The 120494-nt window shown below is 40.8% G+C and overlaps 1 protein-coding gene across 2 annotated transcripts; it reads right to left on the bottom strand.

The window, feature by feature from the left end:
* Window positions 1-6184: 6184 nt before the first annotated feature.
* CRB1 (crumbs cell polarity complex component 1) lies at window positions 6185-118531 on the bottom strand. Of its 2 annotated transcripts, none has more exons than XM_056356479.1 (12): window positions 118218-118531; window positions 83037-83621; window positions 76942-77137; window positions 73329-73468; window positions 71914-72096; window positions 47195-48148; window positions 43074-43624; window positions 42540-42705; window positions 38841-39747; window positions 37108-37236; window positions 33998-34124; window positions 6185-9940 (listed from the first exon to the last, which is right to left on the bottom strand). In XM_056356479.1, exons 1-12 carry the CDS (start codon window positions 118291-118293, stop codon window positions 9725-9727), a joined length of 4230 nt encoding a protein of 1409 aa, XP_056212454.1. In that variant the 5' UTR covers window positions 118294-118531; the 3' UTR covers window positions 6185-9724. The 2 variants fall into 2 exon arrangements, with proteins under 2 accessions (XP_056212454.1, XP_056212455.1); XM_056356480.1 differs by having other exon boundaries at window positions 6185-9858.
* Window positions 118532-120494: the final 1963 nt, after the last annotated feature.

The raw sequence follows: 120494 nt of genomic DNA, 5'->3' as shown, positions 1-120494 counted from the left end.
TCTGAGGCTCCGGGTCCCAGCGCCTTGAAATGTGCTTTAGAAGTCGTAGATACAGCAGAAAGTCGTGGCTACCTGCTCCCCCCATCCTCCCTGCAGACCTTTGTTCCATTCCGTACTAGCCCTGCCTCGGCATCCAGTAATATGTCATTTCGTAGTATCAGCAGTTTTCTATTCACTGTTCCTTTTAAGAAAATAATGTGTTAATATAATACCACCTGTTTAGCAATGAAAAGGATTATGTACTTAAAATGTGCAGCTGAATAATACATACAAACATCTGACATTTGGCCTGCTCTGAGAATAAGCGACATGCTTTTTTAACGGTTTTGAAAATGTTAAAATGGTGAGGTAGAAATTAAAATGTCACTTTAAAATATTTGTATTTAACTTATCTGATTCAGTCCTTTTCTACATTTCCCCTTGGCATATTCGAACTGGGGGTCACGGTAGCAGTCTGACACTGCGGTTACTTTGAACGATATACTGAACATTGTTGGCATTTCAGCCTAATTAGTTGCATCCTGTTTTGTGATTTGTCTTTGGTCCTTTGGGTTGCTGGCCCAGGATTTTTTTAACCTTTTTTTATGCTCATCATTGTCTCATTTTAAATGTCAACAGACCACTACTTGTGTAATTGGTTTTTCCCCCTTCTTTTCTCCCCAATGTCAGAAAACTTGACAAACGATTTCTACATCTTGGGCAGGCTACACGAGAAAAATAGATCCCAAGACTGAGTGACAAACATGGGCTGATCTAGTCCGTGCAGGTCTTCAGCACAGCTGCATATTTTCTGGCCAGTGGTTGCTGTTACCCCCAGTTTTGAACTGGAACGGCCTTTTCTTGGGCTGGTTTAATGCTTGTGCCAGCGCTGGGCCACCCCCGAGAGGTTGATCTGCACCTCCTCTATCAGGCTCCCCTCACGTGAAAACCGGCCGAGGCCTCCTGCTCCTGGGCAGTGGGATCATGGTGCCTGCGCTGCTGCCACGGACCCTCCGACCGGGATCACGCGGGTGCTGGGCGCGTTCTGCCGGGTGCTGGCGTTCTGTCCGTTTAAGAAGTGTCACCTGGCTGGTTTACTCTCAACAAGCCTCACTCGATGTCACGGTGTGCCCAAGGGTGTACCTGCATCTCTGGAGGTGCTGGGGTCCCTGAGGCGAGGGGGAGAGAGCGGCCCCGCTCCGCTGGGACGCTGCTGTGCTCTGCCGCTGGGCCGGAGCCAGTGAGCCCTTCGGCGGATCCCTTGGTCGCTGCTTCCAAGGCCTGGAACAGTGTTCGCGGGCAGCCGGAAAGGGCAGCCTTGTGCTTCTTACTCCAGAATAGGGCCTGGGCTCCTGGCTGGCCTCGGGGCAGCTGTGGCACAGCCAGGGTGCCCTGTCACCACCAGATGCGCATAGCATGTTGCTTGGGCATCCCCTGCCTGCTTGCTCAGGGGACTCTTAGGAGCAGCTAGAGCTGCGTTTAATTGTTCAGGCTGTTTCACACTTGGAGCAAAAACAGGTGGAAACACCCCACACATCTTCCCTGCAGGCTTATGCTTTTCTCATCTGCCTAAAGATTGTGAAATTACTCAGGGCCAGCACCTGACATTCTGTTAATACCTTGCACTAGCTGCGTGGGAGACAGAGTTATTTATTCGGTGGGGCAGAGAGCACCAATTGAAGCCAAGGCTGCCCTACACGGACACTACTTGCACGCCGTGAGCGTGCTGCGGTACCGGTGACAGGGCTGGCAGCCCACATGGTCACAGCTGATTCAGACGGGCACGCCGAGCCGGCCCTCTCAGTTCCCTCTCGCTGCGCCGGTGCCCACGCTGCTGTCGCTGTTTAGGAATTTCTACTGCCAAGTAAAGTTCAGTGCAGGTGCCAAATGAAACGAAGTGGGTTTAAATTGGAAACACACATTTTTGTCGTCGCTGGTTATTACAATACATGCCAATGAAAATTGCGCTTGTGCTGAAACTGCAGGTGAAATCTGAAAGGTCATACGCAATATGGAGCTGAAAAAAATGTCAGGCTTTAAGCAGTGCCAGGAAGACCATGAAACCAGATGAAGGCCTGTGTAGCTTTTCTCTGATCAAAAAAGAGGATTTTAAGTCATGGTTTGGACACATCAGTCTTGCCGGCGTTTGACAACATTAGATTAATTGCTGGTAAATGTAATTGCTTTGCCAAATGATTTTGTGGAAAGAAAAATTGCAGCCTGATAAAACCAGAAATTAAAAGTGACTTTTGTGAAACTGAATCAAAATATAACAAAGCTGCTTAAATCAGTTACAATATAAAATCTTCAATACATTTTCATCCCATAAATGTCACTTGAAGGAACCTAAACTAGAAAAAACACCGCTGAACTGAGAACTCTCTTTTGCCTTCAGGACTCCACCTGTGCCTTGATTCATAATTTATACTCTGGCTTTTCGATGTGCAAGAGGTTTCTGCACCTCGTGGCATGCATTATAGATGGAGGAGTTTAGGTTAAAACATGCTTTTACTGTGAGGCATAGGGTATCGCCCGCTCTCCACATCAAATTCATGTGTGCAATTTAAACGAGACATTACTCTGCTCCTGGTAAATATACACCAGGTGCATCTTTTATAAATGTTAGGTTTTGCAGCATCTTGACACATGCCAGTAGTTTGAAGCCTGAGCATGCCTCACTAGGGCATGAAAGCCCCATCCATTCATTCAACTGTGACGTATCGCAATAGGCAAAATTCTAGTGTTGTCAGCTACTTGCTGTTCAAGTTTATTGACTTACAACATCTAATCTGATGCTCTTTTTTTGAATTGTTTTCAGGGGTGTCAGCTTTCTTTAGCTGAGAGGTGATTGAATAGCACAGGAGAAGGAACTTGGCCAGAATCCTCTGATCCGTGATTCCTGACGTTATGTGACATTACACGTGTAAGGTTTGTCCTGCAGTGAGATTTGCAGGAGACTCAGAGCTTATGTTAAATAAAACATAGTACAGAAATTTTTGGCTGGAAAAAAACCTTAGCTGTCTCTTACCTGCAGACAAGCTTTCTGCTGCGGGACTTTATTTATTTATTATGGCCATTGAAAAAAGATTATCAACTATGTTCTTAATACTGTAATTGATATGAAGTTTATTTTTAATTAGTATGTTTGAATGATAATCGCCAGCGAGACTTCAGGCAGAGACAATGATAATAAATTGTGGCTTAGCTTCTCATTGACCAGAAAGCTGGATGGGCCAGATGCTTTCTTGCTTCCTCAGGGGTCAGGGGGCATGAGTTTTGGGGACCTTGGAAGGGAAAGGACTCCCCCCATCTGCTGAGAATGGCTTCTCATGGCTGGAAAACTAGTGTGGTGTCAGAGCTGCAAGCCATATACTAGCAACGTTTCAAATCACTCAGTTGTACCAAACTGGAAAGATAACCGTATATTGCTGAACAAGTGAGGGTTCTTGAGCTTCCTTGCAGCATTTTGAACACAAACCCTTGGTGCTGGTGGTGGCCATCTTCCAGAGAACACAGGAAAGCGATGTTTTCTGTTTAAAACCCACAATGATGATCCATGTCAATTGCTTGGGAGAGTGAGGTCAGCACCCAGTTACTAAAGTAATGGCAAAGCAGGAGTTTCGTGGATTTTGTTATGTTCCTGAGGTGCAGGCTTAGAAGGTGCTACTGATTTGAGCAGTGAAATAGTCTTCGCACCACTTGTGCTTTCGAAGAATAAATAAACTTTTATTTAAACTTCTGAAAACCAAAAAAAATGGACAGTTACTTTAAAACAAATGATGATACCTAACCTAGCCCCTGGAACAGAGTTCCTCCCAGGGAATATGTGATGGGGCAATAGTGGCTGATGCACGCTTATGAAAAGAGGAGATAAGAGTAATTCCTCGATGTGGTGTATTTGGATTCACCAGGTTGTACCCTGTGATTATTTGGCAGGTGTTCCAAGCGCCCTGCTCAGGGTGCAGAGCAGCTGTGCTGGCTTTGCCTGGTTACATGCCGACAAGTGGAGGACGTAACTTCTCCCTCAACAGGTTGTGGTTGCCTACTGTCCTAGTTGCATCACTTCTGCAAAATGAGCTGTTCTTGCTAGGAGAACTTGTAGCGACCTGCTTACCTTCGTGACAGTCCTTTAGGGGGCTGGGGGGGGAGCCCAGGTGCCCCTTCTAAGGGGGCCAGAGGACAGAGGTGTGGGAATGGCAAATCTCAGCTGGGAAAGAGAGACTGTGGAGTCTGGGAAGTGAGGCAGAACGGGCTGGTGTCCCTTGTCGCAAGGCATCATCTTACTGTTGCCAGCGGTTCCTTCGGAGCGGTGCCTGGCGAAGGCTGTGTGCTGCTCGGGGGAGCCAGCTGCTAGGACGGCCGCGGGGGCAGGGCTGGCCTTGCTCGGGGAAGGCGCCTGGGGGGGAGGGCAGCAGCAGTAGTGTCTTATCCGGAGGTGTCTGGGGTTGCAGCCACCGCCAGCCGGGCTGGGGGAGCTTGCAGCATCACTGCAAGCATCGCTATAGCTGCAGTCCTCTGAGGGAACCCGTTTGGTTACAAAGAGCTGACACCTTTGGGACAACAGGACTCTTAGTTTCTGAGATTGTTGATCTTTAAAAGTAACACAGAAACTTCTGAAGTGAGCAGAAAGCCCCTTGTGAAAATGGGACTTACATTAAGCGAAGAAAATTCTTACTGCTCTGCCATTTTTCTGCCTGCACGCATCCACAGTGCTGGAATGACAGCAGTAATTTAACAAACAGAGCGTTTGATTCTCAACTTGTATAAATTAGCTCCAGTGAAGCTGTATGGATTCATGCCACCTTGGGTCCTGGCACAAAGCACGTCCCTTTGATGGTCGCAGGACAAGTGGCTGTAGTCAGATGCTGGCAGCCCCGACCACAGCACAAAGCACATTCATCTCGTTTCCAAGTGTGGAAAATGTTTCTTGATCACTTGATTCCAAATGGCAAATTTTACTTTTTAAACTGCAAATATAGTTCTTGCCCGGGGATAATTTCCTTTGTAATTGCATGATGAAATAATCCCATAAAAACCCCAAAATGTAGGTTGCATGTGGCTCAAAATAGTCCTTATTTATTGGTCATTTTGATTGTGTACACAGCAAGATAGTAATATGAATACACCAGCTAAACTACAAACATACTATGTATGTACAGAGAAGGAACAGTTAATTTTACATAAAATGGAGAAGGCACATAATGCAGTGATACACTGTGATCATGTTGAGCTGGCCAAATTCCAGCTGCAACATTTGTGTTCTGCCTAGTGTAAGTGTTCCTGGGACTCTGAAGGTACACCTCACCGTTTCACAGGCTGTGTCACCTTTCCAAAGGAAAAGGGAATGGACTGTGAAAGGAAAAATCTTGCTTCATCCTTCCCCTGCTTCTGAGTATCTTCAGAGGGATTTGCTGCAGAGCATGTGCTCTAACTTAGCACCTTCTCTTTCTTTGTAGAAGGCTGTTAGACATGGAGAGAAAGTTTAAATGTTTAAGGTTTGGAAGTACATTGTGCGTTTCTTTCTTCAATGGGCAGGTTGCAAGTGATCATGAATAAATTATTTTACTTCCAGCTTTTGAGGCAAATAACAAGATAGATACAACAAACGTAATTTTGAAATAGGGTAAGTCTTCTGCGTGGAGACACCTCCATATTAACAGAGGTTATGAGTACTTTTTGGGAAACACGAAGCTAATCTTGATTATTTTTTTCCTTATAGCAGCACAAATGGTCTCCACAACTCTTAGATGTTATTGCTCCTCCCTGAATGTCTGTGCTTCTATATGCATTTTATTATACCCCTGGGCTGAGAAGCAGTAAATAGCTTGAAATCTGCTATATCAGTCTTAATCTGTGGTTTAAATTTCAGCAAAGATGGTATTAGACGCTGTTTGTAATGTATTCTCTTTTGTTTTAGCTGTTGTCCCTGGTTGAGATATGCCCCAGAAGGGTCAGCCTTCCTAAGCATGCATTCCACCATCACTATAGCTTGGTAATATAGTGGCGGCTTTGGGACTTTTTGTGCTTCTGCAGGCTGCTGTTGAGCTTTTCCAGCTGCAGCATCTGCCTCCCTGCTTCTTTGGATATTGATTTGTTAATTCAGCTTTTCGGAAAGTGTATTTAGAACAGACATTTTTGCCTTTTGGGCTTTTTCTTATTTCCTTCTTATAAGATCATAAATAGAGTTTTGAATAGTCCAGTAAATAGAGTTTTGAATAGTCCACATTTTCTCCCTACTTGCAACAAAACGTGCTCCCTCTAACTCGTCTTACACAGATCTGCTTTGGTAGGTAATTCTCACTCCTGACTCACCATCCTCCTCCCTCCTTTTCCTATGGCCTCGCTGCTCTGAAAGCCCAACTTCCCCTTGCTGCAGTCCAGCTTTTGCCTCCACCTTCCTCAAGTGCCATCCACTTTCATTTCCTTTTCTTCTCTCACTTCTGCACGAATTTCTGCCATTTCACATTTCTCTTATTTTTATCCTTTCCTCTCCACTGAGACTGACAGCAATCACAGTTTAATCCTAGTTTAAAGGTTTTTCCCCTGCCTTCTGTCTCCTTGACTTACCTTCCACAAGCCACACTCATACCCCACTGTGAGATCTTCCCTTTGTTGTGCTTTTATGGGTGTCTTTTTAATTCTTTAGGTGCATATTCTTCCAGAGCTGTCTTTGGTCTGCATGAAAATTTACAGGCTTTCATCTGCTCTGCCTCTCCTTCCCCTGCACATGGTCCTGGGTATCTTGCTCAGCCCTATAGATTCTCTGTGTGGCAACACTTTCTCGGATATTTTATTACCTCTGTAGAGACCGGTCTTCTACTGCCCCCCCAGTTTCATCCAGGTCAAACCACTGAGAGCAGAATTCCTTTCCAGGCACTGGCTTGCTCTGTCTCTCACCATTAACAATAATGCTTTCCTTCTAGTTCTGCATGCAAACTGCCTCTATCTTCAGCTGCTTGCTTTCTTTTGTCCTTGTTCTTTGAATCATGTAATAATTCAGACTGGAAGGGACCTGCTGATGTCATCTAGTCCAACCTGCTGCTTAAAGAAGGGCAAACATCAAAGCTGGATCCTTATTATAGCCATTCTACTGCTGTTTCTGCTATGAACTAATTTCTGGTTTTCTTTCTCCATCTCTGCTATTCATTGCGATCTCCGTCAATTTTATTGCTCCTTTTAGCTCATTGACCAGAAATCCAAGAACACAAAGCAGGTGTGGAAGCATCTTCTTTGCATCTGCTTTACTAGTTCAATGCTGCTGCTGCTCCTGCTTGTGCCCAGTTTGTGCTTCTAGATTCGCCCTGGTTTTCAAGAGTTCTCTGTCCTCAAACCCTCCCCAGCCTGCAGCCTGACAGCTCTTCTTCTCCATTGATTTATTGCCCACCCTCTTGTTATCACAGATTCCTGTGTCCTTGCCTGCTTTGCCACTTTCTAGGCAGCGATGGCCTTGCTTTTGGGGGTCTCACAGCTTTTTTGGCCGAGGTTAAAGCACTGCATGCAAGAACCTGCACAAATCACTCCTGCTTCACTTGTGGTCTCTCGTCCTCATGTGCTGTTCTTTGCTATCTCATTTGCTAAACATTTGCTACCTCAAACTGTGCACTCTTTGAGCCAATTTCTTCTTTTTTCCAATATTTATGTAACTTTCTAGAAACGATCACACCTAACAAACCTTATGGTATTCTTTATTATGCCTTAGCAGTGTCTCACAGGGCAAATACTGGGCTAAACCAAGAGTTTCAATTAAAACCTATTACTTCTGTATTACATAATGACATGATTTGAAAATATCTACCCTGAATCTCTGCTATGTCTTATCTCCCATCATATTCCTGGTAACTTATTTTTCCATTATTTCCTTAGTTGCCATTTGAATTCTCTGGATTTACACTGCAGCTGTACGACAGCGATTGCTTTCACAATAATAAGCGTCAGTACCGAAGCTGTAAATTGGGCTGGAATAAAATCTGTTGTGCATTTTCGCTGTGACTACATTCTGCTCTTTTAACTCAGCTTGAATCCTGCCATCCACTTACATTTTCTGTAGTGCCTTGTTTTGAAAGATATTGGTGAGGACTGCAAAAAATCCAAAATGTGCTTCCTATCATAGTTACTGCTAATCATCTAATACAAAAATAAATGAGTGACACTGATCTTCAGTAATCCCTTAAGGGGTTCATTCAAAATGAATTATGAATTGATCATTAATTAAAAAGATGAGTTAAACTCTTGGATACTGCGTGTGCGTGCTCTATTATGCAACTCCTGGAAGAACCATCTGGGGTTTGATGCATCTATCTGGAGTGTCTCACAGCTGTGGGAACATGTAAGTGGAACTGCAGGAAGAAAAATGCCATCATGGACTTTCCACTCGGTTGCCTCTTTATTGTGCATTCAGTTTGTGTGGGAGCAATGTTTCTGCTTTAATTTCTTGACTACATGTGAAAATTAACTGGATGAGTTACTGCTAAAATTTGCCTCTACATTTCAAGAAACCCCTTTGACCTGGGTGTATTTTTGGCACATCCTTTACTACTATAAGAATGATCATTAAATCTCTTGAAGATTTTCAAATGTCTGTTTCATTACAGGATTTCTTCCAAACTTCTCCTGTTATTCCATTACATTTTATGTGTTTGTTTCTTTTTCAACAGTTGTGATCCTTTTTCTGCTGAGGTTTATGAGGTAGTTAAATGGGATTATCCCTGTTTTAAGAGAGGAAAACTGAGGCATAAAAATTTATTTGCCCATGATTATATGAGAAGTCTGAGCTCCAGGAGAAGCACAAAGTCTGTTGTAATTATTTCCAAGCCAGTGCTTTACCTGTAGGCCACTTCTGCCTCTTTCTTGGTATTTTCCATGAGCTTTAGGAAACTTTTTTGAGTGTGCTTTTTGGCAGCTGATAAATGTTTGCAATGTAAGAAGCAATGGTTTTCAAAAATGGACCGTCAGGTAATATTGTAATAAGAAAACAGCAGTAGTGTGGATGCACAGAATTTGTTTAGGATGTTTAGATTCCCTGTATCCTAAGAGGTCAGATTGTGCCCACTGGATATCTTAGGCAATATATATATATATATTCTTTCGTACTCAGATAAATACATGCTTTTGTGGAAACTGAAATTCTTTTCAGTGGAAGGTGGAGGGGCAGCAGGTAAAATGCGAGAACTGGAGGAAAGAAAACCAGTCAAGTCTGAAGAATTTATTTTGGAGAGTTTTTGCACAGCTTGCTTTTAATCCCTGATTAACAGAGGAAAGTAGATATGCTGAGACACAGCTCTAGTACTAAACCCTTTGATAACAGAATTGCAATGTCTTTATTGTACAGGCTTATTTGATTTGCCTGCATCATCTTCTGCAGCAGTGGTTGCTAGACAGTCAAAAGAAAGCCCAAATGAGAAGCTGTTATTCATGTTGCATCCGAGACAGGCACTTACATATATCCCAGGAGTCACTACTCTCTGTGATGCCTACTGCTGGTTATCAAGGCTGGAGTTTGCCGTGCAAATAAAGTTGTCCTTGGACAGGTTGGCCCAAAGCGATGATGAATGGCATTCGTTCACTTAAATGCTAAGAGAATTTTAGTGTTGCTGAATTTAAAAGAAAAACAGTGAAAATATTGAAAGCCCAAAGTCATTGTAATCTTTCTAACAAGTATTCCTGGTATCAGAACAGAAATTAATATATCTAACATATGTACACTGTCTCCTTTCAGCCATCTTCCAGGATGGAGGAGTGCTTTCTTCTAAATCAGTCTTTCCATCGGCGGTGGCTGCACCATGTTCCACATCTCCACCCGGGATCCCTCCTTCTCCTGCCGGCTGGGGCTGTAGGTCCCTTGAGTCGCCCATTTATTGGCAGTGATGACTGAAACCACAACTGCCAAGAAGAGGATCAATAACAAGGCCAGCATTACTGAGCCAATGGAGGTGAATATGTTCGAGATCAAGTCAGTTGTCAACTGGAAGGATTGAAATAATCGCAATATAATTTATGGTGAAAGAATACTGAGACACACTTGAGCTACCATGGAAGGAAAACACAAACCATTCTATGGACAGGGTTTTGCATAGATGAGCTACTGCCGAGGAACCGTTCACTGGTAGGGAAGTACATCAGCCCTTCCAGATTCTGGTCTTTGGAACCTTCAGAAAATTGTGCACGTGGTGCCGGATATTTAATCCACAAGGCTGAGCTGGATGAATTTCACATAATGACCCATTTCATTTGACAGTTTCCTTCCTGTTTGAAAATAGCCTGTGAGTTAATATGTCTGCAGACTGTAGTGGCAATTCTGCAATTATTTGTTTAATCTCTTTAATAATAATTCATTATCCCTAGTTTGGCTGTGAGCATGCTATTGCTAGTCTTTGCTACTGCAAGTTAAACACGAGCTGTTTCGACTGGGTATGTATTCAGTCACATTTCTGTTTCTCTTGCTGGAGGAGTCAAGTTTATGTGAATAGTTGTACTTATATATAGAAAATGTGCTTACTGTAAATGTTTTTGTAAAATGTACCATTTCTACAGGCATTCCTGCCAGTAAATTTTCCTATCAACATGTTTGCATGAAATAAGTGTACAGAGGCTGCACAAAAGTGCAACTGAAATCTATTCAGGGAAAACTTAATCAGTATATTTTCACAAATATATTTTAAAATATTCATCCATTTAAAATTCATCCAGCTCTTCTTCTACATACAGGCTTTGTAGCTTCATCTACAGAAACACAAGTGTTACAGTACAGGATGAACGTAAGGATACTCTGATTTTTATTTTTTTTTCCTGTTTTCATGTGGCAGTGGGAAACATAATGTCAGAAGACACAGTGTGCATAAACAAATCTGCCAGCTGAAAAACTTTAGACCAGAGAAATTTTAAAGTTGGTAGATGAACATTTTATACACATCTACATATGTGGTTTTATGTGTAAAAAATGCTTATGGTGAGGTAAGCCAATGAAACGATGTGGTTAGTGTGGAAAAGTGGCCAGTACGGACAGGATGACCCTAGCAGGGATTGAACTTCTGGGCAGGTTCTGCCATCCATCATCTTTTGATTGGTATTATGAGTGACAGCTGAACTGCCACAGATGAATGTGTGCTTGAGGCTGAACTTTCAAATCCCCAAATATTAAGAAACAGAAAACAGCAGGTCAAAGCCCATTTCCCGGTTAGGCACTGCATGATACAGGATATTTTAGTGACCTGCTTACTTGGCATTTCTAAGGAAGTGCAATTACAGCCCCGAGAACGATGACGACTCTGCATTCAGTGATGGGTGTAGTGTAAGTGGATGCTGTTGCTGTGTGTACGTTGCTTGGACTCATGCCTTTGAACAGCAACGCCAGAGGGGAAATGTTAAACCAACCCTCCTTCTCTCCTCTCTCCACCTCCACACTGATATAAAAGGTCCTACTATAATAATAAAAGCAAGGTTGGCTCAGGGATTCTCTCTAGGGGATGCATTGCCTGGCTAGGATATTTTCCTCTGTTCTTGACGGTTAAATATATGGTTCCTACGATTTTAAAAAACATTTTTTTCCAATTGAAATAGACTTGTGCAGGTGACAGGCCACATGATTCCATCCCTAAAACAAGGTGGCATGAAACATGTCCGTCTATTAAATTCTGTTGGTGTGGGATGGTCATTGAATCTTTAGATGGTGTTACAGTTATATTTGAGATCTTAGTTTTTCTCTGTATTGTGTTAGACTATATGAATTTTGTTCTTCTTGTCTCAGAGAGGCTGCAAATTTTTGATGGAATTTTTATTCTCAGAAGCTGTCTTTTATTTTCATTATCTGCTCTGTTTATATCTCATAATCTGTTTCATTATCAGGGAAACTGAGGACCAAGATAGTCTAACTTTGATCCTAGGGTTGAACAGGACATATGTGAAAGACATTCACTACCATAGGAAATGGTGGTGTTGCCTGGTCCCTGGTATGTGAAATTTCTGAACATACTCTCCTATTTTCCAGTCCACGCTCCTTCCATTCGTGTTGTAAGTATGTCTGTACCTATGGAGACATTTTCATTTATGATATCCTTCAAATTCATTTTATTTCTTAAAGAAAAGTTTTATGCAAAGGAACTGGGGAGAAAAAACTCCTGTAAGTTGTTAAGATGCAGTCACGTATCTAAACACATATCATTCTCAAGTGGAAGTCATCATAAAAAGGGCATTTTTTTCTTCTGCAATAGTTACTTGTTGCAGAAACCTTACCCACAGCACACCATAGCAGTCCACTACCCATTTTGTTCCAATTCTTGTTTCTGTTCCATAACTTTTGTTCATTCATTGGATTTTGCTTGGTCAGCCAGTGACTTGAACTTGAAAAAACTACTTAAAATTCCCCTTATTACCTGTATCTATGTTGGACAAAAGACTTCCTCTTGAGCCAGTATGTAAAAAAAGTTACCCCACCGATTAAAACCTAAAGAGTTGGGGGTTTTACCATGATCAGATACATAAGCTAACTTTATTTCTGTGTTTATGTTGTTTCTGATTTCTAAATACGAAAAGAAAAGGCCTTTATATCATCTTTTTGGGTGGATTCTATTGCTAAAAAAAAAATTTTAAAAAATCTACCATTCAAGTGCTGTCCCCTGGTTGATCAGCCCACAGATCGCTGCTCAAGCTTACAATATAGGTAACCCCCTTAGCAGTAGCACTGAACTGATAACAAGAGTTGCCAGAAGGCTCTGCAGTCTGGTCCCATCAAAATCAACTCCTTCTTTAGTAATTAATGGCTGAACTGTTAAATTAATTTGGAAAATCAACCGGCTGATCTGATTAAAAAAAAAACAAAACAAATCTGAAAAGTTCTGTCCCCCATCATCTCAGTCTGTTCATTGCACTATTCGATGGTGATGATGGATGGTGATCCTGAAAAGCAAGAGGACTGAGCAGCATTTTTAGAAACATAGTGCTGCTGAGACAGTGGGGAAAAGAGGTTTTCTGCTACTGACCCTCCTGTGCATCTTGTGGAACGGTAGGGAGTAGGCTTACAAATAGCAGTTTGAACGTAAAAGCCCCACTCACTGCTTCAGGCTCTTCTGGTAAGTCCTCGCCTGTTTCTTCCACCATAGCTGGATCTAGGCTGTGGACCTCGACGATGTTTTGAAGCTCAGAGCCACCCTGACTGCCGCGGGACTGCCCATACGTGTAGCTGCTCATCCCAACGTTGGCAGCCTGGTGGGCCACCCGTGGCTGTGTCCGTGGGCTGGACAGTGGGCAATGCCCAGCTGGTGTCGCGATGGACCACCGCTCTGCGGCATCGCTTTACTGTTCACACCACGCAAGCTGCTGCGCCCTTCCCCTGCTGGCTTGTTAAGACCTGGTTATGAGCTGGCTGCTGGGGAGGTGGCCGCTTGTGGCGAGCGTGCAATTTTTTGGTGCATTTGTCACAAAGCTGTGGCAGAGCTCCACGCAAGGGGTGTTCTGTGGCCTAGAGCTTCAAAAGCAGAATGGGAAAGCTCCGGAAAGCAAAGGACAAAGCAAGACAAACCTTTGCCTCAGGGCAAACCAAAAAAGCCAAAGGACAGCTGGAAATCTATGAAGAAAAACAAGTTCCTGGGTTTTTTTTGCTAACCTTTGTTGGTTAAGACTTTGCTAAGACCTTTGTTGCCCAGGAAGCCTGTGAGAGCCCCATACGCTGCAATAGTCCTTCAGAAATAATTCCTGCTAATAAATACCAGATGGCAATGGCAGCTACACTTCAGCACTGCTTGTGAGTAACTAAATACATGTAGGGTAACTGAAGAAGGGTTCATATACTGACTGGCGATACCAGCAATGCCTCAGAGATTCTCATCACACTTTGAGCAGGAGGTTGGACTGGGAGACCTCCTGAGGGCTCTTCCAACCTGAGTTATCTGACGAGCCTGTTTACAAGGTGGTCAGTGACAGAACAGTTGGGGATTCCCCTGCCCCTAATATACAGTAGCTGTCAGTAGAAGCTGTATCCCTAATGGTAATGGATGCTGATGGCAAGATGATGTCATGTGTCATGGTAATACCAACAAAATGGAAGTCTGCTAATGTTAGAAGGCCAATTTGCTTCTCCCCAAGATATTTTATGTAGCATGTTTTGTTTATATGTCTTTGGATGTCAGCTAGAGCAAGACAAAGTTGTTTTGGCGAAATTAAAAAAAAGGGGAAGAAAAAGAAAATATTCTTGTATTTAATTTTCATGTAGTGAATAGCTTCATCTGCAAAGACAGGAGGAAATGCAGAAAATCTTTTTTTGTCTTCTTTTTTAAACAAAGTCTGGCTTTTTGCTGGTGGGTCCATTTCAAAGTAGATTAATTTTTTAGTTTTTTTTTAATCTTATTAACTAAATATGATTTTAAGTGTTTAGATTAGATAGAGTGATACTGCATAGTAAAGCTGGGTTTTGCTTTTCATTTGGTTATTGAAATAGATTGATTGTTGTGCCTTGGTTCCTTGGCTGGCTCTGTAGGTGAACAGCCTGGATGAGGAGGGCCCTCTTCACGAGTCAAAGCTCGGCAGCATTTATCAATCTAGTATAGGTATGCTTACCTTTAAACAAGCTGTCTTTCAAACAGTTATTTTATTGAGAGGGGAACACTAGAGATTTACTGTAGATGAGTGTTTCCATGTGTGCCAAATGTGAAAGGCAAGTGGCACAGCACAAGGGAGCCAGCAAAAAGCACAGGACCTCTTCCTCCTGTGTGTTTTACATCAGCATGGCTTCTCTGATCTAGTGCTGCCTGATGTTGACGCAGGGGATGAGAATTATGGTCACAGGCACCAAAGGCTGAGTCAGATCGGGGAGAGCGAAGAGTGAGCTGCAGTGCAGGCGGAGAAGTCACTGAAGGTGCGGGAGAAGTAGCGTGAGATTCCTTGGGACGCTGCCACCCAGGCACAAGCTTTGATGTGAAAGTGTGGCGTGGATCAGGGGGTGCCTTCGGGGTGTGAAAGGCACACCGCGCCCCGAAAGGAGAAGCCTGCCTCCGCTGCTGGGGATTAGGAGCTAATCAGCCTTCATGTCGGCCCTCGCATAGAATCGTGCCTGATTCTAGATGCTTCGCAAGACAGAGACATCAGCACAAGCTTTAGAACACAAGGATTGCCAAACCCCGGAGAATTCCCTTCTCTGCCACATGCTGGGCTATCTAGGAATGCTGCAGCTGCTTGTGTGCACTAAGGCTTTTGGCGGCAAAGTCCCCAGATCCCGAGTCCTGACACCACTCACAAGGTTATCACTTCATTCATGGTAAGAACATCTGATCCACACCATCCAGATTTACTGCCTCAAAATCAAAACCATTTGCTATAGTAATGAGGGACAATTGGTTTGCGTGGTCCTAATCCATGTCAGAATTAGTTTGAAAGATTTGGGGGCATATAGGGATAACACTGAGCAGCCGAAGAAAAGCCATCAACTCGATTAAAAAGCCCATAGATACGCTGAGTTTATTTCATTGAGGATTTACAACCATCTTATGGGACTTTTTTTCTGTTACAGGCTGAATTCAAATAAGAATCCCAGTAGTTCAAGAAGAAATCCGGTCAGTCATGCACAAATCTGTTATAATGAGATGCATTGATAACCCCAGCTTGTGGGACTAGAGTTTATTTTCAACAGCAGTAAAGTGGCCATAAATCTATAGATTGACTTTGTTCCAATAAAAGTACCTTGACTGAGCAGCACATGAAGCCCCTTTTTCCATGATTTTTTTTTTTTTTTTTTTTTTACTTTCACAAGCAAATACCTATGGCTCTCCCTCGCATCATCTGTAAAAAGTAGCTACTCTGCTTGTGCCAAATGCCAGCCGTCGGGTCCTGAGAGCCATACTGACCTCGGTGTTGGGCTGCCGAGTTGAACACCTAATCATTTTAGACTCATTTAAAGAGAACAGATTCATCTCCCACTGAGCCAAACACTGCACAGGCCACTGGAAATGCAAACTACTTTCCAGATTCCATGCATATCACCTATTTCCTTTAATTGCTTTATCCTGGTTTCCTGCTCTGTGCTGTTGCACATGTGGGCACTCACCTTTTGCAGAATAATTTATTCCTTCCTACTTTGGTGCCTGTGGCAGCAGAGGAGGCTGTGCTGCACCTGAGCTGTTTTTCCACCTTTTCTTGCCAGTCAGGCCACCAGCTCCTTTTTCCCCTGCACACCTTACAGCTCCAGTTTGTGCTGCGGGCTTCAGAAGTGTGTTTTCTGTGGCAGTCACTTTGCCCAGCCATTTGTTGCCCCTCTCTGTGAAGGATGTTGTTCCTGAAGGGCGTGATGCTTGCTGTACTTCAGACCTTGTGCCTAACAAGCCTCACAATTATCTGGTAAGAAAAGCGTTTGAATTCTCTGAAACGGAGAAGCAGAAAGCAAAAGGAAAAACCCCAGACCTAGAAAGACTGGTGGAGCGTTTCTCTCTAGTTTTCCTTCCTTAGCGAATAAGAACAAGACTGGCTTGTAGGAGGACCAGATTCAGACACAGAGCCTTGAACACCTGGTGAAGATCTCTGGGGCCTGGAGATGTGGCTGCTTCTCCCTGAGACCAGCCAGCCCGTGGCTGCACTTCAGGCTGGGTTTGTCATGTTTGGGTCTGGTGCTGACGCAGGCAGCGCTGCTCGCTGTGTGCCAGGTGCCACCCCAGCGTGAGCGTGGTTGCTGCTCTCCCCACATCTTGGGGACTTCTCCCTCTGACACCGTGTCCGCTGGGAGAAGGCAGGTCCCTCGCCTATGTCTGCAGTTCTCTGAAAATCTGTCTATACTACATATAGAGCTGTAGATAATGACTTTTCATCATTGCCGTTGCCATTTCTGCCATCAGCCTTTGAGTCGTTTTCCCGATATCTGCAGGTCCCACCGCTGGAGGCCTGAATGAGACCCTGGGGGCTGTACATGCTCTGTGGGCATCGCTCAACACAAAATGAGGTGTCTACTTCCAACCTGTGCAGAAGATCCACAGTATAATATATATATTTACATAGGCAGCTCACCTTGAGGAATAAGGATTGTAAGTAATCTTTTTTTATTTCTCTATTTTTTGGTGGATATTGCTATCTGAATATTTTTTTCTATGCCTCCGAAGAAATTACATTTGCTACCACTTCTATCTATTATATGTTTTTTATAAAATGTGGTTTGGATAATTTATCTTAGCTGAAATGTGACAGTTTGAATGAATTCCTGCCTGGAAAATGTCAACTTTTAGTTGTCTGACAGTTCTTCTTTAAATCAAAGCACCAATGTAGAGGGAATTAGTCTTAGCAGCTATAATGATAACTGGCTTGACCAGTTATGGATCAGAAAAATGCAGTCTTTGCTATCAAGGAAGAATTAAGTCTCTGGTGTCTTGTGAGAAAATGAAGACGACAGAGATGATTGAAGTCTAGGATTTAGCTGGGCTTGCAAGGAAAGTGCCTCATTAAGAAATTCTGACAGCTTCCCTCCTGGCACGTGAAGTTGCGCTGATATGACACTACAGAAGTTAACGAGGAAGTTTGTTCTTATTATAGTGAAGCAAGAAACTGGAGATTGGAGATGGAGCTTTCTAAAGTGTTTCAACTAAATTGTAAAGCAGGTTTCCAGTTAAACAAAGGTGTTATTCACATTATTGATCTTCCAGTCAGATTGGCATACGCAGACCTCCTCCTCCCCGCATTCAGCTGCAGGACCATTCCTGGATTACCTGGAAACAGTGCTGCCTTTAAATCAGAGCAGTTTGCCCCCTCCTCACTCCTAGTGCCTGCAGGAATGCCCGGCGCAGATGGCCTTCCATCGGCAGCATTAGCCCTTGGGCTGAGCAGCTTTCTAAACTCACAGACTCGCTTTTAGGAATTAATCTTTAAAGAACAGACTACTTTCAGTAACTGTATTTTCTTTAACTGTTTGTCGTATTGATATCTAACTTACGTCAACAGTTGAATGGAAGTGGTCCAGCCATGAAAACAGGTGGTAGGTCTGGGATGCTCTGCCTTAGGCAGAAGTAATATTTCTGGTTTTGGCCACTGTGCTTTACGTGAGCTGAGCCATGAACCCCAAAAAGCCAGAAGTAGCCCCTTGAAATCTCTATCGGATATTTTGCTGGATCAATATCTCACAAGACAGAGTATTAAATGCCTTTTCTCTTAGACAGCAGAATGTTGGTTGTACACAGAGGAGTGATTTGGCTGGCAGTTTGGGAGGCAAGCTCCCATCAAACTGTGGTCTTTGAGAAGACTCCTTGATGGCATTTCTGTAGCAACTGCCAGTGCTAATTTTGTAAGTGTGCTCCAGCTCTTTTTAAGATCCTCTTGGTGATGCAGCACTGATTAGATGTGCAGCTCCAATGTGTTGTTATGAGATGCCTTTTAAAATTCTATCGACAGACTCTGGTATAGGAACTTCACCATCTGCTGCAGTCTGAAAGGATAAGAGGGAAAACCTATAGCCGATGCAAATCCAGCAAACTATGCTGAGGAGGAGTGTGTCCCGTAGCTGCTAAAGCGTAGACTAGACAAATGTTTTAGTAAAGGTGTCAGTCTCTGGGGTGCAACATCCCTTTCCAGTTTGGGAAATGCTTTGGGGTATCATACAGAATTATTTTCGTACATGGATAACGGCGCAGTGTATCAGGTGGTGTTTCTCTATAGGGGATAACTGCATTACAGCTTTGAGACAGCAGATTTGATATGAATAAATCTTGGTGGTGGATAAAAGCCTTTTCAGGCAAACATCTTGCAGGAAGGAAAGGATGATATTTTAAATCAAAAGACTATCACTGAGAACAGTAACTTTCTGTCATTGCCCTGCATGTAGCCAGGTTGTGTTAATTGCATCCCCACAGCTGCCGTGGTAGGAATGACTCCTGAAGAGGGATTTGCAAGGACACACCATGGTGGACTTTTGAGGAAGTCCGCTCCAGTTGTCATGGGAGAGAGGATGGGAGGGGATCAGGAGGTTAAACGCAAAAGCAAGAGAAGAATAGGACAAGAAGTTACAGCACGGAAGATGAGGGTGGGACAGTTCCTGAGGAAAATGGTGAAAAGACTTCCAGTAGACAGAGTGGAATAGTTAAAACGGTAAGAAGAACTAATTTCAAACCCGCTTTCTTCATTGATTGCATAGGTGTTGAGCAGAGCAGCATGTGAAGGGTGATGCTGTAACAGTCAAGATGGGGCTGACAGTGTTTTGATAAGAGAACGGGGCAGGGAATGATATCAGGCTATCAGCAGCTATGTCAAGGGTGAAGCTAAACCATTTCTAATGCACACTTCTCATTTTCTGAATTTTGCACATATTTTCTCTCTCATTCTCCTTCTAGATTCCATTTTTTTCTGTATCAGGGGGAAAAAAAGAGAAATTTTGCTGAGGTATTTGCAATCTGGAAGCACAAAGCCTATCTAAGTGCATACCTGTATGTATGTTGTTTGTCTTCACTAATGTGTTTCCACGCGTGTTGTTTTCACCAGGCATGATTCGCCCATGTTTTGTATGGTCATTTTTGAATAACTTTAATAGAGTTACACACTCTGAATTGTGGGCATATAACTGGTTCATCAAAACTCTACTTTCCAGCACACAACAGTTAAGGTTAAAGATCCCTTCCTTAATTAGTGATGCTAGTGGTAGATCTTTTATTTCTGAGAACAGCACCAATTTTTGGTCCCCATCAAAGACTAGCATCACCTCCAGATGCAGCCACCTTCTGTGGGCTCTGGTCCCTGACTGTGACAACGTGAAGCGGGGTTGTCTGTCTCCCCCAGGTCCTGGTTCTCCATACGAATTGGTGCAGCCCGTGCTGGAACTGTCAGTCTTGCCATGAGAATATGGAACAGCTCTGTCCAGTGGCGCCTAATAGAGGGGTCAGCAGTGTTCAGTATAGCAGAGCCAGGGTTCTGATTTCTGTTTTATTTTGTAATTGCCAGACACTTTCCATCCCTACTTCTTTGCTAATAAGCTAGGCCTACACTCTCAAAACTGTTCCATGAAATTCCTCTCCCTGTTTGGTGCTAAGAGCCTACAAAACAGCCATGTGTTGCTACCTAGCATTAATATTGTGCTGTCAAGTGGTGATGAAGTAAGTAGCTATTTGACTGTTTCACACTGTCAGACAACAAGTTATCAAGTCAACAGCTAGCCTTTGTTGGGTGCAGCACTTCGATTGCAGCCATCTCTTGCTTCCAACTGTAAATATTAATGGTATAAGATAGACCTTTATTGGCTACATAATACTTGCCTTAGCACGCTACATGACACTGTTGTGTTACTTAGCTAATTATATTCCTTGATAAAAATTTTGAGTATGTTTTTATCCTACTGGCTTTTTTTCTAGTAGAGAGTTGATTAGAGACAACATTATGTTTTATCTTCAGGAAAGACTTTGGAAGAGATGCATACATGAAAAAAGCTAAATGGAAAAAAATATTTATAAACCTCTATGTCAATAATTATTCCTTAAAACCTTTTTTCATCTTGATCTAGACCTTTGATTTTTTGGTGAAGGTATTTTGTCTTCTGGCTTCTTTTTTAAGTGTACTTCCATCCTGTTGATAGGAACACATGAGCGTGTCTCTACCTGTGAACCTTACCTCTGTCCTCAGGGATTCCTGATCAAGGACTGCATACCTAGTGCAGTATCTACCCACTGTATTGATGTTGCTGGCATTCAACAGGTTTGCATCTGAATGTGATCTGAATGACACCAACTCTAATAATTGCTTTTTGGATATGTGCTGAAGACGCAAGTGGTTTATGAAGTCTCTTTCTATGTTATACCTAGCATAGAACATGAGGAAAAAGTCTCTAAAAATGTGTTAGAAATTTAACTTTCTACTCCATGCTTTTACCTTACTGCCACCTAAAGATAGCTAACAGAAAATACATTGTACTTCAGATTAGAGAGATTTACTCTAGGATGCTAGGAAGTAATGGCAGCCTTATCAATGTCTTTCTTTTAAGATTTTCTACATTTTCAGAAGATTTTCTTGAAGATCATACCTCTTAGAGATAGTAAAAGATCTGCTGGTTTATGTCACTGAGTTTATCCCTGGTCCTCCAAGGCCAAGGCAAGGTGCATTGGCTACATGTGAAACTCAACCCCATTTCTAGCCAGATGATTAATTTACATCTGGGGGCTCTTCAATACAGGCTGAAAGTAGCATTTTGTACAGTGCGTGGAGTTGAGTCAAAATCCACCTTTATCTGCAGGTGAAAGCTTTTTCTGCTAGAACCCTCCTGTTGATTCGGCCCCTCTCAGAGACCAGAGTTGTCCCCTCCTGAACAGGCAGCCTCAGCAGTTCTTCCCTCTCACTGCACCCTTGATGTCTCATTTCTGAAGCAGTACCTTTCAGCTTGGAGACTACCTTTAAAGCAGGCCAATATCCTTTTGTCAGAGAGAGAAACTGAAGCACAGACTAGCAACACCATTGGCTTATGATGGTTAGGCAACCCATGGTGGAATTGGTAAGTGGATTTGATGTCTTGCCCAAATGCTGCCCGCACAATGCCTGTGAGCAGTCCCTAGTCGTGTCAGGGCGGTGCAGCCCTGCCTGGGCTCTGACCCCCACTGAGAACCAGAACTAGCAAGGTCGGGCTTAGGGTTTATCACCCCCCAGTCTCCGTCTTTGGCACTGTCACTGGCCTGGTGTTTGTACAGTTGCTGGCACACCGAGGCATGAAGCCCCGGGCAAGAAAACTTGAGTCTGATGGGTCTACTTTTATGGAGCTGTTGCAATTGGGCATTTTTACTGTACAAGTGTTCTTTTTTTGAAGTATGGCGTTCTCTGTTGTTTAAACTGCAAGAGTATTGCATTACACTAGCAATACATTATTCGTAGGCACCTATTACGGGTTTACGTTCTGAAACCAGTCTAAATTCCCATGTCCACAATGAGTGACCCATTAGTTATTGTCTGAGCACCAGGAGAGATGCTCTTCCCCAGGCTGGCTGGCCAGTCGCTCCCCTCAGGCAAACACCCTCGAGCGCAGACCTTGCCCCACCGAGCGCAGACCTTGCCCCACCGTGCTGGGGCCCCAGGGCTCAGCTCCATGCCTCTGGGACCATTACAGATTACAAATGACTGAAGGGTCTTGCTTGGATTTTAAATACTCAGATATTGAACAGATTAACTCTATCACTGTCTTTGCCTGTAGGTGCCTCAAACCAGTGATGACCCATTTTGTCAGAGCACCTGGCTGTGGCTGTGTTGCAATATTTGGGGATAGCTCATCCTCTGCCAAAATCCCATTCTGAAGTCCCACAGATCTGATGCTTTGCTTGTTCACTGTCTTCACTTTTTATACCACAAACTATTTAATTCAACTGGTAAGTTAATCAGTGGTTTCCAAGATGCTTCTTTATGTCTCCAAGTAACTCTTTTGATTGATAACTTGCATGCTTCCTTAAATTTTTCCCAGTCTTACACTTATTTCAAGGTCAGTAAGGTAACCATGAAATCAAGCAAGTTATGTATAGTTTTGGCGGAAGTGTCACACATCAGTATTTTCTTCTGGAAGAATACTTCACTGTTTCAGTGACTGTTGCTTAGCATCAGGTTATACCAATAATGCTTTTGGTTTTTTTAAGTGTCGTGGTTAAAATATCCTGGGGTAGACTGTGGTCTCTCTCCCTCTGCTCAGTTCCTAGTAAAGGCAAGATAACAAAACTTCTGTACCTTACAGATGTGCCACAAGCATTCTTACTGAGCTAGGATGCAGCCCAAGTGTTCAGTATTGTCCCCGTCTCTATGATTTCCACAAATCTATTTTACTACCTGTGTAATTTAGTTTCCTTCAGTATCTCTTTCTGCCTCCAGGATCTCCTCCAAAACCACCTTTTTTGGATGGCTTCCAGGGATGATAGGCAACACTGACAGCACTGAGGTTTTCTTTGGGACTCATCTCTGCTCTGGCTTCTCCAGAGAGATATTCAGCAGCCGCTGAGGTTCCCTGACAAGGGATGGAGAAAAGTTTTTATGGGAATGGTAACTTCCAGATCTGTAGAAAGCAACAGAAGATACCACCTTTCACTAGTGGGGTTAGGTCTACCACGAAGGACGTGTTACAGTGTCGTATGTATAGAAATCAAGCATTTTCTTTTGGCCTGAATGAGTTTTGGGTTTGATTAAAGGAAACAACAAAGTAAGAAAGGACCAAATGGAATTTTCCACGAGACACAGCACAGAGTCTTGTGTGGCTCTCGTGTGTGATATACCTTATCAGTTCACAAAATAGCAGACTTTGGGACAACAAATGTAACTGTTACATCAGTATACAAACTCTGTGGAGGAGATGTATGCCTGCATTTCACTGAGGGATTTGGGCCAGCCCAGGTAAGAGGACCGAACATTACGTTTTGGTGTTTGCGAACACAAACTGAAAGTAGCCACGGAGAAGACATAATGTTGCCAGCCCACCCCCCCCCCCCACCCCCCCAATGCCCACTCGCTATCTCCTCATTGATCTGAACTGTGAGCAGGTTTGGGGGCTTTTTTGTGTTTCAGGATTAGCAGCTCCCAGGTGTCAGCCAGGCTTACTGTGTTCAGCCCATGCACCCTTTTCCTAGATAACTGGCAAAAAGTCAACGGGAGAGCAAAAATCTTGTCATGAGATGATCAGGAAACAGCAGCCTCTTTGATTTCACCCCCAAATGATTACTGCCTGGGGAAGGGGAACAGAGGGGCCTGTCCCTTGCAGGTAAGAAGGGTGCATGCAGCATGTGAATGTTACTGGTGCTGCACCAGACAGAAATAGAAATATTTCCATTTATTTCTGCAATGGATAAAATAGACCTGACACTATTTATGTGCCCGACAGTCTCATATGTATATATAAATACCCCAGTATTTCACAGGGTCCAACAACTACCAAAGCCGTCTGCAGTGGTGCAGAATCTGCTCACTCTAAATAATTTACAAACATTTGTAAAGCTGCTGATTCTTCTGTCCTTTCCAATGAATTACAGCAGTATTGCATGGCTTTTGTATTTCAGTGCTCTTATTCTTCTTTCAAAGTGAATAATCTGTTCTAACAAATATTGTTTGAATACATTTAAGGACTGTTGTATTTGGTGCACAGTTAGTTTGGTAGAAAGCTTAGAGATTTGTGTAACAAGCTCTGCCTCTCATTTAAATGGCTCTCTGTATCAAAACAGATAAGTGTTCCTGATCTTTGGAAACAAAAATATTTCTCAGATCCTCAGAAACAGGAATTATTTTTATTGCTTTTACTGGAAAATATTCTATAAGCTTAGTAAATAGTGCAAATTTTTTTTTCAGACATTATTAGGTAGAGAATTTCATAACAAGAACTGAAAAATGCTCTCACAAGAATGTACTTTAAGAGTTCATCAAGAGACATGTGGGCAGACTAACATGTCGGCCTTGTTTTGTCTGGAAACATTGTCATGTCATAGACCTTTGATAGTAATCTTAAGCATATGCTTAGTTTCTAAGTCATTAACACTAGCCTACAAGACGTATTTATTATGAGCTAATATGTCAACACTATTAAGGAGCTACAGCGCTATCACTGTGTATATAAAGTAGCGGCTGGAATTGAGGACCATGGTTCCCATCCAGGCCTGAATAAATGTGGGTAGATTTTCTGAAGGGCTTAAACTGTAGTACCTGGTAAATCTCCACATTTACCCTTTATCTGGCATCCTTTGTGTGTGTGTATATATATATATATTTATATATATATTTAAACATACCTAAGGTGTGAGTATCTTTTGGTATTTCTACTTGTAATGGTTGTGAACGAGCTTCATTTCAGGTCACCTTGGTCCAATTGTATTTTAAGAAGCAAATGGAAATGTGCAGTTTCCACATGAGATGACAGCAATAGTCAGAAATGGGGCCAGGCTATTTCCATGGTGCCCAGTGACAGGCAAGGGGCAACGGGCACAAACAGAGGAAGTTCCACCTGAATATGAGGAACAACTATTTCACTTTCAGGGTGACGGAGCCGTGGGACAGGCTGCCCAGAGAGGCTGGCCACTCTCCTTCTCTGGAGACATTAAAAACCCACCTGGACGCAACTGTGGGCAACCTGCTCCAGGTGACCCTACTTTAGCAGGGGGGTGGACAAGAAGGTCTCCAGAGGTGCCTTCCAGCCCTGTCCATACTGTGATTCGGTGAAATACCAGAATTACCAAAATGTTTGTTTGCATTTGGGTAGTTCTTAGGATGAGATCAGAGTTACACTTTTTATCTACAGGGATAACTCAAAGACAGGAGTATTTGTTCCTGCTCTTACCAAAAAAAGAAGAAATAAAAGAAAAAGAAATAAAAGTAAAAGTAGAGTATTATTTTTATATTTATGAGTTAATTGTTTTAAAGCAACTTTCAGAATACCTTGCCTCAGTCTTGCATTATTTGAAGATAGAAAAAATAGATTAAAAAGAACATTAAGTCTCAAGAACCGTATGAAAAAAAATGTAAAAATTAGTATCTGAACAATGCAGGCATGAAGTGCATGAATGTGTTATAAAGTGAGCAATGACTGAAGTAAATGCCCATGTGATGTGAATGTGAGCCCACAGGGAAAACGTCAGAAGGTGAGAAAAGGAAAACAATGCCATTGCAACATAAAGGATGGTATACAGACAAAACGTGTTAGTCTGAATACTGAACGTGTTATGTGAATACCGTACTTGAGCTGATTCCTATACTGCAGTGTTATGCTGTCATATGTCATCTGGGCTCCCTTTTCTGCTTAAATTTGCCATACACATTAAATATTCAACTGTTTTTCACTGATGCGTGCAGTAATGCTGGCCTTGTGAGGAGCTTTCTTGTCTTCCCCAGCTAAGACACGTCAGATAACCTTATTGTCTTTACATCCTGATGGTTTTGTACCTTATGTTATGACACATATTAAATGTGTTTCTTGCAATATCCTTTTAGAAGTTTTAGTTAAATCCTGTGTTCTGAATGCAGACTAATAGAAAATAGCAAAGGATATTAAGAGGTTGTTCTGCTCTGAAAAACAGCTGTAAAAATGGCATTGTGACATTTCCAATTACTTCCAAAGCAGAGCTGCTCATTGTACAAATCTAAAGGTGTTTGTTCTTATCCCATGTTTGACCTGGCACAGAAATAAAGCTGGGCTTTCTGGCCTCTACCATCAGCGGTAACAGTTCTGCCACGGTGGGTGATCTTACAACCACGCGAATTACGTGAAAACAAATTCCATCTTTCCCCCAGCTCAGTTACACTGGCTCTGCTAGGCTAATAATAATAGCAAAAACTTGCTTCAGTTGACGAAATAATATTATTTCAATGACCTATCATCAGACTGTATCATCGAACTAATCATCGTTACTGGTGCTGGACAGCCCTTTTCTCCAAATGGTTGACATGATGAGGGTTTTCTTGAAGTAAGGTGCTACAGAGAGTAACTCAGGAGTATCAGGGAATACCCTTTACGCTCCTGGCAGCAGCCTTATGTCACGTAGGTTATACTGACCAGACGGCTTATGTCTTTCCCACGGTCTGCTCCCTGCCTAGATCTTAGGGGCATCAAGAACGCTGATAGGTGAGAGCTGGCTTCTGCTCACTGACAGTTCTTCTGACCCATGGCTTGCTCCCCACTTGGGAAAGAAAGCCGGCAGGAGCGTGCCATGGGCTGGCTGTGCCGACTGCGGTTGCTGGAGGCTGAGGGCATCAGTTCTGAACAGGGGTTCAGTTCCCTCCTTTGGCCTCAAGCACTGCCAGCTTCAGGATGATTTTCAATCATGTGAGTGAGTGGTTTTACATACCTCTGATTTTATGGGGTGTGAGGTAAGGACCTCAACAGTGGAGTTAGCTATGCAGGACAGGGAATTTCAGCAAAATGATTTAATTTTGAAAATATTTTACTGTACATATTCGTCTCTTTCAACAGGCTGTGAGAACACTGGAGAAGACCAAAGTCACAGGAGGTAAAAATGTGCTCACTTACTAAGACATGTCTGATGCTCCCCAATGTCTTGGGGATGTCATCTGGCTGCCTGGAGTCATGAGTTGCTCAGCCACACCACGAGGGGAACCTGGAGCTGACCCCCACATATGGGGAGACCCTCTGTTCACATTCTGCAGGTTATGACCACTGGTATAAGCTTTCCAGTGACACAGAGCAACCACAGCTCCTCAGCTGATGCTGTGGAGAAACAGTGAGTGGCTTGTCTGAAAATGGGGGTGGTAGCCCTTCCCAGTTTCACTTGACTTACCAAGCTCTACTTCAGCATTTTACCACACTCCTGAGGCTGGCAGCTAAATATTATTGTCTTAGTGTTGTCAACACTGAGCATTCAAGCTTAGGTTAATAATAATAATAATTATATTGCCTTAAAACAATTATATTTTAAGATAAAAATATTTTTTTAAAATAATTTGGGGGGGGGGGGGGGTGCGCGCCTTTCTGTGGCTCTTAAAGTCTCCTCCAAGCCTGGGAGGGCTAGCGACTTATCTACTTTCATGGACGCTGAAATCTGTGTGTTGGGGCATAAACGCCATCCGTCTAGAGCAGAATCATTTGTCCAGATTGAAGGTGGCAATACTGGTACCCTAGTGTCACAAGCGAACAAAGTCTGAAGTATGGAAGTGTCTTAACTATCTGCGATAGGAAAGAGCATAAGTTCAGGGCAAGAACAACTATATGCTGATGACAAAGACAGCAAAGTTCTTTCAACAAATACTTTCCCTTACAAGTGTGTAAAAGTCTTTGGAACTTTTTGTTTCTATTTTTTACATTTGAAGAAGCAGAATGCTAATGCTGCACTTGCACTCCATCTCCTAATGTTTGAGACATTTTCTACTGGAAAAAGGAGGTGAAACATTGTTTTTCCCTTTTCAAATAATATCCTAAAAGTCTTCTAAATTGTTTTACAACCTCAGGGCATAAACTGATGAGAGTACTGGCTCAGAAGTGGTGCAGCATGAAAACTAACCTGCATGACTGTATTTGCCATTATATTGCTCTACAGGTCTTGAAAATAAAATACTGTTTATATTTCTGTGTATAGCGGCAAGATAGAGGTATACAAGAGCAAGACAAACAGGTAAAGCCACAGTGAGATTGTGGGAAAATGGTGTCATTGTTACATTCCCGATGTCCACATCTTTCAGTCAAATGATAATTATCCATTAATACCCTCATAAGTCTGAATATGTAAATAGCTATGGAATGCATTATTCATGAATCACCAGGCATTAATTATTGTAATTAAGTATCTTTTGCTACATTCATATTACTAACCCTTGCAGTTAATGAATACATTAGTTAATCGTTGTAAAGTAATTCAATCAAAATTCTGTATGTCTGTGCTATGGAAGCCTGAGAGAGTTTTATTGAATTTAGATTCAATATTGAACGTATCTTACATGCTTATCAGTGTATTTTTAATTACATTAACTGTGAATCATAACCTCCGGTGCATGATGCTTGTCCTTGCACCCGGGAGGATGGAATGCTACTAGCTGGAAGAGGGTATGAAAGCAGCAGTGGTGCACATCAGAGCACACAGCAGGAGCTACCTTAACCAGAACTTTAATTCTGGGGCATGAAAATCCACCGCCAATTTCGAGTTTCATGTATATTCACATGCGCAACAGGAGAGGGTGTGCTTTGGTAGGAAGTGCTGTCCCACAGGTGCAGCTGGTTCAGGAAACAATTTCAAAGTACAGATGGAGCTGTTGGCCCGTCGGTGCAGGGAAGCACCTGCCTTTTGCGAGCACAAGCAGAACTCAGCACTAGCAGGATGTGCTCCTGAGTCTAATGGGGCCTCAGGGCACTCTTGAAACTCAAAGTAACGTGACCAACCAGTCTCTGCGCTTTGTTTCTTTTTTTCTGTCTTTGGAGGTCTATTTCAGGTAATAGTAATCTAACACAGAAGACTTACTAGAGTTTTTTGTTGCCTTCTTAGTTTATAGTTCTGAGAACTATGCTTTGTGGTCCTTGAAGTAGAAATTGTGAAGATTTTTTTTATTGCCAACAAAAGTTTCCTTATTTTTAGAGATAATTACAAACTCAAGATATTATTATGTGAATTCAGGTGCTAAAAGTTAATAGATACAAGTAAGGTGTCCCTTTGGATGAACTTTTGACTCTCAGGCCAGGAAAAATATTTGCAATGAAGGAATGAAACCTGATTTCAGCACTGCCAGTTTGAAGCAGATTTTCCTCCTGTTTTCAGTTTCACTGCATGTAGTCACATGCACTCAGTAAATTGAGCATTGGATCTAGTTTCTTAAAAATTAAAAGTTCTTGGAGTAAGAGAGTCCAAATAAACATACAACATCAAGGATATTTTCAAATTCACAAACACATGGGCTCTTTGTAGTTAGGGTTGTGATAGGAGACTGCTGGCAGAGTCCAAATTGCATAAAAGCACCTGCAGAGGAGGATCAGTCAGAGCCTGTTTTTTAAGAGTTAGAAGTAGGAACTATGGTCAATAAAGCAAATCTGTCATTCCCTGTGAATACTTCTTCAGTGAAATAACTGTCATGTATTTGCCAAACACATTAAAGACTACACTTTCATTCACCCCACAGCTCATGTAAATCCCTTTTCTCTCCCTTCCAGTACCTCTATCACTGCTGTCTTTCCCCTCTTTTCAGAAATCTTAATTCTGCCTCAAGCCCTAACACTGTTACTTCTCATTACCTGTATTTCTGAATGATAGTCACTGGCATCTGAAAAACAATTTGAATCTTAGTATCAAAATACAGAGGGATCCATTACAGATAGTATCAGTATTCAGCATCACAAGCTATACCTCCAAAAATCACGACCTTGTTTGTTTACTTTCTTTCATTTGCATGTCTTATATACCTCCTCTAATTCTAAGCATATCGAGATCATGGTTTTCCAAGCTCTTCTTAACACCCAAAGTGGTATGATCCTTTTTTTTATACTGCCTTTTTTTTTTTTTTTTTTTTTTTTTCTCCATGAATACTGAGATTTTCACAAAACCATGAAACTTGTCTGGGAGTTTGTGTTCTAAATAAAAAAATCAAGTATCAAAAAAATTGCAATAAAATTGCAACACTGGAGATGTATGAAGACCTTGCTGTTATACCTTAATATTAGACATGGATAAAGACTTTATTAACCCCTTGAGTTCTAAAAAATCTTAGCAATTGTATGTTTTGCAAAAAAATCAGTGTGATTATTCATCCAGCTGTGTTTTTCATGTTTGCTTCTATAACTCTTTCCCTTTAAATGTCTTGCACCTGCATTTCTTTTTTAAAAAGCTATATTCAAGAAAGTTATTTTAATTAATCTGGCATTTGTTTCTTTATTTTTTAATCTTTTAATCTAGAAATATTAAGTCTGTGTTCCACTGGATGTGCTGGAAGACCTGTGCGTGGGACAGGTCCAGCCTATGGGCTATGGTAGCTCAGTGGAAGGGATTGACCCAGCAAAATGCCATCAGAGACCTTGTCACGGCCAACGGCTGTGTAAGCACTGACAGGACGTAAGGAGGACCCAAGTAGTGAGAGGCACTTTAAGCCATGTGGTTAAAGCCCTTTCCTCTCTGAACTGTTGATCGGGGGGCATGTGTGTTTAGTTGTGCTCCGTAAGGTACCGAGAGGTACCCAGCAGAGGTCATCACCCGTGAGTGCAGCTGAAGTGGTCTGAGCGGCTGAACCACTTCCCTGGGAAGCTGCTGCCAGGCCCTGCACTGTCAGTGCTCCTGGGAACACATGGGAAAGATGCAACCTTACTCCTTGTGGGAAGTACCTGTGAAGTGCAAATGTTCAGAAAACATGGCACACTTAAAGCGAATGCATAGAGTCATTAGCAGAAAATGAGGAGCAGACATATAGAGACAAAGGCAGAAGGTTTATTTTGTGTATAAAGGTAGGAAAGTTATGTAAGCGTGCACAATGTGGTTGAGAATACAGAAGTACAAAGAAGAAAGGAGCAGCATTTCTGAAGTCAGGGGATGTTTCATGATGACAAGGCATTAGAGAAAGGAAAGAATTCAATTACAGGTATGTATTCAGTGAAAGAAAGAGTGAACCTATACTCTGCTAACATATTCTAGATTAGTAACTTGCATACTGCTGTAAATCCATATAAAACCTGTATTTAATATTGTATGGACACTCTTATATCAAGTGTCTACTATTGAAGATAAAGAGTTTTGGAATCTCTATACAGATTTATTCTTTGGGGTTTTTTGTATTACGCATATAGCTATAGTATGTCAGACAGTGTTATTACATGTATTGCTTTCTAGTTTTCTTCAACATTAATATCAGGGTGAAATTTTTGCTTGTTGTAGTATATCCTGTAGCATATAGTCTTTAAAGTACATAGTAGTTCAACTTACTTAAGTGGGAGCTGAACTAAACCCAGTGAGAAACTACCCCCCAAAATTTATTGTGGTTTTCTTAATTTTAAATTTGTTAAAAAACTTGATTTGAACAGCTTTGGTTAGTAATATCAGTTTTTTCATTTGAATTTTCAAACTTTCTTATTTCTTTGCTTTCTAAAATGATATGATAGCTTTTATTTCAAGTACTTGTGTTTGAATTTTTCATTTTTCATTTCAATAATACTGAACCAAGTAACATTTTTAGCTATGATTAAATTACAGTTTGGAATATTATATCCAACATAATATCCTGTTTATTATTTTAAATTTCTCCATATGAAATAAAATTGACATTTTAACTCAAAATAAGGTGAATGTTTTCATTTTGGTTTGTCTTACTTTAAAATATTAAACCAAAATGCAAACACTTCACACAAATATTGATTTAATAAAAAAAAAATAATCTTTTCCTCTGACACTGTAAGATTGACTACAGTATTTATCTGGAGTAAAAAACAATTTTCAAAAACTGTATTTTCGTTGGAAAAAAGATATCCAGTTTGGTTTTGTTTTGTTGTCTTTGCCTGTGTTATATCATTCACAATATTACATACGATTCCCAGCAAGAAAACTAAGCCCTACCTCTGATAGAGTATACAGTTTTGTATCTGACACTGCGACATTAATTTCATCCTAGTGCTGGAACATGCATTCCCATCTTGTGTTTATTGATTGCTTACAAAGAGGAAAGGATTGTTTAGCCGAACCATTTAAAAAAAAAATATCTTTTTACTATCTTTATTTTAAAGAGATTAACAAGACAACCCAAATCACTTTTACTGGTATGGTAAAGACAGCAGAGAAGTTATGCTTATGTAATACAATTATTGTAAGTAATTATATTGTGCTTCAGTTTTCATACCAAGGCAGGTGCTCGAGACAGGAATATGTGACATACCACAGGGATTAATCATGATTTTGTCCACAATTTGTGGAAACAATGTGTGTGTTCGGGATTTTTCCCTCTGAAAATAGGAGTACGTTTTTTAATAACATGAGTGTTGCTGCAATTATGCACTAAATGATATTAAAAAAAATAACTTCAGGACATTTATGAAAGGCAGGAAATAAAAAAATTGAGGTTTGATCCCCAGGCAGTGACTTCTGCTATATCCTGCTGTGCCAAAATGGGAACCTTAATGTCTCGCTTATACACATTTTAAGGTGTCTTAATGCAACTGTAGAATTAAAGGTGGGATTTGCTCTTCACGAGCCCTCCAAGTCCAACCCACAGCAAGCTGGGTAGGACTGAAGAAATGGGGTCAGGTTTAACGTGGGGGAAACATATCAGTGGGCTCAAGGACTTCTGCAAAAGATCAGCTGTTCTCTCTGCAGTCATAAAACCTTGTATAGTGTTAGTATATGATGTTAGTCTTTGCTATAACTCTGCTACATGCCATATCACTTAATAATAAAACACCACGTTATACTTAGTCGTTCTTTGAATCATCACTCAAGGTAAGAGGCGTACAGAATGTATACAAATACGATCTCGAATGCCCAAAGAAATGGTTGCACCATTTGTAAATTATTTTTGCCTTAACGAGTTGTTCAGAAAAACAAAAACTCACTTTTTACTACTATTTTGTATTTAACAATGTACTTCATTTGTGTCTACACTCCCAAAGGCAACTATACAGATATTTTCCTGTAATATTTTTTGCTGAACCTCACGTACTCATATTTTTTAGGCCCCTTATTTTCATTCTTTAAAGAATCCATGGACAAGCGTTCAATTGAATTACCCTGTTTGCTTCCTAAGAAGGAAAAATCTCATATATTTGTCTGATGATGCTCAGAATTATTGATGGATAACATTGATTTACTAAGTTGTAGAAACCTTTGAATAAACAACTACTCCGTGATTTTCATAGTCTGATATACTTACTGGGCCTTTCTTGAAAGAGGATTCATGATGAAGATCAAGACAGCTGTATTTTATCTCAGTATAATATATTGGAGGTGTACGGGCTACTGGAGTAGAGATTCAGGATTAGTGATATCACTGCAGGATTGACACTAATTCAAATGGATGTGAGAGTGTCCTCAGCATATTCCCAATTGCTAATCCAAGCCATTATCTCATTATCCCAAAATATCCAATGTGATTTCACAGATGTGAGACTTAACTGCTAAAAACTCAGCAATGAACATGGTATGTGGTGCTAAGATAGTGACCATCTGTAAGATTTAAAGGAAAATTACCTTTATTGAAGGCAGTGGGTCTTCGCCACTCATTGCAGTAGGGCTTGCATGTCCCTACTGGTAAATCTGACGGTTCTCATTAGTATGTACTGCCTGCTGGCGTGTCCCGCTGTTGCCCACTGGCAGTGTGTATGCGGTGAAATGCTCTGGTGGAGCTGGGATGAAACATTTTAAGATCTGCTAGCAGATTGTTCTAAAATTAAGTGAAAGAATCCAACCAGATTCAAAGCAACGCATAGGAAATTGTTCAAAGAAATATAAAACAGCTTTTAAAACACTGATGTTTGTATTGCTTTGCTAAGCTGTTTGGTCAAGGCATCTTCTGCTGCATTAAAATACAAAAGTTTAAAGCCTGCTTAATACTCTTCCTGTTCACCCCACTCGACTGCTGGATCGTCATCCATGCGTAGAATAAGATAGGAGAGAAGCTGAAACAGATTCTGCCACAACAGTAAAGAGACAAAAAAGGAGAGGTCGCTTACATCTATCTCACAGCGGTCTCCAGCATAGTTCACGTCGCAGAGGCAGTGGTACTTGTTGAGCAGGTCCTGGCAGAGGCCCCCGTGCAGGCACGGGTTGGAGCTGCACTCGTCAACATCCTTCTCACACCTAAAGAAAGACTGCAAGCAGTGAGCATCTCAAACCACAAGCCAAATGCATACAACAGGTGCATTTTCAATTCAGAAGCTTTTGGAGGACGGAAGAGGAGGATGCTCTATTTGAAACCTGTGGTTTATTTCCACATGTGTTTATGATTTTATTAACTACCTGATTAGCCACACTCAAATCCTGCACTTCCTGTATTCTTTTCGAACACAAAAAGTTACGCTGGAAATTTCAACTCTGTAAAGCATTTCATGGTTAATGGTGCTTAGCAAGGTGAAATGAAAGTTTGTGTATGATTTCAGAGCTGGACCTCGCACAAGTCCTGCTGACAGCTTGCTTATTCATTTTCATTGTTCCCGGGAGCTGAAGGCACATTTTCCTTCTCAGGAGTCTGGATGCAAGTCAAACAAATGCATGTTTTTCCCAGCTGAGAGCTCCTGGGAATATTCACCTGCTTCCCCCCCACCCCCCCACCCCCAATTCAAAATGCCAATAGATCCCAGCATAATATCCTACTTGGACTCTCTGTGATGGGCCCCAACAATGGTGAAAATGGTGCAGCACAGGTCTTTAAGCTTAAATATGTATTGCTAAATGTTTTTGAGTTAATTCTGGTCATAAAGGAAATTGGAGTTCTCATAATTTCTCAAGACAACAAACTGCACGTTAATGAGGGATGTGTGAGATTGTCTGACAACTAGCAATGATCTGGTGATTTTCTGCTCTGACAATGTTCTCTTTCAATTCACTGCTCCATTATTTCAAATAGTGCTAACAGTTAATCCTAATCTTTCCAGATAAAAAAGCAGGTTTATTCTTGAAGAAGAATGTGAGAAACACCCGCTGAATTTTAAGGAATTGCTTTGTTCAGTCATATTCACAACCATGTAATGCATTTTTAGTGTTCCATTAGAGAAAAGAAGTTCTTTATATTACACATTTTATCTGATTTTCTTTTTTAATCGCTAAAGTGTTTCAACCATTCCCTTCAATAGTAAATTATATTCATATACTCCCAAAGCTAAATTAAAGTATTTGTGCATTGTATAAAAATCGTATAGCTATGAACTTACCTATGCAAATAAAACCCCCACAACACAACTCCCCAAATCTTTCAGGGAATTAGGCACCTGAACCCAACTGAGTCTCAGGACACTTAAAAGCCTAACTCCTTAGGTAATTTTGAAAATCCTGGCCTGAACTGAATGAAAACTTTGTTTTCAAGAGACAGCTATATCTCCTTTAATGAAGAATAACCTTTCACATTTTCCTTTCTGCCTGTTAAGTTTATTGGGCTCTTTTTTTGTGATCCCAAGATTGGCAGAGAAGGATACTATTTTCTGCATACTGTGCATCAGTGGCTTTCTGAGGGTTTGAAATACTGTCTTAAAGGAAAAAGCCTGCTTTATCAATCTAACACATAAATATACAAAGAGTTTTGGTTACTTATTAACTGATACATTTGCATTCGTTCTGAAAAAAAGAAGAGGTGACAGTTTCTCATTTGATGTACTAAGTTCTACAAGCATGGGAGTACTACTGGTTTATGGTTTGGCAGCCTGGAGGAAAAGAGGACAAATAGTCCATTTTAGACATTGGAGAAGAACGCCTTGCTGCGACAGTCAGTTAAAGTGCAGCACGCTTGGTACAAGGCTGCTGTTCAATATGAGAATCATGGGAATCATAAAATAGAGATTATTGCCAGCCAGTGGGATGGATGTGAGGAAGGCTCATTCCCAAAGCTGCAGTTAGCAAGTTGCCTGGCAGGGGAAGGAAGAAGGGAAATGTACTTTCTACCTACTTTGAAGTCCCAAGGAATATACATAGCAAAGAAGTGTCTAAAAATATGCTTTTACTTTTTAATAATTTTTTTTCTTCTTCTTCTTTTTTTTTTTTTTTTTAATATTGTGAGGTGGTACACACACCTTCTGGCTGAGTGAAACAGTACAAGCAGACTTGTCTGCCAACTACACTGTAGATTGAGCAGGTAGAAATTTTCATCTATCCTTTATAGTTTACTGTACTGTTTGCAAAAGATCAGTGGGTTAATAAGTTTTTGAAAGAAAACCTTTTGTTGAAAACTTCTTTGGATTTGCAGAGCCAGCATACCTTGATCCTGTTGAACTTTTGGATATCACACTCTGGTGTAATGCTAATTTCACTAAAAGCACATACAGTATTTCCATTGTCCTATCCAAAAAGGTGCCCTTACTTTTTCAGACTATATTATGACTGGGACAATGTCTTCCTACATTTCTACAGCACCTAAATGCCCTGAGGCTGTCAGGCCTCCCTGCTCCAGAGCTGTTTGTAGAATGTTATCATGGTAAGTGTGAATTGCGACAGTATGCTACCAGACACAAATTTCACTGGGAGGAAGGCCCCTCTGTTTCAGGCTGAACTATAACACGTAAGAAGTATCTCTTAACTTCTTTTTGAAATAAGAGTTTAGTTTTCATGTTTCAGCATTCAGTAAGAAAGTAACAAACTGCAATACCACCAGGTATTTCATCTCATACCATCCCTGTGAAAGAACAGATTGCATATTCTCAGCACATGCATGTGAAAATGAAACAGCTTTGTATATTCATGTCTGATTTTTATATATGAGCAGAATATGTGTGTTTATGTGTCCCCACCTATGGAAAGATAACATTTTAGCTTGTCATATACAAAATGGGCATGGAAGCCCAAAAGCAGGCAAATAGAAGCAAGCTTATAACGCTAAGAAATATCTTGCACTGGAGTTAATGGTGCTATATTGGATCGAATCCTGCTGCATTGATTTGTGATTTTTGTCTAAGTAAAGCTGCTATACTTTCGGATCATCAAAGTCAGTCAAACAAGGAACTGCTGAACCTAAACAACTGCTTTGTATGTATTTCTGCAGGAGGTCAAAACCCCTGTGGCCATTACCCTCTGGACCCTTCTGGAACAGCTTTTGGAAGAATTGCTCTGCAAAGATCTGCTGGGCGAAGCATCTCACCGTTCTCCAGCAAATCCTGGCAGGCACACACATGCCAGCTCGCCGCTGAGGTCAGTACAGTTGCCATAGTTGAAACATGTGAGGTTTCTCTCTTCGTTCCCACAAACTGTGTATGGTAATCTTCTGTATCTAGGTAAATAAGAAGGCAAGGGCAGTTACTTGCACATTCTTTGTTTCTAGAGGTCTTGTGCTCTCTCAGCTTTTCATTTGACTCTAGTCCACTGCTTTAGTGGAAAATATTTAGATCGTCCTTCCAATTTTGTTATTTGAATGCAGAATCTAGTACTGTTAGTATCCAAATAATATCCAGCAGTGCTCCTGCTGGCAAATACTACTCAATACCAATGGGAAAGGCATTACATTTTACCTGTAAATGAACACAATTTCAGGGCTGCACATACTTAGTGCCTCCTTGGAAAGGAAACCTCACATCTGTATGCACTGACATGCCTGTTGCCTGCGGTACTTGGGGTGCTTATAGTTGGTGGCAGGCAGCAACTGAAGTGGGGACCAACATTGTTACTGGCTGGGGTATCACCCAAAGGAAAGACAGCAGGAACTGAGGTTTTTCATGTTTTGCTTATTTTTTTAAATTTGTTGAATTTGGCCTTTCCCAAGTATTTACTGGCAAGTGAATGATTCACTTCTTAGCAAGCAAAAAAAAAAAAAAAAGAAAAAAGAAAGAAAGGGACAACACTCTACCTACATTACTGATGTGGCTCTATGTGATACTGGGACAACTTAGTAGAAGAGTTCAGAGAGACCTAGCATAGAAGAAAGACCATATCAGGCCAATATAAGGCATCTTCAAATCTCAGGATGTCCTCACCACTAAAAAAAAAAAAAACTCAACAAAAATTGGCGTTTGTGTAATTATAGCCTAAAAGACTGTGGTTGGGTAGGATGAAGACAATTGCCTATCTACATCCTTCAGGCTGCAGCAGACTGGGTTTTCTGGAGTCCTCTGGAGGATAAAGAGGCTTTTGCCTTCTCTGAGAGCAATGGGACATGCTGAGAAGGGAGAAGTTTATGGTGTGCAGAGAAGGGCAATTAAAGGAGAGACAGGCCAGGGAAGAGCCTGTAGCTTTTACAGAGGAGTGTCTGAGAAGAATAGAATAGAGGCATACGAAGAGTCTCAGAAGTGATGGAAAGAGTGGGCTGTGTGGTGTTTACAGCCACCAGAACTGCTGGGCTGAGAGAGAAAGCCTGGAGGAAAAGACCCTCCTAGAAAAGGTACTGTCAGTGGAGAGAAAAATGTCTTTGCAAGCCCTTCCATTGTTATTTCTCTTAACCACCAACTCTGAATTTCTCTACTTATAGTTCTAGAGCTCTATTACTCTAATAATGTATAGGTTTAGAGATTCAAAACTCTTAAAGTCCTTTTTTCCTGACAAAGATGTAACGCATGTCTCTGAGCTCTGGCAGACTTGTAATACTGTTACCAGAGAGCTGCAGGAGCCAGGCTGGAGTAGAGCTGGGCAGTGGGGCTGTGCCTTGTTCCCTGCCGCCTTGCCTCACCAGTCGCTGCCTGAGCTGCCTGCTCTCCACTGCCTGGGTCCACATCTAATTGATCTGTACAGTTTTCTATACTGCAGACTCTTTATAATAATTCTGCAGCCATGGTTGAAATATAGATGGATGCATAACATCTGTGTTTAAAATGGAGACATTAGTGATGTAATAACTCAGAAGAAACCTGACAAGATTATATGGATCTGTCTTGTTTATAGTACCTGCAAAATTTTCCAGTGAAGTTAGCAGCACACAGGCAAGAATATCCATTAATCCCGTCAACGCAAGTGGCCCCATTTGCACACTGGTGGCCACGGCAGTTGTCTATGTCCTCTTCACAGTTTACCCCTCTGTAACCAGGTTCACAACTGCACTCATAAGAGGTGATGCCATCAGTGCAGTTTCCATGAATGCAAGGGTTTGAAGAGCATTCATCGATGTTGACTTCGCAATGAGTGCCAGTCCATCCTTTGGGACATATGCAATGGTAGGAAGTATAGAAGTCTTCACATAGCCCCTCATGCATGCAGGGATCTGAGCTGCAGAAATCTGCCTGCAAACATCCAGTAAGAGCAGGGTTTGCAGATATTTTGAGAAATTGCTCCTCTTGAGGTTTTTTAGTAGGGATGTCAGCGTTTTCGAAGTACGAGAGATAAATGCCACTGATTTCTATGGTGCTCATACATCCTCGCAGGCCATCCAAACTGTCAAAAGCCCTGTCAGCCACATAGATGTCTGTCTCTTCTCTTAAAAAGTTGAGGCTTCCTGTGGCAGTTGTGCTAGTTGCAGTGTCTTTCTTGTTGTCTATATCAATGTGCCACCTAGAGAACTGGGACAGGGGCTCTACCATAGAGACCATCACTTGGTGCCATTTCCCATCACTCACAGGCAGTGAACTAGCAAGGGTCAGCTTATAAAAGCTGTTGCCACTTTGCAATTGAAAGAGTAATTTGGAGTTGTGAATACTGATAGTAACAAACTCTGGCTCCTTCTCCGCGTACAGCAGTATCACGTCAGTGTCCCTAGTTCGAAAGCCAAATATGATATTGGTGAGGTCTCTGCTGATTTTTCCGTTGCTTCTGTAAAATATCGCACTGCTTCGGCCATTAAACACTGCATTAGCAAGACCTGTGCAAAGATAATAATTGAGAAACCAGGCCAACTTTAAACCAATACACATGGAACAATGTCTCTCCAGTTCCCCCTGCTCCCTGTCATGTAAGTCCTCTTGGGTTTGCTTAAAAACAGTCAAATTCCACCAGTGTTTCAGTTATCCTTGCCTGCCCCTTACGGGTATAGAAATTACAGGGTAGCGCCAGCACCAGATATCTGTACATCAAAAGTGTGCAGCTTTTCACCAGCTCAAGTTATCGTTCTAAAGATACAAGTGTACATTAGAGTTATCTCTCTTTTTCCGCTTTAGACAAAGAGAAGGAGGTGATCATGACTGTATACATCTCAAACCTGAGGCTGAGAGGGTATTTCAAAGAAGATACGTATTTGTCATTTTATGTTTGTCGCCTAAGTACGGGCGGATAGTTATTCTGATGACAGATCTGGACGGGCTGAACCTTTGTTCTCAATTACTCTTTTCTTAGGTAAAGCACTGAAGAGCTTTTAGAAAGCATTTGCTTGGATCCCCATTTACTATCATTGATGCAAAAAGGGTGGATTTAATTGAAGTCAGTTGGCCAAAAGCCCCTTCAGAATTACTGTAAGAAGAGGCGTGCCTGTCACATTTAAAGCCAGACTCTCCTGCTGGGTATGCACTGCCACAGCCCTACCGACGGCTCCAAGCTGGTGCTGGTGGGACTGGGAGGACAGCAGAATACTCAGTTTGCACTGCTGTGAGTGAAAATTGATGGGCAATGTTGTGGCAGTTTTATGGACATCTTCACAAAGGTATTTGACATCTTTCATTAGCATGGGTTCTACTAAAATGCACTAACTCGCTGGGCTGTAAATTTGCACGTTTGGAGACAGACAAGGGTTATAGACAGGGAGGAGGGACAGGAAGGAATGGCTTCTCTCTATATTTCAGACAAATTTAGCTTTGGAAGATCCTAGCAATGAGATAAGGTGGGCTCCTGAACTACCTCTGGGCTCAGTATATCTTAATGAAAAGACCCCCTGGGAATCCCAGCATGAAATTATTGACTGTATATCCTGATACTAAGGCAGCGGGTTTGTAACTACACTGCCTGGCTCATCAAATGTGGTACCTTACTCATAGGAAAACTTGTCTTAGAGGAAACCATACTAAAAATAAAACTCAGAGCTTTTCAAAATTATTTCTCATTTTTTAAGTCTCACAAAGCTGACTTTTCGAAGCTCATAAAGCTAAAATACTGTAGAATTTCATGTCCTGAGCACAGCAAGCCATCTCAATGTGCTTTTATTCTCAGTTGTGACACCGGGCATACAATTTTGCTGTTATTTAATATTCTCCACATCACCTTTTTGCATTGGCTTTTTCTCTTTTTTTTTTGGGTTTTTTTTTTGTTTGTTTGTTTGTTTTTTTGTTTTTTTTGTTTTTTATTTTGTTTTTTTGAAGTGCATATTTTCCTAAAGGGCTGGCTAATTGTAGCTATCCAGGTGGAACTATAGACACAGCCCCTGGAAAAAAGCTCTTTTTCTGCCTTAGCTTAAAATGGTATCCAGAGCATAAGATACCAGGCTGGCAGAGAGCTCACTGGCCAAGAAAATTCCTTTTTTTCATTACTCTGTGTTGAACGGCAAGTAGTCTATGCTGTAGCTAAGAAAACAACCAGTTAAAAATACAGGTCTGCAGTGTAGGATTTTTTGCATATGTGTTAGGAAAACTCCCCACTATTGCCACATAGAACAGAACAGAAATCTAAAGGTAATCTAACAGTGTAAATGACCTTGAGTTTAGCAAAAGGAAACAGTTCAGATACTTTTCACTCCCCTCTGTGTGTTTATGTTGTACCATAATATGCAACAGTAAAGTTTATGAAAGAATATATTTTGATGTTATCATTAAAGATGTCTATTAGAGAAGGTGCAATTATTTTAATTTCAGTTATAAATTTTTACAAGTACTGCAATGCTGATTCTAACAGTCTCAACGAAAATAGCATCATATCGGTCTGTCAGCAAATTGTCTAAGATAGAAATTTTTTGTTGACCAACCTTCTCATTCCTAAGGGTCAGCCATTCTAATAGCTTCCATCAGACTGTGTGTGTATTTATCTTCCTTCACAGCATTCTTAGGGCTTTCTTTGATAGCAAAAAGAAAAAATATTGCTTCAAAATCCTTCCTTTCATTTTAAATTCCACTCCAGGGTGGGAAGGAGAAGGAAAGTGGAGAAGGAAAGAGATATGCAGAGTAGCTAATGTTCTTAAGACAGCTAATGGTCATCCATTTGCAGATAGGCTGCTCAGTGTGCAGGTGCTTCGTATGGAGATACTAGTTAAATAACTGTACTGCTGGTATTAAGGTGACTTTTTTCAAAGATATTTAACATTTAAGAAAATCAAATGATGCAAGGTACGTCATGTAGCTTGTCTTTTCAGGAGGATGGAGAACATCCTAAGGTTAATCCAAGACTGGATATCCTCTTATCTCTTTGCGGTGGAAGTAGGAGGGATGCACTCATACTCTGGCAATGTACTTATCTATTGTACAACCTCGACAAGTTGTGCTGAATAAGTCAAAAGAAAAGGTCCTGTAAACATCGGTGTCTGTGTCAGGGGGTCTGGCTGAAAATTTCTGGGTTTCATAGGGCAGGCTCTTCCCATTAATGTTAATTACAATTGACATTATTATTATTTTAATACAGAAGTAACAACTGAATGAACTTTAAAGGCAGTGAATATTGAGTTTTAAGGAAATGCTGATGAAAATTTCAATTGTTTCTAATCTCCAAAGATGATAGGAATAACTGAAATGTACCTACATTCAAATCCTTGGTGCACCAGCTGGCATTGCGCTTCATGAGGACAGGGCCCAAGCTCACACCACTTAACTTTCTCACATGCCTTCCCTGCTGTGTTAGGGGGACACGTACAAGTGAAGTCATCCCAGATAGAATAGCACACACCACTGTTGTGGCAAGGGTTGGACTGTGGGGGAAGAGAGGAGACAGCCTAAGTATGAATAAAAGCTGGTGAACTCCCAGCTGTAAGGGTGGGTGACTGGCAAAAATAATTCTGTTTATTTTACATGGAAAGTGATAAAGACCAGTACTATGACAGTACAGCATGTTCAATAATTGGTGAAAAACAGTACTTCAACCCTGAAGTATTTTAATTCTCCCCAATGCAAATACAACTTGCTGCTGGTATTTATCATATGTAGCATAACTCAACAAAATCTGCTCTTTCTAGCGTTTTTACATATTTTCCCAAGGTGTCATTATCATCAAATAATGCATGGGAACATATGAAACATTAAAAGAAATTCCCCATTATAAACAAGTGACAATGCTTACCTTGCAGAGGTTGTCACCAGTGCAGCCTTGGGTGACATTGATCAGAGTTCGGTTGATAAGAGAATTCAGTGGATTGGTGATGGGGAAGAATTCCAGTGGCTGATTATTCACTCTTACATCTTGGATGCAGCCTTTGAAATACCTGCCGTTTCTATCAGTTTCTGTGTTACCTGGTAGACCCCCTATGAAAAGAATATCCTTCCTTTGGATGGTTAGTACTGGAGTAGAAATAAAGCCTAGGTATTGAGAGGACTGGAACAATTCCATCTTATTTGGTTCTATTTTTAGTGTTATTAAGTAAACATTTCCATCATTCATGGAGTGTTTCCCTAACAACTTAATGGAATTTAGAGCTAACATTGTGAGTTTCCCACCTTCCAAGTAGACTTTTACATAGAGGTAAGTACTGTTTCTCAAAGCCAGTAACAAACCAGAAGATTTGCGTGTTCGGACAAACATGGATATGTTCAAATTTTCATTCTGAGTGGCATCAACAGGAAAAGCAGCATAGCCTGAGGAGTCCTCAGATCCAAACCGGGCTGGAACATACTCTTGAGGTTAGAGAAATGGGAAAAGATTTAAAAAAAAAAAAAAAAAAAAAAAAGAGAGAGAAGAGGGAGAGAAATAACATAGTTAGGACTTTATGACAAGGAGCCAATGCAATGATTAAATAGCTACTTCTGGTATTATTTACGTATGGTATTAAGCTGTGCTGGTATTTATGGATGAATGAAGACTTGATCCAGCTGTAAACAGCTTCTATTTCAAAAGTCCCGTTGGCTTCCATGGCTGTAGCATTAAGCACCAGTACAGGACCAGATGTTGTATTATTGGGCATATTTTTCCCCTTTATCATGCTCTGTGTAATGGTGTTTTCAAATGGTTAAACAAGCACAGATTTCTATAGTTTCCTGGATTGATCCTCAGAAAGATCATTTTGAAAAGAACCTAGCTGCTTTGATCCTAGGGTGACCATGGAAGTTAACATAATTCTGGAACTTTTGATATTTTTTGCACTGATTCCAATTGTAGAAATAGCCGAAAGCTCCTCAGCAAACCTCTCTTCCGTAAAACCTCTGAACAGGGCACCTATCTGACACTGTAAGGACTCCCTAGTTCTCCAACATACTCTCTGTGGCTGGGGCTAAACACGCACCATGTACATTAACTCGTATACAGTTACGAATCCTGCTCACTCCTGTGAGTGCCCACAACGCTGTGGTGTCACAGCAGGAAAAGGGTCCAGGATCGAGTAAGCCCTTTTGGTTTTTTGTGTGTGCTTATCAATTAAAACGATTAAACCAAAACCATCTGTCTCTCTCTCCCTTAGTCTTTATTTTCAGTAATGATTTTCAGACTTGTAAGAATACAAAATATCTAGTCCAAACTGTATTTTATTCTGATGAATCATCTTGTTAAAGCACAACAAAGTGTTGCTATTTTTACACTTCAAGTTTCGTGATCTTGTCTTCAATATTATTGACTTCCTGCCTAAACACTTTCGAGAGCTATTTTTAATATATCAAATTCATAGAAAGAATAAACTAAGCTTTTTTGAAATGCTCGCACAGCTAAAGAGTCAGTCCTCTTTCGTGCAGTAAAATTCCTAGAGCGAGACCTCATCGGCCAAGTTTCCGCCTGCAGCACTACTTTTTTTTATGACTACATTAAAAAAACACAATGAAAATAGGGGACTGACTGTGAAGCCCCAACAGGCCCTTAATAATCACACTGCACTGCTATGTGGTGCAGCAATATTATTTAGCAACAGGAATAAATCCCTTACTTGTTCCTAAACAGAGGATTTCATAAATAAATTCAATTTTAAATATTTTAATTCTATGAATAAGATTACCTATATATCTACATCTGCTTGTTAAAACTCTGGTATGTAGAAATAAATATTTGTTGAAGTGGGTGTTTTGAGGCATTAAATCTCTTTATGTTATATCTTCTCTGTAAGGTGGTACTAGAGAAAGACATTTTTTCATGAGGGTAAAAAGAAAATTTCTGCCGGAATGAGGATTGCACATTTGCAGCATTAGAAAGAAGCATCGATCTTAAAAAAGGTATTTTGTGTTTACAATTTGTTGCATTTCTCTCTGTTTTTATATATATATATATGTCATCAATCTGATCTTCTGTTTGATGAGATGGCTAGTATCACCTTCGTCAATATTAACTTCTTAGGTCACAACATCTGGATGTTGATCAAAATGAGTCAACATCTGTTTGTTATTTTGTATATGTAGAGAAAATATTGCCTCTTGTCAATTAAATACTTGGCAGCAACTTTTCTTCAAAAAGACACTAGCATTTCTTACATTATCCTTTACCACAAGTCTCCCCCACTTTGGCTTTTAAGAAACCTGCCACATTCTTTTAAATATGGCATATAGCTAGAACCTATGTATCAAAATGGCATGGTGCCATGATTTTCAAGGAATATTGTGGTCAGCAGGGGAAAAAAAAGAAAAAAAAGCATGCTTTCTAATCATTCTCAACAGTTCTAATGCCAGTATAAGCCTCTCCTGGCCCTGACTGGTTTTAATTTTGCTTCATATAAGGAGGCAAACATATTTACCAGATGTTGTCCTATACTCCAAAGTTGCTTTCCAAATCTTTGGATAAATTACAGCTAGACTTCAAAGAAGTCTGTTACAATTACCTCTCAGACTTTGTCATTTTGCAATAAAACCAAAAAGAAAAACTATTGAAAAGTATTGATAACTATTAAGTATAGCACACAAAATGAAATTGTATTTAAACATTTTGAAATGTATTTCAAGCTACAGCTTTCTGCTGCAATGCATTCAATAAGCCCCTGGGGCCAGTCATTCAGCTGATGTAAATCAACGTAGCTTCACTGGCGGCAGCACAGCCACGCCAATTTACACCAGTTTAGGATCTGTCCGTTCCAATCCGACCATGGCTCTGCTGTTGCACTTCATTTTTTCCAGTCCACTTGGCAAATATATGTACATAAATATATGTGTGTATGCATACGTGTATGTACGTATGTATTTCTTCCTCCCTGAGCATTGCTGTGATTGACCATGCGTGGATGGTTAGTAAGGGGGCAGAGAGGGAAGCAGGGGCAAAGCCACTGTTTGGAAGACTCAGTCCTGTACAATTTTCTTAACCATAACTGCTTGTTTGAAATCCTTAGAAGTTTTGCTGAGGAAGAATTGCAGAGTCCACTCCACAATGCTCCTGAGGGGTTCTGTATTTACAGTCCCTGAGGGTTTCACATACCAGATGTGGTACAGCCAGGAACTGGGCAGGGACCTCCTGTTGTCCTTCCACTCTGCCTCAGCCTGCACTTGGAAAGATCATTCGTAGCAGGGAAAGCACTACGGGCATCTGCAGCTTTTGTACTCCTGCTCATCACTGCCAGGGAGGCTGTTTGCTGAGATGTGCTCTTTTGTTTGCTGAGACACTGACCTGTTTCCCGAGACATGGACCTGTTCGCTTCTGGCCACTAAACAGCTCCCTGGTAACGGACACCTTTGCCAGTGATTGTCCAGAGCTGCCCTGGGAGCAGCTGGGAGATGAATGGGCCCCGTTTGCAGCCTCTGAAGCCCTGCCTTCTCCTTGAGCTAATCAGATTAAGTTAATAGTATAATCTTGTTCATTTTTAAAAATTGGAATCTTTTTTTAACTTGCAGTACTTATGCTGGCCTTTCATTGCCTTAAAGGAGTTTCTTTATAAAAGGCTAGAGAGCTGGAGGATAAAATTTTCAAAGAATGCTTTGAAAGTAACTTAAACTCTGAGTGACTTGGTTGCTTTCTAAATTTTACTCGGGGTGCATAACCTCCAGTGAACTAGTGTTCCAGAGTTTATGGCATGCTAAGACATTAAGAAGATTTTAAAACTGGAAGAGTGGAATCCACCAGTTTAGCCTGACTTTTTTTGTCAGGCTGAAAGGCAGCCTTCCTGGGATAGTAACTAGGAAATAACAAAGGCATGCTACTACTAACCTCTTGCACTTTCTTACCAGTTGACGTTAAGCTCCAGAGATCCTAAGGGTCATGCTGCTTTATCACCAGCTAAACAGGATTGTTTATGATCATGTTTTCAGCAACCACCTAAAACACGAATGCCAGGAGCACTCCCTTACCTGTTGCACAGCTTGGCCCCGTGTACGGCCGGTAGCAATCGCAGTGGTAGCTCAGCCACAGGTTGGTGCAGCGGCCCCTGTTCTGGCAAGGGTGGCTTTCACACCAGTCCTTTTTAGTACATCCTGTCCTGACATTGAAAGATGATTCAGGTGACACATTCTCTGGAGTAATAATATTCAAGTCTATTTCAATGTCCTGAAGGCAGCCTACAAATGAAGGTGCAGAATGTGTATTATAGATGTTAAGTAGAGAGCTGCCACTAATGTTCCCCACTGGTAAGCTGCCCAAAAACATGCTCCGAAATGCAAGCATCACGTGATCATTCTCTATCATAACAGATGTTTTATTGAGACAGAATTCTACACAGGAGCTGTCAAGCAAATTAAGAGTAACAGCTCTTGCCAAGGTTACCTCCACTGAATGCCATTCTCCATCACTGACATTATGTGAAATATGCAAAAGAGCCTGTGGCTGGTTATTGACTTGCACAGATAAGTGTAAGTAGCCATTCAGTAACTCCAGCTTCGCAAATGTATTTTTCTCCCCTCGGTAAAATAGAAAAGCTGTAGGTTGCACAGTTTGAAACCTCAGGTTTATACTATAGAAAAATTCCTTTTTAGGGGCCGGAGGATTCTTCAACAAAAGGAAACTGTTTCCTTGAAATGAAAATGTGGTTAAGGTTTCACAGTGTGTTCCAGTATACCCAGGTGAACATATGCAGCTGAATCCATGTTGGCCATTTTTTAAATGTGGGATACATATTCCATTGTTTTGGCATTGCTGATCAGTACAGCCATGCAGAACTTCTGTACAGTTCCAGCCACCGTAATAAATCCCTTCTTTGTCTGCAGGTGGGCAATGGCAAGTGTAATTCCCAGGAAAATTCTCACAGGTTCCACCATTTTGGCAAGGGTTCATGTAACATTCGTTGATGTCTTCATCACAGTGAGTACCTGAAAAATAAACAAAGAATTAGACACTCTGAATTGTATAACTGGAGCCCCGAATGACATTTTTAATAACTTGTTTTGCTAAATTATCTTTAATTAGAGGGGAGTGTCTTGAGAAATAGATGATTGACTGACTCACAAGTCTAAAATATGTTAAATATAAAAATGCCATTCACATGCTACAGTTTTCTTGTGCAAAGTATTATATGAACACCCTAGCAATAATCACATTTTGGAGAAAATAACCAAAGTAAGTGGCAGTTTTGCCATGGATAATGTGATGAAATTGAGATAAACATCACCTCCAAAAGATGTGACCAAGTAATTGTATCCCACCTATCTTGTGGTAGAAATCTAGAATGCTTTGAGAGGAGCTGAATTATTTATCACATATAAAAGGCAACAATTGTTGCTTAATTCATATTCATAATGAAGTATGTTGATGAGCTGGAGTACAGTCTGCTGGTCTTTTCTCCTTTTTCACATTCATTCAAACAGTAGAAGTGTTACAGACTAGTATTCCTGGTCCCATATGAAACATCTTGGAGCAACAACCTTCTACTGAGAGCCACAAGACTTATAAGCACTATGGGCTATAGTAGGACAGGCTGACAAGTAGGTGAATATCCCTGCAAAATGTATGTACAACAAGCTGGCTATCTGAAGAATGAAATTCACAGCAGGGAGCTGCGTGGTGTGATAATAAGAAATGCAAAGCGCTTAAACCTACACCCTACCAGCGGTCTGGGCAGTGAGAGGCACCCCGGCCACAATCAGTGGGCAATGCCACAGCTCAGGGTTAGGTGCCTACTGCAGTTATTCGCAAATCAACAGCTGATATTAATTCTTCCAAAACCAAGACAGCAGTGACTTCTGGTCCATCAGCCATGGTCTCGTACTCGGAGGAGAGTTCACTTGGGATCTGAGGATCTGAGAGAAGCTGTTGGAGGGGGTTGAACCTGTACGTCCCAGCAGAATATTTCTGCTGCCTTGTATCTACCGTGGAACTTTCTTTACCTCTCCTATATAGAAAATGTAAAGCAAGAAAAGATGAAAGGAATATTTTCTCAAGTGTCTGAGAGCTTGGTGATGACAGCAATTCCATAGGAGATGGACAATACAGACTCATATTTCCTCTGCTTTCGTGTAATGCTTGGCTTCTGACATACTGGGTGAAAGGAGAGCTCCTAATCTCAACTTAATTGTAATTTGATAAATGTGACCTAAGTATGTCTACTGGATCAGGCGTCACAAATAAAAACAAATCTGTTCCTCTTGTAAAACTAATCTGTTTATCCTTCTGCACGGTTGTTCATCTATAAAGTAATTATAGCAACTTCTCCCTTGAGCAATCAAGTGACCGATATGTATGCAATGGATCAGGGAAAATCTGTTTCTTATCTCCCTCGGAAGCAGTCAAAATATCCAAATACTTTTTTTTGAAAACTCATGCTAAGTGCAACTCCTAATTCTTCCACTTCCCTTCATAGTTATTCTAGAAAAAAATAAGAAATGCTTTGCAGTCAGTTTTCAAACTGGTGTCGTCAGCACAAAGCAGTTAATAGGCATAATTATGCCTCTTCTTCTTCCCACAGCAAAACTGGTACCTGTAAATTAGATAATGAGGTATGCTGAGACTCACAGAGTTGCAACTAGGTACCAGGCACCACATTCAGCTTTACGTACAAATTTGCATTGAGCTTTATTTTTACAGCAAAACACAGCCATTTTTCATGGAAAATTACAGAGCAGCATTCAGCCACAATGAATTGCTTCAAATAGCAGTAGATAAATGTAGTTACTCAGGCTAATTCCTTGCCTGTCCACTTTATTCAATCACAGTTGTAACTAGACCCCATCTCGGAGAGCAGTAAGTTACAGGAGAGCCAGAAGGGAACTGAGAATTGGTTGTGATTTGCTTGAAAGATTAGCCAGAGTGAACTGGTCATAGCATGTATATAAAAGCCTCTCTCTAGCGATTCCCCTCACTCATCAGTCTTCAGTTATAGCATACAGTTTCCACTTGAAGCCTCAGATTATCAAACACACCTAGTGCTATCTTCCAGGTCTGGCAGTGGGGTTTTACAGCAGCATTCTCTCTCTCTTTTGCAGCCAGGCTCATATTTATTCTGATGTAAGATGTCTATGTGTACCTTAATGTGTAGTGGCATCTGGCAGAAATATGACTCATTGGGACTGACTTTCTCAAAGTGAAGCGCACTTTCCAAACTGTTACTGACTGGGGGCCAGAATGATGTCTGCTTTGCCCAGTTTGTGGCAATTTCTGTGTTAGTGACTTGTCCTGCTTTTGCTATATCAGTACATGAGAAGTGAAGTTACCGTGAGCTGTTTCCTGTTCTGGTCAATGTTTTAATCCATGTCTTGCCTGATACTGCTCCCTTCCCTGCTTTGACATTGAGAACAATGTGTCCACAGGTCTTGTATACAACTCGGTCTTAATGTGACAGCTATAGAAATGAAGGTCTCTTTAGGGTTTTGTGTCCCAGATAAAAATTAGAGCAGCCAAGAAGCAGTAGGATCAGGGATGTACTTAGCCTTGAATGGTCAGAACACGCTTAAGGATTTACAGACGGGGAGCCCCTATAAAAACTTTCATAGAAAAAATCAGCATAGTGAACGGCTAGACACTTAGTCGCTGCATTTTCAGTAATGTGTGATGACTCTGTGTATATTAGTTAATTATCCCACGGAACCTGCAAGGTATAACCTTTGCTTGTAGCTTGTGGTCTGAGTCATACCTTGCACTAGTGGCTTGTCTCTGGAAAGGATGAAACAGACACATAAACTAAAACCAACTTTACAAAATAATGTTTACTGTCTGTGTTGTTCTTTGCTTCACCAAATTAACATAAAACTAGTGAAACGATTTTGTAAGGATGCTAAACTTCTTTGGAAATCAGATATGTTTCTACCTTTAAATTTAGAAAACACATTTGATAACAAAAGCATCAATGTCTAACAAAGCAATGAAATTAGTTTTATGAGGAGGTACACGTGTTGCTGTTAGTGTATTCCTTGCCTATAGAAAATGAATAGCACTAGTTATTAAATGCAAAGTGACTGTCATAGAGCCATTTAAATATGTGTAATTTCATAAGCATTTCAGTGTCTGAATACAATGTGTAATTATAAAGTAATAATATTCATAATATGTTGCAAAATAATTATTTTGTACCGTTATGTGTATATATACACACACATGTATACACTTAACATCTGCATGCCTATTATTTCATAAAAGATTATCACAAACATAAATATAGGTCACAACAAAAGACAAATAATAAGCCATTTTTTTCATATCAAGCATAAATCAGCTGTTCTTACAAGCAGTGTTTGTTATCTGCCAGTTGCTATACAAGCAAAGACCACTGTCACTCAAGATAAAAGCACTCTAGATAAAAGGATTAGTCAATATTTATAGAACTGTATAAGCAGTTCAAATAGCTCAGGTTGGAGGAGAAGTTTAGAATGTAAAAAAAAAAAAAAAAATGCTCAAAAGATATAACATACCAAAAGCAAATGTGATGGTAACTATTATTTTCTTTTCAGTGTTTACATGCATTAGTTCAGCTAAATATACTTGTGGTTTTAAAGTAAAAAGTTAAATCATTCAGCATTTTCTCTACTAAATATATTACACATCAACCTAAAATTTCAGATAATTGAATATTTTCATCATGGTTTTATAGATAATGATTACATTTTCCTCCTGTGAAGTATTCAAAACAGAAATGAAACAGCTCCTTTGACTCAGTTTGATAACACCACTCATATCTGTCTCCTTTTTTTCACTTACATATAATTACTACAGGGTAGCTATTTTCTGTTAACCTCTTAATTAAACTATCAGTTTCAAATTTAGCAGCAAAGGCTTCCTGCAGAAGCAGGATGACAAAAGCAATTATTCAGGCATAATTCTGTTGAACACCACTAATTTTCATCTTGATTAAACAATTATAAAATTATCACCCACGTTACACTTTTGATACACACCTTTGGTTAGAAATCTGTTTACAGCCTTCTGCATTTCCAGTTCCTTGACACTATATAAATATCAAACAAGTACAAGCAAGCACTTGGCATAGATACTACCCATTCAATACAGTCTAAGTGCACATACAATTTCACAAAAGAAATATTTACCTGTAAACATTGTCATTAAAATGATGTAAACTTGCATCCTAGTTGCAACCATCTTTTTCTGAATGCAAAAGATCATTTAGCACTTAAGCAGTCCACCAAGGAAGTTTCTGAAAATTCAAACCAGTTCTTGGTGCAAAGGCTCCGCTCCAGGATTAGCTTGCTCCACTTCTGTACCTGCTGATGGAGGCTGATGGTGTGTTTTGCCCAAGCCAGATCAACAAGGCTTAAAGTAAGACTCATTAAACTGCTTATGCAATAGATATGTATTCTACATAAATTCTTTTTCAGCATGTTCTGTCCGACTGTGCTCACATTAACTTTGATTATGTTTCACAAAAAGGCACATTTTTAGCATCCCTTCAAAACCGAGTTGTCACTTTTTGTGGTTTTGCAAGGTGTTTTTTAAGACCATATTTTATTTCATTTTCAAGGTGTCTGTTAATCCAAATGAACTCTTCCACAGTCACTGTCATTCAGAGGAACTGTACATCACAACAAACAGATAAAAGACCTAAAATTGTTTCTTATGTCATTGTTTTATAAAGTATTTTTGTTCTATTGGCTTTCATTATCCTACTTACTGGAAATTCATGCCTGTATATTTTTAAATGTGCTAAAGACAGGAAAAATTAATTTATCAAAACATTTTCTTTCTTCAGCTCTTAAACGAGACATTTTGATTTGGACCTAATTTAATGGGAGGAAAACAGAGTTCAGGAGATTGAACTACTTATTTGTGTGATAATTTAAGTAGCAGTGTTTTTTGTTTTTGTTTTTTTGGGGGTTTTTTTTCTCTTCTTTTTATTATACTTTATTTACATGATGAATTCCTTAAAATATTGCTAGGGCAATATCTCTTTGTATAATTAGTGAAATAATTATAAAACAAGAGAGTCTTTCCCGGGGTTGGTATTTATACCATCCAATTGGCATATGGCAAACTGTGGATTCAGATCTTTGTTTTTGCAGTTTCCCATTGTAAAATTCCACACTGGACCCTGAAGTCTCTCTCAGCCTATCCCCAAGAAAATGTTGATTTGTAGCAAATGCGGTTTTCAATTCCTTCTTCTCCCTCACTCATTTATTCATTAATTGGGAAATTCCTGATGTTGTATCAAATTTGGTTCTCGGTTCACCAAAAGACTCAGACACAATTTTGGATTCATTTAATCTACAGTTCACTCTTGCCTTTATGGCGACGCTCAGAAAAAAGCCTTTGATACAGGTGCTGGGTGATTTTTTGTGTAATAAATTCAAATACCATGGGGTAAGAATGTCACCCAGACTCTTCGAAAGGTAAGTAAACAAGCCTTAAACAAAATGAAGTTAATGTTGATAAGTTAGTGTGCATAGACTTTATTAGTAGTGCTTATCAGATGTCTCGTGCTATAGCCTGAAGATTAATATGCATTTTTATTTTGAAAACATAAAAAGAAAGTTGGAGGTTCTTGGTAACTGTCAGTCCTTTTGCAATATGACTCTGATAAATGTTCCGAGGTAAGATTATGAACATACACACTGTCAACAAGTTGGGACAGCCATACACTGTTACAGCTCAGTGAAAACACGGAGCTGGTGACACGCCGAGACAGAGGAACTTCATACCAAGGTTTTTAGCGAAGGGCCTGAGGCCATGGCAGAACCGCCAGCAGGTGTTTGGAACAAACCTGTCAAGAACAACCTAGGTTTCAGAAGGCGGTAGTTACTCTAATTACAGTAAGGGTTTGATATTGTCTTTAATAACATTTTCAAGCAGAAAAATCTATGTGAAACCACCATAAAGTGGGTATAAAACCTGCGTAATCCTGCCCAGATGGTAATTGTCAGAGGATTTCTGTCAAACCAGGAGCCTCTGTTGATTATGTTTTGGGATTGTCCTGGGTTTGCTCTGGTCACCATTTTCATGAAAGGTGTGGATGTTGGTTCGCTTATTACGTTGTCTGATAAAGCAGGTTTAAGTGAAACTTTTGACTGTGTTAAAATTACCTTTATAGGTGAGCATCAGAAATTGGAGAAAAGGCCTGACTGGATTAAATTCTGGAAGAACTTGTTCGCTTTCTACGGTCTCAGGCCAGAATGGCCAGCAATCAGGTGGAACAAGAGTTTCAGTTCACAAACCCTTGGTCACACCTTAGTGGGAATATTGAGTCCATTTTTAGCTCTGCACTGCAAGGAAGATTTGGATCAGTTAGGAAGAATTCACAGGAGAGCAAGGAAAATAATCGCAGGTCTAGAAAATAAGGCTTGTGAGGAGAGACTAAAAAAGTAGGGTTGTTTGGTTGAAAGGCAATCAGAGGAAATGGAACTCAGTAAGTCTTGCAATACAAAAAGATAACACACCATTCCCTGAGACCACAGTAAGCAAGTGAAGAGGTCATGGGTTTGAGCTGTACCAAGGAAGATCTAAGTCACACTTTGGGAAAACATTTCTAATTACAATAAGGCAACAAAACTTTGGCATAAGGTATCCACTTATGGAGCCATAAAGTCTGTTTTGGATCCTTAAAAATAGTTTGGAGACGAAAGTGCAGTGTGACATGAGTCAGCTGGTCCTATCTTAGACACATAGATAGCCCAAATGATACCTGCATGTCTATCCCTTCCAATTCTACTTCCATATTTCTATGACTTCCTTGAAAAAAACATTTCCCAGCAACTGAGCTGTAGATGCGTCAAACTATACAAGTAGGAGTAAACCTTAGAGAAACTCAGACTGTAGCATACCCTTTAGAATATGCTTTATGGGTGACAAAGAGTTTGCAATAATGCTTCCTCCACCTATTTTTTACAGTTTTGGAAATGTCTGTTACAAAATCCTACCTCGGGCAGAAACAACTTTTTTCAAGGGACTCATTAATCCTGAGGCCAGCGGAAAGATCTGGCAGAGCATATATTCTTCAGGGCTCCAGGTCTTAGCAGACAATAACGAAAATTCTAACTTTGCCACATCTGTGCTGATAATTGCAAAGAGATAATTACTCTTTGCTGGAAGGAGGAAATGCACGTTCATGAGTGAGTAAGCGCAAGGAAATAAATTGACCATCTCTATGTCCTTGTAATTAAAACTCATGCTTCTGGGCATAAATCAGTTGTCATGAAGGTCAGGAAGTTGGTTTTACTCTTATGTACATCAGTGTAGAGCAAGTGAGGGGCATTTAAATGGATTTTTTTTTCCTCCTATTTTCTTCAGTAAAGAACTGGCTTATATTGTATATTGAACTTAATGTGACCAGTGATCTGATTTAGTGTGGCAATTTTTGTTGCTGTCTTAGCAAGAAAAGCTCATGTAAAATGAAGGACAGAATACAGGGCAGAGCTGGAGCACATGGAAAACTGGATACTTTAAAATAGTAGGATAATAAGCGTTTGCTAACATTGGGCTAATTTGCACATGATACCTTTCACACAGAACTCTAATTTTGTAAAGTCGTGAGACCTTGGTAGTTATTCCTTTACTGGAGACGAATTCACTATTCTGCTATTTTTCCTCTTGCCATTTGAAATGTACATATAAAGTTAATACTGGCTAGGAAAAAAAAATAAAATAGAAATAGAGTTGAGTGACTTGGCTTAATCATTAAATATGTCACTCTAGCTGAGGGATATGGAATTCATAACGTGCTACATTCAGAATGGCATGCTGTAACTCAACCCTTTTAAATGTTGCTGGCCTGAAGCTTCATAGAGTAGTTTGAATTTTCAGTAAAAACTGATTTTTTTAAAGTAGTAAAACTTCCCAATCCCTTAATCTCTTCAATCATTAAATGTTTTCTGAGAGCAAAAGTACTTGGAAATGTTTTTCCACTTGTTTCACATATTTTGTCACACCTAAAATAGTTTTCATTTGAATAAAAAAAAAAAAAGAAAGAAAGAAAATCATGTACATGCTGTAGGTGATTAGTTGTTTAGTGAGATCTGGTGTGTTTATTTTATTTTATAAATATTGGAAACAGCTGACTGAGTTAAGCATTGGCTTCAGCTTCTGGGTAGATCAGCCAGCCTTTTTCATGAGGCTGCTCTGCAGACCGTGCGCGCTCCTTGGGCAAAGCTGCGTGAGCAGCGCAGCCAGGGGTCAGGCACGTATAGCCCGCGGATGGCAAGGGGCCATGTCCCAGAAAGGCAGCATGGCAAAACTGTTGCTTGTAGCCTACACCTTCATCCCATATTTCGATTAACACAGCCAGCCATGTGGATCCAATTGTAGGATTAGGGTCTGAATCTGGGGTAAAGAAAAACTTGGTGAAGAAATATGTCCCTGCATGGCACTCATTTTCCTTTAATTTCCCTACTTCTAGAGTTAGCTTTATATATAGGTAAAAGAGGCAGCTGCTGTTGCATTTGACTGATGGTGGTAAGAAAGAAAACCAAACGGTGGCAGCCCAGTTTTCCCAGGCGGAATCCCTCCTAAGCAGGTTTTCTGGCTTCACGAACATGTCTGTAGCTGTGGCCACATCACTGATATGAGCTAGGAAGGGTCAATGAGAGGAGGCTGGGCACAATTATCGGGTGTGACAGGTTAAAGTGGAGAAAGGTGATTTATGAAGGATACCATTAAGAAAGAAGAGAAAATAGCAGGTAAGGTTTTGGAGATTAAACAGATGAAAAAGTAGATAAAAATGTGAATGGAAAAAAGGAAATGGGAATACAGGAATCAATGATATCCTTGAAGATACTTGTGTTGGCATTTGAGACAGTGTTCTTGTTAGACACACAGGCATTCATGGGTAGTAAGAGGAGTGAGTATGTAAGTGTATGACCATTAATCTATATAGGAAATGTGAGGGATGCTTAGAAAGACTGCAGATCAGAGGTAAGGTCTACACAGAGCTCTGAGCTAAAGTTGGGAGTGAAGAAAGGAGACCACAGAAGTAATGTCAAAGACAAAAGACTGAAAAAAAATTGGAAAAAAATGGTCATAGATTTTTTTGTCATTGAAGATAGTCACATGCACTGGAGCAGAAAAGTCAATTCACAAAATGTAGGGAAGATAGAATCATAGAAAAATTTAGATTGAAAGAGTCCTTCAAAGGCTATCATCTAGTCCAAAGCACCACTCAAAGGCTCAGGTCATCATCCAATGAAGAAATTGGAAAAGTGGGTTTCAGAGAATTTGGTTATTTTATACCTGATTATGGACCAGACATCTGGAAGCCAAAGAAAGAGACCTGATGTTCTGCTTCCAGTATGTTTTTTCCTGTGTTCTTGAAGTTGTAAAAAGAGTATATATAATTCAGGAATTTTTCATGTTTTACCTTTTAGAAAACTGTGTCAAGACTGTCAGATTCACAGCATTAATGATCTGATTTGCATTTTTTGTAGATTTATGAGCTTGTACATACGGATGATGTGTGTGCATTTAAACTGAAGTATATCCAGAGGGATCTTAAAACAACCAATACCTTTGAGTTGTTTAATTAGATCATACAAGGTCATGTTTTATTGACTTGAAAATCTGTTTGGAGCATATGATTCACTTTGGAATTGGAAAACAAATTAATTTTCAGTCCTACAAATACTTAAGGGCTTTAAAAGAGTGCTTGCTGTTGATGAACACATCCATTGAGAAATGTATGCTGTGTCTAGTCTCCCCTAAAAGGGATTTTCTACCTCGTCTCTTGTTGCCTGCTTCCTATTTGTTATAACTGAGGTAGGCAAGCACAGCCCCTGTGCTGTCTAGTGTGAAATGGCTTCTGCCCTGGAAACAGTGCTGTGAAAAATTTTGGTCATTTGCAAGATTTCTCATTTTGTTAAAACTAATGTGAATCTCCTCAGCATACAAAAGTGACTGTATTTACATAACTCCATTGTCAGTCCATATTGAAACAAACTGAAAAAGCCAGTAGGCTAGAAAATCATAGTTTTAATAGGGTCTATAGACCTTAGCTGAAAATGGAGACCCGAGACTAGAAAAATATAAAATATGAATGTGTGAACATGTGTAACATGTTTAAGCTGTGTGTATTTTGAGCTGTGCATGGCGTAGCTGTATAATTAACATGAATATGATCTGTATTTATGCTGTGTATAACTACACTTCTTTATTCCTACAGTATATATTTCTACCTGGTTTTATATCACTTTAAATACAGAAAAACAAGTGTTTTACCCTAAGCTATCCACTTTAGATTTTTTTGGTAAGACAATTACTCTACCTTGTGTATGTATTCTTTCCTGTGTAAATAGCTGTGACTTGCTATAAAGCAGACATAGATACAGAAGACAAGCTTTGGACTGGAGATCTTTCAGTCCAGCTCCATATTAGTGGGAATGGCAGAAGATGGTATATCTCTTTTCACTTCAGCAGTGATGTTAATTTCTGTCATTCCCTGCAATGTCAGTTCTTTTGCAGTCTGAAAACTCATCTAAACGATGGCTTTGTTTATCCAAGGTTCCATATGCGTAACGTACCTTGAAGCTGGTCACGTAACAATCCCAATGGCAATGAGACAGCATGGAATTCAGCTGAGGTTGTGCGTGCTTGCAATGGTCTGCTGGCTATCTTACTACAGGATTTCTTGCATCATACTATGGGTATGTGATTTAGCTAGATTAAATCTAGTTTTTGTATGTCTTTCTATGGTACAATTAACTTTGGTAGCTGTGTAGACACGTTCACAGTACAGCATTTCTATAGTTTCCTTTATTTGTTGCTATAAGGTAGTGATTTACCGTGATGTTCTGGCCTCACAAACATGCCTAATAACAGATCCTGACCCCTGTTTGTTAAGAAGAAAATAGTGCCCATAGGACAGTGACTACAGCCATAATTGTATTGATCTTTATGATTGTCTGTAATAGTGTCGTGTTGTTAACGCAGCCAGACTCGGAAAATTACAGCTCTGGGAGAGCAATCTGAATCAGATCCACTGAATCTACTTCTAGCAGTTAATTATCAGCATAAATTAGCTGTCTATACTAGGCTTTTGTTCTTCTCTCTGAGACAGTTTATTGAAAATGCAAAGTTAATTGTCAGCCGGGAAAGAGCATTCTTTCCTTAAACTGATTCTCCCTACACAGTCAGCAGAAGTCCTTTTCCAAGTTAATTCCAAAGAATTATCTTTTTTTAAAGGGATCCGCACTCAAATGATCAGTAAAAGGCTAATTTACCTTGTTTGAAATTATCCTTATACCCCAAAAAATCAGTCCGGGTACCTAAAGAGAAGCAAGTTGTGCCTTACTATAGTCACCTCAGAGTTTATTTCAAACAGTGCAAAAGAGAAGGCATGAAAATACTAGGCTTTATCACTTTTTCGTTCTATTAGCAAGCATTGAATAAATAAGAGCTAGATGCTACAGGGAACAACTCATATAAGAGCTTTTATGTAGTATATCACATAAAATTAATTTTGGTGCTCAGTTTACCAGCTTATCTTTATTACTCGCTGTCCAAACATACCCTATGCAATTGAGAAGACCTTAGACCTTAGATCACTCATCAGTGATCATTATTATAAAATGAATATATAATAATATATTCACTTATATAATATATTTTATAATTGTTAATTATTAATAATTGTTAATTGCCAGCAAACTATAACTCCTGAGTCCAATCCAACAAAATCATTAAAGTAATTTTTTTTTATTTATTAACATTTAAAATTGGATACATGTATACAAAACTGTGAAGAGTTCTTTATACACCAGGGAGCTGTGTTGCCATCCAGAAGGACCTCAATAGGCAATCTTCAGGAACCTCATGGACTTCTCCAAAGGGGTTTGCAGAGCCCTGTGCCTGGGGATCAATAACCCCATGTTGGCAGCCAGCTGGCTGGAAAGCAGCTCAGCCACTGTGGTGAACAAGTTGGAGATGAGCCAGCAGTGCCCCCCGGCAGCAAAGAGGGCCAACAGCCACCTGGGCTGTATTAGGAAACCTGTTGCCAGCAGGTCAAGGGAGGTGACTCTTCACCTCTACTCTGCACAGGTGAGACCACATCAAGTCCAGGTCTGTGCTCCCCAGGTACACAAAAGAAGTGGACATACTGAGGCAGGTCCAGCAAAGGGCTGTGAAGATGACTAAGGGATTGGAAAATCTGTCATGAGGAGAGGGTGAGCAAGCTGGAGTTGCTCAGAAGTTGAAATGAAAGTAAATTGTAAAGGCAGGAGATACCATTTCAAAGAAAAAAAAATTAAACCTCCCCAATTCACCTGTTCCTTCCCCTTGAAGAACTACATATTGCCTGCTCTTGCAAACATGATTGCTCTCATGCATGCAATTCTTCTTAAGACCTGATCACATAAGTGTGAGGTTCAGCTATATAGACATCCTGCTTTTAAATTTAAAATGCTGTACATTGTTAAATAAACCCTTATGACAGGTACAGGTGGGAAATCTGAGACATACTTGTACTGTAAAAGTTAAGAACATTTGGATTCTTTACTCCATTCGCCTTGTATACAGGCTTGGCAGTGTTAATTCAGGAAAGTTTAGAAGATTATGTGTACATGACAGCCCTGAGGATTTCCATCATTGTGATTTTCCTTCCAAGTCTTTTTTGTTTTCAAAGAGCATAATGACCTATGACAACTAAGCTTTATTCTCTGTGGAGTCTGACATTGCTTCTATTTAATAGATCAGACAGTTTGTGATACATCAGTACAAGACACTTTCTTCCCCACATCAGCCTAGGGTACCTCTTCAGTATTTCCCATCTGTGCTGACCTGTGTGATCAAGAGGTCATGTCCTGAAGTCAAACCCAGGATCGAAACACTCACTTCTACCATGGGCCAGACTATTAATGTAACCCATTTAAGTTACATCAAGTTGGAACTTGACATTCAATTTCTCAGTCCAGAAGCAATTATTTTTAAAGGAACATGCCAACAATATTGCTTGGCTTAGAATAGCAAAAGTTCAAAAGGGTAAAAAACATTTCACACCATAAATAAAGAATTGATTATACTTGAAAACAAAGTTTGTAATTACTACTGACATTTCTGAGCCTAGATGAGGTGCCTTTTATGCTTTAAAAACTGATGTCGTTTATGCCACTGGCATTATGGGAACCTTATGTAAGGGTCTGAAATAGTCCTTTGCTGGTATTTTAAGGATCAAGCGGAAAGCATGACTACTTTGCACAGTGTTTGGGCCAAACACATATTTTTTGTCATGTGAGGGTGCAAAATTCGCTGTGGGTGCTTAGCCTTTAGCAGGACAGGAATGCCTCCTTTCACCCCAATAGCTCCGTCAGCAGGACCACTGGCATAATTAGTAAAGCCCAATACTTTGTGATGGAAAACTATGTTATTCTTCTTGTGTGAGAGCCAGACCTCCAAGGTGCTAACAGGTTTTAACTAGGAATAGCCCCAATCTGGGTCATCAGATCTGTGCTTAAAACCATAGTGCTTGTTTTTTCCATAGCTCTTATAGCCCTGAGTGCACTTTACATGACTGGCCAAAGACCAATATTCCTGAACTCCACGTGGAAGATTCTGCTAATCAAACTGCATGGTGCAAAAGCTAAAAATTGATGTTAAGAATTTGGACTAAAAACCAGTGCATCACAAAGTCTTTGAGAAATAGCATCTTCCAGATCAGGGTCTAATGACTGCATTGAAATAGCAGCTAAAACTAGTTTACTAATGTGTAGCAGATGCTACACATAGTATTTCATACTCCCTCTACTGGCTAATAGGTACAGCAGGAGTACAGAGAGCTTGGCTTTCTAAGAGCTCTTAGATCTCTCAGGGCTCTGGGGGTACCTAAATGCTGATGTTAGTTCAAATAAATTGCATAGGGCAACATATCTTTTTGCTGGGTAATATAAATAGCAGTTTACGAAGTGAAGCCCTTTACCAAGTAACGAGAATGCCATCCCACTGCTATGGGTTATTTGGGGATGGTTATATGCGAGAAATGGTATTTCAAAGGCATATAAAAATCTGTGAATGTGAAAACAGAGTAGCTAAGCTACATAAAAGCCATAACCTCTACAAGACTGATGTGATGAATGGCATTATACCATTTATATTTGATGCTATAGCAAGCTAACAGCAGCCTGCATACTTTAATCTTAAATAAGTTCACTCATGCATCTTGACTTTTTATCTGAATATAGACCAATATTGTTTTCATAATGTATATACAGGTTTGGCATGCAAATATCACACATTTCCCACTGTTAGAAGCCATGCAATTACAATAATTAATTAGTAATGAGGACTAACATAAACTCTGTTTATTAACAAGCATACGTATGGCAAGCTGCAAATATTGCAGAAAGGAATGAAGGTAAACCTTTCATTCTTACCACAAAACAACCTAGCCAGCAAACTGTACACTTCAAATAGAAAAGATGAAAGTTGTGGACCTTTTCAATTAAGTGTTCAAAGAAAGGCTTTCTATAAGCAGAGCAATAAAGTACTGTGAAGCAGCTATTATGCATGTGTTTACATATATATATACACACACGTGTATTAGTGCATATACGCATGTGTACACACATTTATACATACATGCATATGGTTCAGAACTATTTGTCCATGTGCTGTTTCTGACTGAACTCCTCCAACTTCTCCAAAGTCAATCCTGAGTTCCTCCGTTATGAGGGGGAAAGAGAAGTAATGTCTCTTAAACGTTTGGTTGTATAATTTACTGTATTTCCAATAAACAGGATTTTAATGGGGTTCACAATGGTGAGATTATTAAAGCTGTTTTCGAAATCACCTGTTGAGTAAAACACTGAACTACTAAACTGGGCCATTTTATCGCTTGACATTTGACCTTAAATATTCCATAAACTAGGATGTATTGAGGAAGTAAAATATATTAGTCCCACAGCACAAGTCTTCTCTTCACTGTCTACTTGCTAAGCCTTTTCTCCAGATTAGTGAAAACTATACAATGTGTACCTTTAAACAAAGTTCGTTCCTGTTTGGGGACAAGTTGTGCATCTGCTTGACTTTGCAATTTGACTGTAATTCAACCAGAATGATGTAAGTTTATACAATATGATGCTAAAAAGCATATGCTGTATAGTAGCTCCTGAGGTGGACAATCAAATTCTTAAGAATTTGAGCGAAGCTCTGCTACCAGTTTAGTATGTCCAATACCTTTGATTTCAGCAGGGTTTGTGCATGATTATCACTTAGATCACGCGCTAAACTCTGCTTTCCATAGTGATTGTCTTTGCCGTTGGATGTATCTGTATATGCAAGAAACGCCTCTCTTTAGTAAACGTGTAGGGTTATCTGTAATGCCCAGGTGCTCTGGACACGCAGACCTAGCACTAGGATGTATAGCAGGAGATATACAGCAGTTTCTGTTTCTAGTAGGGAAATGAGGATTACTGGTTTTTCAACAACAGGAAGAGTAGTGCAAAATGAGTCCTGTTTGGTTCCAGACTGCATAGCATGTTGCTGGGCTGGAGCAAAGAAATGAAAAGGCCCAAGAGATTGTTCAATAGGGTAAGATGGAACTGAGTGGGTTCAAAAGCTCAGCCAAGAGGTGGCAAAACTGAATTGTAGGAGACTATAAACATCTGAGGTATGCCAATTAAAAAGGCTAGGAAAGGTTTATTCACAGTATTAAGAAAGAAATCAAAAAGGTAAGTAGGCAGAGCCTGAAGAAGGCCCCAGAAGGAAAATTCTGACTGGATATTTAGATTCGTTTTAACAAGTAGTCAATCATATGGTGGAATGATCTACCAGGAAAGAATGTCAGGAGAATAATAGGTGCCTGGAAAAGCATTATTCCTGCTGCCAAATAATATACAACTGCCTTTTTTTTTTTTTTTTTTTTTTAAAAAAAAGGCACTTTCTGCAGGTTCTGGACTTATAGATTCCTTAAATCTAAGGACATCTGTCTGTGTGTTGGAAGATCTGGGAGCTTATGTATTGAAGGCCATTCATCCCCTTCTCCTTCCCTTCAAGGAAAAAAGCTTTTCATGCTAAAAAGTGTTTATGTGCAACACTGTTTAACACAGAGAGATGTGCCAGATTCAAAATATCCACAGCTTGCAGGCTCTGTCAATCATGTTGGACTACATTACACAACTTAACATATCAGTGTAACTAGAGAAAATAGATCATAGTAATGATGGCTCAGCTGTCAAATTTTAAAGCATTAAATTCTATACATGTTCTGAAAATAGTATTTGTAGATGCTTCCTAGTGTTTTAATTTTGTATATTTCTAACTAAAAAAAACCCCAAAACACAAAAAAACCCAAAACACCCCAAACTATCTTGATACTTGTGCATTCTTTTGGTTCTGAATGATGCAGAAGTGATGGCTGTGATTTCTGCATTTCCATTGCGACTTGTTACAAGGAGTTATTTCTCATAATAACACATATTTCTCATAAAAAAAAAAAAGGTATACCAGGACCCTAAGTATCATCCTCACAGTTGCAAACAAATTGTCAGGTCTGGGGGCTAATTCTGTAAGGTGTTGTCATGAAAAACTCAAGGACTCCTTTCTTAATGACCATGGTTTAGCTTTTACAAAATTTTAACACAGATTGTCATTTCCAGTGAAAATACTCTTTGGTCAAAAGGTTTCCTTGTACAATAGGAATAATAGGGACAAGTTGAACTTTTCAACAAAACTGAGTTTTATTTCATTAAAAGGAGTCCTCTGCATAGTTAGTGCCCATGCTAGGTTCATATTTTGTACCTGTGATATGAAACTATTTCAGTCTCTACTTGGAGCACATTAAAAATGGTAAATGGATCTGATGATGTACAAATACATCATTCACAGGTTGTTGTGAAACTCCACTGTTTATAAGGTATTGGCATACCTTATGATCATATTGGACCTTAGTCTTTTTTTCTGTTTTTCTGAAGTGAGGATAATACTTATGTAGTTTACAGTCATATGTCAAATACAACTGAATTTGCTCGTATTCATGAAATGTTCAGATTTTAGTGAGGTGAAACCCAAGCTGCAGAATATTGTGGTAAATATAGAAAGATTATCAAGTGGTTTCAATATCACTTAGAGATACATGCTGGTGTTTTCTGGTGTCTCCCACTAAGCTGGAATTCTCTAGCCAGTGCTAAAAATTAGGTAGCCATTACAACTAGAGCTGGTGCATTTAAACAGTTGCTTTCACAGTCCGCTGCTATGCAGGGGGGGCAACTTAAGTCCTAAGAAGATTAGTTTTTGCAAATGATGTTATTAGGTTTTCACAAAGTATCTCAAGATACAGGCTGTTAAGGAAAGAGCTGTCATGGATAACATAATTCAGTCTTAGCTGCTGTGGTGATTTATATGGCTCAAGAATGTAAAAATTACACCTTCTTGCATTAAATGGTATTTCTCACAGTTGTTGAAGAGGAGCACTACCTTCAGTAGAAATGAAGTAGAGATGTCTCATGAATTCTGAAATGGAAACTGATAAAGGAATGGCAAATTCACAAATTCTTCCAGATACAGCTTATTTCAGTGCTGCCGTCAATGTTCTGAGGTATGCTTCCTTCATATGACCATTACACGATATAGGGTGTGCAAACTGTGAGTTCAATCTCAGCCTGCCTTCTGGGAGACTATCCAGAAAAAGACTAATTACACTAACCTAACAATGAATTTGGTCTGGGAGCTAAGCACGTGAGAAATGATTAGTGCTTATTGCAGTGAAAGCAGTTTGATCAATAGTGAATAAAGAAGCAAGCAAGAAACCAGTGAGCATGCTGCATTCTCAGAGCCTGAAACCATTTGCAGAGCTGTCTGCCTCTTTCCCTGGAGTAGTTGACAGACCAGGCCTAAAGGATGCCCTCTGCCATGCAAAGAGAATATCCTGACCGTTTCCAAAACTTAAAAAAAAAGAGAAGTAAGAACTCTGTGCGAAAATAAAGGAGGAGGGGGAAACTGAGAAGGAACCAATTCTGATGACTCTCCTTACCAGGATGCTACCAACTGAAGAAATGTTAAATAATGTTATTGGATAAAATCATGAAAAGCCTGTGCAAAAGTTCTTTCAAGATCAGAGGCTTTAGTAGAGATGGAAAAAGTACTTTAACGTGCTAATTGTCTTTTTTGTATAGGGTTTTTACAGGCAGCAAGTGCCTGCCAGGCCCTGAGGGCATTCTGTGTTGGTGCAGCCCTTGCCTGCACTGGTCTCCAAATGCTGGAGCTGCTAAAGAGTGGCTGGGAGCAGTGAGAGAAGGTCCTCCTACTCCTTCCCCCCTAAGCTTTTGAACAGGAATATACAGAGATCACAGAGTCTGGAACAGAGATAGGGCAGCACTATAGAAATATCTCTAGGAAAGCAGTAACTTCTTCCCCACGCTCAGAGAACAGCGATACTTTTTTATGTTTTACTGCACAGCTGCCCGGCACAAAAGTTGATTTTGTAAGGGAACCTTTCACAGCAGTCTCACAGTGTAAGAGGGATGCTGTACTCATTGTGAATCAAACTTAGGCAGAAAAGATAGCTGTTTGCATCCCAGTTACAGCCTTTCTGCAGTTCCAGAGTGGTAAGAAGCCTATACATACATCAAGCCCTAATTCTGTTTTTCAGCAATTCACATGTGTAGTAGTTGTATTTGGAATTTCTCCTTAAATCAGCTAACCTTGAATGGGTGCTTGAGAGTAGCAGCATTTTTCTTCTTGAACCCTTGCTTGTGCAGGAGTAATAATTAGCTAACAGTACCTCCAAGACCTGTTGATTTTGAACTTGAGTGCCTGCCTTGCCTGTGGGAGAAGCCTGAGTCCCACTGAAAAGATGATTGGTGCCCTTGAAACCTTCTTAATTTCAAAATTTTCTTTTCTCTCTGTATCTCCTCCTTTTTAATCCTCATTCTTTTCTTGAACAGTCTTGTCTTCTTCTAAGGTCTCAGAATCGAGAGAAAATAACCTTGTAAACTGTGATGACAGGCCACGAAATAAAATTAATTAACCTAGTGTAATGGAGGAATGATTGACTCCTAGGTGTGAACAGCTGAAGGACAGAGGAGGAAATAAACGAAAAAATAAAACTTGGAGTTTGGGGGCAAGGTGATAACTTTGCTATTTACCTACTTAATTTCTTTTTTGCAAGACTCGTATCACTTTATATATCTAAGAAAGATGGCAGCTCTGATCACTGTACTGGTGATTAAGAAGGGGATTTAAAAAATAAAGAAACCAAAACAATATATGTTTGTATTTTAAGCTTCCCAAGTCAGTGATAATGTGCCTACTATCGTACCCGTTAGTCATAAATAATATTTATAGCTGTGTAATACTGTCACAGGCTGGGAGAGGAGTATGGCTGGCTGTGACAGCCTACTTTGTTGTCTGCTGGATGGTCTGCCTATAGCAGCATCTAAAGATATGCAGGGAAATGGATTCCCAATGCCCTGTGTCCTTCTGTGTTACTTTCACCCTGGTTTAAATGTGGAGTGAGAGTCCAAAGGATTCAAATTTTAAGCACCAACCCCATGGTGTCCACAGTTCAGTATCTGGGTTAGGTTTTCTTTAGTTAGTTGAGTGTTCAGTACTCTCCCATACTGGCCATTTATCTGCCTCATCTTCTGGCTCCAGGAGACAGTTTCTTTCCCCCATGCATATGCCAGGAATTGAATATGCATACAACACCAGTCTCATCATATCATTTTCTCTTGCTACAGTCCAACAGGCTGGGAAAGGGGCCAAGGAAATTTAAAAGGGAAAAACAGAAAACAAAGCAAATAAACAAAAAGGCCAAAAACCACTCAGGAATTCATGATACCAAAGCAAGCAGCAGTGCTGGTGGCACAGCTGGCACGTAGTGCATAACAAGACACCAGAAGTGGTAAGGCCTTCAGCTGCCAGCACTTGTCTGCACATCAGCAGGCACCCTGCCTAAAAACGGGTTAGTGATCGCTACTCCTCTTACACTCTGCTGAAGCTAAATGGATGCTCTTCATCCCTGCTGGCAGCACTGTCCCACCCACCTGGGCACCGTGGGCAGTGCTGCTTTCGAGGCATGAGGAGCACCTGCCTGACTTGCACACTTACCGCTTCTGGGCTCAGTTCAGCACCAGAATGTGTCGCTTGATAGACCTTGCAAGTTCAGAAGCTCTTTAATTTTGACATGGTGTGAAGTTTATTACAATCTGGTGAAATGAGTCACTACCAAATCCATAGCTCTGCCCTCCTCCTTTCCCACGTGTTTTCATAAGCAAAGTGAAAAGTTTAACCTTTCAAATAGCCATCTTTTTAAAAAATGTGCAGTGCTAGAGCAATACAATATATCCACAGTATGAAGGGACACAGTTCTAGGGTAACTATTGCCTTTAGCTAGCAGTAACAAATCACAAGCCCTTTAAACGAAAGCCCAATCTATTAAAAGTACTGTTGTGCTAGGGGGCCAGCATACCAAGGTAATATAAAAAATCGAGGGCTTGCTACCACAGAAGTACTGAGACCTCTTGAAATCTGAGTATCCCCAAACTCTTTGATTTAAAAAAGAGCTGAAGAAGTTTAACCCTTTGTAGAACCTGTGCAGAAATTTTCTATCTTGGATGTGGGATAAGGCGTATAACCAATGCTCTCAAAGACTTTCTAGTTGGGATAAGGTCTCCAGACTGGGATTTTATTTTTTATTTTTAAGAAGAAAATTATGTAAATAATTTTGTTTGCAGATTTGTTCTTTCCAAGACATTTGGTAGGACTACTGACTATTTTTCAAGTCACCTGCACAATCACTGTCTATAACAAGATACTGCCAGATAATATTTATTCCTTTCTCTCAGCTGGGTAAGGAAATATTTCATCCTGACAGAGGCATGTGTTTAGACTCTATTATCTCCTGCCCTTGGGGCTAAAACTGTAGTCTGAAAGGTAGATATTCTGTTTTTCAGTTGAATTACAGTAATTTGTTCTCAATCTTATCCAGTAAGTTCAAAGATGCCATTTTATGCTTGTTACAAAATTGGAAAACATCCTCAATTTAATGGTACCTTTCCATTGATTTCAATGGCTTTTGGATTGGGCCCTAACAATACAGAGTATGTCGATTATTATCTCTTCATATTACCCTGAACAGTGAAGTATTATTATGATGTTCTGTGAGTGCTTTACTGAGGAGAGAGGCATAATAAAATACTGAATATGATTTATTAAAGAAAATCTTCATCCTGTTTCAATAGGAATCTGGGGTTTTATATCTAAAGCACACACAACAATTCAGGTGTAAGGGATGGAAGAACTCCTGACCTACAGTCACACAAATGTAGGACTTTGTTCATTAAATGTACTGATACTCAGATGAAAGGATCTGACCTTTTTTCCAGCTGACTGTTAGTTCATACACATAAGATAAGCACCCATATATTGAGAGATCCTGACCAGGGATTCATCTGCTACCTTGACTCATACTACTGTTACCGACTCTAATCCTAAATCTTCTTTAATTCCCATTAAAACATGAGGTTTACTTATTATTAATTTGGCTATAATTAGAGAAATTACTTATCAACATCAGAAGTGAATGTTTCCACTCCACCCTATAGGCTTTTTGTGTCAAAGCTTCTGACATACAAGGAGGTTGAGGCTCCTTTTGAGCACTTTCTACTTCCAGATTATCTGGAGGAAGGAGAAGGGCCAGAGAGAAATCTGCAGCGTTACTTGGTGTCCTGGGGAGGTTGGCTGCATTATATCTAAGGGCTGTTAGAACAAAGTCTGGGAGCCTAGGATGCTAGGTGCCTGTGAAAACAATCCTGCTGTTTTTTCAATAAATATGCAAATTGCTTGACAAAGTTGTGCATTACACAGGCCAGGGAAAAAAAAAAAAAGAAAAGAAAAGAAAAAGAAGTTTAATATTTAGCCCCTCCTGAAAAACAAAGGCAGGGAAGGACCTGAAAAGGGTAGCAAGATTAACCATGTTTTTTCAGCATGTTACTGAATGACATTTCACATGCAGCTTTTACAACCATCCTTGTTAAAGACTGTGTTCTTCCTGCCTCCAGCTGTCTGGGCATGCTGTTTGGTAAGAATAACTATTTTGGGGGGGGGCAGGGGGGTGCGGTTAATAACGAAAGTTATATATAGCATCCAACAGGTACATGGAGAACTAAACTTACATAAGGTTTTGAAAAATGTAATGTAATTTGCATATGAAATTAGCAGAAATTTCAGGGTCTCCAAGGCTTTTCTCAGTCATGCTTTGGAGAGTCTTGCATTGTGATTGAGGAGCTTATATATTGAAAAAAATGATTTAAGATTAATAGATTTAAATAGATTCTGACACTTTTTTCAGATCAGTTAGAGTCTGCCTGTACTCCCTGAGAGTAAAGGAGTACTCCATGTGAATTAAATCAGTATCGTGACCCAAATCAAGCAAACAAGCCAGGTGAAGGCAATTGATAATGAAATAAGAGGATAAAGGATGATGAATAAACAAGGAGGTACCTTCTGGGTTGTCTGACAGAGCATACAAGTTTTTAAATTAGGGCAAGAGGGGAGGAAAAGAAACTTGAGAGCTGGTCATCACTGGAAGGAAGCAAAGAGGAAGCAGTGGCATGTGAGGAAGTAAGGGTGCTCAGCCCAGCCTGGGGGATAGCCCAAGCCTTAGTAGAGGCCTCACATTATGCTCTCCTAGGCAGAACAAAAGAACAACAGCAACACTTAGTGACAGGACAGGGAAAGACAGTTACGGGGAAGGGATGGAACAAAAGCAAACAAAGCCCCAATGCCACTTTGAAGAAAAACAAGTTGGGAATTCAGAGAGAAAGTTGTGCTCTTCATATACTTTTGTACCCACTACGTTGGAGACAGCAGTCATACAAGTCACTGGGAGACACACAGAAGTTTATAAGCTGTTCAGGAGATGAATGGAATGAGAAATTGAAGGCTGGTTAAATTAATCCAGCTATTAATTATTTTTTCCTTCAGGAGGAACATGGGAACGGAGTTGACAGAAAAAACACTGTAGACTTGGAAGTGTACAATCCAAACCAAACTTGTCTACAGCTGTGCTAAATAGTGCAGTCTGTGTTAAATGGAAATCTTACCCCATCTTTTTTAGGTTTATGTTTGTCTGTAACTTTGATAGGGTTTTTCCCTTAAGAGCACAGCTATGTGCACCACTTGGAATTACTTTTGACTTAAGCTGTAGGATACCACCAACACGCTCCGCTGCCAAACTTGCACAAAAAGTTGCTCGGATGAAGGGGTGTTCCTGGCAGCGCCTGGTGCTGCGGTGCAGGGCTGCCCGAGGAGCGTGCCCACAGAAATGCCTGGAGCTTCAGGGGCTGCTTCATGGATGTTTTATGAAAATACTCTCTCACCTAGTATTCATTGTTTTCATTCATGTAATATAGTCCCTGGGCACAAGTGAATTTCAAGCTCGTGATGAAAGAGACGCTCACTGAAGCGTATTGCGTAGCTCAGGCAAACGCGGTTAGGAGTGACGGAGCTGTGCGGGTGGTGGCAGAGGCCTGGTGGCTTTCCTTGGCCTTGGGACCCTACCTGGGCCCGCCGCTCTCTCCATACGCTTACAAGTCGTGCAACCAACTCCCTTGGTGCCGTACAAATGGCTACTGGCCGTGGGCATGGTGGCCAACCAGAGGGACCCTTTGCACTATGGCACCTTAAAACACACAACTGGTTTTAAAGGTTGATTGACAGCCAGGCCTCAACTACGGGATATGGCGGTATGTCATTTCCTAAGCTTTCACCACAGGAATCTTACCGGTAAAGCCTGGCTTACAGCTGCAGATATAGCCCTCGGCCTTGTCGAAGCTGAAGGCAGGTGGCAGGCCAGGCACGCTGCCGTAGTGGCGGGCCCAGGAGCGCTCCACGCAGTGCCCCCCGGGGCGGCAGGGGCTGCTGCCGCACTCCCCGATGTCCTCCTCGCAGCGGGCGCCCGTGTAGCCTGTGGAGAGCCGTGAGGAGAATGCCTTTAACTGATGCATTATTCATTTCATTCCAGACCCGAGAATACTACTGTGAGTGAATGCTGTGAATATTATTAGGTGTGCTTGGTTTCGGACTGTCACGTGCTAACAGGTGTCCTCCACCGCTTGCAAGCGTGACCGTGTCCTTGCGGCGCTCTGCCCAGGCTCAGCGGCAGGGCACTGACAGGCTACTCTGCCTTAGCTAGCTGGGCTGGGCGGACTTGGGGTCTCGTCCTTTTTTAGGAAATAACGTAGGGATCTGTGTGGACAAGCAGGCGCTGTGTTGTGGTACAGATATGCTCTCCAGTTGTGTGATGCTTTCATTTGCTTTTGCACCACCTCCCTACGACAGAGGAGGGCAGGGAGCATAAATTATTTGGTGCCTGTGAAGGGCTTTGTCTGAAAAGTGCTACAAAACTCCCCAGTTTCTGGAAAATGCTAAGGGTTATGCCTAACTTCTCGATTTCTAATGCACCAAGAGCCACATAGTCCAACACTGTGGCTCCTTACAGTGGGCTGCGCTCGTGCATCCTCAATGAGGACGTGGACATTAAACTTTCCAGGGAGACTTCTTGCAGTTAGTCCTCACACTGAAAGAAAGATTTACAAAGTCTCACAGGGTCTGTGCCCCCGCTAGGGGTCTGAGAGCTTTTAGCAAATGGCTGGGTATGCAAGTGTTGCCAGTAGAGAACACAGCCCAGCGTGTTTCACCCTATGCTTCTAGACAGAACAACTTGCACTGGTGATAAGAAAGAGACCAGTTTCTCCAACACAACGTCTAGTTTAAAATTTACTCAGACAACATTTTGCATTGAAAAAGTAAGATTTTAGACAGTGTAAAGGTCATGGCAATAAAGACTAAAAAAGGGTCAGCCACAGAAGTGATTCAGATATCATACAGGTTGAAGTATTAAGCAACTGGGAGATGGATCCCAACTTTGACTTATCTCCTGTCTTGGCTCCTCAGTACTGGCATTTCTGGATTTGCCCACTTGTGCTGTGCAGGGAAATCAATCCCTGCCTGGAAAAGGCAGCAACTTGCCCATAGGGCTCTGACCCGTGGTGAGTGAAGGCCACCTAAACACAAGCCCATAGAGTATTTTTAAGATTGCGCAGCTTCAACATTTTATTGTATCAGCAAAGAAAAAAAAAAAAAAAGGACTTTACTACACCAGGAAAGAGAGTGTTTATAGGAAAACTTCGACCTTACCTGGCCAACAGTGACATGTGTAATTGTCAGCGTTGTCCTCGCAAGTGCCGTTATTGTAGCATGGTTGTGACCAGCATAAGGGAGTTAAGGTCTCACAGTGTAGGCCCATAAATCCGGTACCGGTACAGTTGCAGCTGTACCTGCAACACAGAATGCGATGTTCACTCTAGCTGGAAGTCAGGAGATCTGGGCTTTGTTCCCAGACCTGCGCAGCTGCTTGTGTAGCCTTGGCTAGCAGCTGGCAGTTGAGTCCAGGCTCAAGATCTCCATCTGGTGCTCTAGGAGAAAGTGCAGAGACTGGGAATGAACAATGAGCTTTTTCCTGAAATATGTGGTTTGTCTGGGGAAAAATCTCGCTTGTGATTTCAAATTGGTTTTGACATAATTTTTTCTAAGAATTATTGAAGGGTTTTTTTCTTCTTTTTTATTGTTTTTTTGTTTGTTTTGTTTTTAATTTTTTTGGGGAAAAAAGTTTCTGTCATTTCCAACGCAATCTTTGTAGGCCTAACATTATTCACAAAATGAAAAGGGCAGAGGCAGTAAGTGTGTTAGCATCCCTTTCTCTTGGACTGGCTGGTTGAAATTTAATTGGCAAAACAATAAGGTCATTTCTGTTCCTCAACTGAGTGATATTTTTTCTTTGAAAAACAATATTTTACTGTTAGGTTCAAACAAAAATGTCAATTGCTTGAATAGTTCCACGAAATAACAGGAACAAGAGCTACCTTTTGATAGCCATGTTACTATTATGGGTTTAGAAGTAAAGAAAGTAGCATATATAAATCAACAATGTGCAGATAATCAGTAACATCTGGAGGTTTTTGTTGTGTTTTTGTTGGTTTCTTTTTCCAAGTCAGCTAATTATTATAAAATGTATGACTCCTATGCTTAGGTCATAAGGTATAAGGCTAACTTGTACATGTCATAAGAAAAGATAGGCTTTTGCATGGTAACTTATGTTAAATATGCATGCTTGGATGATCTTTGTCTAATAATTATCAGAAACAAAAAATTATTGTTACATTTTATTTTACCTTAAAATGGTACACTGGTTATTGTACAATTGAAGTCATGAGGAATCTTGCTTAACAAGAGATAAGTATACTTATTTTATAGTTTCTGTGTTTACTCTCCAAGTCTTAGACTTGGAGTAAATACATGGAGAGAAAGCAAAATTGCTGAACATAAGGGAACAACAGAGAACAACTGGCTCCTGCACTTTAACAGACCAAAAAGTGTAAACTTTTTACTATGCTGTTTAAGTGTACATAAGCAGAAACTTCTGTCAGGCCACTTTATTACTAGTGTATGGATTATTCTTAAATCAAAATCAGAGATTACTTGGATCAGGTGGCATATGAATTTAGGATATAAAAAGTAATGAAGATGTGAATAAGAAAAATTATTCTCATTCCAAGGTATGTTCTCAAAACAGAAGTCTCTTTCTTCTGCTGTATTTCTCACACATTTCCTCCATGTGCCTTTGGTTTGGTGCTGTTCAGCTTTGTGGTGAAAGATATTTTTTTTCTGCCATAGTCCATGCTTCTTTTTCCCTCTGGTCCAGAATCACAGAGCAGTGAGGAATATTTACAACTCGCTACTTAATGTGAAGCCCCACCTGTGTGACTTTTTTCTCGGGTATCTGTAAGTGTTTGACATTGCTGTTGACTTTCAGGGATTCTGGAGGGTGCCCTACTTGTGGGCAGGCTATGACTGAGCAGGCAGAGGGTTTTTTCTATTAGGAATGATACTCTTAGATACTCTACCTAACATATTTTTTGGGGGGTTTTATTTGATGTTCTCACAATATGCAGAAAGCAATACGTGCAGATGTTCTTTCCTATGTAATCATAAGAGCATTGGAGGTCCTGGGAATATTTCCTATGGAAAAAAGGCTTGGAGCATGCAGAGGCATCTTCTGTGCCTATGCACACCAGGTTTTGTAAGTCCATCTAAGGCACCTCTGTAAGTTACTGAGTTTAAATAAGAAATGTTCAATAATGTGAAGCACTTTTTTTAGGAGGTCAAGTTCTACTTTATTGCATTCATGAAATATCATTGGAAGATCAGTCTGGAATTTGGGGGAGAATTTGATTCAGTATTTGTATTTATGGCTTTTAATGTTAAATCTGCCACCTCACACGTTTCTGTGAGAGCTGGTGGCACACAAAAAAGACTCAGCTGTACTGTAACATTAGTCAGAAAAGGAAAACTACTGTTTAAAGACTACAGTTCTTCATTTAACCCCAAAAATACACAAAAGAAAGGAAACTGCTAGACACCCTTCTGTTTTGAATTGCTTTGTTGTCAAACCTTTTTCATCATGTAACGAATGTGGTAAGAGCTTCAATCATTCTGCAGATATCCTGCAGTATTACAAGCCAATTAAAATTGCTCTTACATGTATCTCAGCTTTAGCAGCTAGAAGAAAAATGAGTAGGATTAAGTCTGGCCTGAATGAGCATCCCAGTTGCTCACCTCATGTGTGTGTTCTCAAAAGGCATGCAGGTTACTAAATGGGTCTGCTGTGAACTAGTCAGGTGCAAGGTGACCTCCCTCTCCCTGCTGTCGTGCTTTAGCTACACTGGAAAATAGTAAATTTCTTTGTCCTATTCAGAGTCATTCAGCGCTGCTGAAAAGGAACTCTGCAAGGTTGGTGCCATGTCACCACACTGTACAAAAGTTCATTCCCAGAACATGATCTCTTCTTTCTCATTCAAAGCAAGCGTGCCTTTTGCTGATGTGACTTTTGGACTGGTTTTTGGGGCACCAAAATCTTCAGAACCACTTTATAAAATGGAAAATACACAATAGAGGACAAATCTTATACTGGTGAGAGGAGCATCTGCATGAATACACTTGTAATCCTTCAGACTGAGCTTATACTTATGTATTTTCAGTTTGGAAATCTCACGCTGAGTATGCAAAGTCGGTATTGGTGAATGAATGCCAGAGCTCTGGCTGCCTAGGCTATGCTTGGACCTCTGTGTAGGGTTATTAACAGTAGGTGGAGAAGCTCACTTTTGTGCTGCCTTGCATTCTATTCATTTGTGGGTGGTTTTTATTTTTTTCTTTGCCCATGGACTGCAGGTTTTTTTGACTAAGGAACTGTTGTCCTATACGCCTGTAAAGTTCCTGACACATCAGCTAATGATAGCTATTACTATGGTTACTATTATTACAGTTTTCCTCTGCCTCTCTTTTCTAATGCTTCTGTCCATCGGTGTGAGCAGCTGCTGTTGGCAAATTCAATTTTATACACTGTCACATCTCTCTTGGAAACTGAAGTTTGATGAGTGTTAGAAACAGAATTAATCTCTAAATGACAGTCCTCAGGGCCAGAGGATCAACATGTAACTATAAATATAGAAAATTTACTTCTTGGTCAGTCTTTGCCATAAATATTTTGTTGTCCTATTTGCTTTGACATTGGACTTACATTCTTTAACCCTTTTTAAATTTAAACCGAAATCAGTGGAGGATCCAGGACTGAAATCCACAATTTGAAATGCAATCGGCTACCTGGCAGTGCAGGCTCTCCTAGCATTCCTGTCTGCAAACACAGGAGCTAATAGCAACTCAAATTAGCGTTACCCAGTTGTAGAAGACTTACCCGTTGGCATGGTCCATGCACTGGCCCCCATTGAGGCATGGCCAGCTGACGCACTCATCGATGTTTGTTTCACAGAGGTCACCAAGGAAGCCCGGCGCGCAGGAGCAGGCAAAGCTCCCCAGGAAGTCGTGGCAGGTCGCACCATTCAGGCACGGCTGTGAAAAGCACTCATCTATTTCCAGCTCACAGTTTGTACCTTCAAAAGCAAAGAAAACAAGCAAACCCCAGACGTAGCAAATAGTTTTGGAGATCTCAGCAAGGAATTATGTTTTAAGCATAATATTCACATAATCTTTGGGGTTTTTTTTGGGGTTTTTTTAAGCAATTGCCTATTTTTAAAAGACATTTTGTCTTTAGTGTGCATTGCAAGACTAGTTTTTTCAAGGCTTGGGAGGATTTAAAAAAGAACAAACCAGCTGCTATTCACAAGAACAGGTAGAATAACTTTTTATGTTAGCTTGCACATGGAAACAGAACAAACTAATTTTCAGATTATTCAAACCATGCTACAGTCCTATTTGTATAACACAGAAGTGACTAGTAATTTAATGATGTCAGAAGAGTCCATTTAAAGCTGCACAGTTCATTGTAATTCACTGGAAAGTTGCCAGTTTAGCTGTGCCTTTTGCTTCACTTTTTTAAAGGTTTAGCAATGTGTAAATAAATTGGTCTATGATGCCATGTTTGCAACAGGTCAGAATCTCAGAGCTGCTCTTTAGAAATAATGGAACTAAATCAGTTCTAATATTAGTTACAGCTACTTATGATAGTCGGCAGGTTAAACGTACACTCCTTTTTTCTTATCTCTAGCACAGTCCAGGAGACACAAAGAAAATTTCTTAATGTTTTGCTGCTTCTGCTTCGATTATTTAAAGGTTTTGCATATTTATGCATTTATTTAGTATTTTGAGTAATACTAATAGTTTTACTGATACTATTAGTATTAGTAAAAACTGATAGTTTAAAAATAATTTTCACCTTCCAAGTCAGTTTGTTTTAACAGCTACGGTATCAGCCACAAACCAGATGCAAAATGGCAAATTATAATGAAGAGGCCGCTTTTCAGTGTACTTCTGTATTCTTTATTTGGCTTACCAAAATATTGTAAATAGTTTTCAGGGGAATTTCCTACTTGAAAAAGAATCTGTAGCCCCGAGATTGAGTTCCTTTTTTTTTTTTTGGGGGGGGGGGAGGTGAAGTTTTCAGTACAAGATGATGGGGCAGGCTTTCAAAAGATGGGAGCAGACACATTTTGATGATGGATATTATCTTGGCAATTTATTTAGGAGCTCATCTCTAATTCTTTCCTTATGCTGTTTTTGCCAGCTCTGTCCTGCTGTGAAATTTGTACATTCTAACTCAGAATTTCTTTCTCAAAACACTGAGATTGCTAATATTTAGCACTGTTGATTACTAATTTATTTTCACCCTTTTGAATGTGACAACTTTTTTTTTTAAAAAAAAAATCCATATTATGGTTAAACACTGGGAAATATCTTAAAATGCCAAAACAAAATTTGAGTATGCTAATTATAACTACTTTTCATTGTATTTAAACATTAAAATGCAAGTTCACCTTTCCAGTCATTGAGAAATATTACTGCTGTAATGATAGAGAATATATTTTTACAGTTCCTTGAGACTATGTATAGAACGCTGGATGGGTGAAGTTGCTAGTTCTGTGCCTCCAGATGAAGGTTCACTGATCTAGCTGCTACTTTTAGCAGAGCCTGCTGTGAGACCCTAGCACAGGAACGCTCTGTTATGGCTTTGTGGTAATGTACATTACATCAAGATACAGTAAGCAATCCCTCTGTGGTCATTGCCCTGTGAATTCACTGTAATTATAAACAATGTGTTTGCAGAAGTATGTCTAGTGACCGTAAATCTGCCAGAGCTTGTTAACAGCTTACTGTGAACACTAAAAATCATGTGACAAAACAAGCCCTGTTCAACTGATCCTCAGTTCAGCCAAATTCAAAACTACAGGCCTGAGAACAGCCTGACAATTAACATGAGAACATAGTGTTGTTGTTTTGGTTCATGTCTTTAATCTATCAAGCCCAGTAACCTGCCTTCGGCAACGTTGCCTCAGAAGAAAACTTCTCTCTGTATAATGCACCCAGCCAATGTGATATGCCATGCAAACGGGGGGAATTCCTTCCTAGCCTCTGCTGAGTGTGCTGTCAGGCTTTCTTATATGTGAAGAAGAGAGATGAAAAGATTAGATCTGCATTTGCACCTCAGTCTAACATTCTGTCATAAATATGCTCTATGCCAAATATCATATGCCAGAAAGGAAAAAGAGCACCAACAAGCCCTGCCACAGTTATTGCATGGGGCTATAGCATCATGAGCAAAGGCATCCCACCCTAGAGCAGGCAGAGTATTTCAGCAGACACTGAACAGCGCAAGTGGTTTGAATTGAAAGACTGGGAAGGTGGATATAAGTGATATTTATACCTCTTGTTGTTTCTTTGAAGAGCTAAGATTATTTCTTATACTGCTTGCTTTTCAAATGAGTCCTACTGTGCGCTTCTTTGTACAGCCCCAGTCAATAAAAAGTAAATGCAGACAAGGATGAAAGAAATACAGCCAGCATTTTCAAACTTGCCTGCCTACAGATATATTGTAAAATCACCTTCTGGTCAAAGATACTACGGTTTGCAGGCTCAGTGTAGTTCCGGAAAGACCTGCAAGTTCTTAGTATGGCTGGAAATTGGTTTCCAGGTCACCTCTTCTGCCCTCATGTGCTGTAGCGCTGTGCTCGGGCATAGCAGGTAGAGAGGACTGTCCCCACGCTCCTCAATCTGTATATAGTAATCCTGGTTGCTGTCATTTGGATGGAGGGTGTCAGATAGCTATTTTCTAGGCACCAGCTTTGAAGGGCCAGGGAGAGAGCCATCAAAAATTAGACAGAGGGAAGAGCTCAGTTTCTTGGAGCAAGACTCATCCCTTTTGTGTGCAGGTCTACACATGCACAGATGTAAGTTGTTACAGGTCTTACAATACTGCACTATGCAGGCACAATTGCAAGAGGACAGTGACGCTAAATCAAAGGTTTCAGCACTGTGAAATTATGAACTGTGACAAGCATGCTTTGGATGTATGCACCCTCTGCTAATGTTTATTTTGAAAACCCTTTGACATGTGGCCAATACTGCTGGGCTCCTCTCACGTCACAGTCTTGTGCTTAGGAATCTCAGCAGAACTGATAACCTGGGCTGAATCCTCTGCTCAGGCTTGCTGGGGCACAAGGCAAGGAGTGCTGATTTGAAACCTGAAAGCTGAGGAAGGAAACAGGCTTTCCACTTTGGGAAATGCCCTTGGATGGACAACGTTGTTTGCTATTGATACCTACAGTGATACTGTCCTGAGTTTGTTGGGAGGTGACATCTGTACATGAGGTACTTCATCCCCATGGTAGAAGCTGCTGTGCCTCTGCTTGCCTTTAAGTGCCTAAGACTTATGATGCATCTACCCTAAATATTTGCATGGTCTATCCATACTGCATGAGAACTTAAAAATCTACCAGAAATAATTTCCTTATCTTGTAGGGTTCATTCCAGATATGGTTGCATCATAGTAAAAGGTATTGCACAAAGAATTTTGCACCTATTTTGTCTGTCACTGAAATACTTTCTCCTGCTGCTGTTTTGAGTTTTGGAACTGCCACACACCCTGGATAGTTCACACTAGAATTCTCACTTGCCACGGAAGACTGTCTTCAGCTGTGTCCAGCAAGACAATTAATGTACCTAGCCGTGGGTGATAACAGGCTCTTACACTGTTCTCTGTCGGGGTGAATTAAAAGCAAGTGCAATTAGTGCAATGGAGGAAAAAATGCATTTGATTAAGGTAGCCAGCAAAACTTCAACAAACCAATTGAGCTTCATTATTTAACAGCTGTGTGACACATGTCTTGTAAATAATTTCACACATGCAGAACATTATCATAGAAACTGCAGATTTCATGCTAAATTTTCCAGTCTTTGGCTCTTGGTGCATTCTAACCTCTTCCATTTGTGTAAGAATTATGTGTGACATTTCTCAGCTATTTTAAGAAGTGCTGCAGCATACCAATCATACAAAATAGCAGTCATAGTCCATGAAACAAGTAGCAACTGCAGCCAGTAACTCAAGCATTTGGTTAACATTACTGCTGTAGATTTACTGTATGTTCTCTACCTACATATCAAGAGATATAACCTTTTTAACATCTTAGGGAAATGAGATGAAGCTGGATGACTTCCCACAGTAATTCACGGTGTCAGGCCAGGATAATAGTGGTTGGCAAGATCCCCTGACAGAGTAAATGAGAGTTTTTATTACCAGTGGGCCACCTCAGGGCTCTCATCCAGTAATCCCTCTGACTTGTGCATTTAGCACAACTCACAACAAGGTGCAGAAAAGAACAAAAAAAATGCTTCTGATAAATCATTTTGTTAAGTAGCCTTTATAAGCTGGTGTTTTACTGCTGAAGGAACAGTCTGCTACTCCTCTATAGAATTATTACGATTAGTCTCTGCTCCTGGAAGCAGTGTCAAGGCTGTATGTCAAAACACTGCAGCCTCTTCTGTTTTGTATTTTAGACCTTTTCTCCTTTTTTGGTTCTCTCCTCATTTCTTAACTCTGCTTGTGCTGAGTGTGGAGCACTTGGTGACAGTTTGATTTTTGTTGAGAGCAGAGAGCATCAGCCTGGGAAATGGCAGAATTTTGTGATGAAAGTGGAGAGACTCCAGCAGAACAAGTTTCTTCCAGCAGTTTGTGTTGATCTAAATTTTCATTTCTTTTTGTTTGGGCTTTACTATTTTATTATGTTTTCTCTCTTTGTCTCTAAGGTATATATTCTGTCTCTTTCAAACTGAGTTCCCGGGCTATGGTATGGATCCAGGCCTGGACCCCACTAACAGTGCCAGTTAAACAAATACAGTTTCCTGAATACAACAGGAGGTCTGGGCTGAGTCTGATCATTGCAGAGTAACCATGCTGCTTGTTAATAGGTTTTTCCTTCCTTCTGCTCTTCGGCTTTCCCCCAGTTGTGTAGTTTTCTCCTCAGCTGGCCTGGGCTCAGACACCCGCTGGCAGCAGCGGGGTGGCGGGAAGGTAACAAGCTTCCTTCAAATAACATTCTCGGTGCTCATGAGGGATATTAACCAAGGGCTGGCTTCCAACAAGTGCTGTGTCAGACACAGGAAAGCTGCTTTTTACCCCTGACTTCCCCTTCTGCATGGGGATTTGGGGATGGAGCTGTAAACCACATTTCTTATTCATTTGGATCACTTGAAGCAATAGCTGTTCCCCACACACACACACTTTGCTGTATGACTTTTTTTTTTTTTTTTCTTTGCTTACCTGACTGGCAACCTATCACTAAAATGCCTTCCCTTTTCTCCTTTTAATAATTCAGTGTGCTATCTCTCGCAGTCCTATCCCTGAATATGGCTTTGAAATTTGAAGGGAGCTGTCTCCTGCTAGGATTATAAGCTCTCCAGTAAAGGAAGTAGGCAAGAAAAATCACACCCGTACCTTAAAAATGAAGTCACACAAAATGGGATTATAAAAAAATGAGCGGTTTAGGAACCTGATGATACTTTTCTTTCTATTTAACTTAGATAATGTTCTAGTTGGAAATGAATCCTCTGTTTCTGGGAAGCGTAGAGAGAGAAAGTTTACGTGAAATGTCTAGGTTTAAGAGTACAGTTTGTCACGATTAGCAAATCAAGCAAGTCTAATTAGGCCTAATTTTTAACCCTGTCAAAGATAGATTTTGTCTGAGGACCAAAAACTATGTACAGCACTCTGAGGAGATGCATTTTGAGAATGTTTCTTTTAAAAGGAAAGATAACCTGCCCTGTGACATAGCTTGATGTTCACAAAACTGCTCTGTATTTTCTGGTAAATGTGAGATTTCTTTAATCCTTGTCTATGTGATATCAGTAGTTTACAGTGATAAGGTAACGCATGATGCACCAACAGACACTGGTGATGGTGGATGAAGGCAAGGTGGTGTGTAGGTGGAGGAGCTGAACTTGGAACATGAATTATGACGGTTCTCCATGATGCAAAGAAAAAGTTGTTCTAACGGTGCTTACCTGTGTACCCAAATGGACAGATGCAATCGTACTGTCCTATCTGGTTGAGACATGTTGCCCCATTCAGGCAGGGATCTGACACACATTCATTCACTTCCAGGTCACAGTGCTTGCCTTGGTAGCCTGGGACACAGTAGCAGGAGTATTCATCAACCCCATCCCTGCACACTGCTCCGTTGTGGCATGGTTCAGAAATGCATTCATCAAAGTCCATTTCACAGAGTGCTCCTGTGTATCCTGCACTACAGAGGCAGGTGGGCCCAGCCAGGCCGTTTTGGCAGGTGCCTCCATGTTCACAAGGGTTTGTGTCACACACGCTGATAACTATTTCACAGGTAGGTCCATTATAGCCAGCAGGGCACTTGCAAGTAAAGCTGAGGTTTCCAGCAGAGCTTAAACAGGTAGCGTTTTGGAGACAAGGGTTTGAAGAGCAAGGATCAGAGGGTTTATTGCAGAGTTCCTCCTTGCTGTCCACTGACCCGTCTGCACAATGGCAAGTATCGTCTTTACGACCAGCAACACATGTAGAGTTCTTTTGGCAAGAGTTTGACAGGCACCTGGAATCATTCCTCATGCAAATTGACTCTAGAAAGGAAACACAAAAAATCCTGAGGACTTCCACAGCAGTGGGAGTAACCAAGAGTGAAAGCACAACTCAATACAACTGTACTTCAAACCCAACAGCTCCAATCGTTAGCTGTTGAGAAGAAAACAGGGCTGGTAACTGTGTGACATATTAGTAGACTAATAAATGTAAAATGAAAACAATTATGAAAATAGGAGTGGGTTGTAATTTCCTGTTCTCGCCTCTTCCAACAACCATGGCCTGGAGTGTCAGGATCACTTAACACTATATTACAAGTACAGTTGCAACAGTATTGGCGGTTGTCAGCAGATATCCAACAATATGGAATGCATTTAGGTATATTTAAGACAAATTTATTGTTTTTACTAGAGAAAGGAGTTGAACCACATTTTTCAGTTCAATACCACTTTATATTCTTTTGTGGTAGAAGTTTTTTGTATTAGATTTCAACAAAGATAAATGACTTGGTTGCAGTTATAGCTCAAGTGGTTCAAACCATCATGCACTTTGATTTTCACTTCCTGATTATAAATAGTAATTTGACAGCTGTGCAGCATTTCCACCACAGAGAATTGTCCAAACACCTGAGATTCAAAATAGCCCTCCAAGAGCCCTCCATCCTCCGAGAGGAAGGGCATGGTGAACATGGTGTAAACATGTTCCTTACTCTCCTGGAACTGATCTCCTGGCAGTAGTTGAAGGCCACTTTAGTTGCCTTGCTGCTGTAAAGAGTGGGTAACAACAACAATAGCTACTTCTCATTTCCCAACCAAGGAGTGTTACCAGCCTCGCTCATAACTCGCAGCTGAGAAACGTGATTGAGTTTAAAGCAGTGAAAGTAGTGAGAGATGTTCTTTCTAGTAAAAAAACCCAAGAATTTTCCATGAAACTGCATAATTTTAAAAATCATGATTAATTGTCTCCGTAACAAAATAAATGGCTGTATTCGGGTAAGCACAGCATACATATGTAGGTATATACCTGCTGCCTTAAACTCCTTGTTAGGCATACTAAGCAATAGCAACAAGGTGCCAAGTACTGAGTGCCTGAGGTAGGTATGTTGGCCTGGGCTGAATCCTCCCCAGTCACAGCTTCTCTGCCAACAACATCAAGTGAGCTAGACTGGAGCCTGTGCACTGGTGTCTGCTATAATCAGGTCTCCCAAATGCAGCGCAGTCATAGGTGAGGAGTGCAATGGGGTTCCACTGAACACTGAATTCCTCTCACAGTATCGCGTTCAGTATGGGTCAGTGGAAATGGAGTTATCATCAGCACCCATCCTGCAATGTTTGGGAATTTTGTTACTCACATATAAACTGACTCAAGGCTGTGGAGATGGTAAGACCAAAAGGGATGATTGCAAATGGTGTGCTTGCTCTAGACCTCTATCTTGGTCTAAAGGCCAAGCTTTTGAATGTTAAGGAGAGGTTAGTGGAAGAAATCATGGAGTTGCCTCCAAATACCATGCTAGTAAAATGAAACAATGTCAGACCAAACCTCATAGACAGTGATTAATGGAGAGAAGAAAGGCAAGTAATTATTTACTGACATAAAACAATTAGAAGAGAGGGACCATATAAATACTGACCTGAAAAGCCAAATGCATGTATAGTATTTTAATTCCTACTAATCAAATTGGAAAATCTGATCTGAAGTGTAAGGAGGGTTTTGTCCAGTACGATTTTTTCTTTTGCAACTGATTTTCACTGTAAGAAATCCTCTACTGTATAGCAACCATCTGAATACTACCAGACTTCTAATGTGATTATGATGTGATGCTCCTCAAAATATGAGGGCAAAACTGTGAACAAATATTTTGCAAATTGTTAGATATTGCTTGAGAAAAAAAAATTATTTGTATCACAGGAGGGAAAAAAAGCAGTCATATCTTGATCAAGAATCTATGAAATAAAGCTGAATGTTCCTTTTGGAGGTAAGGTAATGATTCAGAAGGGAAAGACCAGTGGGCTGGAGAATGAAAGTTGCATTAGTCCTGTAAACATCCTATTTTCTTCTTTCAGTTTATATTTTTATTTTTGAGTTTTGCTTGGAAATATGAAGGGTATGTATCTTCTACAGCAATTACTTGAAACTGAATGGCAGAACAGTGTATGTTTGTGCAAGCAGGCTGTTGTGGATGAGCTAACTTCTCCGAGAAATTCAGACCCATCTGCCAACAGTTTCTGATTTCTTCTTGGGTTTTGGAATTGAGATTCTGGAGGGAATAGAGAAGGAGATGGGGTACTGAAAGAAAGTGGCGTGTAGAGGTGCTTATGGGTAACTGGAGCTAAACCGATGCTGATAAAGTCCTGGGACAGATTCCCGTCTGGCTGGGAAAGTGAGAGGTTAGGGTTGGTCACCTGAGGATGACAACCAGCTACTGGGTGTTGCTACAGAATATAAACTGACTGTGAGGATGCATTTTCATTATGTGTATTTTAATACATAATATAATTTAATCCATTTTTTCCCAGGAAGGGGAAGTGGAGGAGGAAAGACTCAGGCGGCTTTGCCAGCCTAAGAAGGACTGTACACAGGAGCAGCAGTGCCTCTGAGAATAAAAAGCACCAACCTGAATGAACTTGATGCTCATGAACAGGTACATTGACTGAGTCAAATACCTAATACATACTTGCTTGAGCAAGCAGACTAGAGATTTCTGTAGTTACATCAATAGTAACAGTGACATCATGATTTAAAACAAACTAACAGTGGCCTTAAATATTACATAGAAATAGTTTTTTGATTGCTTACTTTTGGGTGTTGCAGGTATAAGTAAAACCTGATAAATGTTTCTGTTTGATCTATTTTTACTGTTGTGATGTTACCTTTCTCTTCCTCAACTCACCCTCATGTATGTTCTGATGTCCTAGCTTACATAATTTTTTATATTACCCATGTAGTTACTTTCTTTTCTTTAGCCTGGAAAATTACAGAGCTTATTGCAATCTGTTAATTACAGTTAAAATAAGCAAAACTGCAACTGCATTCCTTAGGAACTTTTGCATCCCATTTGTTTCTTGGAATTGCACAACTCTAAAGAGCTTTCCTTTCAGTCTGTCTACCTCCTTAAAATTCATTAAAAGTGCATGTTTGAAGAAATGTTGCCAATTGGAAGAAATTAACTATAACTATTGTACTGTGTAAACTACAAGAGGTGATGTCAATCTTTCAAATGCTTCTTAAGTAGGACCACTGTGACATGAAAAGGAATTTAGTTAATTATTACTACTTTTCCGGAGATAATTTGCATGCAACAACTCAATTTGTTGTAATGACTGGTGTGAGAGAAGCTGAAACATTTGCCAGTCTGCAGTTTTGATAGTGACATACTAGCTTTGAGCACTGGTTAAAAATCTTCATAGCTCTCTCTGAGGCAGTAACAGTGGTTGGAAAATGAGAGAAGAGGAAAGAAAGCCCTAAAAACACAGTCTGTAGTAAAGGCAAGCAATTTGTCTCCAAGGTGACACCACAATGGGAAAAACATGAAACAGAAAACCTTTCCTGGATTTTTCTAAACTAGTATCTTAATTTCAACTCCTGGCTTTCATAAAACAAATTTCTTATGCAGAAATTGCCAACAGACAATTTAATAAATCCAATACTCCCTAGAGGATGCTTTTGTCTGATTTGTACCACAAGTTTACAGCAAAGTAATAAAATCTTTTGAGTTTTATCTTCATTCTAATGTGCTGTGCCATGGTTTTTATTATTTGTATCATTCTTGAGGAACACAGGAGTTACAAAGGTCTTAACAGAAACCTAATCACTGCTGAGTTTTAGCTTACTTGTGATTTGCAGGCTAGGACCAAGAGTTTTTGTTAGGGGGGTGCTATACAGTAGTTTTTTCCCTACAGCAAAACTGAGTCTAAAAAAGGTGTTCATCAGGGTATGCAATTATCATACTGTGGTTATGAAATGGCATGCAGTTCACCAGGACATTCCCATGATTTTTTTTGAGAAAAATCATATTCCTGTATGACAGGAGTGCTTCAGAAAATCCTTAGATCCTGGACTGCTAGTTAGAGCACCATTTCTTACCTATTTGAGACCAGTTATTTATACGACCTCCCCTCCTGTCCCATGGAAACTCAGTTTCCCTGCCACTCTGGAGTGATGTGGAAGGATGGATTTGGGAACCTATTGAGAGCTATGTGGAAATGAGAGAGGAAGAAGATCATAGCTCGTGGATGCTCTGTGATGTGGCAGAGTGCGATGGTGTTTGGTGCAAAGGCTGGCTCTGAGCTGATGGCTAAAGAATATTCTTTACTATGTTTGCAGAAAGAGCTCGAAGGGATGGAAATGTTTCAGTGTTTTGGGAAGCTTGGTTTTTGGTGAGGTTGCAGAGGAATACCTGAGAAGGCCTCATGCTCTAGCTCAGATATGCAGAAGAGTCATTTTCTTTCTTAAGCAATTAAGGTCACTTCAGCAGTGACTTCTCCTGATAGAGAGTCTTAAACCGGTAACATTAGAAAAATGGAAAGAAAACGCTGATCACTTTGGATTTACACTGACTGACGCTTGGAGTAATTATCAGTCTCTTTATAAACATTGGTACATTAACCTAATTGCGAGAGGAATTGGTGCCAAGCATTATACCCCATGGTTAAAGCCGTCTGATGCAGATGGGCCGTGTGGCAGTAAATCTCTTTGCAGTGAAGCTTGCCATCTGCTGGCCAATCGTCAGTACTACCGGGAACGTGCCTACCTGCATCCTTTGCAAAAACTGCCACGAACTACTACATATAAGAAAAGTCAAGAAAAAGACAGTAATTTTTGTCCTCTTGGATAAGCTTATTTAAAGTCATTAAAGTAATCTTGTTAGTGTATGAATAATTGAGATTGTGTAGCTAATCAGCACTAAAAATGCGTGATTTTGACAAGTGAATTCTTCTCCTTGGTGATCAGAAACCCCTGTAGTGATACAAAATAATTTTTAGGATGTTGGAAATGTACGACAATGAGCATAGGAGGGAAAAATTTAATTAGTGGGAAAGTTAACATAAATAGGGCAGGAGTTCTGAAAGGGCCAGAGCAATTTGGCACAGATCTTCTGACTCTTGATGAGGAAATTAACATTCCTCAGTTAAGCAGGTCATTTTGAAGAGCTCATCTGTATATCTTTCCTGGCAGTTTGGAGGTTTGGGGGTTTTTGTGGTTTTGTTTTTGGTTTTGTTTTTGTTTTTTTTTTCTAGATCCTGTTTGAATTGGAGACCTAGAGGGTTCATGTGTGCTTCTTTAAACGTTCTGTTATCTTAAGTTGATAAAATCAAAAGTAAAGTGAATTGATGGTCCCCAATTCTGAGAATCTGATTAGACATCTCAGCCGTTCAAAGCCCACAAGCAAACTTGCCAAAGTTTTGGATTGTTTGTGTCAGAAATCTCCTTCAGGACATGACCCTTCCTACAAGTTGGTGAAATATCACAATCAGCAGCAGAATTTAAAATCAAATTTCAATCACTGCTAATCACATTGTTATGAACTGGAGTTCACTTGACTGTGGTCATGTGTGTATTTTCTAATCATCTCATCGCGCCTGAAGGCTGCTTGTAATTTGCAATGCTATTCTTCAAATGTGCCTTGTTCCCCTGAAGGAGGACTATAAGCTTCACAGAAGCTTTTAACACTAACGGCTTCAGAGTCTTTTACATATTACATATGCTGCAGAGATTTTTCTGACCTTTTTAACAAAGCCAAACTTTTTTCTTGGGGGGGGGGGGAGCGGGGGGCAGTGGTGAAAATCTATGAAATCTATGCAAAGATAGAGAACTTCTTAAAACCCATATAGTCATCAACATTGATGAGTTTACTGCGCTTTGAGGAGGATTTCATTCTTTTATTTCTTAACTCTTTGCAAAAAAAAAAGTAATTACTTCACACATTTGAATTAAAGCTAAAAAGCTATGCCAGATAATGCAGATAAAGCAGTTCACAGCAAGGTCTGACTTTTTATTAATTCATATATAACAAAACCCCAATAAGATAGCCTTATGAGTTGAGAAATGAAACTTTGAAAATACTCCTAAGCAAAAAAAATGATCGAATTACAATAGCAAAAAAAAATGTGTTCTTCTTTAAAAACAAAAACAAAAAAAAAGCTAAAACCCAGAAAATGTGTGTCAATAGGATTCTTTTTGTTGTTTTCAATTTGCTTAAATAGCTTCTGTGGTTGACCACAACCAAGACATCAATTACAAGAAAGATAAAATTTCATTGGGATAAATGAAGCAATCATTGCTTCTCTTAGTGCTAGTACTTCAGTCTGTCTTCTGTTGAATCAAAAGCAGCATACAGCATTTGTTGACAATTGAAGACTTAACTTTATGATCAAATAAACTCATCAAATAAGTCATGGGATAACATGATGGTAGCAAGGGTTTAAATAGCCCAGTGTCTGGAGTTTGAAATGAGAAACTTCAACGGTTGTGTTCATTCTTGTTTAAAACTTACCTCTGGGATTTTAAAACAAGTGTGTGAGTCTCTGTCAGTGAAATATCAAGCTCTATGACTTTAGTAAGATGTTGAAATAACTAGCTTTAACTAGAAATATAAAAATATTGCCCAAGGCATTTAGGGCTGTGTTGAGAAGCGCTTGGTTTGGTGTAACTAAGTGTATCTCCATTTATCTGCAGCACACCATGACACAGTTCATCACTATGACAATAACATCATTGCAAAGACGGTCTTAGAAAGTTGTGGCTGTGCATATATATTCAATTTTGATGTATCCTGAAGAACTAGGGAAGAGGTAAGCACAGCTGCATAATCAGCAGTGACAGAGATCAGGATCAGATACCTTCACCATGGACTGAAAGGCAGAGATGCTGTTCATGGATCATCATTTGGCAGATGGGGAAGAAAAGGACATGAAAACATGCCGTTCTGGATAAAGCAGAGCCAGGAAAGGGGCTACCTTAGCCCTCAAAACAGCTTTTCCATTGAGATCTCTATGAATAAATAATTTCAGTTTTTCCACGCCATTTTGATTTCCAGACTAAAGTCTCAAACTTCTTAGATATTGTAATAGTGCTATTCTAGCACTTCCCATCTCACAGTGCATTTGGATACAGTCTTATTTAATGTAATGAGCAGCTTGTAGTTACTGTGGTGCCATTTCTCCTTTGCAGGCTTCACTGAGAGGGAAGCTCCAGCCCTAGCACCTAACCTGCTCTATCCACAGCTGGAATTATTACTCAGTCCGCTCAGTGAAAAAGCATACCCTGGCGAAGGCACAAACAAACTTCTGCCAAATAAGCAAGCACTTGTCGGTGTGCCTACAAATATTGTGGTCATAAAGGGTTAATCCTGAATCTTTAACTTAATTTGTGTGTCCAAAACATCCTAGCATGTTGTTATAGAAACCAATTTCAGGCTTTAAATCTTGAATCACAATTATTACCATAGTAACCACCACTGCACACAGGCAGAAAAGAAAAAAGGTGGTTACACAAATATTCCATTTCTATCAAAAAAACCAATTATGTTTTCAAGTACATTTATATTGACAAACCCAAGGAAAGTAAATTAAAAAATTTGCTGAGGCAGAAGTATTGTATAATAGTGTAAGAGTAACAACTGAATAGCATTGCAGTGTTAAAATTTGTTCAGGAAACACCCTAAGACATATATATATATATATATATAAATAAATAATACCTGTGATTCAAATTACAGAACTGGTTATTAAATTAATGTTTTCATTTCACTATTCTCCAAACATTTCTGCAAGCTCACACTGATCTGGTGCTGCTCCCCAAGAATGAAGGCGGTTACTCTTGGCTGTCATTTTCCTTTGCTCTCTTTTGCCTTTGTGCCACCCCAGACTTCCTTAACCTTTGAGCACTTTTCAGCAGCCACAGTCCTTACAGCAGTGCCGACTGGTTATCCTAAACGCAGCAACAATTTGACAGGCTTTCCCACAACGCAGCCATGCAATGGCTGTTTATCGTGTTGCGGTGAGGTGTGCTAGTTCCAATGCACTTGCCTGGCGTGCACGCACACACGGCTGCCTTGCAGCCAGCGCAAGGTGCTAGAGAAAAGAGGAGAGCGGGGTGAAGCTCAGTGTCCTGTGAGGTGTGCTGTCAGCAGTGGAAAAATAAGCATCTCAAAAATGAGGTAAATATTTTCTTTACTTCTGAAAGTAAATCTTATTTGGTTCTTGCTTTCCTTTGGATCATACCCCAGTGTCTGTGCTGGGAACAGAAGCAGAATCAGGCCTGGGAGCCCCACAGGGCTTCTACAGATTGAATTTGGAGGATTTTTAGTTCAATTGGACTTCAGCAATGCAGACTGGTTTCTAATGTGAATAAAAGAGTTTATCCACTGCTGCTTTACCTTTACATTTAAGACTACAGCACTGCTGTCTAAGTTGATAGTACATAATGATCACTGTACTTTTACTATGCACAAGATAGTTTTATTTGTGTAAGATGCAGTGCGGTGAATGAAGAGACAGGACGCTGCTTGATGCAAGCAAGATGTCGATTTATTGTACACAATCACGAGTTTATATACGTTTTCAGAAGCTGCGCGCTTTAAACAGATTGGTTCTTTAAGCTAAGCGTTACATACTAGGCCATCCCTGATTGGTTAACTACAAACAAAGGACACTTTAAGTAAGTTTTTACAGTCATCAATTAACAGCGAGGTGTTACTTCTCCTTGGTGTCATCTGTTCCTCACTCCCTTATCTTTCCTCGGCCTGACTCACCCTGTTGATTGTTATCTATTCACCCTCCTTGTCCTCCCAGGGTTTGTGGCCTACAAGCCCGAGCACATTCCCCTCAGCTAACTGATTGGTACTTATGGCCCTGATTTCCAGGCCCCCTCCTGCAATGCAGGACAGTGGCTGATAAGGCCCAGAAGGCAGCTGGTACCCATTACAGTCAATGATGCAGACACTGATGTAGAAACCAAACTGACTTCTGCTGTGCAATCCCTGTATACAGGGATCCTTGTATATAGGGTATACTGTGCTACTGTATATGCTTCATCTGAACATAACTTTCCTCATAAGTGGTTTCATGACATGTCTCCACATTCTTATCTTCTAAGTTTGCAGAAGAATAAAGACGTGAGCGTAATGTGGTGTTCCTTCTCCCTTTAGAAGTATTGACATTTCTTTTTCATTTAATTCACACAGCAGAATTTATTCTTAATCCTACAGAACAGGATTTCTCCGTACAGGCACATGGGAGATAAATAGGCAGGTGAGCAACAACCGTGATACAGGGTGGTAGGAACCTGGGGGCCAGCTTCAGGTTTTTTATTCTATCAGCTCTTCAGAGGCAAAGAACATTGAAAATTTGTTGTGCTCAAAATCTGAAACAGATTTATTTAGGTAATAAATGTGATTGCTTATAGGAAAGTTTTGGTGATTCTGCAGGTTAAATGCCTTTGTCCCAAGGATTCAGTCAATACCTTTCCTGCCTGCACTGCTCTTAGGGCTTCATTAAAGCTGGGGACATCCTCAGTATATAACTCAGGATACAGAGCCGTGTGTGTAAAGATCTGTCCTGTGAGACAAAAGGTTTTGCAGAAATAGAGAAATAAAAAGAGGCATCCTAGGTGAATTAGTTAGCAGTGTGAATTATGTCTTCTACTTTATCCTGTATTGCTTGCCCTTAGTGAAGTTCTCAGCATGCCTAGATGAACTTCTTTGGATGGGTGGATTTGTAATACTTTTGTGAAAGGTGTTGCTCCTGCCTTGCTCCCAAGAGGTACAAGCATGGCAGCATCAAGCCTTTTAAAATTAATGGAAGCATAATCTGGCATTCCAAAACCTGATATCAGAACCTGGTGAGGGGTCCAAGTGGTGCTGGGGAAGTGGAAAAAACTGAAAGCAATGCTGTCAGTTGGAAAGATACTGCTTGTGTTCACAACTATGCTAAGGAGGAAGGCTCAACTAAAATGTACACCTTGGAAGCAGACACCTGGCAAAATGAAGAAAATGGTGCCAGAGATGAAAAGGGTTGCAGAACGACCAAAGTGTGGTCTCGCTTCTTCTCTGCATCAGTGGGGGGGGGGATTTTCAGGAACACAGAGGGAGTAACACAGCATAAAACTGTCAGTGAGTTTGGGTGAAATCCAGTTGCTCCTGGTTCTGTTTGAATTTCAAATAGTGGAAAATAAGGAGCAAGGGAGCTGTTGCCTCTCGAAGAGGCCAGATCTCACCCTGAGAGACACAAGGTCTCACAGCTTCCCTGGCGTCTGGCAAGAGTTTATGGCACTTTGGCTTTGTGTAAGACAGAGGGTCCCAGCTCCCATTGAGCTCCTAGCTCCCACTGAATTCAGCCTCAGGCAAGGAGCTGGGGCTTGGCTGAACTGGGAGATGCTGCCCCTCATGCAGACCAGCTACCACTGACTTGCAGCATTGAAATTTCATTTAGGTCAGAACATGCAAGCAGCCACGCTACCACTGTGCTCAGCTGCTAACATGGGAGAGAAAAAGTAGTCAGAAATGCTGCCAACTGCTGCTAAATCTTTTAATCTACAGAGTTTAGGGTACAGGGGCTAAAAATTGAGTCCAAAATTGACTTCAGGTCCAAATTCTGTGTCCATGTGTTGTTTCCTTCTGAAAGCTGTTAGACTGCATCCTCTTCAGTCTCCTTTATCTGTGGTTCTGCCCTCTACTTCATTACCTGTCCTTTTCATAATACAAGAACAGCATACAGCAGTGATTCCAATATACAATAGCATATGAAGGTGCTGTGATTTTAAAGCAGCCTTAAATGTCTGAAACATTGACCCAAGTGCGATTTCTTTCTGTGAGCGAAAACTGAACAGGTTTAAAGCCCTGATTGTTAGAAATGCATCACACCAACCTGTAACATGAGGCAAGAATTTCTTTTCTGATGAGGGATATTTTTTGCCTCCACTTTGCAGGTCACAGACTTCAGAAAATTAGATTTTTCCCCTCTGTAAGTCATGCTTAAATTTTGGCTGCAAGAAAACGTGTATATATGCTCATTGGTCAAACATACTATACTAGTAAATAACAGGGAAAATGTTATTGTCAGGTGTGGTGTATCACACAGCCTTTATGTTCACAGCCAGGTTTTGATGACTCCCAGTTCAACATAGTCTCCATAAGCACTTGTTTTTATGGCATTTGGATAACCAGAAATCCCTTCAAGGCAAATCATATCAGATGCACCATATCCCTTCTGCACAGCAAAATCTCTAGCAACAAAATGCATGTTCATAAAATGATGTTTTCTAACATATTAGGATGGGGGCAAAATCTATGACAAAACACATAAGGGTTTTTATAGAACTATTCTTTTTCCCAGCTGGCTTACTATGCTCTGCTTTGAGGTCTGTAAGGAAATGAATGTTTTAAAGTTTCTAGGTGCAAAGATGTGTACTGATGTGTGCAGATGTTGAGATTGCCTCCAGTAGGTTCTCAGTAACACAGCTGAGAACTAAATGTTGCTGAAGCCAATAAAATGCAGCAGAACAGCAAGATCAGCTCCAGCTTCAGACTAGCATCACACTAATATCCATAGCCACCGGAGTGCATGCTGTCCCTCCAGGCTTGCTGAATGCATAGTCCTTTTCTCACACAATTTCAGTTTCATACTATGTAACAGTACTCTCATATCAAAATCATGCTGCTGCTTCTCCTGTCTCCCCAGACTGAAAAAATAATCAGCCCTGTGGCAGATCAGAATTATGTTGCTGGAAATACAGTGCACGGTAATTTAAATGCCACAGAAATCAGAAGAAAGCTTCAGTGTGGCTACAATGCACAGTGAGTGCAGAGAAAGCAAGGTCATTCTTTTCCAATGTGAACTTTGTAGAAGAGTTCACATTCCAGGCCTTTCTGTTATTTACTAAATTATTTTCAATAGAAATCACCTACAATTAGCTCTGCTTGAGCTAATTACTAATTGGGATTTAGAGGCTGCTTGGGGAAAGTCGCAGTTCGTGTACTTTGGGACAGGCTAGAGCCTAACGGGGAACTGGCACAAGCAGTTTCAGTCCGCTCTCCTGCTGGCAGCTACCGACAGAGCCGAGGGCATCACATCGAGATTGGTGAAGAACAAAGGATGTGACCATGGTCTGCACAAATTGCCCTCACTGACCTCATACAGATAAAAATCAGCCACAGGCCCAATGGAAGGATGCTATATTGTGAACTTTTACAGAGGGTTAGTCTTTTGAATGCTAGTTTCATCTAACACTGAAGTTCTGTCATGGTCATGGTTCTGACACAAAGTCTGCAGTAGCTTTCCTGACCTCCAAACAGACCGTATTGTAGCATTCTAAAAAATCTACTCACTTGTAACAGAGGAAGAATTAGTTTGTTTCATGGTTTTACAACATTTTATTTTCAGAGTAAGCTCAGAAGCAGATCCTAATAACACTCTAAGCTACATGATGTGAAATTACAAGTCTCAGTCCACAGACCACCATAGTTTCCTCTCCCCTGATTCAAAGAACTGTTTGCTGATTAATAGCAAAGCTCTGTGTCCACCACCAACACAACATATAGCCTGGAGAGTTGCTGTTCCACCTCTCCCTAACAGCCACCACTCCCTGCTTGTCCATACTACAACCCTAGAGAGGACTGGCCAAGCTCTGGCTCAATAACACCCCAGAAGTCACTTGTATCCAAAGGCAATGCAGTGTAACCAAATGAAAGAAGGAAAGTTAAACAAAAGCCAAGAGAATAGCAGCTGCAGGTCACCTTGCCTTCTGTCATATGAAAACTTGGACTGAACTGAGTTTGTGGGATAATAGAAACTATTTTTCTGAGAATTGTTCATGAATTTTTGAAGGTTGCTAGGAAAATCAGAATTCTTACTGTACTGGTATCTACAAAGAATTCCTCAGTTTGACATTTACCATTCTGTTCAGATAAGGAGCTGGCTATATCACATGGTTATTTGTGCAGCTCATTTGGCTGCCTTTCGCTTTGCAGCAGAACACGATGACTCGTCTGTGTAGTGGTGACCACAGCAGAGTGCACTGAGCTTGGGACACTGTCAGGCCAGAGGAGGCTTGTAGATCTCCTGCTCTCACCCATCCTGGCATGTTTTTATCTCATAGCACTTGTCTGGCTGGCTGAGTCACTTGATGACTTTCTCAGAGGGTTCAAAGCTGTATGTGTCACACTAGTCCATATGCTCTACTGCGGTGACTTTTCCTTCCTTGTCTCCTACATAACAATAACAGAAAAAAACCTTTGAGCTATGATGTATTCACAAACCCCTTTTTATGCCTGATTTTTTTAAACTTTAACAAATACTCAGTTCAATAATGCGATACATCATCCCTAGAAGTCCAGATCATTTAGCAGTATAGCCATAGCCAAAGCTGTTTCTAAGGCAGCTTATGTCTCTACAACACCAAAGTCTGTTCTAACGCAAAGTACCAGGAGCCTTTCCTCACAGAAAAGCAGGATGTTGGACTGACCTTCTATCCCAGACTTCACTTGAGGTGATGGATCACAAGCTCATCTTTTGGGGTTTTTTTGTGGTTGTCCACAACTCAGGTACAGGATTTTATTGAAACTTGTTGCGTGTCGGGCACAGAGTATGTCCCCTCTCCTGCGTATTTGGCTGCCAGGGCTGACCAGGACCAGACAGCTCCATGGCTTTAGGAATTCTCAGCAGGGACCTGCCCCTCCTTTGCTTGGAAGCTACTTTTAAGTCCAGGCTCTCACCCCTGGTATCTGCTTGGCCATGTGTTCCACTGATCCAGTCCTGGACCCTGACCTGGGCTTGACCTCACTATGGATGTGCCTGGTGGTCGCTGGACCACAGCTTAACCCTGGTTACTGTGCCCCAGAACTGATTTTGATCCTGCCTGATTGACTGCAGCATCACTACAGACTTGTCTGGCAACCACTGGACTGTGGCTGACCCCAGCTGCCATCACCTGCTCTGCCTGCCTTGCTCAGGTCCACTAGGGCTGATCTCTTCAAGGTACAGCCACTGCCCTGACTGCTCTGCTGTCATACTTGGCTCCTAGCTTCCCTTCCCTTGCAGAGCAGCCCACACCTGTGGCTCCCTGGCTGTGCCTTTCAGATTGAACTGGTTTTGTTCACTTAATATAATAAAATCTCAAACTCCAAAACTATGTGTGCCAGACATGGAAATGAAGAATATGTTTTTTGAGGGTTTTTTTAAGTGTTACACTGAAGTATTAGTGCTTTCAAAGAACTTTCCATGCTCAAAGCAGTGTGCAAGAATCCTACGGTTCGGGAGAATTACATCAACTACTCGCCTGAGCCATGCAGAGTCAGAGATCTTGCAGGGAATCTCTTGGTTTCGCAGCACCAATCCCAGTCTCCAGTGTGCATGTCTCCTTTGAGAAGGAGTGACCCGAAGGAAGAGCAAGAGTAGGTATTGAAAACTCACTCTGTAATTAGGAATGTCTTTCTCTGAGACCTTTGTAAGGTGCTTCATTGTAGAAATAAAGCAAAAGCAGAATATTCACCATCATCAGGGTACGCCCAGGAGCCTTCCTTGGGGAACACACTAAGTAATAATTCTCTTGTATTAGAGGATTATCACTAAAAGTCAAATTGTTTCTGTAAGCCTAATGTGGTGATGTGTTTTATAGCCAAAACACCTGCCACTAGGGCACGGAATATCTGTTACGAATGAAGAGGTTTCCAGCAAGCTTTCACCAAAATTAGATCAGCAAGGCTTTTGCCAGTAAAATAGTACAAAATATAAAAACAGGAGCAAATAAACACTATCCAGTAGCAACCAGTATATTGGTCTCCTTTCTTGGAGTTGTTTTTATTTTTTAAAAAAATTGTTCTATTTCCCTGTTAATATTCTCCTTTATTTCCTCTGTTTATTTAATTTATGTAAGAGGTAGATCTCACTCCTTGTCTCCTTCCCTTCCTAATTCTCACTTTTACGTCTTCGATTTTTTCCATGCATTCTTCTTTTCTTCCTCTGAGGCCTGATCCAAAGCAGAGTTGGATTTACAGGGCAGCAAAGGGAAGTCACAGTAACTTTGTATGGCTGGTAGGTGAGTCTGCAGTAATTGTAGCCCCAGGACACAAGGTCACTCCTGGCACCAGCTTGACAGGGTAACACAGATGCCTCTGGAGCTGTGAAGCGCTCACACTCCACAAAATGATCCAGAGAACAATAAAGATACTCTGGCCTGCTATTCCCCTGGAGTTAAGCTTTAGCCATCCCTGTTGTGGTGACAGTAGAGTTTGTGTCAACAAATCTGCTCTGAAGACACAGGGAGAACTCAGGATGTTGGTGCTGTAGTAGCTGGGGAGTGGAAGATAAGATTAGCAAGCAAGAGAAATAAAGCCTCCACAGCTTGACACCGAGAAGCTTTCTCTATCTGAAGAAACTTTGGTGCCATACAATGATGAAAAAACAGAAAGAATACCAGAAAGAGACCTTCCTCACAATGATACTTGTCTAGACTTACCAGTACAGACTACATATAGGGCAGCATGCCGACCCTGCTGTGTATTAAACTATGCTATATAAATAATGAGATCTGTGCAATACTAAAAGTCTGACCAGGAAAAAAATAAGATTTGATGGCAATAATGAATACATGATAAATATCTAGTGCCTATCTTGCTGGGAGCATTTTTTGCAGAGAGCTCTATGGCAGGGCTTGTTTTATGATCCCACAGGGCATCATACAACACACTGTGCTGAGAGACTGCAGAACAGATTGGGAGGTAATTCTCAGTACTTAATACCTGGGGATTCTCAAAAGCAATTTTCTCTTAGGATCACATTTCCTTTGATCATTGGGATTATTAATTATAGATAGCCTTGAACAGAACCAGGCATTGTTACTGTACTACTCAAACAGTGTCTCATTTAAAAGGAATAAAATATCTTACTTAATTAGAGGTTCAGCTGTGGTGTCTTTTCAAGATACTTCGTAATTGATTTGACTGTGGTAACCTACTGTAACATATATTCTATTAATAATCAAGAGAGCCTGTAGGCATAACAACATAGGAAAGAAGTGCCAAAATGTTTGTTATTCAGCTTGCTAGGGCACTTGGAGTATAACTGTCCAATATAGCATTTAGACTATGGATTATCATCTATAGCCCAAAAGCAGTTACACTTCTGTGGAGCCCCCTCCTTTGTGCCATTTTTCTTGATTGGATCCAGCCCATGATTTATCAAGTGATGTCAGGCAGATGCATTTAAAGCTTAATTTTCTCTCTGGATAAATGGAAGCACATTGTTTCTGGTAATAATTCTTTTGGCTAATTTTGCCTCTGTTCAGTTTTTGTCTTACCAGTGCTTTAGTCAATGTGAAAGAACATACAAAATTAGCCACAAAATTAATCAGATGAGCATGAGTTTGTACATGTGCATGCTCGATTTACCCTTAGCATCATGTGTTCATTATTAGATATGTTGATTCATTCTTGTCACCAACAAATTACATTTGTTGACTGAGAGAGGTTTATTTCTGTAAGTTCTGGTGCCACAAAAAGCTTTTACTAACATTTTCTTCACCGTGCAATCTTAACTACATGTGCTAGAGACATATGCAGGAACCACTGTATTTTCCATGTATTGCATTCACGGATTACATCTGAAAAAGCAGAAATTAGCTCCCCAGCAATGTGAGTCAGACTCCTGTTGGGGTGGATATACAGAGCCAGGTGCAGAGCCATCAGCACTACAAATTAGCACCTCTAATGCCTTGCCCTTCCATGGCTCCTTAGTGACCTAATGGGGCTGAAGAAGGGGTGGGCTGAGGTTTCTTGCAGCTCTGGAGCCCAAGTCTGTGCCACATCATTTGGGTGTCTGCTGCCAGCCTAGTCCTGCAGTCTAGGAGATCCTGGTGAAGCGCCTGCACTCTGTGGGAAGAGGTTCAGTGCCTGGCCACCAGCCCTGCTGTCCTTAGGGTCTCTGAGGAAGGCCTGGGGCTTGGCAGCAAAGGGAACAAGCTTCAGGCTGTCTTCCTTCCCTAATTAACTTAGGGGGAAGAAAGCCAACTGGCAGTAACGGAGCAAGAGCAGGACAAGTATGCTCCTTCTGGAGAACTAGTGCTTGTCTGATCTGCAGGGACCACTACATATCACCTGTGGAGCAGCGTAGTCTGCCCTACTGATGAGCTCTGTTCTGCTGTGTGATGGATGCACTTTCATTATGCTTTTCAGGTAAGATTGTATGCATGCAAATGTAATATAAAGTAGTTTCTAAAAGTATTTTTTGTAACACCTAGGTATTCTTGTAAGTACCAAGAATCTGGATTAGCATCAAAACTGCATATATGCAGGCACATCTTTTTGGGGAGGGGTGGAGAACAAAACAACACAACAACAACAAAAAAAACCCCAACCAAACCCCACCCACCCAACCAAAACCCCTAACCCTCTATATGGTTCCTGATGATCAGAATTTCAGAATTCCTACTCAAATCAGTAACAATGTGATTCAGCAATCTGCCAAAAAAAGCTTAACTTGTCAAGTACATGCATGGTCTGAGCAATTCAGTGTGTCCCTACTATCCCAAAACAGTTAAGAAGTTGCTTGGAACTTTAATTCAATAGAGGAACACTTAACAGTTCCCAAACTTACCCCACTTGTGCTGCATTTTTTGCCTGTTACCACAATACTCATAATTTGTTTGATTGATCGCTCGGAAGTGATGCTTTCTTTCTAGGCTACTCTTTTCCAAGTTGTGAACCAATAAAACAAAATTTTATGTTATTATTAGCAAAGGGAAGTACCAATTCAGTTAATCTGTTGAAATATTCTTCCTTGTCTGCCCCCTTTCTCTCCTGGCTGCTCCCCAAAGGGATCCCAGTTCACATGGCATACTTAGGAGAAAGTGTAGCTAGAGAGGCCCTAGAGGCAGCATGTCACAGTAATCCAGCGTGCCCCCCTCCCCAGGAGGTGGGCCGAAGTAGCTGTTGTAAAAGACCTGAACTCATGACAGTAAGAGGGATTGTCATTTAGGAATGGCTGAATTTCAGGTACAGAATCCCTAACTGTCAGCGACTTCTCTGAAATGGCTTTTGCCACCCTTGGCTGAAGTTTTTATAAAGCAGTTTTTAATAAAACCTCACTAGGAATATGGCTTTGAAAAAGAAAGATCTTGTTTTCACTGGTCTGTAATTCTTTGCAGTTCCTTAACAATTTTCATAACACTTCTGTTTTCTTCTCTGCATTGTCATGGCTGTTTGATGCGGTGATTGAGTTTTCATAACTGTCAGAACAGTGTCAAGCCAATGTGAAGACAGTGTCAAGGCGAGTATAGAAAGGTGACATTGTGAAGGAGGGAAAGAGAAAAGAGCTGTCAGTACTCAGAGTGCTCCATAGAGAAAATATTTCAGTGATGAAACCATTGTCATCATGCACTAAGCAAGACAGAGAGAATAAAGTGGAGATATTTAAGTCACTGCACTATGAACATGTCCAGATGACAACTTGGACTTAAGAAGGACTTAAAAAAGCAATTTGCAAGGCTGCCTTTCCTCCCTAACTCTTGTCCCATATTATCTTCTAGACATTGTTCCAGTCCCTAATATCCTATCAATAGGGCATCATTCTGATCTAAGCTTCTGGCATACTAATTTGTAACAAGAACATTTCTGAGAAAGTCAAACGGGGATTCAGAAATCTGGGGTTTTTTTCCTCTGTCTAAACAGTATACCTTAGCATGGAAAGAGATTCCACTACCCACCTACAGGAAGGTGGAGGGGTTTTCCCACTTGATGTAATTCCAAGATACATTCTTGGATGTCATGAGCGATGACCTCTGCTTGTGGCACACCATGATTGTGGCAACAGTCTAGAGCGGGATGCATTTAGAGTTCAGTGCTGCAAGGTGCTGAGTATCCTGCTCCCAAGTCAGTGCAGAATTAAGGCACATATTGAATTCAGCCCCACAGTGTGTTTATTTTTTCTGAAATATCCTTGGAAAGGAGGCACATTCTCACAAGGGCAAATAAGGGACAGACATACATCTCATATGGCACTAAATTCTGGCACCAAAGCTCTGTATTTCTGCTCTGCTGAAGGCTCGTGCAGAGTGAGTCTTTAAAGCAGTTTCTAGGATTTAAAATTAAGCATTGGTCTTGCAGCAAGTCTGTGAATTTGCTCTTTGTGCATGTATGCTGTGCTTTCCTCCTCAGCCTTCAGGAGGTAAGAATGATGGATTGTCCTACTATTTCTGTTCTGTTACTGAACATCAAGGTAATCAGATATAAAAGTTTGGATGTGTTGGTCAATATCGTTGCAATTATGGAAAAATAAACACCCCACTGCTAGTGACTTCTAAATGACTTCATAAATGCCACTGAAGAGGTTTAAGAAAAATGAACTCCTAATTTATGCAGGGCAAAGATCAGAAAGGCAAAAGCCCAGCTAGAACTCAGGCTGGCCACTGCCATAAAAGATAACAAAAAATGTTTTTAGAAATACATTAGAAACAAAAGTAGGGCCAAGGATAACCTGCTTGCTTTGCTGCATGCAGCGGGGAACATGGCCACAAAGGATGAGGAAAAGGCTGACATACTTAATGCTTTTTTTTGCCTCAATCTTTAGTAGTCAGATCAGCTTCCCTCTGGGGGAGGCTTCCGGCCCCCTGTGCTGGAAGACAGGGATGAGGAGGAGCAGAATGAGGTCCCCACAGTCCAGGAGGAAACGGTTAGTGACCTAATGCTCCATTTAGATGTGCACTAGTCTATAGGGCTGGATGGATCCACACGAGGGTACTGAGGGAGCCAAGCCTCCCTCCATCATTTATCAACAATCCTGGCAAACTGGGGAGGTCCCAGAAGACTGGAGGTTAGCCAATGTGATGCCCATCTACAAGAAGGGCAGGAAGGAGGATCCAGGGAACTACAGGTCTGTCAGTCTGACCTAAGTGCCAGGGAAGGTTATGGAGCAGATCATCCTGAGTGCTATCACACGGCACCTGCAGGACAACCGGGGAATCAGGCCCAGCCAGCATGACGAGCCTGATCTTCTACAACTACAACAAGGTGACCCGCCTAGTGGATGTGGGAAAGGCTGTGGATGTTGTCTACCTGGACCTTAGTAAAGCCTTTGGCACCATCTCCCACAGCACCTCCTGGGGAAACTGGCTGCTCGTGGCTTGGACGGGTGTGCTCTGTGCTGGGTTAGAAGCTGCTGGAGGGCTGAGCCCAGAGAGCGGTGGTGAAAGGAGTTAAATCCCACTGGCAGCCATTCAAGAGCGGTGTGCCCCAGGGCTCCGTACTGGGGACAGTCCTGTTCAATATCTTTATTGACAATCTGGAGGAGGGGACCGAGTGCACCCTCAGTGAGTTTGCAGAGGACACCAAGCTGGGGGGGAGTGCTGATCTGCTGGAGGTCAGGCTGGCTCTGCAGGGGGTTTTGGGCAGGCTGGCTCTGCAGGGGGGTTGGACTGATGGGCTGAGGCCAGCTGTATGAGGTTCAACAAGGAACATTGCTGGGTCCTGCACTTGGGGCACAACAGCCCCACACAACGCTACAGGTGGGGGGAGGGGCGGCTGGAAAGCTGCCTGGCCAAAAAGGACCTGAGCTTGTTGATCAACAGCCACCTGAACAGGAGCCAGCAGTGTGCCCAGGTGGCCAAGAAGGCCAACAGCACCCTGGCTTGTACCAGACACAGTGTGGCCAGCAGGGCTGGGGAAGCGATAGTCCCCCAGTACGCAGCACTGGTGAGGCCGCACCTGGAATCCTGTGGCTGGTTCTGGGCCCCTCACTGCAGGAGGGACACTGAGGGGCTGGAGCGTGTCCAGAGATGGGCAACGAGGCTGGGGAAGGGGCTGGAGCACAAGGTCTGTGAGGAGCAGCTGAGGGAACTGGGGGTGTTTAGACTGGAGAAGAGAGGATCTTGCTGCTCTCCGCAGCTCCCTGGCAGGAGGCTGTAGGCAGGTGGGGGTTGGTCTTTCCCAGATAACAAGCAACAAGACAAGAGGAAACAGCCTCCGGTTGTGCCAGGGGAGGTTTAGATCGGATATTAGGAAAAATGTCTTCACAGACAGGGAGGTGATGCATTGGAACAGGCTGCCCAGGGAGGCAGTGGAATCACCATCCCTGGAGGTGTTTAAAAACACGTGTAGCTGCAGTGCTTAGGGATGTGCTTTAGTGATGGATTTGCCAGCCCTGGGTTAATGGTTGGACTGGATCTCAAAGGTCTTTTCCATCCTAAATGATTCTAAATAGTTGACAGGAAATAACATACCATAAACTCCTCAAAATACTTCAGGGGTAGTATTTTCAGATACAAGAATCAGTTATTAACTATTTGAAATAGAAAAGGCTAAGTATTTTCTATATATTGCATTCACATTTATGATCATTTAGTTTGAGTAAGTTGACTAGTTAACAGATTTTCCTACTTGTTGCCTATGAAAGAACTGAAAATAACCATAGAAATACTTGCTATCCTCTCTTTATCCTATTCCTGTATTATGCCTATTTGCAATTTATGACAACATTGAATTAAAAATCATAAAACTTGGGTGACTTTTTCAGATGAACTGAAAATTTTATCCATAAGTGCAGCAGCAGTGCTCTAAGCAAGCTGTTTAAACTGACTGTAGTCTCAGTTATATATTGTGGAGTGTTGACTTTTCCTCCTTGCCCAGTTAAGTTTTTCTAACCTGAAAATAGTTTGCTATTCTCAGTCAAGCATCAGCTAGAGAAGAGCGTGCTTCTTGCCTGTGGCTCAGACGCCTCCTCCCATTAGTGCTCACACCTCAGCCATCATGTGCCTCTGGTGATTGCCAGGTCTCACCCGTCCTCACAAAGGGAAATATAGTGGATGGCGAGTCAGTGACTCCAAAGACTCTATTTATCCCTTCACAAAAGTGAGCTAGCTAAGAGTTATCAAATAAAAGGAGTGATATGCAAAGTAAATCCTTACAGTTAGCAGTGGAAATCACAGATACAAAGACTGCCTACCTTAGTTGTAAGAATGAATAAATGCTAAATGATTTTATCTTTTAAAAAATAATACTTGCCATATTATGGATTTCTCAGACTCAGCAAAAATCTGGAAAAATTTGTGCCCCCTACCCCCAATAAATAAATCTATTTATTTGTGTGTATAACACGAATTAAGAAACACAAGATCTGAATTTAGTGGTTTGAACAGGAAGATAAATTGGATTGTATTCACAGCTCTCTCACTGCAAGCGAGATACTCACCTTGCCCTTCTCCAGCTCAGCATTCTCGTCTGTAAAATACCGGCTTGCAGGCTGTGAGTTTGATCTGCTTACGTTTTGTGAAACACGCAATACACCTCACGATGGAAAAGCTGAAAGTATTTTTATGGAAAAAAAAGTTCTCTGCTCATTTTCAAGGAAGAGGGAGAACCTAAAAGGAGCCTGTTCCTCCACACTGGCACAACTGCCAGGTCTGGGCACAATCACACCTTTAACAGAACTTTAAAGTCAATAAAAGTATTTGCGTCTCTAAACTGATATCTAAACTTAAACTCAATGTACAAGGGTAACTGCTAGGAGGACAAACGAGTTTTACGAGATGAAATGCTGGACTGACCTTGAACATGAAAGCAAAGCCCTCACTATTAGCACAGAAGAACGTTAGATTCCAAGACTTCACTTGAGAAGCAGAGCTAATTAGAGAAGATTAACAGAAGTGAGGCATGTAATAGGTGGAATAGGGCATGACTGCAGTATGAAAGGCTGAATCACTAGACCTCTCCTTGAGGTCAAGGACTTAAAAACACTAGAATTTTTTTTAAGGCAAGTGACAGGTTTTGCAGATGTTCCTGTGGCAGCTGAACATTCGTTACAACATTCAAGCTCAGGTCTGCACATAGGACTTTCCTCTGTGTTAAGACTGTTTTCATCCTTGATATCAAGATACATTTCTGAGCATGGGGTCTTATTCAGGACCATGTCCATGTTCCTACTGCTCTGCAGGGCGTCCTGAAGGGATCAAGTCACCAAGTCTGCACCACAGTGGTAGCACAGTGGTGATTTTAGATTTTTAATTTTTTTATGAAGCTAGTAACTGATTTTTCTGTCCATTTTTTTTTCAAATGGAGTCTGAAGTATACTTTGCAGACTTTTTCCTCATACTTTCCACCTCCCAATTTTTCCTGTTACTAACCAGCTTCCCACAAACTCTAATGATCTTTTCATTACTGAATGGTAATAATGTTCCAGAACTGGTTGGACAGCACTTCTAATGTACTCCCTAAAGTGACTGCTTTACCAGCACTGTAGTAATGGGCTCAGCTAAACTAAAAATGGCTCATATAATAGACAGGATTGGAAAGTACTTCTGGAAATAATCTAATCCAACCCACTTGCTCAAATCCGTATCAACCAGAGCAGAAAGCTCAGCACCTATTACTTATGATATGTTTACTTCTCAGTGCTTTACATAATTATTTCATAAAAACCTCATTTTCGGGAAGCCAGGTTTACTCTAAGCATGTGTAACCACATGCCTGTGGTCACTACAAGTGTTGGTGCTCATCAGTGAGCGCCGAAAAGAAGCAGTCACCCATGAAGACCTGGAATTCTTTAGGCTGATTCAGAGCTGTGGCATAAGAGATGTGCAGGTTTAAAAAAAGACAGGAAAACTGGTCTCTCAGTTCTCTGGATGTTTGCATTTATGTTAATAAAAGTAAGGAAAGGGTTTGCCTGTTTGTAGAAAAGTTGACTCAGCATGTCTGAAACTGAGGCAGAATTAAACAGCACTGGCAAGTCGTGTGGGTTTCCTCTACAACAACATGTTTCTACACTAGCCTGAAGAAGAACTCAGGATGCAAACACATTTTTTCAGTGCTGCTTCTGTATTACATAAAAATCCCTGTGAAGTGTAATAAGTCTCCATTAGCTTTTAGTAGTAATGAAGAATGCAGTTGCCTCAAGTTTAATTTAAGAGCTAGGGTATAATGGGCAGAGGTCATTGTTGCCAGCCAATCAAATTCTTTAAGATTAAAGAATATAGTCCTACTTCTGGTGCATCCCAAGTATCTCAAAAGGTGTAATTCTCAACCTACTTGAAAAGAAACCACTCTTAATTACAACCACAGACTTCCTGGTTGCATAAAGCAAAGCCATGCTGGTCCTGACTGGACATAGCACAGCAGCATGTTCACTGAAATGAGTGGATTTACAAAGCTGAACTAGAATAAACAAAACTGAAATCAACTTTGTGGAGCGCTACTTGTAGACTATTGAAAGTACCTACAGCACATCTGTATCTTACTGCAGCAAACCCGCTGTCGGCTTGGAGATGACGGCTTGGGGGTACAGCAGGCCCACTGTAAGCATTATTACTCAGTCACTGGGCAGTGAGAATGCTTACAGAGATCTGTGGGAACAGAAATTTGTTCACATGAGTCTGTGTACTAGTGGGCACTTCCCTAAACAAAATGCAAAATGTGTAAGAATGTGAAGAAGTGTTCACTGCTTTTAGGCTATGGTAGAAGTAGATCTGGTTTTGTTCTGCTGAGAGCACAGAACTGGATGCTCTTCCTTTCTTACTTCTTTCCATTGCTTATCAGATCATTAGATCCGTCCGCTGGGAAGACTTTTATCCAGATTCTTCAAAGGTGTTCAGTGTCAATCCTCCCTTCTCCTGTTTAATCCCATGAATGTTTTGTTCCAAACACCTCTCAGTCTTGTTACTTCACTACCATGGTCAGTGGTGGAAGTTCTGAGTTGTCTACTTGTTCTTCAGGGAATCCAGTGTTCTTTGGAAACACCCTTTTGGATGTGAAAATGGCAACTGATTATAGTCACTCTACTCTTGTGCCTTTCAACGAGCTCCAAAATAGGTAGATGTTAGACTAAATTGAATTAGACATTTAAGACATACTCTAGAGAAAACAGAGCAGATAGTTCTTGTTATATCAAGCAGAGAGCGTTTTTACAAGGACTGAGGCTTGCAAATGTTCAGTACCATTAGTAGTGAATAAAGAATTACAAATGTCAGCTGTGTTTAATGTGATAGAAGGGATGGGTTTAGCTAGGAAGTCTGAATTGGTGGGTGCTACAAAATATTGGCCAAATATTTTCTTTTTCCAGTTGCATTGCAGAGGCCCCTATTTGTACTCTGCTGTCATGATATGTCCTGCTCCAAATCCGTAGACAGATAGTGATCAAAGAGGCTTGGATTATCGTTCCTACAAACATATTTGTATTTTCCTGCAGTTTAAGGTAGGAACCAGTGGAATTTTACTTTCAACATTGTTTTCATTTCTGCTTGTTAGATTGAACAGGGACAGGTAGAGCCTACAAGGGCCTTACACATTTCCATCCAATTCAATAGCTCTGATGTAATCTCTGATATAACAGTGTCATCCTCTGGCTTCTTCTCTCACTGTCATTGCTTCTGTTATGCAGCCTCTCTTTGCTTATTTACAAGGTTGGAGCCTTCTGTCTCTGTACGTTATCCATGAGGTTATCAAAGGGGAGGTCAGGGGCTGCTGGAGAAGACCAGGTACAGTTAGGACTTCTTTACACTCTGTTAGACCTCAGCAGTGGTTTTGCCCTTCTTGCAGCTCTTGGAGTCAGCAGACTCAAAGATGAGCTACACACCCTGTGGCCATATCTTGGCCATTGCAATTGAATTGCATCTCATGTGGCCCATAATTAACATTTTCAGAACTCTGTATGTAATTCTCAACTCCCGTTTACTCTTCCAACCCACCAAAATGGGATCACCAGCAGATTGCTGTGGTATATTTAGCATTGCCAACTGGCATTTAGGAAAGAGATCTTGGAAAGATGCCTGTATAAATAACAAGGTATAGGCAGATGGGCGCAGGCAAAACTCCTTTTTGCGCTCTTTGAGCCAGCACAGTGCTAGCACAACTACACCACTTCTGCACCGGAGGTGGCTGATGTCCAAGCAGCAGCAAGGCGACGTGTTAGTTCAGATACCCTCTCAGGAGCTCTCTCACCAGCTGTTACGAGGATGGTGTGTTATACAGCAGGCTTTTGCTGGTAACAGAGCCTGATCTTTTCTTTCAGCTATGTGGACATTTGACTATGTTCACATTCATGGATGGCCAGCCATGGCAGACGGGAAACAGGAACTGTTTCCCAACAAGGGAAAACAGGAACTGTCAAGGGAAGTGTGACCAAGTAGCTGCCTTTCAGCTGCTCCTCCAGCTCGCCTGGCAGTCTGAACATGAGTCAGAGCAGCTCTGGTCTTAACTGCTTTAGAGGACAGTCAGCCTTTGGTAGTCCCACAACGCAGGAACATAGGGGTACCTCGGGAACCGTCACCGAAGAGACACGTCAGGCCCTTGTGTCGATGCCTGAGTACTTCGGGTTGGGCACTTTGAACAAGTGAAACCTGTCTGCGGACTCCCTGACTAATGCAATTAAAGATGTTTTGTCTGTCTCTATTCAATGAAAGGTTAAGAGAACAGGATTCCAGTATGCTCAGCCTTGGGCAAGCAAGCAAGAGCAGTAAAAAGAAGCAAGGAATTTCTTCCCCCACCCCACCCCCCCTTTCACCCTGAGCATCCACCCAGGCCACAATTACTCAAGCACAGCACTTCCCAGCACCGAAGGATGCACCAGACAAGTGCCCTGATCCTTGGTTGCTGGAGCGGGGACACTGTATGTAATGGGTTAGCAGCCCATGCCCCTTTTCTAGAAATATTTAGCCCCAGAAATATTTTGATTTCTGTCTCTGCTGATAAGATTTCAGGCTGGCAGAAGCTGCCCTAACCCTGAAGCTGCAGCAGCAACTGCAGCGTTGCTTTGTTGATGCCTGGAGAGGAACGCGTTGTGCTCAGCCTGGAGGAGACCTTTAGAGCTCCAGTGGCAGCTGCGTGGTGTGTGTCACCGCCTGTCAGGCTGCTGCAGAGAAGCATTGTCAGTTGGGGTATTTGTCAAAAGATGGAAGCAATTTCCTGTTGGCTCATTTTATGGGTGAATAAAATATAATCAATATAAAGTAAACATAAGAATCTCATTGGAGAAAGGTTTATCTGGGTTGGGTTTGTGGGGGTTTTTTTTTGCTATTTGCTGGTGTGAGAGGGCTTTCATACGAATGGCTGAGGAAACAGAAAAGTACAGTGAGAATTGATGAAACATGTCAGTCTCTAAAACCAACAAATTAATCTGTAATATCAATCTAGAAAATGATATGTATCATTTATCTACTTGCTGCTTACTCTCTGTGACTCTAGATGAGTCAATTAGGTTTAAAGGCTTCCCTTAGAAAATGTAAATATCAGGACCTTTTTTCCTTTTTGGACCACCACAAAGAGAATAATCAAGGTTGCCTAGAGACTGAGGCATTATTTTCTTAATGCTGAGGTGTGAATTATAAAACCCCAAAGAGTAGAAGTATCCTTGAGAGGTCTTTGGCTGCAAACCCCTGTAGGCAGGATCAAATGCGCTTAGATTGCTGTTTTTCTAACTTATTTATTAGAGGGAATATGCTGACTATCAGGAGCTAAGGAAAATGGACTAATGCATATCCCTTCATTGCTTGCTAGCTGGCAGAATATATACTTTTTCTTTTAAACATTAATGTTTTATAAATAAGTGATTTTTATTGTCATAAAAAGAAAATGTTAAACTTGTCTTAGATGAAGCATCACAGTGAAGGCTCCTAGAACAATGTTAATTTGTTATAATATGTCCAGAAATGCCACTTAAAAGGGTTTCCTAGAAATTTCCTGATATTTGTTTTGGTGTAGTACGTTCCTTTTTATATGGAGGGAGAAGCTAGCTGTAAAATTTAGGTTCAGCAAGTAATCCATGTTTTCCATTCCTTTTCAGTTTTTTTTACCATAAAATTTATACTATTAATAATCCATTCGTTAATATTTTCTTGAATTGTACTGTCAATATATCAAGTATACTCAAATTGCAAGTAAAATATAAGTGACTTGACTCCAAAATCTGGCAATCAAACTGCTTGATCTCTAGCATGGAGGTACTATCTATCCCCATCATAATGAGTGCCTTCAATAGCCAAAGTGCTTATTTAAAGCATAGGACACCAAAAAAGGAAGAGTAGGTACTTGATGTCTCAAAGAATGGGAGTAAACTATTTTCAAACTGACATTAAAGCAACAATTTTGTTAATGCAACCAAGGAGGCTGGGTTCAGGGCTGCCTTTGTTTTGAACAGCAGATAACCCCCACTGGTGGTGCAGGAGGGACGGGAACCCAGCTGCTGGCCCAGCCCAGAGCTCTGCTGAGCTGCCCTGGAGCCTCGGTGCCAGCGCAGCCCTCGGGCCAGGGAGGGACCTGTGCTCCTTTGGGAGCCCATCACCGCAGATCCTCACTGATCACCCCCAGGGTGGTGCTGCCTGCCCTTCATCTGTCTAACGCCAGCTACAAAACAGCAGTCTAGTCGATTTCTGGCAGATATTTATCTAACCTGCTCATTAAAAAGTTCTGATATAGAGATGTAATTATCCTTCAGTTGGGAAAGTTCACTCAAGTCTTCCCTGATGCATGTGGAATCTATTATTCTGCAGAGCCTGCCCTTCCAAAGGTCACGGGGAGCAAGTGATCTCATCATCTTCCTTGATTACCGTTCTCTTTTGTGGAGGTAAAGCTGTAATCACGTCCTCCCTCAGGCTTCTCTTCCCATGACCCTTTCTCACAGGGCATATCTTTCTAAATATCTGCCTATTTTTGCTGTCCCTTTCCAGCATTTTCCCAGTTGCCAGCCTCTCACTCACAGCAGCACTCAGAACTGGATATAGCCCATGCTGAATAGCAGATTGATTACTCCCCTGCATCTTATGTGTTATTTTCCTGTCAACACATAACAGCAAAATATTTGCCTTTCCATATAACTTTTCAATAGGGAAGTACTCAGTTTGGCCATCAAGATTTGAGCATTCTTTAAACAGTGTTATTTTTTTCCTGAGTTTCCTCCTGCAGAGAGGAAAAGGTGCAGACTGCTGCACAGGGATAGGGCTCTCGCAGTGTCCCGGGTTCATCAAAAGCAGCGCAGGGGAAAAAAGCCTGTGCATAGATAGAGATATAAACTTTGGGTGGAGATACCTTTGAAAGGTTTATGTATATACTAAAACATCAGGTTTATGTCCTCTGCTTGTATGACACGCTTTAACATTCCAGCATCGGTTTCTCCAGTACGTTACCACCGACGCTGCACAATATATCAGTGTTTCAAGATGCCTGTGAGGTCTCTGCTGCTGGCTGAGCATGAGTGATAAAACACCCTCCTGTTCAACCTCCTTTCTTTCCCATCAGACTCTTTCATAATAGGTCATTAGTCACAAACAACACCCGCTTATAGAGATTGATCCTTGCTACAGAATTCCCTTTCTGTTTCTCGACTGTGAATACATCATTGTGTTTTATCCTATATTGCCAAAATCAGTGTCATTTGAGGGCTAAATTTTCTTGCATTGTAATTTCTGGATGACTAACAGAGGACATGGGGAAGTGTTTAACCTCCAGAGGTACCTGGTGTCAACGGTTCCCATTTTACGAAGTACGCAGCAGAGAGGTCCTCTGACTGGGCAGTCTTGCTCAGCTATTGCAATGGTAGGTGTAGCACCTTAAGGATGCCTTGTAAGAACTTGCATTGAAAGGCTCAAATACAGGTGGTGTTGGGATGCTCTTAATGTCACTTTTATGCAAATGGATCCACCTTGCAGAAGTTACCTTCTTGTTTAAAAATTATTGTATTACTACTTTCTGTTCCTAGGATTTTGTTTGATTCCAGAGATGGAAATGATATCCATAATAAAATATATAAATGAAAAGGAAAAAAACCCAAACCCAACACCTTTATAATTGGGTCAAGAAGCTGTTGCTTTAAACTCACTTAAGACGAAGGCAAACATCTAAAAGGTATTTCATTTTTGATATAATATAGATGCACTGTGAGACAGCTAGGATGGAGGGAAAGCTGCAGGGTTCCTGGTGCCGGTGCTCAGCCGTTGCTGACCGCCGCTCTGACAGGCTAATGAGGCTCTGCTGAGGTACCAAATCTGCTCTGAGCTCAGCAGATGCACATCCTAACAATGCTTTGCTGGAAAGCTACTTGCCTCATCTGAGAGTCCGTGAGGGATGAGCACTAACTATGAGCAAAACCACAGATCTCTTTGTAAGTAGACCTTTATTCCTAACACAGTAACACAGTAATTAAGCAGTAATTAGAAGTTGTGTGAGTAATGGGAATAGTTGCAGGAAATTAAATGTTCTTGTCCATGGGGAAAAATTGCATAGTGCTAACATCTCAGAGGGGCAGAAAAAGGACGCAAGTAAAGCTCAGATATTTTGATCACATTAACAGCAATCCTAGATTAATTTTTATTCTTAATTTATGAACATTTGGGCGAACTATTATGAAGTAAATAGTACTTTTATTCAGCTCTGCTGAAGGATCATGAAGTCATTAAAATGGAGGAAAATAGTTTTGAAATTAAGATTTATTTTTAATGATTTTTTGACAAAAGGAAAAGATAATTTTGCATTAGTGATAGATAATCCATTGTAAAGCTTGTTAAAAAAATAAAAAAAGAGTTGTTGGATTAAGATAAAATATTCTGAACTTGTACGTGACCCTAGACAGAATCAGTTCCAAGATCAATGCCTAAATAAACCTGTATTTATCATAATTTCCAGTGCTGCTCTTCTTAACTCTCTGCCTGGAGTTATATACTGATATACTGATAACAATTTCTGTTAGACAGTAATATGGCAGCAATTAGTTACCAACGTTGTCCTGGATTTGGAACATGCCTCCTGTCAGCTGCTGTAGGTAATGATCCATGGTCCCTCCCCATACAGAGCTGACTGTCTCTAGATGCCCCCCCAGATTAATCTTACATTAGTTCATTTGGTATATTTTGTGGCAACAAATTATGTTCACAATACACTACATAAAACCAACCTGTATCGAGGGCTTGCATACAATACTCAGAACCATGGGCACAAGACATAAATGAATTTGCAGCTCTGTACCACTATCTTCTCATTAAGGGAGTGGAGGTGCTACTTCACATACTCGCTTGATTGCAATTTTAGAGAAATCCTCAAACTCCCCCTGTTCATAGAGACTCCCTAGGCAAAAATAACTGGTTCTGTGTAGTCTGATATCTTTGTGTTTTGGGGATTGTAAAAAAAAAAAAAAAAAAAAAAAAAAAGGAGTGCGCAACCTAGAAATTATAAAAAAAGATATATACACTACCATATATAATACTTGATCACCTATGGGTTGGAGAAACTCTTTGGTATAGAAAGTAATGGCTGGCAATGGAAAGATAATTAGTGTATTTTATCTGATTTAATTTTGCCCCACTAGACTAAAATCTACCAGTGTAAACAAACCAGACAGTTCCAACAGAGAAAGAGGCACAAGATAATTAAGAAAAGGAGGCACAGTTTTCTTTTAATTGATTCATAGCTCCATCGGTAAGCCAGTATGGGAAGGGAACAGCCTGGGGAATATGTGTTTTGCAGAGCCCCAGGAGACGTGTAACACAGGAATTTGGGGCTAGATTCTAACCATTTGCCCACACCTTTCCACAGGCTTGCTGTGCTGTAGCGTAGTTGTGGTGATGTCAAAGACAGAATGTATATGAGGATGAAGAGGGCCTGCCAGCAGACAGCCACACCTGCCCCAGCAGCACCCCTCCCCCCAGGGACAGACAGCAACATCAGAGTAACCTGACTGATGCCTTTGCCCCAAGGCAGGCCAGTGTACAAAGCAGAAGTCATCAAGGGCTCTCCAACAGGCTCCTTTTTCTGTTCCAAGACAGGACTAAGCCCACAATCTTTTTGGAAATGTAACTTTGCGGGATGAAACTTATACCTGTTCTTTTATTTATCAAGTACATGTAATTCTGAGTGCACATACTCATATTTGTACAGGTGCTGCACCTGCCAGCATCACATATCAGCTGGGGCTCCAGTAGACTAAATTAATTACAAATGGTCTTTCCAAAAGCATTTTATACAATTGAAATAAAACATAATAATCATATATCGTTTGTAGGAAGGCTGTGATTTACAGGTTGAAATGCCCATCACTCTGTACAGTTTGGTGTTAAGTGTTGTTACTGGTGACAATAAAGGTAAAATACCACTTTTAATTATCCAGGAGATTCAAAAGGAACCACAAGGGACAGGACTACATTCTTTAATACCTTAGTCTTCAGCTTTATGGAAGATTTATGTGCAGGCAGAAGACTTTTATTAAAAGTCTAACAACTGAGTGTCGTACAGGAATTAAAGGATAGTATCTCATAATATATTCCAAAGTACCCATGACACGCTATTTTACAAATAAGAGGGCACACAATTATTTTAATAATGTTGAACAACTTTGTATTTGTTTTTAGTTCAGCTATTCATTTTATGCTATATTCGAATATTTTGTGTTCATGTGGCAACATTCCTGAAAAATGCTTTAATTTCATTGGAACTGTTACTAAAAGACCTACTGTCTGTATGGGACACTTCTCAATGCATGCAAACCTCTCTGCGCGTCAGGAAAGTGGACAAGCTGAAAAAATTATATGCAGATATGTTTTTAGAAAGTCTTGGCTTCTAAATACTATTTATTTCCCAAATTATTTAGAATAAATAATTATAAAGAAGGTGTCAATCAGGACCTAAGATTAGAATTATTTGGGGGACGACAAGTCCAGTAAATCGATTTTAAAATTATAATGTCTGATGTAAATTTTATAAATATCAGCAGTCGTCTCTGTTCTGTTTCATTCTCAGGTTTTCTATCTTGGTCTTTCTCAGCTTTAATTTTTAAGTAAGGAAGTAATTTCCGTCTGTCTTCTGCTTCTATTTCTGTGGTATCTGTTCACAGTTATGTTTTTATTAACAGAAATTTTTAGCAGTTTCAAATGGTGTACAAACTTTCTTGAGAGAAAATATCTATCAAGATCATTAAACATGCAGCATCGATAGACACAGATACGGTCCTGAGTCTGAATCTGTAATTATGGCTCCCGTTGTAGCTGCTCCATCCTGGTATATCAATTTCTATCACAGCAATTTGCAACAGCCACAAATCTACCTGAAAAGAGAGTCCTCCAAGACTGAAAAGCCTCTTCCTTGAGACTAGTCATATGACTATAACCCAGGGAAAAGTCAGGCCACCTCTGAAACATCATCCCAGCCAACTGTGCTAAGGCAGAGGCACAAAATGACATACAACTACTTTTCCTTCCTTTGGTATCCTGCAGTGAGCAAAGCTCACTCAAGGTCAAAGCCAAACTTCTGCTTACCTTCTTGTTTTTTAACTGATTCTTGGGGGGCTTTTTTCCTTGTTTACATTCTAGGAATGCTTTCTTTGTCATGTTTTTAATGTGTCCTTTTTAATTTTATAAGCACTTCACTTTTTATTCTCTTTCCCAAAGATTTTAAATTTTGTTCTAATTTGCCTGCCTCACATATAAATGAATTTTTCTTAACTAAACCCATTCCTGTTACTTTCTTTTAATTAGATAGCAGACTCTTGCTCAGAGACTTTCTCGTTCACCCTACAGTATACAGACTTTAAAAAATGCTTTTTGAAAGTGGAAGATTCAGCCTCTCTTTTTTCAGGTTATGTCCTGTGGTAAGTTAATTTAGAAAAAACACTTTGGCTCCCCTGATTCACATCAGTACATCCCCAGGGAAGAAAACTACTAGGATAAAACAATGTTTCTGTGATATTCTGTATTTTTTCCTATATCTTCTTGAAGTATGGGGTTTTTTTTCAGTACTGGTTGATCCAACTGCATCTGTTTGCTTTTCAGTCTTTAATTTATGTTGGGCTGTAAACTGTCCAAGTAACAATTTGAGTGATGCAGCAACAGAAGGTGACCCAGATTACACAACACTGTATGCTAATGCCAAATCTTCTTGTTTAATGGCAGCTGCTCAGAGCTTTGTCTTACTGTGATTCACATTCAACAGACACAAATCAAACAACCTCCTCAGACAGACACACATCCTGCCTGTCCTTCTTTTAAACATGTTCAAGAGCTACTGCTTTTCATACACACATATCAGCCTCACCAGCTGAGGCCATTTAGCCTCCTTGGCTTGTATTTACTCTCAACCATCTGACACAATTATCAAGGAAACCCATTGTGACTTCCAATATTTTGCATACTTCTGTTTATGTGGAAGTTTGCTGAGAATATTGTCTCTATAAAAATAGTTGGACTTTTACACTCCCTCATAATGGAGATATTTAGAACACCAAATATATCGCAGTTGTTTAATAACTGATTTCTTTAGAGGTTGTAATTACAAAAGCTTATATGATAAAGCAATGAGTGCTACTGAAATATATAACATGAACAGCTTTAGCAATGGATAAAGTAGCCTAGATTTTAATCACATAGGTTTAAATTTACTGAATGAATGCTATCAAAATGCAGACTTTAACAGTTTTAACATAATATTTTATTATGGCACTTTCAGTATGTGAAGCAAGGTATTAAAAATGCTTTAATTCCTCATTTAAATAAAAAGTTGAAGCATGAAGACCAGGAAAGCTATCATGCGACGAGTACATACAACTTAGTTTCATGGACCAAATCTTTTTGGCATCTCCATCAAATTTGTAAAGCCTTCTGACAACACAAGCTTCCTGCTAGAGGTGCACGTCTAGCCATCTACCCAGGGGACATGTCAGAACAATAAGAAAAAGCGCAAAGCTTACTTTTTAAATGGATGAGCAGCAAAAAACTGAGGTAGAAGATGAGTAGAGAGTTAATTCTTGAATGAGCCATATTCATCTTGATAGGACATTCTCCACTGAGTTGCCTGTTGTCCAAAGGCTGGTGCTGATCCTCACTGCTTTCTCATCTCTGAAATGAAGGTAATAATGAAGGCACCCAGTCCCCTACCAGCCATCTCTGCCTGTGCCCCTCATCAGCCCGTTCCCTGCAAACATACAGACTTTGATTCAAAAGGCAGTGGTGCTTGTTAAGGTTTTACTTCAGCAGGTCCGAGTGATTTTTCAAACCTGGTGCAGATTTGTCTGCGAGCTGGACTGGAGTCTTCCCCTGGCTCTGGCGCAGAACCGTGCTGGGAGCGGTGCGCTCTGCCTGCCTGGCACTGCGCAGCACATAAGGCACAGCACCCTTAACCTTTCAAACCAAATCACTCATTACCCTTTACTGAACCTCCGTTACATCACACTCCTCCTGATTCACAGCACAAACACTTTATGTTTCTTGCATAAAGTCAGCTAACAAACACTTTCTGTTTCTCACCCCATTAGCACATGAAGTAAAAAGATGTGCTCAATCTTTTTTGTAAGTAGATATTAGCCTGCTCTCTTCCACAATCTTTTTTTGTTTTTGTTGTTATTGTTTATGCTGGATTTAAATGCTTTTGCCATTGCTAAAAAGCATAATTGGGAAGTGGCACAGGTCCTCTGACCTTCGTCAGGTTGTCTTTAATTTTGAACTGCTCCTAGAGGAACCAGTCACTTACAGACTCAGGAGATGACACAGTATGATGGATGAGAGAAGGGGATGGGGGCAGGGTATGGCAGCGTTTCTCTTTAGCCAGAGCTGGCCTTTAGACGGCCGTGGCTGCCGCAGGTGCAGTCAGCCTGCCCGTAGCTAGAGGAGCCTCCCCAGCTGCCGAAAGTTGTCTCAGTGTCTAATGCCTCAACTGTTGACTACAACGTTGTCCACAGATATTAAAGCCTTGGTCTAGGCTGGCAGAAGGGAAGAAGAACCTGCCCCAGCAGCTGTGTTCAGGTACCACAATCCCAGTACAAGCTTTGGCCTTCTGGCACCTCACAAATCCAGGCATGAAGTCTATGTCTGCTATGGCTAAGCTGCGCCATAACAATGACTGTCACAGCATCACTCAGGCCATGAGGCCAAGAAAGAGACAGCCTGCCTGTCTGGCAGTGAATCTGTCCCTTTCCACCACCTTTGCTCCTACCAGCCTTCCTGGCCCTCAGCGTTTCGCACTTGCCCTCCCTGCCTCCACGCAGAGCCCAGGCATTCCCAGCCCGGGAACAGCCCTGAAAATCCACTCAGCTGTTGCTGCGTTAACACTACCGTAAAACAGGTAACGTGCAATAAATCTGGTGCTGTCTTTTGTCCTCCCCAGTTCAGTGGAATCTTAATCCGCAGTTGAGGAAGCCTTTGGTAATACATTTAACTTCACTGTACGCTTAACTGAACCAAGCACAGACTTACAGCCAAGCATATGCCTAAGGCCCTGAGGTGAGTGGGGAGCAGACTGTTGATGCCGACATGAGTTTAAAAGTTGTTTATAATGGGAAGGTACGTTCACATCCACTCTTTCAGCTCAGTGAACTGAGTACTTTTAACATTTCTTCTGCTGCAGGGCCCTTCCTCTTCTCCCACCTCATTCATGTGCAACTGCACTCACCCGCCTGGTCTCTGTGGCACATCTTTTCAGATACTCTTTCGCTTCTCCTGGCAGTAGCAGCTCTATCACCTCTGCTTCTCAGGGCATCCACCCTCCAGCCCCTTCAAGCCTCCCCGCTCCACCTGCTGTCCTGCAGGGGCTTCGGAGAGCTCTGGTCTCTCCCATGACAGCCCAGGCTGGATTTCCTGGTCAAGTGTCAAGAGCTAGGAATGTCAGAAGGAACTGGGTTCCTACTGGAAATTCCTTAGATAACTATAAAGTTAAATACAATTAAATGGCTAGTTGTATTTTTCAGCTGTTTCACTTTTAGTATATGTACATTTAGAATTGTTCGGATATTGTCCTCTCCTTGCCATCTGTCTATTCAGTTTCTGTTTAAAACTACCTAGTAAAATATAGAAGCATTACAACAAAAACATGAAAATACTATTCTACCATGTGGGAATTCTTCCATTGGGTTAAACTATGCAGTTTTGCTCAGTGCTGACTTTCTGCTTTAAATGCATTATTGCTGAAGTTTGTTACTATGTAACTTACTTAAAGAAACAAGATTTCCCATTATAATTTTGAACGATTTTAA

Source organism: Falco biarmicus, chromosome 11 (genome assembly GCF_023638135.1).
Source record: "Falco biarmicus isolate bFalBia1 chromosome 11, bFalBia1.pri, whole genome shotgun sequence".
Taxonomy (NCBI): domain Eukaryota; kingdom Metazoa; phylum Chordata; class Aves; order Falconiformes; family Falconidae; genus Falco; species Falco biarmicus.
Note: the sequence above shows the minus strand (reverse complement) of the source record. Positions and strands in the feature narration are given on the sequence as shown.

Bases quoted from the DNA above. Each gene is read 5' to 3' on its own strand.
- CRB1 (XM_056356479.1), bottom strand. From the start codon at position 118,293: ATGAATATGGCTCATTCAAGAATTAACTCTCTACTCATCTTCTACCTC. The intron at 48,149-71,913 runs GTAAGATTCCTG...TTTATTTTTCAG, and splicing joins CTGTAAGCCAGGCTTTACCG to GTACTCACTGTGATGAAGAC. The intron at 39,748-42,539 runs GTAGGTACATTT...ATCTTTGCACAG, and splicing joins GGTGCACCAAGGATTTGAAT to GTCTTGCTAATGCAGTGTTT.